Source organism: Mustela putorius, unplaced genomic scaffold (assembly GCF_011764305.1).
Source record: "Mustela putorius furo isolate JIRA1106 unplaced genomic scaffold, ASM1176430v1.1 tig00000698_pilon_pilon_pilon, whole genome shotgun sequence".
Lineage (NCBI taxonomy): Eukaryota > Metazoa > Chordata > Mammalia > Carnivora > Mustelidae > Mustela > Mustela putorius.
Genome location: NW_025421449.1, coordinates 1,698,750 through 1,807,432, shown reverse-complemented (window position 1 = coordinate 1,807,432; position 108,683 = coordinate 1,698,750). Strand labels below are relative to the sequence as shown.

The 108,683-nt window shown below is 48.4% G+C and overlaps 4 protein-coding genes and 1 long non-coding RNA gene across 9 annotated transcripts; 3 read left to right on the top strand and 2 right to left on the bottom strand.

Moving 5' to 3' along the window:
* Positions 1–16,443: 16,443 nt before the first annotated feature.
* SAR1A (secretion associated Ras related GTPase 1A) lies at positions 16,444–33,019 on the top strand. The gene is made up of 7 exons (XM_004769527.3): positions 16,444–16,572; positions 21,410–21,483; positions 21,610–21,729; positions 22,161–22,226; positions 26,041–26,144; positions 29,021–29,152; positions 30,708–33,019. The coding sequence occupies exons 2-7, from the start codon at positions 21,426–21,428 to the stop codon at positions 30,822–30,824; spliced, it is 597 nt and encodes a 198-aa protein (XP_004769584.1). The 5' UTR covers positions 16,444–16,572; positions 21,410–21,425; the 3' UTR covers positions 30,825–33,019.
* A 2,162-nt stretch (positions 33,020–35,181) lies between these two features.
* On the top strand, positions 35,182–42,048 carry TYSND1 (trypsin like peroxisomal matrix peptidase 1). The gene is made up of 4 exons (XM_004769528.3): positions 35,182–36,520; positions 38,223–38,353; positions 39,590–39,775; positions 41,241–42,048. Exons 1-4 carry the CDS (start codon positions 35,340–35,342, stop codon positions 41,456–41,458), a joined length of 1,716 nt encoding a protein of 571 aa, XP_004769585.2. The 5' UTR covers positions 35,182–35,339; the 3' UTR covers positions 41,459–42,048.
* Positions 42,049–43,972: 1,924 nt separating this feature from the next.
* On the bottom strand, positions 43,973–49,218 carry LOC106003497. 2 transcript variants are annotated; one of them, XR_001176019.2, is made up of 3 exons: positions 48,897–49,218; positions 46,164–46,298; positions 43,973–44,783 (listed from the first exon to the last, which is right to left on the bottom strand). It is a non-coding gene; the product is annotated as an uncharacterized LOC106003497 (long non-coding RNA). The 2 variants fall into 2 exon arrangements; XR_001176020.2 differs by having other exon boundaries at positions 48,907–49,218.
* Positions 48,451–64,785, top strand: AIFM2 (apoptosis inducing factor mitochondria associated 2). 4 transcript variants are annotated; one of them, XM_004769533.3, is made up of 10 exons: positions 48,451–48,590; positions 56,138–56,331; positions 56,699–56,814; positions 57,696–57,815; positions 58,552–58,644; positions 60,228–60,336; positions 61,471–61,623; positions 62,758–62,958; positions 63,104–63,278; positions 64,518–64,785. In XM_004769533.3, the coding sequence occupies exons 2-9, from the start codon at positions 56,154–56,156 to the stop codon at positions 63,253–63,255; spliced, it is 1,122 nt and encodes a 373-aa protein (XP_004769590.1). In that variant the 5' UTR covers positions 48,451–48,590; positions 56,138–56,153; the 3' UTR covers positions 63,256–63,278; positions 64,518–64,785. The 4 variants fall into 4 exon arrangements, with proteins under 4 accessions (XP_004769590.1, XP_004769589.1, XP_004769588.1 ...); XM_004769532.3 differs by having other exon boundaries at positions 64,496–64,785; XM_004769531.3 differs by having other exon boundaries at positions 48,452–48,590; positions 56,141–56,331; positions 64,550–64,785.
* Positions 64,786–64,819: 34 nt separating this feature from the next.
* LOC101693075 (core histone macro-H2A.2) lies at positions 64,820–107,921 on the bottom strand. The gene is made up of 9 exons (XM_004769529.3): positions 107,354–107,921; positions 88,523–88,753; positions 77,071–77,177; positions 75,367–75,564; positions 74,229–74,339; positions 72,649–72,748; positions 68,132–68,221; positions 67,244–67,418; positions 64,820–65,560 (listed from the first exon to the last, which is right to left on the bottom strand). The coding sequence occupies exons 2-9, from the start codon at positions 88,692–88,694 to the stop codon at positions 65,395–65,397; spliced, it is 1,119 nt and encodes a 372-aa protein (XP_004769586.1). The 5' UTR covers positions 88,695–88,753; positions 107,354–107,921; the 3' UTR covers positions 64,820–65,394.
* Positions 107,922–108,683: the final 762 nt, after the last annotated feature.

Here is a 108,683-nt window from a genome sequence, read left to right as displayed (position 1 = left end):
CTGTTTCCTCCAGAGGTACGATTTTGCAAAACAATGGTATAGATACGACTGCCCACCAGGACACTGACTTTGATATGGTCCACTGATCTTACTCAGATTTTCCAGTTTTACCTGTGCTGCTTTGTGTGGTGTATTGTCCTGTACAACTAAATATCCCATGTAAGTTCCTGCATCCTGCAAGACACTCACCAGTTCGTTTTTCTTATTTTGTAAGCTTTTATTTATTGGGGTGCCTGGGTGGCTCAGTCAGTGAAGCATCTGCCTTTGGCTCAGGTCATGATCTCAGGGTCCTGGGATGGAGTCCCATGTTGGGCTCCCAGCTCAGTGAGATGTCTCCTTCTCCCTCTCCATCTGCCTCTCCCCCAGTTCATGCTCTCTCTCTCTCTCTCAAATAAATAAAATCTTTAAAAAAAAAAAAGCAAGAGAGCACAAGTGGGGTGTACTACATCCTTAATCCCTGGCAACCACTAATCTGTCTTCAATTTCTATAGCTTTATCATTTCAAGAACGTTATATAAATGGTACCATGCAGTGGGTAGCCTTGTGGGTTTTTTTCACTGAGCATAATTCCCTGGAGATTCTTCTAGGTTGTGGCATGTATCGATAGTTCATGCTTTTTATTCTTTTTATTACTGAGTAGTATTCCTTGTATGTATTCCTAGTATGTATGTAGGCTCACTCCAGTTTTTGGCTATTACACTGAAGCTGCTGGGAACATTGCCAGACACATTTGTTGTCTGCATCACCTATCACTGTGATTGCCAGGTCAAATGATGGATGCTTAGTCTCATAAGAAGCTGCCAAATTGTTTTCCAGAGTGTTGTACCAGTTCACATGTAAGATAATTATTGCTATGTTCACATTTTATCCTGTTCAGGGTTTGCTCACCTTGGATCTGTAAGTCTGTGTCTTTCACCAGATGTGGGAATTTTCCAGGTATATTTCTTCAAATACTCTTTCAGCCCCAACTACCATCCTCTTTCTCTGGGAGCCTGATGATATGAGGGTTGGATCCTTTACTATCGTCCATGGGTCCGTAGGCTCTGTTTTGTTTTTCCAATCTATTTTCTCTCTGTTCTATACTGGGTGAGTTGTGTTGTTCTGTCCTCGAGTTCATAGAGCCTGTCTTCTGTTATCTCCACGCTCACAGTGAACCTGCCCCGCAGGTGTTCTGTTACTATGGAACTGTTAAGTTACTGTATTTTTAGTTCGATAGTTTCCATTGGGTTCTTTTTTATAATTTCTATTTCTTTGCCAAGGTTGTCTATTTTTTAACTTATTTCAAGGGAATTTCTAATTGACAGTCTAATTGCAGTTTTAAGATGGCTACTTTAAATTCCTTGTCAAGATTCATCACTCCATTGTCTTTTTTTCACTCAAGTGGTGATTTTCTTCTTTGACAGTACGATGGGCTAGCTGTGTCCTAGGTGTTCTGTCTGTTATGGTCCTGTGTAACTCTTGGATTTTAGCGGGCATCCCCCACTGAGGGCTAGTGCATGAGGCTTGGCCCACTTTGTGTTTCAATGGCGGTTTAATTTTCAGTGCTTCGCACTGTTAATCAGATGTGCTTCGTTTCCCCTGGTGCCTCTGGGGCTTCTATTGGTCCCTGCAGGTGCTGCCTAAGGCCCTGGTGGGTATCTCTTGGTGGAGGAGGGGCGTGTGGATCCATGAACTGGTCCTCCCAACCCCCACCTTCCGGGGCTAGTGTCCCTGGGTGGGCGAGGAGAGCCTTACCTTAGGCTGCAGGGATAAAGAGGGTTCTAACCAGTGCACCTGCTATAGCTGGGTTTCTCCCTTGGGCTCAGCCTGCCTGCCTACCTGCCGAGGAAAATTTGGGGGAAAGGGGGAGTCTGTAGGGAAGAGAATACCTCCCTGGTGGCTTATTCCTGGCTGGACCCGTAGTGATCCCCCTTGCCAGCTGATGTTCTGCCACCAGACAGACTCCCACTCTCTAAGGGGCAGGAATGAGCCTCTGTGGGCTGCCTTCTATTGCTAGGTCAAGGGTTAGGAAGGACTCTCTTGTGGGTGGTAGGACACACATGCCCCTGCCACTGGGCTGCTCTCTGGTCCTGATCCCAAACCAGCTCGCTGCTTAGAGTTTTCATGTGGCTGCCTGTTTTGCCATTTCCAGGGTTTATAGCTGTACTTTGCCATGAGGAGCAGGGGGAAATGGGTCTACACCATCTTGTCTAGACCAGAATCAGAAATGTCAGCATTCAGATTTTAGCAATATTTCTCTGACTCCCTTTGTAAGTCTATTTTTAAATGTTGCCTCAATCACAGTTGTATGTGATTTCTGAAGTGATTTGTCAGGATGAGAAACAGGTTTTGTAATGAAGGGATTATTCAATGTGCAGGACTTCCAAAGACTTGGCCCAGTAGTTAGGAATCAGTCATCAAGGTTTCTGCCAGTTTTCAATGCAGTAAATGATTGTATTTTTTCCCGTTGACTTGGAAGTCAAAGCTGACTATGTCACCATAAAGCCTACTTGAGTTAGTTTTTCTGTCTGTAAGATGGTCGTTAAGCTGTCATCACAGGTAGAAGGAATGTAGGGGAAGGACTTCCTCAGTGCCAGGGTCACAGGAGAGGCTTGGTGGAGGCTGGTTGTTCAGAACTGTAAATCTCAACAACAGTGAGTGTGATCAGGTGCATTTTTCCAGCTAAGAGAATCTGAAACCATGGCCCAGCTATGGACAGGATCGAACTGAGAACTCCCAGGGGAAATCAATTCCCTTTCGCCATCATTGAGCCTAGGCCTGCGTGTGCAGCAGCTGTAAAGGTAGTTATGTCCTATCTGATCTGCATGTTCGCTCTGCAAGGGCTTAAACTATGCTTTTGCACAGCATGTTCTTTACATTTAGAATGAGCTGCTCGGCTTTCTGAGAGTCTGGGCAGAGGGGAACTTGCTTTCACATTGACAAGAATGCTGTGCAAATCGTTTCACGATGGGCAAGTACTTATTAAAGAATTATTAACTGGGGCGCCTGGGTGGCTCAGGGGTTAAGCCTCTGCCTTTGGCTCGGGTCATGATCTCAGGGTCCTGGGATGGAGTCCCACAAAGGGCTCTCTGCTCAGCGGGGAGCCTGCTTCCTCCTCCTCTCTCTCTCTGCCTCTCTGCCTACTTGTGATCTCTCTCTCTGCTAAATAAATAAATAAATTCTTTTAAAAGAATTATAAACTGGAGTTGGTTAGCACATAGTTCATGCTTCCCTCTGTCGGTCTTTGGAATCTTTGGTTATTACAAAACCTTTAAGTTAAAATATTCACCAGATGTAAGATGAAGCAATGAAAAATCATAAGGTCGTGTGGCAATCTGAATTTAAAAAGAAGCCTGAGTTGAATTTGGCAGTCTCTTATCAAAAGTGGCTCAGTGGGTTGGGCCGCTGCCTTCGGCTGGGTCGTGATCTCGGGGTCCTGGGACTGAGTCCCGCATCAGGCTCTCTGCTCGGCAGGGATCCTGCTTCCTCCTCTCTCTCTCTCTCTGCCTGCCTCTCTGCCTACTTGTGATCTCTCTCTGTCAAATAAATAAATAAATAAGTTTAGACTCACATTTACCCTTTGAGTCAGCAGTTCTATTCTGAGAATTCATTCCAGTTGACAGTCAACCAAGCGCACGGTGTGTGGCGGCTTTGTTTAGTACAGCAAAACCTGGAAAACTAATTGTCCAGTTGAGAAGTGGCTAGATATGTTCTCAGTACCTTGTAGCAGTTAAAGAATAGTTACCGGTAGAGCCGATACGGGAAAGATACTCAAACTATACAAGTGGTAAGAGAACCCTGTACTCCGCAGTTGCTAACTATGGCCCATGGGCCAAATCCCACCTGCTGTGGGTCTGATAACTAAAGCGGCCTTGGAACACAGCCACACCCATTCATTTGCGAATTGTGGCTGCATTCAAGCTACAAGGCGAGTTTCGTAGCTGGACAGAGACCATATGGCCTGCAAAGCCAAAAATATTTCCTGTTCAACATGTTGCTGAGAACATTTGCCAATCCCTGCTCTCTCCTATGATCCTATTTGTGTTTTCCACAAAATGAGCATGGGGGAAAAGACATGTATTAGTGGATATGCCTGTATGGGCATAGACAATTTCTGGACACAAAACCCACCACAGTTAACAAGGATTATCTCGGTGGGAACCTAGGGATAAGTGTGGAAGAAGCAGGGTCTGGGGAGTTTCTTTTCACTTAGTAAGATTCTGTGCTCTTTGAATTGTTTTTCTAAAACCATGTGTAACCTAATTTTTTTTTAAAGAAAATTGAAGTAGGAGAACACCAATGGATAGTACTCAGCACAGCTCCTGGCAGAGGGCTCCCGGCTCCTGGCAGCCTCTCTCCCTGTGAGCCTTGAACCACCAGCACTGATTCACCTAAGATATTTGCAAAAAATAAAGAAGTAGGGGCGCCTGGGTGGCTCAGTGGGTTAAGCCTCTGCCTTTGGCTCAGGTCATGATCTCAGGGTCCTGGGATGGAGCCCTGCATCCGGCTCTCTGCTCAGCAGGGAGCCTGCTTCTACCACTCTCTCTGCCCGCCTCTCTGCCTAATTGTGATCTCTCTCTGCCAAATAAATAAATAAAATATTTAAAAAAAAATAAAGAAGTAAAACACATACCATATATATATAAAATATACGATAGATAACATGATACACATATACATACTATATATGATAGATAACGTGATATCCATCCCACTGAATTAGAGCAGGGAGGGGCTAGGCCCTGAAATCTAATTTTGAACCAGTTCCCCTCAGGTAATTCTAACAAATCTCATGTCTGAAACCACTGCTCTAGTCATAAATCTCATAAATTAGCGAAAGAGTTCTCAGCGTGTCGTAATATAATCAGTGTGAGATAATTAGCAAACATCTACCACAGCAACAGCAGCCACAAAAGTAGCTTCCCATTTGTGGGGCGCCTGGCTGGCTCAATCAATAGAGCATGTGTCTTTTGATCTCAGGGTTGTGAGTTTGAGCCCCATGTTGGGTGCAGAGATTACTTTAAAAACAAAAAAAAAATAGCTCCTATTTGTTTATACTTAGTAAATAAGCATCAGGCCCTGCCTCTTCTAAACGCTTTATGTACTTCATCTCATTTAATTCGCTTGCAACACGCAGCTAGGGAGGCCAAGCTCCGAGTGCCTTGGGCCCTGCCCTTTGTGAAGGGCCAAAGGGCCGGGAATGGGACACCCTCCCAGCCCCATGGCTCTCCCCAGTGACAAGCTGGTTTCCTCTTTCCCCTGGCAAGCCACGTAACACTGGCTGCACTTTGTCAGGTGGTCTCAAAAGACTCGTAAGTTGGGTCACCTTCAACGCCCAACTTCCATCCCTGGGAAACAAGGGGCTCAACTGGGGTGCCCCGGAAGGCCTCTGCCAGCTGATTTCCACGCCTCCACCTTGGAGCTGCAGTGCGGATGGTCCAGTGGGACGTGCGGCTCCTCACTGCTGCACCCATGCACCGGCAGCCATCCTCCCCTGGCCTGTCCCCCTGCTCCTTCCCTGCGGAGGCAGATGGCATTGTCCTCCTGTGTTCCAGCCCTAGCAGCCCTGTTTCTCCTCCTAGCTCCTTAAAATACATAACTCCGTGAGCACGTAGCTGGGATCCCTAAACAGCCTGCCAGCCCCTCACAGGCAAAGGCTGTGTTGATGCTGTGTCATCCAGCACAGCCCCAAGCCCACAGCGGGAGTTCAGGAACCACCTGATGCTTCTCCAGTGCGTTTGCCAACAGAAACGTAAGGGCGTCATCATATGACTCAAGTTGATAACCAGCAGCTGGTGCCTGCCTGCTCCCGCAGAGGGTGTGAGAGGGCACTGCGTGCGGTAGAGTGACACATGGCCTTCCACACGGGGGTCCAGCACCCCATGGGGATGCAGTCTGTGCCCAGACACCGAGCAGAGACATGCGGCTTCCATTGTACTTGAGGGGGAATAATCACTGGGTTATTCACAGGTTCAAAGACATAGACGTGCTGTGATTTTTGAATGCTGCCTTCCGCCCCCCTGAATTTTAAAGAGAAACATGCCATTGCAGGGCAATTTTGCTATGTGTGCCTTCTGTCCTGGGGCTATGGCACCAGACCCCTGGAGCCAAAGCGGATTTTCCTCTGGTCTTGGAGTCAAATCAGAGGCAGTTTGCAGAGCACTATAGGAACGAGCTCTGGGCCGCCGGTCTTGAGTCAGGAGTTCTGGCTCTGGCCCTGTGTGATATCGCGAAGGTCTTCTTACTTCTCTGGGTCTCAGTGTCCTCATTTTGTATAATAAAGTAGTCGATCCCTACCTCGAGCATGTATTAATAAGGAAGATATCATGTCTTTATAACTGCTACAGTCCTGGGGAGCAAGGAAGGGGTGGGAACAAAGTTTCTCTCTGTGGCTGGCACTGGGCTGAGAGCTGGGGTGACAGAAACCACCATTTCACACTCTTTGCCTTCAGGAAGTTCCCTGGTATGGCGGTACACTAAAACAATGGCTGTAGATGTGGAGAAACTGGACCTCCACATGCACTGCTGGTGGGAATGCAACATGGCGCAGCCACCTTGGAAAACAGGCACGTTTTCACAAAGTTCAACATAGTGTTACCAGATCACCTAGCGATTCCAGCCCTAGGTATATACCCAAAGAGATGTGTCCCTACAAAAATTTGTATGTTCATAGCAGCATTATTCATAATAGCCAAAAAGTGTAAATAGCCCAAAAGTCCACCAACTGAGTGGGTAAGTAAAATGTGGGTATGACCGTGAATTAGGTGTTGTTCAGCCAAAAGGAATGAACTATGGGCATGCACTACAACTTGGATGAACCTAGAAAACATGGTGCTGAGTGAAAGAAGCCAGACACAAAGGCCATATCTTGTATGATTCCATTATAGGAAAGTCTACAATAGAAAAATCCATCAGGACAGAAAGTACACAGGTGCTTGCCAGAGTCTGGAGTGAGGGAGAGTGGGGCTAATGGGGTATCCTTGGTGGATGGTGAAAATATTCTAAAATTGGGGTGATGACCGCCCAACTCTGCAAACATACTGAAAATCACTGCAAATACACTGTAAATGGGTGAATTTTATGATATGTGAATTACATCACAATAAGGCCATTATGAAAAAACCCCAAACCAACCTCAGAGGTACTATAATGGTAGAAAAGTAGTTGAAGGACAATGCCGGAAAAGGCCGTGTGGGAAAGGCTGACTAGGGGGAGTTTGCTTGACTTGGGTCTTGAGCCACAAGGCGCAGAAGAGATGGAAGGGTGTCCAGACAGAGGGAGTAGCCCGTGCAAAGGAAGGGATTCCAAGGCTGGAGAGAATGTTGATGGTAATATTCAACTGTTATTGGATGTTTGGATTGTGCCAGCAAACTGGTATCATCTTATTTAATCTTCATAAAAGTCCTTACTTCATTCACTCTGTCATACTGAACAAACTTCATCAGAGACCTCCTGTATGCAGGAACTGTGCTAGCCACCAGAGATGCTATGATGAGGTAGACACTCTCATTATCCACTGTAGGCATATAAGGATTACATAAGTTATGTGAAGTTACAGAATGAGTAAGTGGAAGAACTGGGGTTCAAACCCAGGCAGTCTGATTCCAGAGCCCATTTTCAAAAAAATGTTCTTTTATACATCCCTACAAATACTAATCATTTAGCATAAATACATAAATACCATCACACATTTGTCCATTCATCTCCCTCTTATTCTATCACTCTGTCTCTTTCTCTCAATCCTTTTCTTTTCCCAGTTTGATTGCGAGAACATGAACAGATAACACTGTGTTTCGGGTGTACAATCTGTTCATGAGATACGCTCACGCACTATAAAATGATGACCATCTCAGCATCAGCTCACACCTCCCCTCACGTCACCTCATACCATCACTGTTCCTTTTTTGTGGTGAGAGCATTTAAGATCTATTCTCTTAGCAACTTTCAAGTGTAAAATACAGTATTACTAACTATAATCATCATGGTCTACCTTAGGTCCCCAGAAGTTATTTATCTTTTTTTTTAAATTTTTTAAAAGATTTTATTTATTTGTTTGATAGAGAGAGATCACAAGTAGGCAGAGAGGCAGGCAGAGAGAGAGAGGAAGGGAAGCAGGCTCCCTGCTGAGCAGATAGCCCGATGTGGGGCTCGATCCCAGGACCCTGAGATCATGACCTGAGCCGAAGGCAGTGGCTCAGCCCACTGAGCCACCCAGGCGCCCAGAAGTTATTTATCTTAAACTGGAAGTTTGTATCCTTCGGCCAGTATCTCCTATTTCCCCACCCCTCTGCCCCTGGTAACCACCACTATACTCTGTTTCTAGGAGTTTGGCTCTTTTGGATTCTACATATGATTGATATCATACAGTATTTGCCTTTTTCTGGTTTATTTCACTCAGCGTGTTGTCTCCAAGTTCATCCATGTTGTCACAAATGGCAGGATCTCCTTCTTTCTCACGGGTGAACAATATTTCATTGTGTATACACATCACAACTTCTTTATTTGTTGAACAATTGATGGACACTTAGGTGGCTTCCATATCTTGGCTATTGTGAATAATGCTGCGGTGCACATAGAAGAGCAGATATCTCTTTAAGATTGTGTTTTTAGGGGCGCCTGGGTGGCTCAGTGGGTTAATCCTCTGCCTTTGGCGCAGGTCATGATCTCAGGGTCCTGGGATGGAGCCCCGCATCGGGCTCTCTGCTCAGCGGGAAGCCTGCTTCCTCCTCTCTCTCTCTCTCTCTCTGCCTACTTGTGATCTCTCTCTGTCTGTCAAATAAATAAATAGAAATCTTTAAAAAAAAAAAAAAAGATTGTTTTTAGGGCACCTGGGTGGCTCAGTAGGTTAAGCCTCTCCCTTCGGCTCAGGTCATGATCTCACAGTCCCAGGGTCAAGCCCTGCATGGGGCTCTTTGCTCAGCAGAAGGCCTGCTTCCTCCTCTCTCTCGGCCAACTTGTGATTTCTCTGTCAAATAAATAAACAAAATCTTTACCAAAAAAAAAAAAAAAAAAAAAAAAGAAAAAAAAGATTGTGTTTTTGTCTTCTTTGGATAGACCAGAAATGGAATAGTTGGATCATATGGTAGTTCTATTTTTTATTTTTTGAGGAACCTCTATATTGTTCTCATTCCCACCAACAGTGCACAAGGGTGCCCTTTTCTCCACATCCTCGCCAAATCTTATCACTTGTTTTTTTTATAATATCCATTCTAAAAATCACCTTTTGATAATATCCATCTAAAAATGGATAAAATCCATTCTAATAATCTCACTGTGGTTTTGAATTTCCCTGATGACTAGTGACGTACCTTCTCATGTACCTGTTGGCCACCTGTATGCCTTCTTTGGAATCATGTCTATTCAGATCCGCTGCCCGTTTTTTTAATCAGATTGGTTTTTTGTTATTGAGTTGTATGAGTTCTTTATATATTTTAATCCCTTATCAGATATATGATTGGCAACTATTTCTCCCACTCCATAGGTTGCCTTTTAATTTTATTTTTGTGTATTCTCTGCCCCAGCCCCAGAATCAGCCATTTCTTCAAGGAGCATCAGTTCCTTTCACTGGAGAATGGTATTAGAAACCAAGAGTAGATGCAAGGTGTGCTCAGGGCTACTGAGTTGCTGCTGCTTCTAGGTCCTCTCAGCTCACAGAGCAAGGAAATATACGTCTGTATACCATCTTGTGTATATACGTATATCTATATATATTTCCATATACACCTATCTGTATCTATAGTAAGCTAAACTTGAGTTTCTACCGTTGCCTCTAAACTGCTTCTTCAAAGCCAGAACCTACACCTGGAAAGGCTCCTTCAACCAGAGGGAAAAAAGGAAAAACCAGTGCTGGCGAGGATGGGAATAATCCTGAAGAAAATGGAGATCCCCAAAAAGACTTTGCATGGAAAGCTGAAAATGCTAGAGGTTCTGCTCACTTCACCAGTACATACACTAACACTGGGATGGAAGACAGATTAGCATGGCCCTGCGCAAAAATGACATGCAAATCTGTGAAAATGCTGGAGATGCCAAATGAAATATGTGTATTTAAAAAAAATTTTTTTAGGGGTGCCTGGCTGTTTCAATCAAAGGAACATGTGACTCTTGATCTCGGATTGAGAGTCTGAGCTCCACATTGGGCATAGACATTCCTTAAAGAAAACAAAAAATCTTTTTAAATGTGGCAAAATATTTTACCATTTAAAAACTTAACATTTTAACCATTTTTCAGCGCACAGTTCAACAATGTTAAGTACATTCACGATGTTAAGGAAAAGATCTCCAGAATTTTTTTTGTCTTGCAAACCTTAAAGTTTATAATCATTAAACAACTTCCCATTCCCCCTTCCCATAACCCCTGACAACCACCATTCTACTTTCTGTCTCTATGAATTTGACACCTGCAGGTACCTCATATGAATCAAATCCTATAGTATTTGCCTTTTTGTGACTATCTTATTTCAGTTAGCATGTCCTCAAGGTTCATTCATGTTGTAGCATGTGTCAGATTTCCTTCCCTTTTAGGGTTAAATAATATCCATTGTGTGTACATATCACATTTCATTTATTTATAAAGTGTGTTACTTTCACCTTTTTTAAAAAGATTTTATTTATTTATTTGATAGAGAGAGAGATCACAAGTAGGCAGAGAGGCAGGCAAAGAGAGAGGGGGGGAAGCAGGCTCCCCACTGAGCAAAGAGCCTGATGCGGGGCTCGATCCCAGGACCCTAGGATCACAACCTGAGCCGAAGGCAGAGGCTTAACCCCCTGAGCCACTCAGGTGCCCCTTACTTTCACCTCTTGACTGTTCATAATGCTCCTGTGAACATGGCTGTACAAATATCTCTTTGAGACCCTGCTTTCAATCCTTTGGGATGTATACACAAAGCAGTACAGTTGCTAGAACAGATGGTAATTCTATTTTCGACTTTGTGAGCAACCCCCAGGCTGTTGTCTCTAGTGGTCACACCATTTTACATTCCCACCAACAGTGCCCAAGTGTTCCAATATCCCCACCTCCTTGCCAACACTTATTCTCTGTTTTTGTTCTTGTTTTGAGTCTAGCCATCCTAATGGGTAAGATGGCCGCTTACGTCAGTTCAATTTGCATTTACCTGATGATTAATGATGTTGGGCATCTTTTCATGTTTCTTGGCCATTTACAGATCCATTCAAGTCCTTTGCCCACTTTTTTCTTTTTGAGAGTGCTATATTTGATTGGAATGAAATGGTATTATGTAAAATCACCAATACAAAGATAAGGCATTATTCTCAATACAAACAGGACAAAAAAGACTTGAAAATCTTCCTGAGTGTCACAGTATGTATGCTTTGATCTAGTTTTTCGGGGAGCTGAAAGTAATTTCACTGAAGACCCAGGGAGCTCTGATTTGCCTTTTTTTTTTTTTTTCTGAGTCATCTTGGAAAGAGTGAAGGAAGGGGCATTTTGGCCTATCAGTTCCTCAACTCTTATAAGGATATAACAAGGGACGAAGAAAGTAATATACTATTCAGGAGGACATGGAGTTCATTTGGAACAAAGATACAATAGAAAATAGTTCTCTTTTAGTGATTTTTCTGACTCTAAAACCCATAAAGTTTTGGAAGGATTCCCTGTCCAGGAGGAAATCTAAGGTAAAACTTATTTTTGTATAACTATAATGACCAAGGAAATCAGAACCTAGATACAGAGAAATTTATAAAAAAATATTTCAGGAAAGGCCTTCAAGTTAGACGTCCTTTCCCACCCCTTTGTAAACTGGGGAACATACAACTTAAAGAAGAAGTGCTTTTTTTCTAATTGCCTCTAGGTGATGTCTAAGGAGAAACATCTGAAAATTTTAACAATTGTCTCAAATTTTAAAATAGATTGCTTTGGGGGGTACCTGGCTGTCTTAGTGAGGTGTCTGACTCTTGATTTCGGCTCAGGTCATGATCTCAGGGTCGTGAGATTGAGCCCTGCATCCAGGCTCTGTGCTGAGCCCACTGAAGATTCTCTCTCTCCTCCTCACTCTGCCCCTTCCCCCTCTAAATAAAAATAAAATAAAATAACATAAAATGAAACAGATTTTTCTAATCAATATGGTATAAAATCCTCCAGATGACAAAGGTCAAATGTTTATTTTCTCAAGATTTGAACCAACTTTTAAGTTTTTTTTTTTTTAAAAAAGATTTTATTTATTTGACACAGAGAGAGAGAGAGAAATCACAAGTAGGCTGAGAGGCAGGCAGAGAGAGAGGGGGAAGCAGGCATCCTGCTGAGCAGAGAGCCAGATTCGGGCTTTGCTCCCAGGACCTGAGACCATGCCCTGAGCTGAAGGCAGAGGCTTAGCCCACTGAGCCACCCAGGTGCCCCAACTTTTAAGTTTTGACCCAGACGATATTCCAGTTTTTTACCACTGAGCAGAAAAGAATATGGATTTTCATCATCTATGCCCTTTTAGATCCCCAGTCTCTCCTTCATAGCCATATTTCTAACGGCATTGTCCTGGGTCACTGCCCCATTTCTCTCTCTCCTCAGGTTATTCCAGTCCAGCACCCACCCTCGTCACTCCCCCAAACTGCATTTATCAGGCTCACCCATTACCTCCATGTTGACAATTCCAAGAGATGCTGATGGTTTATTGTATGTGTCAACTTGACTGCACTAAGGGATGCCCAGGTAGGTGATAGAGTATTTCTGGGTGTGTCTGTGAGAGTGTTTCTGGAAGAGATGAGCACTTGATTCAGTAGACTAAGGAAAGAGATCTGTCCCCACCAATGTAGGTGGGCATCACCCAATCCCTTGAGGATTCAAATGGGCCAAAAATGCAAAGGAAGGACAAATTCTCTTTTTCTCTTCTTAAGCTTTGTCATCCACGTTTCCTATCCTCAGACATCAGAGCTCCTGGGTCTAGGGCCTTCAGGCTCTAGGGCAGATACAGCGGCCCCCTGATTCTCCACTCCAAGGCCTTTCGGGCTTGGCCTGAATCATAACACCAACTTTCCTGGTTCTCCAGCTTGCAGATGGCAGATCTGGGACATCTTGGCTTCCATAACTATGTGAGCCAATTCCTCAAATAAATCTCCTCATATATATGTGTATGTATGTATGTATATGTGTACACATACATATATACATACTGTGTATATAGATACATACATATATATACATACATACATATACATATACATATACATATACATGGAGAGCTATGAATACTGACACGTTTTTCAATCCCCATTTTAGCTTCTGAGTCCTGTCTACCTAATAATACTGACATGTATAGGGGATAAGAATAGGGTGGGAGGGGATAACATAAAATTGCTCTGTTTCTATTATTGTTTATTATCCTAAAAGACCTATTTGTATTTCTTTTCCTGTGAATTGTCTGGTCTTATACTTGGCCCATTTTTCTAAAAATTTTGTTGAGATTCTATTTTGGAGAGAGAGAGAGAGAGTGCGCATGCGCGAGTGCGTGCACACCTGCTGTGAGCAGGGGGCAGATGGAGAGGGAGAGGCAGAGAATTCCAAGCAGACTCACGCCAGTACAGAGCCAGATGCAGGGCTTGACCGGCAGCCCCAGATCATGACCTGAGCCAAAACCGAGAGTCAAATGCTCAACCCTCAACTGACTGAGCCGCCAAGGCACCCCTCCTTGCCCATCTTTCTAACAACAGTTAGTTTTTTCCTTTCACTTGTGATGTGATTATGCATATTTTTTCCCAACGTGCTGTCTTTGGGGTTCATGGTGTCATCACTGTTAGGGCAGCACTTTTCTGTCATATAAAACTTTCCTGTTTTCTTGTAGTTGAATTCGCACATTTTTTCTTTTTTTACTTAGAAACTACAATTTTACTTTATTCTTTTGATGAAGACGTAACAGACAAAAAACAAAAATAAAAACCCAAACAAGAAAACACGTGGTTAGATGTTTGAAAGCAAGGCTGGGCTCAAACAGCCTTCTGGTCAAATACAACTAAAAGTTTTGCTTAAGTGTTTAGGCAGTATTTTTGTTTATTTTTATTTATTTATTTTTTAAGATTTTATTTATTTATTTGACAGAGAGAGATCACAAGTAGGCAGAGAGGCAGGCAGAGAGAGAGAGAGAGGGAAGCAGGCTCCCTGCTGAACAGAGAGCCAGACGTGGGACTCAATCCCAGGACCCTGAGATCATGACCTGAGCTGAAGGCAGTGGCTTAACCCACTGAGCCACCTAGGCGCCCCTGTTTATTTGTTTTTAAGTAAGTTCCATGCCCAGCACGAAGCCTGACATGGGGATTGAACTCATGACCTCGAGAGTAAGACCCAAGGTGAGATAGAGAGTCGGATGCTTAACCCCTGAGCCACCCAGGCATCCCTAGGTTTTCATTTTGTTTTGTACTATCTATTGTCCCAACCTTTTTATTATTTATTTTTAAACCTATAACTGAAACATTTATTGAAAACATACTCTGGAAAAATTCCTTACATGTACAACATCCTTCTTTCACTCATTTTAGAGCTGGGTACCCTGTGATCTGAGGTATCTGTCAACTCACTCAAAGCTGCCCACTTGGTAAGGAGAGTTTGCAGCAGTCCTGATAATTTGCCTGTGTGCTCCTTCCTTCCTCCTGAGCCTCCCAAGCCATCCTTTGGTTTGGGACTCCCCCACCCCAACCTCTAACAGCCAGCCTTCCATCAGGGCCAGTAATCCAATGCAGTAACTCGTGCTAAGGGAGCCCTATGTCTCCAGGATACACACACTAAGGGTCCAAGCCCTACGGACACAGTTCTGGTCTCACCGGAGCTGGGAGAAGCCTCAGAACATGGCTTTCTGTGTCTGGACAGGATTCAAACTCAATGCAGAAGACTTACAGGATAAAAAGAGCGGGGAAAGTGGCGAGCTTGTCCGTCCAGCTCCCTCTGAGTATTACTGGAGTTGTCGGATGCCACTTAAATTTTATTTCTGGGGACGCCTGGGTGGCTCAGTTGGTTAAGCAGCTGCCTTCGGCTCGGGTCATGATCCCAGCGTCCTGGGATTGAGTCCCACATCGGGCTCCTTGCTCCGCGGGGAGCCTGCTTCTCCCTCTGACTCTGCCTTCCACTCTGTCTGCCTGTGCTCGCTCTCGCTTGCTCTCTCTGACAGATAAATAAATAAAATCTTTAAAAAAAATTTTATTTCTGCACATATTTGGGTCTATTTCTGTATTTTGTTCTAATTGGTTTGTTTGGCTTTTCATGCACTAGTACCAAAGTGTCTTCTTTAAAGTTTTTATTTTCTTATGAGAGAGCGAGAGTGAGAGCCAGAGAGAGAGAGAGAGAGAGAGAGTGAGCACAAGCAGTGGGGAGGGTAAGAGCGACAATCATACTTCCTGATGAGCAGGGAGCCCTGATTTGGGGCTCAATCCCAGGACCTTGACCCCAGGACCCTGGGATCAGGACCTGAACCTAAGGCAGATGCTTAACAACTGGGCCACCTAGGCGCTCCCCTCCTTGCCCTCCTAAAGTGTTTTAATTACTGAGGATCTATAATATATTTGAGTATCTGATAGTGCTAGGTCCCCCTCCTTGTTCTTTTTCCAGAGCCTGTTCCCTGAATAGTCTTGTTTATTTTTCCATTTGAATTTTAGGAAAAAATAGGGTAGTTTAAAACACACACACAACCTATTAATTCTATTAGTTCTTTTATGGGAATTATGTTAAATTTTATAACTGTACTTAAGGAGAATTGAAATGTTTCTGGTATTGGGTTTTACTATCCAAAAACATCATTCATCTTGTCACTTGACTTAGTTTTCCTATCTGTAAAATTGGAGTAATACCAATCTCATAGGACTGTCTTCAGAATTAAATGAGAAAATGCTTGGGAAGGATGGCAGAGTAGGAGCTAATGTGCCACTTTGCCACTTCCTAGCCTATGAACTTGGGCTTGGTTACTGGACTATTCTGAACCTTGATTCTCTCATTTGCAAAAGGGGGAAAAATAAATCTGCTTCATCTGCTGTTATCAAGGTCAAATACTGGGGGCATGCATGCCAAGTACTCAGTGCACTGCGAGGAACCTAAGGGCTCAATGAATATTAGCTGTTCTTCCAAAACACAGGCTGTCGCAGAAAACGGTGACTGAAAGCAAAGGCTTTCTGGGATGCACCCTATGTCGAGGGCTGTGGGGGCAACTCTTCGCTCTGAGAACCTACCTAGCCACTTGTCGCTTCTCCCGATTTGGCCCGACCGTCTGCGACGGCAGTCGGACTAGAAGCAGAGATCCAGCGCGTCTGGGAGCACTCGAGACTCCAGCCTCCTGCTCCGCCCCGGGAGCCGCAGCCCTGCCACGTCTCGCGCGCCCCGCCCCTCCGGACGGTGGGAGGCGGAGTCAAACGTGGCCCGTCCCCGGGATCGCTCTGCACGCCTCAGGCCCGCCCCTCCGCGCCCGAGTCATCGGTAGGAGGTCCCGGCGTGTCTGAGCGCCGTGACGCTACGAGGGGGCGGGGGGCAATTACGCTGCCGGAAGTCCCGGGGGAGGGGGTGTTACGTATATCCGGCGAATAGCTGGCGGTCCCGGGTGCTGCTGGGCTGTGTGCTGTGAGGGAGGGTCGAAGCCGCCCGCCGCCGCCGGAGGAGCCCCCTTGGCCGTGAGTGGGGGGGCTGCTGCGAAGGAAGGAGCCGAGGGACGCGAGGGGCTGGGGCGGACGGCGGGGAGGGTCAGGGCGGAGGCCGGCTCAGGCGGGGTTGCTGTGTGTGTGGAGGGGGGGGGGGAAGTGACACGCAGGCGGTTCTGTGGGGCCGCGGGGCTGGTTCTGGGTGGGGACGGGCCGACTTGGCCGGTCTGCTGCGTTTCCTGACAGCCCTTGGGGTGTCGGGTCGATCTGCATTCCTTTCGGGGTCCCGCAGCTGCTGGGGCGGGATAACAGTTTTCTTGTCTATACTGTGCGCTCAGGTTTGCGAAACGGTTTCACATCCCGTCTCGGAGGAGCCTCACAGCCCTGGGTCGGGCTGGTGGGGGTCCTTGATGACAGTCCTTGGTGTGGGGGAATAATAAGGCTCGGGAGGCACTGAATTGGCCAAGGCCCCACAGATAACGAGAGGAGCGCTCGAACCGGATCTCCTGACTCCCAGACCTGTGCGCACCCCCCTTCCCGACTTTCAGCTCTGTTATCGTCTGATGCCCTGGGCCTCGAACCCTGTATTTTTTTCTTCCACCTTCCTCTTTTCCTTCCTCTTTTCAGTGCCTGGAAAAATTCCTTCGAGTGCATTTTGTATAGATTAGTGTTTTCTTCATGATTCTATCGTAGAGGCCGGGAGTGCACTTGTGAGGGCTGGCACTAAATTGTCTCGGTTACTAATCTCCCCTGCTCTTGTCTTTTCTCTTTACCTCGACCCATCTGCTTAGGTCGTGACAAAGGACCTGTGGTGCTTTGCCTGGGGGCTTGACCTTTGGTATTTATGCTGCAGCTAAGCTTGGTTTCTTAGCTAAGAACCAACAGCCTGCTCTCCCAGATCTGTCAGGAATGGTGTCTCCAAGTTGTAAAGAGTATGCCTAAGAAATAATGAGTATATAGAGAGCGTAATGCATACATTATTGGCTAATGGTCAGCATTGGCTAGTGCTCTTCTTTTTTATTTACTTCATTCTCATGTGAGTCCTGAAATTGGCAAATTTTAGTTTGGGGTACATTGGCAGTGCTTTGCTGGTAGTTTAGAGTTCTTAAATTTTGGCCACAAGATGCCATAAGGTGGTAGAGTGGATCAAGAGTAGGAGATAAATAGAATGCTAGTTATTAAAATAGCATTCAGAAGGTGTGATAAATTGTAAGGAAGGAAACTTAGAAAGATTATCATCTGTTTAGCAGGTAGGTTAAGGAAGTTTTATGTTTCTTAAAAAGCAATTTTGTGATTTTGAATGAATTTTATGTAATATTAACAGGAAGAGCTTTAGCTTTGGCATTTTAAAAGGAAGGTTGAAGTTTTGGCACTTAGACTTCTTTAGCTGAGCAGTTTTGGTTCAGCCAGCTGTCCTAGGAGTGTCCGCGTCCTTGTCTTGTTATCGAAGGCTAAGGACCCCTGCCCAGTAGGATTTGTGTGAGGTCGAAATGAGATATATGTGCAGGCACTGTATAAAACTGTAGAACTGCTCACGAGGGTTACAAACCCTAAGATTGCAAGGACGGAGGAACCATCAAAGCCATTTACTTAACTATGGAAATAAAGTACAACAATACAGTACAACACTTTGGGTCCAGTAATGGTTTTTATTATTTTTTTAACATCACCTGAAGAGTTTCTTCAAGCACTTTTCCATCGATCATTTTGGAGGGACCTTTAATTAAAGCAGGAATGTCAAGGGAAGATAAATTGGAAAATCGAACTAATTCAGTTACCATGATAAAATTCCTTACGTGGGGGTTTTCCCATTGTCACCTTTGGAGAATTCATTGAGTTTGGAAGAATTCTAAAATGATATGGTAAAACTTTACAAAGAGTCTGTAGAAGTGTTGACTGCAACCCTGTGTGTACAAAAGAATATGTAACAGTGGGTTTTAAAGGAGTGATCAGAGTGGGAGGGATCTTAAAGAGAGGTTCTCTGTAAAGGTGAGCCTCACTTCTCCAGGTTGTAGAGTGAGAAAAGTAGAAGGGAGAGATGACTGGTTCGGGGGAATTGCAGAGAAGAGGCACATTGTTCTTTTACTTACCTACAGTGGAAACTTAAAAACAGGAGCTTTGTTGGTGTATTTAAGTCATTAAACTTCTTAAAGTGCCGACTAAGTTATCAGACAAATTATTTAACATGCTAAATTTGGTCCCTGTCCTCCCCAAATATATGTAATATATATTAATATTAATATACATATTTTAAAATTTTATTTATTTGAGAGAGAGAGAGCATAAGCAGGGGGAATGGCAGAGGGAGAGGGAGAAACAGATTCATTGCTGAGCAGGGAGCCTGACGTGGGGCTCAATCCTAGGACCCCAGGATCCTGACCCAAGCCAGAGGCAGATGCTTAACCAACTGAGCCACTAGGCACCCTGCCAAAATATATTTTAATGTTACTGAAAAGGGCAAAAAAACCCCACAGTTAGTATTTTTTTTTCTCTCTCTTTTTTTTTTTTTTTTTGCAAAAGCTTTTGTCTTAGCCTCTGCTCTCACCCAAACTCCCAAGCCTCATTTGGCTTTCCATGATAAGAGCCATAGAAAACAAGCATTAGGAAGCCCCTAAAGTTTATAGTCAGACCTGATTTTTTTTAAAAGATTTTATTTATTTATTTGAGAGAGGGAGGGAGCGAGCATAAGCTGGGGGATGGGGCATGGGCAGCAGAGGGAGAAGTAGACTCTCCACTGAACAGGGAGCCCAGTGCAAGACTGGATCCCAGGATCCGGGAGTCATGACCTGAACCATGAAGGCAGTTGTTTAACCGCTTAGCAGACTGAGCCACCAGGTGCCCAGAGCCACCAGGTGCCCAGGCCTGATTAAAAAAAAAACAAACAAAAAAACCAACTCAGTCACTGGACAGAAAAAAAGAATGATATACACACACACATATATATGTATATGTATATTAAGTATATGTGTGTCTATATATGTGCATGTGTGTGTGTATATATATATATATATATATATATTCACATTTAGTTTTTTTAAGTAGTTTCTACCCTTAATTTGGGGCTCAAACTTACAATCCCAAGATCAAGAGTCACAGTTCCTCTTACTGAGCCACCCAGGCACCCAGTGTAGCATTCTTTGAGGGAAGAATATGGGTGGGTTTTTGTGGATAACCCTGTTAAGGTCACTAGTAAAAGAAACAAAAGTTCATGAAAGTTGCATTTGATAACAGTTGGTCACATCTACCATAGCCTTGTGTTGATATGCTCTTGCTGATAAAGAGGAGTGAAAGTGGGGGATTCTTCTTCTTCTTCTTCTTTTTTTTTTTTCTGCATTAAATCTGAGATACTGAGGCAAAAGTTCAGTGACAGGAAATGCTGAACCTCAGAAACTTTGACACTAGCACTGGCTTTAGATCTTCCCTTCTTAACTTCTTTCAGAGGTCCTCTTGCTCATTACCAGTGTGTGTAGACTTTCTAGTAGCTTTGGGTGATCTTTTGTTTTGTTTAGGCTTATGGAAAACAGTATGAAAAGTGGTCCTACTATTAGTACTAATTAGGGTGTGTACTTGGCTAGGAACCTATTTCTATGCCCTAAATAAGTACTCTTATTTTAAGAAAATCACTGTTTGTAAAATGGTAATTATGTCTTGGTTACTCATATTATGAAAAGATTATCTTATTTCTTAATGTCTCTCCAAAATAGTGATATCATATCTTTTTATAAGTTGAGGCACAAATCTGCAAGAGGGGTTAAATAAATATTGTTTAAGAAAGGGTATTGGTGGGGCGCCTTGGTGGCTCAGTTGATTAAGATTTCAACTTTTGGTTCAGCTCAACGTCATGAGCTCAGGGCTCCTTGCTTATTGGGTTGTCTACTTGAGATTCTCTCTGTCTCTGCCCCTCCTCACTTCCCACAAGCTCTCTTTCTTTCTCAAATAAATAAATCTTTAAAAAAAAGAATTGTCATTGGTAAGTGGGGCAGGGCAAATCATGTCAGCCATTGGGATTTTGGTAACCGTGTTTTAGAGCTGTTTACAAGGAAGGATTAATACGCTTTTCATTCTTATTTTCTGTTTAGTGTATCGATGTGATGTTTTGATCTAGATTATTTTTTTTTTCTTTTTTTTAAAATTTTATTTATTTGACAGAGAGAAATCACAAGTAGGCAGAGAGGCAGGCAGAGTAAGGAGGAAGCAGGTTCCCTGCAGAGCAGAGAGCCCGATGTGGGGCTTGATCCCAGGACCCTGGGATCATGCCCTGAGCCAAAGGCAGAGGCTTTAACCACTGAGCCACCCAGGCGCCCCTGATCTAGATTATTGATAGGATTCATTTCCTAGAGGTTTTACTAATTGGTAATAGCTGTGGTGTATCTAGGGAATGTGAATGAGCAGCTGCCTGGAGGAGAAAGTTACACAGTAAAAGATGAAAGTGTATTTAAAAAAAATTTTTTTAAAGATTTTATTTTTATTTATTTGAGAGAGAGAGAGAATGAGAGAGGAAAGGTCAGAGGGAGAAGCAGGCTCCCTGCCCAGCAGGGAGCCTGATGCGGGACTCAATTCTAGGACTCCAGGATCATGACCTGAGCCGAAGGCAGTTGTTTAACCAACTGAGCCACCCAGGCGCCCTGAAAGTGTATCTTTAACTCCTAGCCCTCGGAGTATCATAGATTGAAAACTGACAGAAAACCAGGATTTTGTACAGATCTGAGGACCCCAGAGACTTCCCTCCAGGGTGCAAAATCTTTATTATCTTATGCCTGAAAACATGGGACAATAAACATGCATCAGAGCTACAGAATAAGAGTTAACTTCTCTGAAACTATACTAGCATTCAGAAAGCTAATGTTTGCTGCTTTCATATTTTATACAGGTAGTAAGCATTAATAATGTCTTTCATCTTTGAGTGGATCTACAATGGCTTCAGCAGTGTGCTCCAGTTCCTAGGTAAAACCATTTCCTTGAAATATATTATAGGTTTCAAACTTTGTACATTTCGTCCAACGATCTAACACAAACAGCCTTTGGTAAGTAGAAAGCAAAATTATGTTAATTTTTTTTTTTCTTTTTTAGGACTCTACAAGAAATCTGGAAAACTTGTATTTTTGGGTTTGGACAATGCAGGCAAAACCACTCTTCTACACATGCTCAAAGATGACCGATTGGGCCAACATGTTCCAACATTACATCCGAGTAGGTTTGAAAATACCAGGTGACCTTTTGATGCTTGAAGGTCATTTTCATGGTTTAAGGATGAATCCCCAGTTGACTCATTTCTTGTATTAACTGAGGTTTCAAAAGACAACTCACTTGAAAAAAAATTCCTTGTAGGACACTCAGGTCACATATCCCTAAACCTAACCCTCTGGGACTCTCAGTATCAGTTCTCACTAGTTCTCTAAGGGGACACATCTCCCATATCTACTAAGAAGCAGCAGACAGACTTTGGAGAAAAAGAAACTTGGCTTTTTAGAATAATTTAAGAATGTTTTCATCCTTGTATCCTTTTCTTTCCAAGGTAAAAGCTTCATTAAGTTTTGCATTTGTATTGGCTTACAGTACTGGGAGCTGGGCCTTGTTGGATGGAGGAGTTTATGTCTTTTTTCTGTTTTGACAATTTTCAGCATCAGAAGAGCTGACAATTGCTGGAATGACGTTTACAACTTTTGATCTTGGTGGGCATGAGCAAGGTAAGAGAATGGAAGAATGGAAGAATGCTGTTAACTTATGGTTCTTTTTATTCCCTCTTTTTTTTTTTAAGCAGTGTGACATTTTTTCCTTTTTAAAATATGATTAAATTATGATTGAGCTCTTATTACTTAAAATTGTTAAGTACTTTCAGACTTACCAAAAATTGCATATAGAGAACTCTACTCCTTTATACCTTTTGCTCTAATTTATTAATCTCTGTGTAACACATAGTAAGTTATCAAACCTAGGAAGTGTTATTTTATCTACTATGTAGTGTATATTTCTCTTCTTGTCAGTTGTCTTCATAATCTCCTTTATAGCATTTTTCCTCTTGAGCAAGATCTAGTACAATATCAAATTTAATCATGTCTCTTTTATATCCTTTATTCAATGGAGTGTAAGTATGTAGAAAATTGTTATTATTTGTAAGTAATTTCAAATTTGTCAAAAGTTGCAAAAATAATAACAGGGAGGGGTGCCTGGGTGGCTCAGTGGGTTAAAGCCTCTGCCTTCAGCTCAGGTCATGATCCCAGGGTCCTGGGATTGAGCCCTACGTCGGGCTCTCTGCTCAGCGGGGAGCCTGCTTCCCTTCCTCTCTCTCTGCCTGCCTCTCTGCCTACTTGTGATCTCTGTCAAATAAATAAATAAAATCTTAAAAAAAAAAAGTTAAAAATAACAGGGATATATACTTTTGGTTTTTTTTTTTTTTTAAAGATTTTATTTATTTATATGACAGAGACAGTGAGAGAGGGAACATAAGCAGGGAGAGTGGGAGAAGGAGAAGCAGGCTTCCACTGAGCAGGGAGCTGGATTTGGGGCCAGATCCCAGGATCCTGGGATCATGACCTGAGCCGAAGGCAGAGGTATAACTGACTGAGCCACCCAGGCGCTGCTAACAGGGATATACTTGTGACCACTCTCATCTATTTAGTATACTCTGTCCATATGGGGCGGTTGGTAGAACATTTCCTTCTACCTTACTGTTTTTGTAGTACCTTTTGCCTTATGCAGGCCATGTCTATTTGGTTCCTAGATTCCTATCAGGTATCTTGTGTGGGTTTTGGAGATATGTAGACCAGAGCAACTTTTTCTGATGGACACTTACTTTTCATTTGGCAAGACTTTAGGCTTAGGAGTCAAACATTTAAGATGTGGGAATAAATATTCTGCAAAGTAGGAAAAATATTGAAATTCTGTCAGATTTATTCATTTGTTATTAAATTGAGTTGAGAAGTTTCCTTTTGGAGCATTCATTGTATTAGGTTGAATTAAATATAGCTTTTTAAAAGCATAGTTAAAAGAATAGAATATTGGTAATTTTAATTTTTTAGCCAAGTAATTATTTTTAAAATTTTATTTATTTATTTATTTTTAAATATTTTATTTATTTATTTGACAGACAGAGATCACAAGTAGGCAGAGAGGCAGGCAGAGAGAGAGTGGGGGAAGCAGGCTCCCAGCCAAGCAGAAAGCCCGATGTGGGGCTTGATCCCAGGACCCTGGGATCATGACCTGAGCCGAAGGCAGAGGCTTTAACCCACTGAGCCACCCAGGTGCCCCTTAACTTTTATTTATTTATGTCACAGAGAGAGAAAGAGATCACAAGTAGGCAGAGAGGAAGGCAGAGAGAGGGGCGAGGGGAGCAGGCTCCCTGCGGAGAAGAGAGCCCGATGCCGGGCTCCATCCCAGGACCTTGGGATCATGACCTGAGCCGAAGGCAGAGGCTTTAACCCACTGAGCCACCCAGGTGCCCCATTTTTTTTTTTTTTTTAAAGATTAATTTAAGGGGCGCCTGGGTGGCTCAGTGGGTTAAGCCGCTGCCTTCGGCTCAGGTCATGATCTCAAGGTCCTGGGATCGAGTCCCGCATCAGGCTCTCTGCTCAGCAGGGAGCCTGCTTCCTCCTCTCTCCCTCTGCCTGCCTCTCTGCCTACTTGTAATCTCTCTCTGTCAAATAAATAAATAAAATCTTTAAAAAAAAAAAAAAAAAAAAAGATTAATTTAATCTATTTGACAGAGATCACAAGTAGGCAGAGAGGCAGGCAGAGAGAGAGGGAGGAAGCGGGCTTCCTGCTGAGCAGAGAGCCCGATGCTGGGCTCGATCCCAGGACCCTGAGATCATGACCTGAGCCGAAGGCAGAGGCTTAACCCACTGAGCCACCCAGGCGCCCCCAGGTTCCCCATTTTTGAGCCAAGTAATTTTAACTGAAAATCTAAGGAGTGATCCAGATGATTTTGTAGTCAGCGATTTCATTGACATAATTACATTTATTTTAGTCACTTAATATTTATATCCCACTAAATCATATGTAGTATGATCATAATCACATAAAATACTTGTATAGAAAAAAGATTGAACAAATATATACAAAAATATTAGCAGTAGGTATGTTTCGATGGAGGATTATAGATCATCTTGTGTCCTTTTTTCTGTAATGAGCTTGTATTGTTTTCATTTGGGTAGGAATGGGTGTATGGTGGCTTTTTTGCTTCTTTCAAAAGGATTTGTAACTGCTTACAAATTGAAATTCAGGGTAATACAGTTGTAAGAACTGAACTGAGACCACTTTGAGAATGTAGGAAAGATGTTTTTAGACCCCTAAACTGAGATTTAGGGTGGTATTCGGTGTGATAAATTTAGGTTTCAAGTTTTGATAGATTAAGAAGGGGAGGAATGTGTTACGTGTAGTTTTGTTTTGTTTGAGGAAAATTTATTTAACAAATTACTTTATCTTAATAACTTAGTCACCATTTTACAAAAATTACTAAAATGGTATATATTTGGAGATTTCCTTTAAAAAAAAAACGTATAAATTTTAACTTATAAAAGTAGGCCAGGCTTAGGGTGCCTGACTGGTTCAGTCAGAAGAGCATGCAACTCTTGATCTTAGGGTCGTGAGTTCAAGCCTCAGGTTGGGTACAGAGATAACTTTAAAAAAAAAAAAAAGTAGTTCTGGCTCCATATAACAAATTGAATATACACTCAGCATATGAATATGGAAAGCAAAGAGTGAAAGTTTCCCTAGCCTCTCCCTATCACACTCTTTAGAGATAACGGTTATTAACTATTTGATGTGGATATGCTTTGTTACTCATCCCAGTGAAAGTAGTAGAAATGAATGGCTTAGAAATGATAATATAATTAAAGTATTGCTTCCCAAACCATTATCACTTCATGGCATAAACAAAAAAATAAATAAAATTTATAAGGCCTCTTGGGTTAAGTATGGGAGACTGAGGTAATTGCCTGGGAACTTCAACCACCTGTCAGGCCCCATCTCCTGAGTGTGGATGGAGCGGGTGTGTCAGTACACGTACACATTGGTTAGTTAGGAACTAACTTGGGACTAAATGGTGTCTGAACAGGTAATTTGCATCTTGATGAATTTGGTTTTAGGGGTGAGGTTGGTCATTTAAGGTGAGTCAAAGTGACTGGGTTTCAGACAGTAGGGAGTGGTGGAAACTTTGCCAAATGAAGAGCCCAGATTTCATCTAAGGGGGGACTTAGTTCCAGCTGATCAGTGACATGTGGGCAGGTATGTGTGGGATTGCCAGATGTTGCAGTTTTTCTGAAAATCAGGCAGAAAACCTTGATTTTTTAATCTGAAAAAAATCAGGTTCATGGAATATCAGAGTATATATATATGTACTTGTTCTGATTTAATTCTGGTTGGGACTTGGAGAATCCATATGGAATTGAATGCTATTGAAACCAAGCCAAGGTTTGCCCATTTTAGGACAAAAAAATAGATACATTTTTCAAAATACTTAAAAAAAAAAAAAAAATTAACACAACTACAAACTTTGTCTTCCAGCACGTCGCGTTTGGAAAAATTACCTCCCAGCAATTAATGGGATTGTCTTTCTGGTCGACTGTGCAGATCATCCTCGCCTCATGGAATCCAAAGTTGAGCTAAATGTACGATTATATTTTTTCTTTTCTTGGCTTCTGTTTCTTTTAAGGAATACAGGTCAGTAGTGCCAGTACTTCAGCATTCCAGTTACCATTTGATAAAAGTCCTAGTTATAGGAAGAATGTGTTTTACATCCAAAGACCTTGCTTTTCAGTGTCCTGAGGAAACAGCTTGAACTTGAGGAAGTTAACTTTGTTTATATCTATCATAGGGTGACTTTGTCCAATTTGCTCCTACACTCCCCAGAGTGTGCCTCTTGCCCTGGCATAGTGAATGCGTTTTCCCTTCACATACCATAGATGGTCCCTGTTTCAGAGTGAATCCTAAAGAGAGAGATTAAGGGTTCTTTATGTGTTTGAATCTGGGTTCTCACTCTGTGTCTGCCCCGCTCGCACTGAATGACTTCACAGACATTTACAGTCTCTTCTCAGTCGTCAGTTTGGGTCATGGGCAGCATTTGATACCGTCAGGTTTTCTCCTTCCTCAACATAGCATTTGCTAGGCTTCACAGTTCTTGTCATGTTGTCTTTGTTAATCCCTACTGGGTCACCCTGCACCTCTTCTTTTTATTTTATTTGTAACTGTCTCTCTGCATTCTTGTTCCTGGCCGTTTGAACCTGTGCCCCATTTATTGTGAATCTATAGCTCTGGTCTCTTGTAGAATCATTTATAGGGCATTCCTTCTCTTACTTGACCTCTTGTCATTGGCATTCTCTCTTTCTTTGAGCTCCCATTTGCATTCTTGGTTTTGGTGTGCTCTCTCTGGCTAATACTTGCCAGTGACTCCCCTATGGATTTCTCTTGTTTAAACCTCTCTTGAGGTCCAGCCTCATACATAATGCTGCCTACCTACCTGCCAATTCCAGTCTCCCGGGAAGAATGGAACTCTTCCTGACCATCTACCTGGACATGCGGTCCAGGTACTGTGAATGACCAGAGATTTCACTACCACCCTGCCACGTTCTAAAATGCTAGAAGGAACTTTTTCAGACATATCATTGGCCTATTTAATATTCTTTAATAGAATTCTATCACCTTCTGGATAAAATCCACAAGTCTTTTGCATAGCACATAAAGTCTTTCCTGATCTTTCCTCTGTTTATTTCTCCAGCTTCTTTTCTCTTTATTGCCTACCTGGAACTACATTCCAAACATAGAGAACAACTTGTCCTTCCTTCACTATGCACAAATGTCCCTGCCTGGCTTTCTCATCTGACCCCCACCCACTTTAACTGGTAAATTAAAAAATGTCCTTTAGGAGATCCCAGAGTTCAGCCTTGACCTCTTATAGGAAGCTTTCCCTGACCTCTCGGACTTAGACTCGCGGCCTTATCAGTTTCTCTGGTCTTTACTGGTTCTCTTGTAGGTGTCCTCATCAGATTGTGAACTTAGAAGGGACCTAGTTTTGTTCTTTGTGAAACGCTTGCATTTAGCAAAGCATCAGACATAGAGTAGCATCTGGTTAGTATTTAATCAACGAATGACATCCTTACTCTGATTTTGTCTAACACTTCCGGGAACCTAAGATGGTCAGAAGTATGTTGCTCGTTATCTCTTCAGCTCTACTGTCCTTTCCAAGCTTTTCCTGTCAGTGGGCACTGGGTTCCCAGGCTCGAAATCTCTGCCAGCTCAGGCCCCTCTTACTTGTCTTATCATCCAGACATCAGTCTCTTTACTTCTTTCTTCACAGTGCCTGCTGCACTCACTGTCCCTTGGGTGCTGTCATCTTAGGCTAGGTCATTGTCTCTTACCTGAGCACACATAGATACTTTGTGTGAATTCATTGTGTTTTTTTTAATGCACAGATTCCCCCCCCCCCACCCCGGAGAGTGGGAGTGGGAGGGGCAGAGGGAGAAATAGACTTCTTGCTGAGCAGGGAGCTGGATGTGGGTCTTGGTCCTAGAACCCTGAGATCATGACCTGAGCCGAAGGCAGACGCTTAACTGACTGAGCCCCCCAGGCAACCCCTTACACACAGATACTGTCTGTTAATTTCTGGATTGGGGGTCTTCAGGATCTGTTGCAGCTAACTTCTTAGGCTGGCACCGTAATGTTGATCATGCCTTCCCATTCTGTTATTACTGTGCGTCAACATACAAAGACAGGCAATTCTCCATGTGGCTTTCTGAACTCTTTCCTACCATAAAGCCATTGCTTATATTCTTCCTTCTCCTTTCCATCTATCCAAATCCTGCCCCTCTTTTAGAGCCTAGTTTGGGGTCCTCTACTTTGCTAAGACTTTTCCTTAAGTCCACCATTTTCCCTTCCATTTGATTTCCCCAAATGTCTGTTAGTATTTGTATTCTGTCCCTGTTCATTGTGATACTTAATCATACACTTGCTTTGCTTTGCTGACAGATGTATGAACATAGAGTGAGGATTTCTTGAGGCCAAGGATATGTCTTACCTTTCTTTTTGTACTCCTTTCAGTGCCTGAGATAGTGCTTTGCACACACTGAGCACTCAGTGTACACTCGGGGACTTCCTGTAGCCCTCCTTGAGACTCTGTAGCCAGAGCATTCAGTCTTCTAGGACCGTGCTCAGTGGAGAGCTCGAGGATGGTCTGTGGTTGAGTGATTTATCTCAGAGTTAAGGTTGAGGCAGTTCTCCTGCCTTGTAAATAGGCACAGCCTTAAGTTGCAATTGTTTTGAAGCTGTTAGGGGATTTTTACCTAATGTCAAGGTAATTTTTAGGGGCTTCTACGTAACATTAAGAATGTTGTATAATGTCAGGATTTTTAGATCATCGCTCAGGTATAAAGACTATTAGATATTTCTCTTTACATTTGATTCATTGTAGACAAGTGATGGTCTGGTGGTTTTCATGATCTAGTGGGCATTCATAGATTCTCACCTAGTTCTTCCTTTATGTTGTCTTTAGGCGCTAATGACTGATGAAACAATATCCAATGTGCCAATCCTGATCTTGGGTAACAAGATTGACAGAACAGATGCGATCAGTGAAGAAAAACTCCGTGAGATATTTGGGCTTTATGGACAGACCACAGGAAAGGTAAGAGAAAAATCGTCAGGGGACATATTATTAAGGAAATTCACAGTGTTTGAAAAATTAATGTTTTACTATCTGGATTTTACTTGTCTTTCAAAAGTTTAACCGGGCCTAGGATTGGTTTTGCCATAGGTGATTTGTAGTCACTGTGAAGGCAGGAGCCTGTTCTTTCACCATTGTCTGAGGAAATTTTCCTCAGGTATATGAGGATGAAGAAATTGGGAGGAAAAGTTAGGCTTACCAATTTAAGAATTTTCTGATTCTCTTTCAAATCTCATTCAGAGAAATCTTTTTTGAAGAAGGCCACCGTAACCAGAAATCAGTTTTATTTTTGACTGGAGATTTCAGGTTATGAAGAAGAGTGGTCATTCATGATCACTTTCCAAACACTGAAACCCTAGCACTGGATTATCGTCAGTGTTCTTGCTGAGCGAGGTAGGAAGTCAGTGATAAAACCAGGAATAGAACCTGAGTCTCCCAGATCAGTAGGTTATATGCTGTTTCCAGTTGGAAGGAGAGCTTGCTGCAGTGCTTCTGAGAGAAAAAATCTAGACCAGCAGTAGTTAAGCAGGAATTCTGGTTTTTTCAGCTTGAAGTTTTGGCATAATCAGTTTTAAAAATTTTCCTTTTCTGAGATCTCTGATAACCTTTTTTCTTTTTATGGTTTCTTATTTCTAAGTGTTATCTCTTCTTGATTAGCTATTTCTTTCTAGAAACACTGACTTTAATTTAATTTCCCCTCTTCTGCATGAGTGTTATACAACATGAATTCTTAAATTCCTTGATATAATTTATTTCTGAATGTTTGTGCTAATGAGAGTGTTCTTTTTTTTTCCCCTTAAGTTTATTTATTTGAGAGAGAGTGCACAGAAAGAGAGCATGAGCAAGGGGAGGGACAGAGGAAGAGGGAGAAGCAGATTGGCCGCTGAATAGGGAGTCCCAAGTGGGGCTCAATCCTAGTATCCTGAGATCATGACCTGAGCTGAAGGCAGATGCTTAATCCACTGAGTCACCCAAGCACCCTTCCTTTTTTTTTTTATTTATTTATTTGAGAGAGAGAGAGAGAGCATTTATGATAGGGGGAGGGGCGGAGGGAGGGAGAATCTTGAGCCAACTCCCACTAAATGAGGAGCCCTATATGGCGCTGGATCTCACAACCCTGCGATTATGACCTGAGCCGAAACCAAGAGTTGGTGGTGCTGAACCAGCTGAGCCAGCCAGGTGCCTCAAGAATGTCCTTATTTCCAAGAGTCTTGGACTTCTCTCCATCAAAGAACATGCTGGTTCTGTGGGTCCTAGTGGCCTTTTTCTTGGTTAGCTGCAGTAACTTGCCAGATGCTGGTGTGTTCAAAGTAAAGGCTCTTCACTATGCTGCTTATTTTGTCTTGAAAGCATGACGCTCTAGGGAAGGTAATCTATATGGCTTTGACCCCATTTTTATAAGTAATTCCTACTTCCATTTGCTTTTGAGGAACAAAGAGAGTGATTTGTGATCACCCTTTCAAGCTTTTCCACCACGGGGATGCTAACAGGCCTTTCTTGGTTTTGCCTCTCTTAGGGGAATGTGACCCTGAAGGAGCTGAACGCCCGCCCCATGGAAGTGTTCATGTGCAGCGTGCTCAAGAGGCAAGGCTACGGCGAGGGCTTCCGCTGGCTTTCCCAGTATATTGACTGATGTTTGGACAGTGAAAATAAAAGAGTTTTCCTTCTCTGGACTGATCCTATTCACAGCTTCCTCATGAACTTTTCTAATAGAACAAGGAAAGCTCTTCAGCCATGTCTGGCGTTGAGAAGCCAAGAGTCTCTGTCAGCTCTCTCATCGCCCAGTGGTGACATGTGCTCTTCTCCACACTGTCGGGAGGTAATGCTGCCTCACGTGCTGGTGCAGCTCAGCATCCTGGGACTTGGAAGTTGGCAGGATTTGCTGGGTAAAGCTGTGTGCCATCCTGGGGCACCTGAAAAGAAAAACACGTCTCACCACTGTGGTTGATTTCAAAGAAAGTGATTCTATTTTTTAAAGAAAGTGTTGTTAATGTCATTGGTATCCTAACTTTCTGAGTTCAAAATTTACTTGGTCCAGAGTTTTCTCTTTTTTTTTTTTTTTTTGGTCTAGTGAATGGCATTTAGCTTCTTCATGAAATTATGCACATGAAACATGTTGGAGGCCAGAGCTCAGTCGAGTAAACTTAGTCCTGTTGAGTTAGTAGGTCAGTGAGCCAAAGCTCCCCAGCTCTCTGACGGCCTTGTGGTAGGTGGCGCCAACCTTGCGCACAGAGGAGCAGGAGAGGGCCCGGTCGGCCTGGTGGCGGCAGCAGGTTTCTACTGTGGTCAGCCAGGGTCATTCCTCACCTGGTTTGTACAGCAGATGGTTGGTTTGCTGTGGAGGAGTTCAGTACAGAGTGGTGATTTTATTATTACTTACAAAGCTTCAAATTTCAGGCAGTCTTTGCTTTTATCTCTCCATAGCACCTTTTTCATTTTCAGTTATAAAAAAGAATGACTTTTGCATCAAAAGAGAACATCCCCCATGTTCTCCTATACTACAGGCATGTGTCTGTTAATTTTGCACAGAGTCTAGGAGAACATTTTGGGGATAGGTGAGTCATATAGGGCAGTTACAGTTGGAGGGCTTTTAATTCTGTGATTGAGAACTTAAAAACCTGGCATTTGTAGCATTTGTTTGAATCCAGGAAAGATTTATTTAGTGGGGTTTAAAATTCTTATGTGCAAGATTTGACTTCTTTATGGGAATGTTCATGAGCGCTTTTTTAGGTTACTTTTTGGGGGAGGGGTTGTGGTATGAAATTGCCTTTCTCCATGCCAGAAATAAGCTGGGGAAACTGAGGACTTCGTGTAGTGGTGTTCTTTCTGCGCCAGTGTCACTTGTCATTAAGAGCTCAGTATAAAAGCCTCAGCATGCCCAGTCGTGTGATGATCATTTTTATAGCATTCCTTTTTTTTAGTGCCATGTGTAAAATTGGATTTTCAGGATCTTAGACCCTCTCTTAAAATGGGTGGGTGTCTTCATTTTTCTTTAAGGAGAGATTACAAGTAGTTTCCTCAAAACAAAATTATGATGCAAAGGTTTGAAATAAATTCAGTGGAATTTTGGTGTCTCATGTGAGGGTAGGGAAGTGTGGGTAATATTCCAGGGGCGAGTAGGAGTGTTACTCTTTAATGGACTTATCATTGTCAGTCTTCAGTACTGACCTATTAGGAAAGGATACTTTCTCACTGCCAGGTACAAATGCAGAGGCTCAGTAAAGGATAAATCTGGGAAGAGCGTGCCTTTCCTCTGTTAGCAAGCATAGCTGGATTGCAACAAAACTTGTTTTGGAAAGGGTGAAAGCCTTAACTGAACAAATGTAGCTAATGGTGAATGAACTAGGTAGTTAACATAATTTTAATTTCCTTTGGCTAAAGGTAACCCATACTTCTTTATCCAGAGACTTGAGAAGTATGATTGCAGCGCTAGTTTTCTTGTTTTTGGTTTTGTTTTTTCCTCTTTGTCCTTGACCCCTTCGTAGCAAGCTAGAAAACTATGGATTCTACACAGCTCAGCTCTTTGTGAAAGTGGTTTACTTTGGCCACTGGAGAAAGAGGGGATTGAAAAGTCTGGTATCTGTCTATTTCCTACTCCACAGAAAACACTGTTCCTATGAAAAGATTGCAAAAGAAGCTGCTGTGAGGATCTTGGCTCTTAACAGAGAGGATCAGAGCTTTGTACAGGAACTCCCATGAATTGAGACTTTTCATTCTGTTTTATCAGAGTGCATATGTGTCCTATTTCAGGAAAAGTTAATTAAAACAGTCATTTACAAAAGAAAGTCAATCTGTATCCTAAGCATTTTAATAAAAAGTTAAAACAGACTTGATTTCTTGTGCCATTTATTTTTTCATTTATTTGCAAGGCTTTGTTCTGGTTTTGAATGTTCCTTGACATTTGTTGTTTGTGTGGTGGGGGTGACGAAGCAAAAGTTGTTTCCTACTTAGGGAAAGAAATATTTACAAAGCTTATGAGAGACAAGTTTTGCTACTGGGAGAAAAAAAAAAGGGCTAGGCCAATTCACACATTTCATTGCAAGTCATAAACTTAGTACATTCGAGGCTTCAGACATTTGGTGATCCCAGGACTGATGGTGTACTTCTTTTTAGCAAAATCTATTAACACGTTAGTAAGGACTGGGGCCAGTTTAGCTGTTTACCATTCTCCATTTTATACAAAATCGGATTCGGTTGAGAGCTACATTTGGTAAAACAGGGAAAGCAATGAAATGTGTGCTTGTGCATTTACCAGGTTTGTAGGACTTTGTTTTTAGAAAACGCAAATGAGATTCTAAAACTAAAGCAATGGGACAAATAGAATGGAAGCAAAATGCAACAGGTTCTTTTTGACCAAGTATTAAAAGTGTTAGAGGCAGGGGCGCCTGGGTGGCTCAGTGGGTTAAGCCGCTGCCTTCATCTCAGGTCATGATCCCAGGGTCCTGGGATTGAGTCCCGCATAGGGCTCTCTGCTCAGCAGAGAGCCTGCTTTCCTCTCTCTCTGTCTCTCTGCCTGCCTCTCTGCCTACTTGTGATTTCTCTGTCGAATAAATAAATATAATATTTAAAAAAAAAAGTGTTAGAGGCATCTTGTGATTGAAACTAATGTCCCTGTTACTAAAATGATGCCATGGGTCCTATGTTTATATATAATATCTGTTGTTTGAGTTAGAGTGGGACATGAGAAGTACAGACTGAGTCAATGAACCCAGCACTCAAGGGGTCTCACCTTGGCTGCTGGCTGTGACTTGGGACTCTTTTTAATGTGCTGTAAACAGAAAAACCTGACGCATCATGGTTCATGCTGGAGGCTTGAGCGTCATTAAGGGAGAATAACGGACTCGAGAGAGAAAGGAACTCTTAATTGCTAGGAGGTTGGGGTTTAGATTTTCCTGTGATCGAGGCATCTTCAGTGTCACAGAGCCGAAAGAAAACGCCTGCTATGGAAGACTGCTTATTTCAGTCCCACCTCATACTATGATGGGTCATTTAACTTTCTCCAGCAGGCTTATTGGATAAAACATCATTAGTTTTATCCGGAAATTGAGGCAGAAAGATTATGTAGTTTAAGTAGTAATTGAATCATCTTTTAACAAAGTGCATAAATAATGCACTACAGTCTTCCAGGCTGCTGCCTGACCTGTGTGTGTGTGTGTGGTGGTGGGGGAGGGGCGGCGATAAAAGAATGCTGTCTTGTGACATAAAATTCAAATTTCAGTTTCCATAAGGAAACTTCTACTGGAGTACAGCCATCCAGTCCCTCAGGTTTTGCCTACTACAACTGCAGACTTGGGCGTTGGAGAGTTTATGGTCCCCAACTGCTATTCACTGAGGCTCTGGCCCTTTACTGAAAGTGTGTTGGGCCCCTAACCTAGAAACATCCTAGGTGGTGGTTATAAATGTATGGGGAAAGTGCACACTGCAAAGTACAGGGTGGTAGAATTGAAAATTTTTACTTCAGTTACTGTTCATAGTTTTAAAGGGCAATTTTACTTTGCGCAAACCCAGTTTTCACCCGTTTTGTCTCAGGCTTTGGCATCAAAAGCTTCCTAGATGTAGTCCTGTGAGCTGCGTTTCAATTTCAATTAGTAATTTCAAATTACTAATTCGGCCAAAGGGCCAAGGATTTCCTTGCGCTTATCAAGCCCGGGGCCAGAGGCCGCTGGTTTAGACCTGAGCGGATACTCAGGTCCTATCACTGCCTGGACAAGTCTAGCCACGTCAGCCCTCATTTCTATTCTTTTTCTTGCAGCCCAACGAACAGCAAAGGTACTCTGTCTTGCCCAAACCCCGTCTCTCGGTAAAACCACACGCCGTCCACTCTCCCAGAGTTTATCCTCGGGACTGCTCCGGCCCCTCGGTGGCACAGGCACCCAGAACCAACGAGTCGGGGGCGGGGGGGTTGGGGGCGGGGAAAGGGACGGGGTCAGCCTGGGCAGCCAATCAGAGCCCGGCCCGAGCCCAGCCAATGGGGGCGGGCAAGTTGGGGCTTAGCCAATCGGGTCCGACGAGGAAGGCTGGAGTCCGTGTTTGCAGGTCTCGCTTGGGCCTTTGGGTGACGCTGAGTGGGAGCCGCGCGGGGTCCGACCGGGGATCTCTGTCTCTCCGTCGTTCCTCTGGAAACCCAGTGTGCATCGTTCTGGAGGCCATGGCGCGGCAGTGGGGGCCCTCCATGAGGGCGGCCGAGAAAGCGGGTTGCGTGGTGAGCGCCTCCCGGGCTGGGCAGGCCGAGGCGGACTCGTGGAGCTGCAGCGGAGTGATCCTGAGCCGCGGCCCGGACCTGGTGCTGTGCCACGGGGGCATCTTCACCCCCTTCCTGCGGGCCGGGAGCGCGGCCTTGACCGCGGCCGGCGCCTCCTTCCTGCCCAGCGACAGTTGCGATGACGACCTGCGCCTGCACGTGCAGTGGGGTCCGGCAGCCGCGAGCCCCGCAGGCCGCGCGGAGAGGGGCCGTCCCGGCTTGTGCACGCCCCAATGCGCCGGCCCGGAGCCCGACCCGCCGGCCCGACCCCGCGGGCGGCTCATACAGCCCCCGCGGCCCGCCGAGCTGCTACTGCTGCTGAGCTGCCCGGCCTTCCGAGCCCACTTCGCGCGCCTCTTCGGGGGCGAGGCGGCCGAGCAGTGGCGCTTCGCGAACGCGGCGCCGGACGACGAGGTGTCGGAGGAGGAGGAGGAGGACCAGCTGAGAGCGCTGGGATGGTTCGCGCTGCTGCGCGTGCGGCCCGAGCCGGAGGAAGAGGAGGAGGCGGCGGCGGCGGAGGAGAGCGGGCCGGCCGTGGCCGTGGCGCCTCTCGGGGCCGTGCCCAAGGGCGCGCCGCTGCTGGCCTGCGGCTCCCCGTTCGGGGCCTTCTGCCCGGACATCTTCCTCAACACGCTCAGCCGCGGCGTGCTCAGCAACGCCACCGGCCCGCTGCTGCTCACCGACGCGCGCTGCCTGCCGGGCACCGAGGGCGGCGGCGTGTTCGCGGCACAGCCCGCGGGGACGCTCGTGGCGCTGGTGGCCGCGCCCCTCTGCTGGAAAGCCCGCGAGTGGGTGGGCCTCACGCTGCTCTGCGCTGCCGCCCCTCTCCTGCGCGCCGCCCGAGCCGCACTCGGCCGCTTGGGTCCAGGCCCCCGCGCCCTGGCCGCCCTCCTGCCGCAGGAGATGGGCGCGCCGTGGGGTCTGCCTCTCCGAGACCCCGGCCCCCCGTGGGCGGCTGCGGCCGTGCTGGTGGAGTGCGGCACCGTCTGGGGCTCCGGAGTGGCCGTGGCGCCCCGCCTCGTGGTGACCTGCCGACATGTGGCCCCTCGGGAGGCGTCCAGGGTCCTGGTGCGCGCCACGCCCCCTAAGTAAGGCCCGCAAAGTTGCCCCAACTCTGCCCGCCCCGGGGGTCTCGGATCGTAACTCTGAGGATAATGGAGGCCTTCTGGCGTCATGCTGATGCTTTGACGGCGTAGCGCGGGCAGAGACCTGAGGCCCTGCCCTCATCCTCGGCGTTCACAACCTTAATGTAGGGCGTTCGGGGCCTCCTTCTTGGCAGGGGGTGAGCGGGGCTTGAGCAAAAAAAAATGTCAGGCAGCTCTGGATTGGGGGGGCAGGGCGGAGTCTCAGTATCCCTGGCTGGGAGGGCGTCTCTGAGCACCCTCTCCCAGCTTGAATTCCTTCTGAACTCTGCTGTCTCATAGCTTTGCTCCCACACACCACTAGGCTCCTTGGATGGTGACTTCCCCACCCTGTTCTGTCTCCCCTGAGAGGGGTGGTGAGGTCTCAGAGGCCCAGAATGCTGCCTTCCTGGGGTCAGGAGAGGAGCCTCTTAATCTTACTTGATCGCTATCTTAGATCTTAAGCAGAACTTCCCATCCCGGTAAAAATTACATGTGTGGAGTTACACCTAGTTAGAATGTGAGATTGGGGCGGAGCCCACAGTTGCACTGGAACAATCTTTGGATGATCCTGGCAGCCAGGTTTGGACTTCAGTCACTTCCATCTCTGCAGGGAAAGGGCCCTTGGCCGCCTTTCCTATCTTTTGCCTGGTAGCAGGGACAGCAGCCTTAGCTTCCTGGCTTAGTTTCTAGGATGCGGTCTGTTTCTGGGACTTCCCAGGTGCCAGACTTAGGCAAGAGCAGAGCACTATTGCATCTTTTTGTTAATGCCTGAGGTTCTGTACCCGGCTTAGCCCAGCCTTGCAGCCCAGGCCTTTCCAAATCCCTCTACTGAATTTCCAGGGTTAACCCCTCCCCTCAACCCCCGGCAGCCGGCAGGACAGCCATGGCGCTATAAGGAAGAGGGTAATGAGGATTTCCAGCAGGAGTGGTGTCCACTCCGCCTCCCATGACAACACACACACTTGTTTCTGGGGAGCCCATGGGGTCTGCTGGAAGCTTTTACTGCAGTGTAGGACAGGGGCCCCTCTGTGATCCCGGGCAAGCCAGTCTATGCTGCCTCTCCCTGAGTTGACTTGTAAAGTCTTGGAACACAGTCTGGGACACACTGAGAGCGGAGATGTGCTAGGGTGTATGTATGTATGTAAACGGGGACACAGCATTGAAATCCTGCGCCTGCCCCACCAACTGGCAGAATTATTTTCCTGCAATGAGACCGTGAAGGAAAACACTGGGAATGTGTGCCCTGGCTTCTGCCACTTAACTGTGTGACCGTGAGGAAGTTACTCAACCTCTCTGGGCCTCAGATGTGCCATTTCAAATGGCGGTAACACCAGCGCCTGGTTCTTAGGGCTTCGATGGGAACTAAATGAATTGGGGTGCCCAGAGCATTAACACCTGAGCTGGCCCACAGCGCTGTCCAGGTGTCAGGACTTAGGAATATGGTGAGACGCAGGGAGCTTACATAGAAGTGTGAAGCTTATGTTTGGAAGTATCCCAGGATGGCCGAGGGGTGTGCCCAGAGATGCCTGCCTGGCACGTGTCAGGGCCGACGCCAGACCCGTTAACCCCCAAGTCCATGACTTATAGAGTCACACTCATCCCCTTGCTTCCTCCCAGCGCTGAAGGGTCAGAAAGCTAGCACTCACTTTGTTTCCCTTGCTCCTAGGAGTGCCACAATCTGGGGACATGTGGTGTTTGCCACCCAGGAGACCTGTCCCTATGACATAGCACTAGTGAGCCTGGAGGAGGACCTACACGATGTACCCCTGCCGGTACTGGCTGAGCATTTCCAAGAAGGTAAAGGACAGGGTGCCCTATGGTCTGTGGCGGACCTCAGGAAGCAAAGTGCTGGGCACTCGAACCCTCTAGATCGGGGGCCCGGTACCCTAGGCGGGCTCCCTGCCTTGCCCCTGACAGAATGATGACAGTGGCATGAGTCTGGGATGAAGTCAGCCTGCCTTGAGCACTCTGGCTGGGTTGCTCTTGGAGGTTTCCCTGCTTGTGCCCAGCATGCGTCAGGTCCTAGGCACGGTGGGGGTGTGTGTGTTGGGGGTGGGTGGTGGGGTCCCCATGAAAGGTAAGGCACACCTTTTTTTTCCCCCTGAGGCCCTGCAGCGGTGTCCTGTGGAGGGGCTGAGCTTGGGGGCTCTTATAACATCATAGGCCTGCCAGAGCGCTGTTCTGCTTTTGAGGCCCCAGTGGCGTGGCACACTGCCTGGGGAGTGCCTGAGGTCTCCAAGTGGGCATCTCCTCTGCCACTTGCTAACCCTGTGTCCTTGGACAGGCAACTCCTTATTCTCTGCCTCAGTTTCCACATCTGGAAAATGGGGATAATGTTCCCTGCTTCTGGGCACTGTGAGGTGTGGGTGAGACGTTGCCTGTAAAGCAATTAGCTGCGTTTGCCATGCACGAGCACTTGGTAAAGGAAGTTACTGGCAGGTTCATGGTCATCGTCATGACCATCTTTTTTTTTTCAGTTGATCTTAGCCAAAAGGCCGAGAAGCGATTACCACTTTTTTTTTTTTTTTTTTTAACCAAGGGACTTCTTAGGAGGAGATGGGTATTAATGTCACAAACATTTATTTATTTATTTTTTTAGGGTTTTATTTATCTGTTTGTCAGAGAGAGAGATCACAAGCAGGGAGAGTGGCAGGGAGAAGGAGAAACAGGCTCCCCATGGAGCAGGGAGCCTGATGGAGGGCTTGATCCCACGACCCCGGGATCATGACCTGAGCTGAAGGCAGATGCTTCACCCACACAAGCATTTATTGAGCACAGGGCTGGGTACCAGGGACCCTGAAAAGCAGCTCCCCGGTCCAGCAGGGACATGAGGGCCACAGAACAGCCTGATGTCAGGAACAAGTGGTGAGCAGGTGCGGAGAGCTCAGTGGATGTCCTGGCTTCTTCCCATAGGGACTTGGGGCCGACTCCCTGGAGGCGGGAGTATCTGAGCAGCAGGGCAGGTTTGGGACTTTGGAGAGGGCAGGGAGCAGAGGCGACTCCCTGCCTTCGCCCTCCTTTCTCCCCGGGCAGGAGAAGCTGTCAGTGTGGTGGGCTTCGGCATCTTCGGCCACGCTTGTGGGCCCTCGGTGACCTCAGGCATCCTGTCCGCTGTGGTGCGGGTGGACGGCAGACCAGTGATGCTCCAGACCACCTGTGCCGTGCATGGCGGCTCCAGCGGGGGACCCCTCTTCTCCACCCGCACAGGAGACCTCCTGGGTAAGCATCCCCTTTGCCCTCTCCCAGCCTTGTCCTTGCTGGAGTCTCAGTGCCATCTAGTGAGTGCTGGGCATCCTGCCCCGGGAGCCACCCTTGGCCTGGGACGTTGGTGGGCCTGAGGCCCAAGAGGTAGTGAGCCAAAGTTGCCAGGCGCTTGTGCGCTTGAGGGCGGAGAGGGACAGAGGCTGAGCAGGGAGGGAAGAGATCTGAGTACCGGTTCCTTCTCTGCCACTAAGCCACCCTGTCACCTCAGATAAGTCCCACACCTCATTGGATCTGTGACACTCAGGAATTGGATTAGTCCAAGAGTCACAGTTCAAGTGAATGAGTACGGGAGTGAAGACAGCAGGGAATGGAACGTCAGGGGTGACGCAGGGGTGAACGGAACCCCACTCTAGCACCCCACGGCCTCCTGACACAGGACTGTGGGGTTAATATGGCCCAATTCTGCAGCTATTCGCTAGCAACTGTGACCTTTTTTCTTTTTTTAATATGTGGTTGTTAAATCTTTCCATTTTAAAATTTTGGTAATAAAAACCAAAATAATCCATCCATTAAAAATAAAAAAAGCCAACTCTGAGCACATGTGGACCCCTCCACCTGCACGCCGGCACCAGGACCCCTGCGGTGCTTCCCCTTCCCTTACTTCTGAGGTCATGAGGAACCTCGCCCTGTGCTAGCTAGCGGGAGTGGAATCTCTTGCTTCTTCAGCTGTGGAACACATAGTACTGGTGGAATCCCTACCTCACAGCCCCGCGAGAAACAGATTGACGTTAGAGCACAGTGTTGAAGTGCGGATGGTTCTTTTTGTCTTGAGCCTTTATGTGTCCCAGCGAAACACTTTTTCCCCCAAGTTTCGTAGGCACTTGCCCACAGTCTGTTGCCCACTGTAGAGCAGCCTGCAGACAGCATCTTAGCCAAGTGATGGAAGTTAGCTAGCATCACAGACGTGCCGACAGACATCCTCCATCTCCCAGTGGGTCGCCCGGAGAAGGGCGCGGGATGGTATTCCCAAGCACGTCAGACCTCATACTTACCGTGAGGAAACACTGGGTGACCCCAGTGTGAGGGACCTTCTGTGGAACAGTTGACCCGTGCTCCTCTAAGCGTCTAGGCCACCAACAGTGGGGAAAGACTGGAACTGATGCAGATCGGAGAAGACTCTAGAGACAGGAGCCAGAGGCTGCCGGGGAACTGGATTGCATCCGGGAGCAGAGAAAGCTCTCATGGAATCACTGGCGACATCTGAACGTGTCTTGTATTTCAGTCATGACCATTGCTCCAAGGTGACTTTCCTAGTTCTGAGGACCGTTTTTGCAGTGACCTGAGAAGCTGGGTGAGGGGCAGGCAGGGACTGTACTATTGTGGCAAGGCTCCAGGCTGGGGATGGGCCTCAGCTCCCATTCGTATGTCCATCCGTCTGTCCCACGGCTCACACCCCCTTTCCTCTTTGACCCTTCCACAGGCATTGTAGCCAGCAACACCAGGGACAATAACACAGGGGCCACCTATCCTCACCTGAACTTCAGCATTCCCGTCTCGGTGCTGCAGCCGGCCCTGTGGTGGTACAGGCAGACGGGGGACCTGGACGGCCTCCGCCAGCTGGACGGTGCTACGGAGCCCGTGAAGGTGGTGTGGCGGCTACAGCAGCCCCTGACCGAGGCCCCGCGGAGCAAGCTGTGAGGCAGCGTCAGGCCTCTGGAGAGAAGAGCCCCTGTTTTACACCACAGCGAGGAGCGGCCTTGGGATGCGGACAGGGCGCACCCTCCCAACCTTGTTCAGCTCTGGAATTGGGACCAGACCCCATGGGTCTCCAAGCTGGCAGCCTTTTTCGGGGTGCCCCTTTGAGCCCTCACCTCAGTCTGCCCACCGGCACTAGACTTAGCTGTGTTATTTCTCCTTCTGGGGAGCCCCGTGCGGGCACGTAACAGCCCTGGTCCTGAGAGATGGAGGCCAGCGGAGGGCAGGGCCAGCCCCGGCTTTGCATCTGTTCCCTGTCTCCTGATGGCTGCTGGCCGCCAGAGCAGTGGTGTTACTTAGAAACCCTTGGCAGAGAGGCCGGCCCTGACTGTCTTTCTGGATCTGCTGCATCCCTAGGTGGAGTCCCTGAAGGTTAGGATTCGTGGGTCTTCGTAAGTCGGGTGTCGCTGACCTCCAGCGGCACTCCACCACAGTGCCTTTACTTTCCCGCCCATAAAATGGGCCTCAGGGATCTCATGGGGATAGAATGTGTCTCTCTGAGGGTTGGGAATAAAGAGGATGTCTAGGAGAAACTCTGCTTCTATATATCAGGTTCTTTTTTCTTCTTCGTTGTTGCAAAAGTTGAATTGGGAAGAGGAAACCACCAGGCACAGAAATACACCTTTTCTGTCCTGCTTTCTTGGCGGGGCTGTGAGCTCGGGGGATACTCTCATGCCAGATGGGCCTGGCCTCAGGCCATGGTGCCAGGCAGCGCTGTTCGGGGCTCGCAGCCCCCGGAAGGTGGCGGTCTTGGCTGGGCAGTAAGGGCTCCCAGAGCAGCCAGGATGCATCCAGGCCTGTACTAGGCCCTGAGGGTGGGTTGGGAAGTTCAAAGTATGAAGGAGACCATGGCAGCCCCCAGGAGCTAAGACCAGCCTTCCAAGTCAAGAACATGTACTGCATATCCAGGGTCCTGCACGTATCCCCCCTCAAGAAATGGCTGTGAGGTCATTGACAGGTTGAATGCCATTGTGTGGGTGGTGACTGTGGGACTAATTCTAAGCCAAGAGAATCGCTGGGAATATTTCGTTTCCAGCATCTGCCTGTTGCGTGCCAACTGGACAATGAAAACTCCTGTGATGGTGGTTCTCCTCTTCACAGCTTCAGAATGGTCCAGAAGCCAAAGTTAGCTTGAGAGAAACCCCATAGTAAAGTAGTGGCAGCAGGGGATGAGGGCTGGGGGCTGACTTAGCTGGGGGTTGGAGGGGAACATTCCTTCCAGTGGGTATCAAGGAGCTTGGCATTCTGGGGAGACTGGTGTGTCAGCCCATGAGTGCGATGGGCTGTGTCCTAGGGCCTTAGGGAGAGGGGATCAGGTAAGTTCTCCTCAAGGTGTCTTAGGAGCTGAAGGCTGCAAGGAGAGTAGGTCTTCACGTGATGGCCTGGACACAGGCAGGGTGTTCCAGTTGGAGAGCAGCAGGAGCTGGGACAAGGAAGTGTGAGCCGTGTGTGTTCTGGGCAGTGCTAAGTGGAGGGGAATTGGAAAGGAGCAGGATGGTGGGCTGGGGAACCAGCTCCACGGGGCCAGGTCGGGGAGAAGATGGGTGAAGTAGGACGGGTGGGCATGGAGGAGACCAAGTGATGGGACAGGAGCCAGGACAAAGCCGAGAGAGAAAGGGAAGATGCGCCTGCATTTCTGATGAGGACAGTAATACAGCTGATGAGTTTGGGGGCAAGATGTTTCCTCGGGGTGTGTGGGACCTCAAGTGGAGAAGTACAGTGGGCTGTTGAGTAAGTAGATGAGTCGGGATAAAGCAGGACCCCCCCCTCCCCCAGCTCAGCGGCTTCAGACAATAGAAGTTTATGTGGGGTCAATAGTAGCAGACCGGACCAGCCAGGAAGGGAAGGGGCTCTGGTGCAGGGGTGGTCAAGGGACTGAGGCTCCTTCCCTCTGGTCCTGCAGAGTCCTCTGCCATGTCCTCTCCAACTGGCGAGTGGAGGGGAAAGAGACAGATCTAGTCCTGCTTTTTCTTCTACTTTTTTTTTTTTTTTTTTTAAGATTTTGGGGTCCCTGGGTGGCTCAGTGGGTTAAAGCCTCTACCTTCGGCTTGGGTCATGATCCCAGGGTCCTGGGATTGAGCCCCACATCGGGCTCTCTACTCAGTAGGGGGCCTGCTTCCTCCTCTCTCTCTGCCTGCCTCTCTGCCTACTTGTGATTTCTGTCTGTCAAATAAATAAAATATTTTTTTAAAAAAGATTTTATTTATTTATTTGAGCAAGAAAGAGTATGAGCCCTGAGGAGGAGCAGAGGGAGAGGGAGAAGCAGACTCCTCTGAGCAGGGAGCCTGATGCAGGACACAATCCCAAGACCCTGAGATCATGACCCAAGCCCAAGGCAGATGCTTCACCAACTGAGCCACCCAGGTGCCCCAATTCCTGCTGCTTTTTTTAAAAAAAATAATTTTATTTTGAAACAATTTAACATGCAGAAAGGTTGCAAGAATTCACAGACGCCCTTCACCTAGACACCCCATTCCACTTTTGCCAAATGCCCCTGTGATGTTCTTTGTAATAAAAAGGTTTGATTTGGGATAATGAATTACACCCACTCACCATGGCTTTGATTCCCCCCTTTGCCTGGAGCACTTCCTCACTCCTAAGTCTGATGCCCTTGATCTTCCTAAAGGAAACAGAGAATGTGCCTGAGCCTGAGTCTGTCCAAGCTTCCTCCTGATCAGATTCAGGATATGCCTCTTTGGTGAGGCGATCAAATTAGTGATGTTGTCTTATTGTGACCTACTGGGGGGTACGTGACATATATTTGTGCTATTACAGATGATAATGTTGGTTGTTTGAGTAAGACAGCGCCTGCGAGGTTCTCGGACCTAAAGGTTTTTCCCCCTCTTTGTAATTAATAGTTATTTTGTGTGGAATCTCTGTAAGGGATATAAATCCACTGTTCTTTACCCCACTTTCACCCACGATGTTTATCACCCATTTATGACTGTTGGCTGGATAACCTTAATCATTGCAAAATGGCCGTTCTTTATTTTCACTATTCCTCCAACATTTATTCGCGGGCATTCTGTTGTAAGAGCTTTCCCTTGCATTTGTTTAATTGTACCTGTTTAGACTCATGGATTCATATTTTCTTCTATGGATTATAATCTGTTATTGTCATTATTTATTTCGATGCTGAAATTGTTGCTTTTGTCTATGTGCTTTGAGGCCGAAATTGTCTGTTGGCTGTTGGGAGCTCCTTCAAACTAGCTTCTCTGTTCCTTCTTTTGGCATCTTCCCATTGTTTTTGGAGTACCGCCTTCCATGGCTGTAGATAGGAAGGAAATTTAGTATTTTTTCTTCTGCCTTTGTTTCCCACATCAATTAGGAAGAGGGAAGGAAGACACCTTTGCTTCTTAACTGCTTCAGACCAGAAGTGATGTGTCTCATTACTGTTCACTGTCCTTCGGTGAGAACTTGGTCCCACCCAGAAGCAAGGGACAAGGTGGGAAATGTCCCTGGCTGGGCAGAAGCTCCCCGGCAGGACCCCCACACCATAGAAGGATCTCTGGCTGAGCTGGCTGACCCTGCCAAACTGGGTCTCATTTTTGTGCTGCCTTAGGAACAAAGACTCACTTCTACCTGAATAAAAATAGGTTTCGTCTTCAGGACCTTGTGGATAGGTGCCAAAAAACTCCTCAACCTGGAGGCTCCTAGGGGCCGCTAGGATACATGAGGACCCAGCGTCCTCTCTGCTTTGTTCCCCCTCTTCCAGCCTCCTCCGCACGTGGGGTCTGTCCTTTGTTGTAAGCACAGTTTGCATTTGGCCATCCAGACCTTTCTGGCCCTTCTCTCCAGGCCCTTTGATCTCTAGCTCTCCTTATCACACACCCTGTTTTCAAAATTCCCTCCATAAATGCCCAAGAGACCAGATGTCTGATTGGACCCATTGTCTTCTCGGGTCTTGCTATGGCTGGGTTCCTGGGCCAGGGGGCAGGGCGGTGGCGGGGCAGAGAAGCCCTGCACCGCTGTCTGCCTGCGTTGCAAACGAGGCTGGGTGTGGGCTCAGTGAAGGGCCTGGGGCTGCCAGTGTTGACCGGACAGAGGCAGAGCCCGAGCCTGCCAGGGGGCCAAGAAGAGACAGGCAGAGGTGCAGGAAGAAAACCAGGGAGGCCAAGACCTAGCTTACCAGCATCCCCCATACTCCTGGGTATGTGCTAGACTGCGTTTCCTGACCCCTCTCACAGTGAGTGTGTCCATGAGTTCCAGCTCACAGAATGAGAGCAGAAGGGAAGCATACCACTTCCAGGCCTGCCTGTAACAACCTCTTCGCTCTCACCCCCTCCCCTTGATGGGAATGGAGGCGACTCCTAAAAGAGGTCAGAAGCCACTTGTTAAAGATGGCCTCTGGCTGGCTGGTTCCAGGATGACTGTGCCTGAAGCAAGGGGCAGCTTCACGAACCTGTCCACTGGCCTGGTACTGACACCCAGCAAGAAATGCCCTTCTGTTGAATATGAGCCATTCAGTTCGGGGGTCCAGATGGCCCAACAGTAGAATTCTATCCTTGGGAATACAGTCTTTCCCTAGCTGGAAGCACTATAACCAAAGCACATTCTGGGGGAGAGAAGAGGAAATAGGGAGATTCCCCCTGTCCTTTGAGGCTTATACATTTCACTGAAAATACAGGAGCAAAAGGAAAGTACTTACCAGGCTCGCCAGAGTTAAGGGTTGCCTCTTCCTCAAGTGGGGGGTCCTGCCTCTCTTTCACGTGCTCCCCGAATTGACCCAATGACCTTGGAGCTCCTCCGAGCCATGGGACCTGGCATTAAAGCCACCTGTTATCTGTCAGGAAATACGGGTTCATCGTGGCTGAGAGCCAGCAACACTTCCTTCTCTTAGGTTACGTGATGTTAAACAATCTGTCCGCGGTTCCTACAAATCATTAAAGTTCCATAAGACTGCCAGGGTTTCGACATTCAAACCATATCTTCCTAACTAGCTCTGACCCTTGCAAATTCAAAGACAAAAGTCTTCTGTTGGGCAGGGAGCCCTGATTTTCAGTTTCATGGCTCTGGGCCCTGTTGGGTGGGAAGAGAGGAGTGGTGTGGGGTAAGTGGCCTGGGGAATTGCATATGGGGATTTTTTTTTATTTTGGGAATGATGAAATGCCCTGGAGTTAGACAGTGGTGAATGGTTGCACAGTATAACACCCCTGAATTGTATACTTAAAAGGGGGAATTTTATGGTATGTGACTTATGCCTTAATCTAAAAAAAAAATCATTCATTTTTTTGAACGTCTGGCGATGCCAGATGCCGGGGATCCACAGTCCAGCAAAGCAAGGTCTCTGTCCCCCCAAAGCAGGTCAAATGTGCTTATTGCCCTCCTTAGCATCAGAGTTTAAACCTCAGCTCTACTTTTCTCTAGGGGTGTCAGGAGGCAAAAAAGGAGATTAAAAGCTATTTGGAAGTTTGCAAAGCCTAGGACAAGTGCAAGCCTTGGGGCATCCACGCTGTAGCTCTTGGGTGGGTCCTCAAAGGCCAGCATTAGAACGGGCAGGGCAATGAGCCCTCTGTGTGGTTGCTTTTCTGTGGCCCCAGGGGCTGAGAGAAGGAGGTAGAGACTCCCATACCTCTGATTGAATCTCCTTCTTCAGCCCGAATTCAGGGGGCAGGGTGCCAGCCAGGATAGGAGAGAGGCAAGGAGTCCAAAGAAGCGGAAGGAGCAGCACATAGCCTGGGCTGTATGGGCTAATGATGTGTGTAGGGCACTCACGGGAGGACACCAGCTTCCCTCAAGCTTGGGATGGTTCTAGGCACCAACGTCTTCTAGGTCGCATAGATCAGAACCCTCCTCATTCCAGGGGTATACCAGGGGATACAAGGTCCTTGCCCAGAGCTTTTGGAAAAGGCACAGAACAGTTCAGACTGCTAATGTAAATATTCCTGAATACCAGGAAGATGGAGGGCAGTATCAGAAAGAGCACAGGCCTGGGAGCCCAGACATTGCCAACATACTGTGTAGCCTTGGGCAGACTGTCTTCCTGTATAAAACACCTATAAGAAATGGCTGCTGTGTGTGTGTTGCTGCTGTGAGCCAGGCACCCAGCTAAACACTTCACACAGATGAACTCGTTGGATCTGTTCCACAACTCTTAGGGTAGGTGCTAATATTTGTATTAAATAGAGGACGATGGCTCATCCATCACCAAACTGGCTATATCCTGTCTCCAGGTTAGAACTTGGGCTGGTCTGTTTCTCTCCGGATCTCAGTCAAGCTCCTTGGTCTCCAGGACTGCCCTCCTAACTAGTTCCCCAATTTCAGGCATCCCTGCCACTCCCCTATTGTTTCCCTACAGACGTAAGTCAGATCTGTCTCTCTTCTGCCTAAAGCCTCACAGTGACATCCCACCGCCCTGGGGATGACACAGCCAATCTCCACCCGGGCCTGGGTCGGGGGGGGGGGGGGAGGGCGGTGCTGCGCACCCTGTCCACGCGGCGCCACTCTGTCCCGTGGAGGCCTCTGCAGCAGCCCCCTCTCAGCTCTCTGTCCGGCCTCTGGGTCTTTGCACGCTCATCCTTGGAGAGAGGCCTTGGGACACTTCCTTTGCCCGTCTTTGGTACTGCGGTTAGCGATACAGGTTTTGTGTGTTTACCCCGGACTGTCAGCTCCGCGGAAGGTGGACACCATGCCTGTTTGGTTCTCCGTTCTGTCGCCCCCCCGCCCCGCGTTTACAGCGGGTGCGGGTTTACAGGGTGCCCCGTGCGCAGTCTCCGGGATTGGGATTTATGATGGTGCAGCCGGAGGCTGGTGATCGGCCGAGGTGGCTCAGCCAGTGCCTGGGAGGCCGTAGCGTCCCCCGCGCACTCTGGGGGCGGTCCCGGCGGCGGTCCGGGGTGAAGGCAGGCGCGTGCCAAGCCACGCCCACGCCCGGCGGGAGGAGCCGGGGGCGCTGGGCTACTCCCGAGCGGCCGGGGCGGGGGCCGGGGCGGGGGCCGGGGCGGGGGCGGGCGCGGCCCGGCGGGGTGGCGCACGGGGCGGGCTCTTGGGGCCCCGAGTGCCCGAGCCCGCTCGGCCCCACACACGCCTCGAGGGGGCTCGCGGGGCCTGGAAGACGCAGCGGACGGCGTTGGAGGTCGGTGCCGCGCGGCTTTGGGGCCCTGGTGGGGAGGGCGATCGTGCGGGGTAACCGGGCCCAAGCCCGCCTCACTCCAGTTCCCCCAGCACACGAAAATTGGGAGGTTTAGTCCCGGGGAGGGTAGGGCAAACTCGACCCCTCGAAACATCCGCCCCTCGAAACAAACGCCCCTCGAAACTTCCGCAAAGTCTTCCCGGGGAAGGCGGGCGGCCCCTCCCTCACGCTCCCCGGGTCGAGTCACCCCTGGGTGGAAAGCAGTGTTATCAGGCAGGAGGAAATCCTCCGTCTCTAGGGGGGCAATACCTGGGCTTACCCGAGTGCCGACCGACTCTGGCGTGCGCTAGGAGGTCCGCTTCTTTCCCCGTGCAGCCCAGGTTCTGCGGGGACAAAGGCCATTGGTCCTGAACTAACTCTGGTGGGGCTGGGAAGGCCAGGAAGCCTGAAATTCACCCGGAGCTGCTACTAGTGGGTGATGTGGGGCGCTTTCTTCCCCATCCCACCCAGTAAACACACCCGCCTTTCCCCTCCAGGGAGAGCCCTTCTGTCAGGGTGGGGACGCTCTGGAGAGGCCCTGGGGAGCTGAGGATCCCGCAGAGGGACCGGGGCAGGGCAGAGGGTCAGGTTGGGATGGGCCTTTCAGGTGTGGCAGCTAGCTGTACCTTGTGTTTAAAGGCCAGCAGGTGAAACAGGTAAATATGTAAAATATCAGGGAGGCCTGCTCAGGTCAGTGTGTGTAAGTGTGCGTGACTACACTAGCACCCCAAGCTCTCAGACCCCCTTGTCCTCACCCTTTGCCTACAGAGGAGCCTCCAAGGAGTGCTGGGCTGAAGCCAACATCTGGAGGGCTTCGGGGAGGAGACCTGGACCTGGTCTCATTCAGAGCTACAGAGGGGTTACTGGGTGGAGCTGGGCTCCAGCCAGGTCTTCAGCCCTGAAATGAGGAAGCCTGGGTTTAGACACATGCGGGGAGCAGACTGTGGGTCTGGGTGTTGAGGGAACCACAAAGTGACTTGCCCCCAGGAGGATGTCCAAGTTTCCTGGCCTTGGTTTTCCCTATGAATATGTATGTGCCACCTGAATGAGCCTGTCTGCCCAGAGCTGCCCTCTCCTGGGGCCTGACAGGACAGCTCCCCCTTCAGACTTTACCTTCTTTCAGAAGTCCCTCTCTTTTGGGTTATATTCAGTGTGCATCCCCTGGGGGGCTGGCCATAAAATGCCAACTCTCAGCCTGCCCCCTTCTTCCTTGACTGTGAGGGTGGCCGCCTGAGAGGGGACACTCAGGGTGAGCCACACTCCAGCGGCCCCCCCATTCCAGATGGCCACTTGGAAGCATGGCTGAAATCTACCCTTGGGGTAATGGGGATGACTCAGAAAACTGTGTGTTTTATTTGTAATCTCTGCGAAGCAATGCTGGGGTCATGTCCTCGCTTTGGTTAGAGCCTGCATGGTTCTCGTGTCTTCTGAGGCAGGACCTCTGAGCAGCTTTGGCATAAATGTAACTTCCTAGCTTCTCAGTAGGTTCCTAGTAGGCTCTTGTTTGCATGACTGGAGAAGAATCCTCCTGGAGTCAGGCTGGTGTTCTTGGCAGAGAAAAGAGGATTTACCGAGAAAATACAAGCGTAAACCAGATTGTGTGTGTGTGTGTATTGGAGGGGTTGGCAAAGGTAAAATTCCATAGGAGTTGTGGACAGTTAGGGTTTTTTGTCTTCTTGGATGGGACTTTATGCTAACATTCCCGAGTCTAGACTGATGTAGTTGATTCTCCGGGGTCACTCTCCCCCTCGGCTTGATGTTTGGTTCAAAACCTGATGGTGGGTCTGGCAATTCCTGGAAGAGTTAAATCTAGAGTTACCAAACTCTACCAAACAACCAAGCAATCCCACACCCGGGTGTATATACTCAAGAGAACTGGAAACGAATGTCCGCACAAAAACTTGGACACAAATGTTGACAGCAGCACTATTCATAGCAGACAAAAGGTGGGGACAACCCCATGTCCCTCCACTGACCGATGGAGAAACAAAATGTGGGGGCTCCTGCGTGGCTCAGTCCTTAAGTGTCTGCTTTCAGCTCAGGTCACTGTCCCAGGGTCCTGGGATCAAGCCCCGCATCAGGGTCCCTGCTCAACAGGAAGCCTGCTTCTCCCTCTCCCACTCCCCCTGCTTGTGTTTCCTCTCTCGCTGTGTGTCTCTCTCTGCCAAATAAATAAATAAATCTTAAAAAGCGAAATGAAACAAAACGTGGTATCTCCATATGATGAAATGTTAGCCACAAGAAGGAAAGAATCCTCATAATATGCTGTAGTTTGGATGACTCTTGGAAACGTTATACTAAGGGAAGGAAGCCAGACACAAAAGGTGGGGAGCAGGTGAATCTATAGAGACAGAAAGATGAGTGCTTGCCGGCGGCTGGAGGGAGAAGGGCATGGGGAGTTACTGCTAATGGATAAGAGTTTTTTTGGGGGAGTGAGGAACATGTTCTGGGATTAGATTGTGGTGATGGTTGCACAACTTCATGAATGTACTAAAAACTGCTGGACTGTGTACTTTAAACTAGTGGAATATAGGAGTGTCTCAATTTATAAAAATAGATGGTAGGAGGCCTGCCCTGTTTTAAAACCTTTATTATTTTTACCAAAATGACATATTCAGTTAAAAATTTTCAAGCAATACAAAAAAAAAAAAAAAAAAGAAAAAAGAAAAAAGAAAAAGAAAAAGAAAAAGGCTCAAAGAGGAAAGTAAAAATATCACCTAGTGACCTCTATTAGCATTTTGGTTTGGAACTCAGTTCTAGTTAGAGTGTTGAGGGTTGAACTTGGACAAATTATTAAACTGGTTTCTAAGATAGGAACAGAAATCCACAGCTGCTGGGTACAGAGGCACAGATGAAAACACAATGAATGCTAGCCGACGCAGTTATCACGTTTCTGTGCACAGCGGGTTAGGCTTTTTTTTTTTTTTTTTTTTTTAGATTTTCTTTATTTGAGGGAGAGAGCATGAACAGTGGGAGAAGCAGAGGGAGAGGGAAAAGCCAGTTCCCCACTAAGCAGGAGTTCGATGTGGGGCTCGATCCTGGGAATCCGGGATCATGACCTGAGGAGAAGGCAGACGCTTAACCGACTGAGTCACCCAGGTGCCCCTAATGGGATGAGGCTTACATGCTGTTACTAGACTTTTTTGTAGACACCTTTTCCCCCTGCTGAGACTTGATGCTTTAAGAGTGGTTTTAGGTTCACAGCAAAGCAGAGGGGAGGGAGGGGAGGGCCCCGCGATTTCCCGGGTGCCCCCTGGCCCCGCACAGCCCCAGCTTCTCCCGCGGGCAGCCTCACTCATCAGGGTGGCACAGTTGTTACCATTGATGAACCTCCGAGGACGGAGTCACCCGAAGACTGTAGTTTACATCGGGGTTCACGGTTGGCCTCGTACGTTCTATGGGTGTGGCGTTGTCATGGACAAAATTTTCATGTAAAAAAATCACCCGTTCTGAAAACGGACAGCTCCAGGATATTCCGTCGTGGGGGTGTATAATAGAGTCGTCTGCCACGTATGGAGGTTCGATTGGCTCCCTCGAGTGGCATCCCCCGCTGATCGAGGCTATTCGAATGGCGCTACTGTTAGCTTGAAGCGTAGGACTCAACGTTATCCATAGTCCACGTGCTTTTTGACCGCCTTTAGGGTGTGTAGCTGGAACGCAGGTCTGTGGCTTAAGCCCACGGATTCGGTGTCCGCAGAGTAGCTGTGGCCTCTCAGAGTCTAACTGTCCTCAGGGCCAGGCATGACTTGGCACTGGAAGAGCCAATGGAACGTTGGTGTGTCCTAGAGCCTTGGGCAGGGGAGGCTGCTGAGGAGGAAGGACGGAATGGGCTGGAGAGCTTCCAGCCCCCATCTTCCAAGTGGGGGTGCCAGAGGCCAGTAGGGGAGAGGGACAGATTCCAGGAGAGGCCTCAGGCAGCCTAGTGTGTAAAAGCCTTTCCCCTCCCCTGGCCTAGCTATGGCAGCCCCTCAGGGGCCTGGCTCTGCCCTCGGGCCCCAGGCGCTCCACTGGGAGTCTGGAGAAGCAGTCTGCTTTCATGGAGGGGTTATCTAGGCCAAGGTTAGCCCTTTGGGGAAGTCAGCTGATGACCCTTGGGGGCTGAGGGAGCAGGGGTTCAAGTCCTTTGGCCAACCCACTGTCCATCAGGCCTAGGCTGGGGTCCTTGGGCTTTCCTCCCTGGGTGCTCATAGCCTGGACGTAGGCTCGAGAATGGCCCTGGCAACATAACATGTGTCTGGTGGGACCTGTCACCTGCCCTCCTGGCCTCCCCACTTTGTTCCCTGAACTTCTACCCCCTCCCTTCCTGTCCCTGGACTTTGTGGGCTAAGCTTTGCCTTCGGTGGTGAAGGCCCCTGGCCCCACTGTTTTTCAAGGCTCCCCTTTGAGCTGTCCTGGGTGGTCTGGTGTGACCTGACCCATGCTGGACCCCATCTCCCCAGCGCACTGTGTGTCGTCTCTAGTGCCCATGTCCAGACAACTTGGAAACCGAGTTCTCTGGGTTCTCCCCAACCTCCTTTCAGGCTGCTGGCCCCAAGAGCAGGCTGGCACGGAGGGGGCTGTGTTGGAGGGGGCTGGTGATGCAGCTCTTCCTTAGCCCTCCACATTCACAGGCTCTGCAAAGGTCCTGGGATCCTCTCCTGACCTCTGGCTGGGTCACTAGGCTCTCTTGGGTCCCCACCCCAAGAAATATTTTCATTCTGGCCCAGTTGGCAGATTCAGCCTGATGAACACTCGGGACCAGATCTGGATGACCTTTTTGAAGGCCTGGAGCAGTGAAAATGGCACTGCCTGCGGGAGACTTGTCTTGGTCATGGCGCTGCTGAGGACTCAGTTTTCTCATCTGTAAAATGGGTGGAATGTACAATGCCTCAGTGCATTGGGGACAATTTGGCCAAGGAGAAACAGAGTTAAATCTCTTCTAATTTCCTGTGCCAAATCCCCCTCCCCCATGCCCAGGTTCTCTCTCCCCCAGGGGAGATAGGAAGCAGCAGGCATTTGAATATCAATGAGAGCAGTACCTGGAGGTCCATAAGCTGCATCTCTAAGTGTGGGAAGATCTGTAAATTGGATCTGAGAGGATCCCAGATGACCTGGAACATGCTTCCGCATTGAGCCTTCAGGCAGTTTGCTGTCTGTCCTTCAAGGTTGACCTTCAAGGTTGAATTCAATTTCTGAGGCGCCTGGGTGGCTCAGTCGGTTAAGTGTCTGCCTTTGGCTTGGGTCATAATCCCGGAGTCCTGGGATCGAGCCCCAAGGTGGTCTCCCTGCTCAGCAAGGGGTCTGCTTATCCCTTTCCCTCTCTGCTCTCTCCCTCTGTTTTCTCTCTGTTGTTTTCTTCCTCTCTCTTGTTCTCTGTCAAATAAATAAATAAAATCTTAAAAAAATAAAAGAAATTTTGGGGCGCCTGGGTGGCTCAGTGGGTTAAGCTTCTGCCTTTGGCTCAGGTCATGATCTGGGGATCCTGGGATCAAGCCCCACGCTGGGCTCTATGCCTGTGGGGAGTCTGCTTCCCCCCGTCTCTGCCTGCTTCTCTGCCTACTTGTTATCTGTCTCTGTCAGATGAATAAATGAAATCTGTGAAACAATTTAAAAAAATGTTTAAGTTCAATTTCTTATTTCCTTGCCTTCCCCCTCCACATCCCACCCACACAGCCTTGAACTCCCCCTCCCTGAAGCCCACAGCAGCTGTTGGCTTCTCTTGCTGCTTTCTGCTGCTTCTTCTTTTTAAGATTTTATTTATTTATTTGACAGAGAGAGAGAGCACGCGCTCACAAGCATGGGGAGCAACAGGCAGAGGAAGAGGGAGAAGCAGGCTCCCAGGCTGAGCAGGGAGCCCAGTGTAGGGCTCCATCTCAGGACCTCAGGATCATGATCTGAGCCAAAGGCAGACACTTCACCGACTGAGCCACTCAGGCCGCCTCCTCTTGCTGCTTTCTGTGCAGGGAAGACTTTGTTTCTTTCCTTAGCATTGCTCTCCAGCAGACAGCAATCCCTGCCTCTCCGTGGAGCCTGGCACAGGCTGGGAGGAGGTTTGATGGCCGGTTGCCCTTGAGCTGTCCCCTCCCCACAGGATGCTCTCAGTATCTCAGCCCCTCAGACAGCTGGGCTCCCACCCTAGCGAGCCCTGAGGCCTGTACCACGACTGCCCTTCTCTGGGGCTAAGCTGGGCCGGGGACAGAGCCCTTCACTGCAGCCCCAAGCCGGCCCCTCTGCCCTCCCTGGAGGCAGAGTCTGGAACACTCTGCCTGGATGACCCAGGCCCTCAGGAGGCTGAGCCCCCTGGGCAGTGCCCCAGGCTGGCTAGGAGAGCCCCAGCAAACTGCTATCCCGTTCCTTTGGGCTTGGTGGTTCAGTGTCTAGTGACCCAGCCCAATGTTGTCCTCTGCCTCAGATGTCCTTCAGTGTCCAATTCAGTGCCAGGCAATGGTCCTTGAATTTTCGCTCCTTAGGGGTTCAACCAAAGTTGGTTCTCAGTTTGCCAGGAACTGGTCAGGCTGCCCCAGCCCCTATGTGAGTGTGAGCCTGGGGCACCCTTGGCCTGCAGATCTGGCTTCTGCCCTCTGCAGATGCCCTCCGGGGGACTGCTCCCCTGTCATGGGCTTCTGGCAGGACCCTGTACCCCACGCCTTCTCACCGGAGCCTCCACGGTCAGTGCGTCCCCTACCCTCTTTCTTACTGCAGACATCGCCTCTTGTCTCCTCTCCTGGGGGATGCGGCTCAGCCAGCCATCTTGGTACACACCTGCTGTCCCAGGAATGCTCAGGGGAGTGACCTGCCCACTGCAGGCCCCTTTTCCCCATCCTCCTGTCCTGACCTCCACGTACCACATCCTGTTTTGTGGGTTGATGGGCATAACCTGCTAATTGATCTCCTTCGACTTGGGGCTCAAGGTGGTGGCCTGTGAGCAGGGCAGAGTCTAGCGTCTGCGCAGTGCAGCACTTAGAGGAGTGTGGTCCGTTTCTTTACCGTGCCTGCCAGTTCCCTCTTGTTATTCTGCGTCTGCCCTCATCGTCTTCATCCACCTGGCCCCACGAAGTCTGCAAGTCCTGCCTTTATAAGGGCAAAACAAATACACAACGATTTGTTTAATGTGTGCAAAAAGGAATATTGTAGGTGCGCAGAGCATCTCTGGAGGGATTTGTGGATACTCGGTAATTGCGGATGCCACTGAGAAGGGGACTCGTGGTTGGGGAATGGGACGGAATTAGGGTACACCTGTTCCTTTGGAATTTAACCCACATGTTACAAAATTGGAATTTTGTTAATAGACAGTTATATAATTTAAAAAGTTCAAGTCATGGGGCACCTGGTTGGCTCAGTCAGTAGAGCAGGTGACTCCTGACCTTGGGGTTGTGGGTTCAAGCCCCAAGTTGGATGTAGAGTTTACCAAAAATAAAAATAAGGGATAAATTAAAAGATCAAGTCTTGGCATTTGAGGCCTTCTTGCTGTGCCTCCCCCCCAACAGCCTTTGAGCGTCCTGACTCTGATGTGGTCTCTCCTCCTATCCCAGCAGTGCCTGGTTCGAGATGGGTTCCCAGGTGTCCGTGGACGTGGGAGCCGTGCGTGTGGTGATCGTGGGTGGGGGCTTTGGTGGGATGGCTGCTGCCAGCCAGCTGCAGACTCTGAACATTCCCTTCGTGCTGGTGGACATGAAGGACTCCTTCCACCACAACGTGGCCGCCCTCCGGGCCTCCGTGGAAAGTGGTAATGGACTCTCTTCTGGGGCTTTCTTCGTCAGAGTGGTCTTGTCACCACTGTGGGTTTGGGGGTGGTTTTTGCCACTTAGGGCAAGGCCTAAATTCCACCTTTAGAGAAATTCTGGAGATTGTTGAGGTCTCTGGCCTTAAGCAGCTACCATATCAAGGCTGTAGAAGTAGGAGCTGCAGCTTCCCTGAGGACCCGGTGAGGCCCAGGTGGCTGTTGCCGGTGGGGGGTGGAGGCGGGGGTTCCCTGAATACCACTGGCTCAGCTCTTTGGCCAAGGACAAGCCTCAGGAAAGGTTTTGAGTGCTTCTGGCTTCCCGCAGGCAGCCCAGTTTCACTCTCTGACCTCCTCTGTGCGCATTCCCCAGGGTTTGCCAAAAAGACATTCATCTCCTACTCTGTGACCTTCAAGGAGAACTTCCGGCAGGGGCTGGTGGTGGATATAGACCTGCAGAATCAGACAGTGCTGCTCGAGGACGGTGAGGTGAGCACAGTGGGGGCCGACCTGGACCTCTGCTAGCTTCAGGGGGTCCCCAGGGCTCCTCAGCTGCTGCTGGGACGGGACCCAGGTGGTCTCAAAGCTGGAGAGCCCTCGATGACCCCTACATGGTGCCGGCCGGTAGCAGATTCCTTATAAGTGAAGGCCTGGCCCCAACAGACTTTTCCCGAGCCATTCCTGTATGCCTGGCACTGTCTAAAGCCTTAGGTGGTCTCATTTGTGCCCACCTTGACTCCATGGGGAGGTGGTGTAGCTTCTCTTTATGGAGAGGGTAAGTGACCCAAGATCCCACAGCTGGTAAGACACTTGGCCAGGATATGAACCTAGGCAGTTTCAACCCAGAGTCTACACTGAAAGCTGGTGTCCCAGACCAGGTTCTGGCTTAGCTGCCTGTGGGGCCGTCCTGGCTATGTAGGATCAAAGGGCAGGTGGACACATGATACCACATCCTCCAGATTGGGAGGCTCTCATTCATCCCTGCATTCCCCAGCCCTGGGAAGAGCCCGGAGCCTGGTGTGGCCCTGCAGTGACGGAGACCGTGGGGGAACTGCCATATGTTGGGAAGGGCCACCTCCAGCCTGGCCCTAGGGGCGCAATTTCTGTCCTTGGTGACTTTGTGCGAATCAGTCTTCCTTGAATTTATTCCTGGCAGGACGCGTGGCTGTTCCCTTCGGTATTGGCCGGGTTCTAGTGCTTCTTCTTGGCCTGCTCAGTGTGATGGTTTCACTCCTTTCAGAGGAGGGCGGCCGCAGTGTGCCCAGGCCTCTCCCGCCCGGTACTCCTTGCTCGGTGGGCCCAATCATGGGCAGAAGCCCGGGCCTGCCCTCACCTCCTTTCTCTACCCACTCTCCCGCCCCCCGCCCCAGGCCCTGCCCTTCTCACATCTTATCCTGGCCACTGGCAGCACCGGGCTCTTTCCAGGCAAGTTTAACAAGGTTTCCAGCCGGGAGGCTGCTATCCAGGCCTACGAGGACATGGTGAAGCAGGTGAGCTACCTATGGGGCCAGGTGGGGCCGTGAGGGTTAGGCGGGGCCCTGGGGGAGGGGAACCACTGTGGGGATGCATGGGGCGGTAGCAAAGAGCCCCCGGGTGCAGCTATGAAGATAGAGAGTTAGTGGGAAGATCCCAGACTCCCTGGCAGAGACCTTTGTCCCTCACCGAAGTCTGGATAGGAGTACCCCCGACCTCATGAAGTGGCTGGTGTATCCCTGCCATGTCTCCCCTGGGGTCCCGTTTGCACAAGGCTTTGTATTTTACAGAGCAGCTGTGGGTCCGTGACCTCAGGCGGTTTTCCCTGAGGGGTGGGCAGGGTCTGGCCTGGCTGAATGACAAGGGATAGATCCCCACAGAAGGATCCCAAGGCGAGTGCGACTGTGTGACTGTGGCTGGGTCCTGCCCTCCCCGCCACGCTTCTTTGATGCCTGGGGAGCCTCTCTTGGCCCATCTTAAACAGATGTGGGTGTGGAGGTTAGGGTCCCGGCTGTGAGCTCAGACAGACCTGGGTCGTGGTCCTCTGGATGGTGGGTGGGGGTGCTGCTTACCTCGTGGGGCCAAGCACGAACCATGCGAGGACATGCGGGGAGACACCCGCACGACCTGGCTCTGAGGAAGCACGGTTGGACCCCAAATTTGGACTCTTCTTTGGTCGGGGAGCCCCCAGCCTGGCCGAGCCCCTGGGCAGGCTGAGTCTGAGGGCGTGTTTTCTGCTTCCTTCCCCTCCAGGTCCAACGCTCCCAGTCAGTGGTGGTGGTGGGAGGCGGCTCTGCTGGAGTGGAAATGGCAGCCGAGGTTAAAACCGAATTCCCCGAGAAAGAGGTGGGCACACGGCCTTGCCTTTGGGCTCTCTGCATGGCGTGAAAGGAGCAGGGGGGACTGGCTCGGGGCCTAGGCCATAGCGCTCCACGACTCTGGGCCCCGCTCTCTGCAGTGGGGTGCCCCTGATGTCCTGTTCTGCTGGCAGTGCGTCCTAGGGAGCCAGGGCATGTCCTCCTTCAGGGAGAGGGCCTGTGAGCCAGTCTAGCCAGGGCCAGTGAGCCTAGCACAGTGTGAGCTCTCGTGTCCCCTGCTGTGTTCAGCCTCTTGAGACATAAATGTAGACTTTGATTCCCTGTCTTTGGTGGCAGCTGGCCTGCTCAGAGACACCTGAGGGCGGCGTTTTGTCTGGGGCAAGCAGCAGCTGGTCTTCAAGGGACGAAAGCCTTTGCCCTGAGTAGCTGCACTGGGGGCTCTGCCATGCTGTCCCCTCACTGCCCGTGCTGGGGAAGGAGTGGCCAGCACCCCTGGCAGGAGTGCCCTTTAGAATGATGGGGGGGGGTGGGCAGGAGGACCTGCTTGGAACCCTGGAGAGAAAGACCGGCAGGATGTAGAGGCTCAGCCCAGGGCCCAGTGAGGAGCGGTCATTAAAAGGTCCTTGAGGCAAGAGCTTAATCAGCTGACGCCAGCCCGGCTTCTCAGAGCCACGTGGCTGCTGCTTCCTCCCGAGGGAAAGGCAGGTTGGCTTTGAAAAGATCCATATGGGCTAATTGAATTATATAGCTGTTCTCTGACAAATTATTGGACCTTATTATGAGTGATTGATGTGAAAGGGTTTTAATTTTGATTTATGGGGTAAAGACGAGGCTGAAGTAGTCGTCACTTGTCAGGGAGCGGATACAAGTAACAGTACCCGCCCTTTATTCAGGACTCAGTGGGTACTGAGTTACGTGCTTACCCCACGGTTTCTCAGTCCATCGTCACAATTTCCCGAGGGTGGGCCTGGATCCCTGTTTGACGGACTCTTTGGGAGCCATCCGAGATGAGGCTTCCACTCAGGCCATCCGGTTTTATTTTCATTTATTTATTTATTTTTCTTAAAGATTATTTATTTATTTATTTGTCAGAGATCTTAAGTAGGCAGAGAGGCAGGCAGAGAGGGGGGGGGAAGCGGGCTCCCTGCTGAGCCGAGAGCCCGATGTGTGGCTGGATCCCAGGACTCTGGGACCATGTCCTGAGCTGAAGGCAGAGGCCTTAACCCACTGAGCCACCCAGGCTCTCCGGCTTCTGGTTTTAAAGCCCGAGCTTCGAGCACCGTCCCAGGCTGCCCCTGCCTCCCCAGGCTGGCCCACAGCGAGTAGCCGCGTCTGGAAGTGTGGGCGTCATGCCTGGCTGTAGTGTAAATGCCGGCCTGCCCGACAGCCAGGGTGGGGGTGGGGATTGGAGCCCTGGCGCCTTCTGGAAGAGTCTCAGACTAGATGTGGACTCCGGCCCAGCCGCCTTCCCTGGTTCCGGCTTTGGGCAGTTGACTTCTCTGCGGGTGTGGAAGTGGGGAGGGAGACAGGCTGGCGTGGACGTTGGTAAGCCTCTTCCTGCGAGCCTGAGACTCAGCCGCTCCTTCTCCCCCCCCGTGGTCGCCTGTCCAGGTCACTCTCATCCACGCCCAGGTGGCCCTTGCTGACAAGGAGCTCCTGCCCTGCGTGCGGCAGGAAGCGAAGGAGATCCTGCTGCAGAAAGGCGTTCAGCTGCTGCTGAGTACGTGCGAGGCCCCCTCCTACTCATCCCCTCCCCCGCCCACCACCCCAGCTCCACGGCCCCTTGGGTTCCAGGGTCGGGCATTTGAGCCTTGCTGGCCTGCTGTGGGCTGTGTCTGCCCGTGGACTGGGCAGAGGCCCTGGTGCTCACGGGACTCCTGGGCCACAGGCATAGCCCCGGCCTGGCTTCTCCAGGATTTGACCTGAATTATGGTATCTCTGTGGTACAATTGTTTTGTTTTGTTTTGTTTTGTTTGGCGTGTGTTTTTCTTTGGTTTATATTCAGAAGGTGCTGAGGAGTGTGAGCTTTGTTGAGACCAGGAGGAAGGGAGAGCACCACACAGCTTGTTTAGAGACTGGGGCCCTGACCCTGGCACAGTGACTGGCGCACTTCATGGGGTTCAAGCCTCTGTGCGTTCTGCAGGGAGGGGTGACATTTCTGCTCTGGGCAGACCCCTCCCAGCTCCTGGTCTCCTTGTGCTGGGCTGCCCACTAGTGTGTCCACCTTTCCTCTGAGGCAGCGTAGAGTGTAGGTGAGCTTCTGGACTTTTCTCTTCTTCCTTTTTTTTAAAAGAATGTATTTATTTATTTATTTGTTAGAGAGAGAGAGGGAGAGAGAGGGAGAGCATAAGCAGGCAGTAGCAGGCAGAGGCAGAGGGAGAAGCAGGCTCCCTGCTGAGGAAGGAACCAGATGCGGGACTTGATCCCAGGGTTCTGGGATCATGACCTGAGTCGAAGGCAGCGGCCTAACTGACTGAGCCACCTCTTGGTCCCTCTTCTGGACTTTCTTGCTCACACCTTAGTCGGTGGTGCACCTGGAGCGCCTCCCTGCCTGGTGAGGATGGCGTGGCTGGCTGACTTTCCCGGAGGCGTGCTTGAGGTCTTCCTCCAACAGCTTTTCCCAGAACTTCTCGGGAAATTCAGCCTCACTTTCCCACACTGCTTTTGGGAACTTTCCTGCCTTTGGATCCTCTGGGGTGGCCGGATGTCCACCTTGTGCTTCTTGGGGGCAGTAGGGTGGACTGGGAGAGGGGCTTGCAGGAAGGCGGGAGCCGAAGGATCTCTTAGGTGGGCCCCAGCCTTGATGCCGTGCCCACCCCCTGCTGGCCTCCCGCTCACGGATCCCACTTGACAGGTGAGCGTGTGAGCAACCTGGAGGATTTGCCTCGGAATGAGTATCGGGAGTGCATCCAGGTGCGCACGGACAAAGGCACAGAGGTGGCCACCAACTTGGTGATCGTCTGCAACGGTATTAAGATCAACAGCTCGGCCTACCACAGTGCATTCGGTAAGCAGAAGCCAAGGCCCACTGCCTGGGCCATGGCCCCACTGTCCGGCCATGGCAGGCCCTGCAGGCCTCTCCCCTGGGCATCAGTGTCGCCCTGCCTCCCTTCCCCTCCACCCCAGCAGCTCAGGTCTCTTCTGAATGGTGACATCAAACTTTAAATTCAGGCTTGGGTCCCCTCTCCAGGTGCCTTCCTCCACTATGGCCGTGACTTAGGCCAAGGTGGCGAAAGTGACCATCTTTCAAAGTCGGAGCCCGCCCCCTCGTGGTGAGAGCGGGGAACAGGTTTCAGGGGGAAGGAAAGATCCACCGTTTCATTTTCTGTGAACATGGAGGGGAGGCAATTCCTGGGTCAGGCCTTTGCCTGTTTATTCACAGGTGTGCTGTTCTCTCCAAACCCTGATCCAAACGTGGAATGACATTCTGGGGAGTAGAGGAAATGCTGCGGCCTCAGGCTCAGTAGTGAACTCCCCAGCTAACTGGAGGCTGGGGGAGGTGGAGTCCCGGCCTTCGGGTGTGACCTGGAGGCTCTGTGACTCTTCCTCGGGCCCCAGGATTGCCGTGTCCCCAGGCTGCTCCCAGTTACTTCATAGCACCCTTCCTGGACAGGGAGGTCCTGTTTGGGTCCTGCGGGAAAGAACTGGCCAGTCCCAGCAGAAGGAAACTGGTCCAGGCCACGTGTAGGGGGTGGGATCGAGGGCCTGTAATGGACAGAGGTCCCAGCATTTTACACCCATTTGTCTTAATGTCATATTTTCAAAAGTAATTCTTTTAGGTCCCTTAAAAAGAAAAGTTTTATCATTTACTAGAGTCCTGCATTAACTTAAAAAGTCTGGTCCATGTTCAAGGGGAAATTCAAGACTTGGCTGAGCTGCCACGTTGTCATTGTGAGTCATTGTCGGTCATGGTAACTTAGAGTCACACAGGTTGTATAAAACGGCAAGTGCTGTCTTTCTGATCAGTTTCCCTCCTGGAATAGTAACCTTGACTTTGCAAGAAGAGTTCTAAGATGGGCCTTGAGGCAGAACTAAATCGAGGATGTGCCTTTGGAGGGGGGCTTAGCCGGCACCAGAGGGCCCTCTTCTTGGTGTTCTAGTGGCCGCATAACAGTGTTTCCGGGTTCCCTTTGCCCGGCAGAGAGTCACCTGGCCAGCAACGGCGCTCTGCGAGTGAACGAGCATCTCCAGGTGGAAGGCTGCAGCCGCGTCTATGCCATTGGTGACTGTGCCGATGTGAAGGAGCCCAAGATGGCCTATCACGCCGGCCTCCATGCCAGCGTGGCTGTGGCCAACATTGTCAACTCCATGAAACAGAGGCCCCTGAAGGCCTACAAGCCAGGTAAGGAAGCTGCCTGTACCTCAGAGACTCGCCCATCTTCCTAAATGTCTTACAGTTCCCAGTCCTCAGATGGGAGGCCCCAGGAACTGCAGGTCCACGGATGGTGAGCGGGGGTCTGATTTACCCACCCGTGTCTGCTCCACAGGGGCACTGACGTTCCTTCTGGCCATGGGGAGAAACGATGGTGTGGGCCAGATCAGTGGCTTCTACGTGGGGCGACTCATGGTTCGGCTGGCCAAGAGCCGGGACCTGTTCATCTCCTCCAGCTGGAAGACCATGCGGCAGTCTCCACCTTGAGCTGGAGCAGGGCGGGAGACAAGGTACTGCTGGGGTTGGGGGTGGGGGATGGGGGACAGATTGTTTGCCAAGTGCTATCCACTTGATGAATGCCGAAGGGTAGATGCCCTTTTCCTGGAGTGAGATGCCGGGGATGTACTGATCAGAAACAACTTACAGAAAGCAAAAACTGGGAAAGGGAGCAAGTGAGCCATTGGAAAAAAGACACCTTCTAGAGGATTCTTTCTGGGTTTGGAGAGGTCTGCTTGCCTTTGTGCTAGCGGAGGGGTTCACTTGGTCCTGGTGAGGGGTATAGCTGGCTTTCTCTTCCCCAGGCTCTTTGCGTGTATGTACATGGGCACATGTGTTGGGACTCAGGGCTCTCAGAGCAGGAGAGAGCAGGGTCTCCTGGCGGCTGGCATCCTGTCTGTTAGGGTGAAGAGGAGCCTGCATGGTGACACCAGCTATGGAAGGGGAGCTGGGGTAGACATAGCCTGCACCCCAAGCCTCTCTCGTCGCATCCTGGGTGGGGAAGCCCGTGCATTCTGCAATACCCAGGTTGTTAAGAGGAGCCTAATTTCAAACTATTAGTCCCTATGGCCTTTCATTTTCACAAAACTTTCTATATTTCCTTTTCTAAGTAATGATTACACACCTTAGGTTACATTTAAGAAGAAAAAAATTAGATAAACTGCCCTCCCGTTTAGCCCGTCCTAACAGAGAGTGAGTTCTTAACAAAGCTAGTGGGTTGAGACGGAAGCCTGGCCGGCCAGCCGCTAGAGATGTTAAGGAGAAGCAGCTGAGCTAACGGGACCCTTGGGTGGGCTGCTGTTGGGCTCATATTCAGGGAGCAGAGTGAGACTTGCAGGTGAACCCGTGTGCGCTTCTAGGCTACTATCTCAGTGGATTCTGTAGGGGACAAAATTCCTGCTGATGCTGGGGCAGGGGACCCTGTGGGAACCTCTGGGGTTCTGTGCTTCTGGTTTCCTGGCTAACCCCAGTGACACTTGTGGGGGTCCTGCCTGCCACTGGCTGTGTTAAGGTACATAAATGACTCCTGTATCTGGGAGAGGACTTCAATTAGAGGGAGTCTCTTCTGGAAGACAGAAGTTAAATCCCCAGAGTGGAAGTGGTTGCTGATTTCATCTGCATAAATGCAGGCCCTGCTCATTTTTGATGGTGGCTTCTGGGTCCTTGGCCAGAGTCCTGAGGACACAGCCTATGGGGGTTCTCAGTCCTTCCTGCCTGGGCTGTGGCCCAGGGCAGTTCCATTTGTTCTCTAGGCCTACGTGAGACCTGTGCCTCTCTCCCGTAGGATGGCTGCCCACTGGAGGCTTCACCTAGGACTACCTTTCTGTGGACCAAAGCCAACCAGGCTCCTCTTGCCCAGACCAGTCCGTGCTGTCTGCCCTGGGGCCTGACAGGGTGGGCGTCTCAGCCTGTGCGTGACAGGCCTTGTTCTATTTATAACATTTTACAAGTGCCTACCCATGGGGACACAGTTTTCTAAACTGAGGAAAATGTTGCAATAAAAGATTATGTTGTAAGAAAGACACTGGATCTTCTTTTTTTTTTTTTTTCCTTTCATTTTCTTTTTCTTTAAAAACAAAATAAAACAAAACAAAAGCCTGAAGCCAAATCTTTTTAGGAGTAGATACAGATGTCATGGAGGGAGGGGGCACTAAAAACAGAAAAGGAAAGCACCAGTGAGACGCCTTTCTCATGTTCTTCTCTCTGCCCCCGAACACAGACAGCTGACAAAGCCCAAGTCACTTTTATGCCCTCTTCCCTTGCAAAAAGGAGAAACGAGGTTTTAAGAATTTTGAAAGGATTTTTTTGTGTGTGTGTGTGTAAAAGTCAATGCTATAAATCTAAAACGAAGTCTGTCTTTTAAAAAAGTTCTAAAACAACAGGAAGGAAACACATGGAAAGAAACCCCTCATGGAGACCTGGTTGATTACAGACGGAGGCTCTTTGAAACGAGAATAGAAAAGGCAGAGGGCTTGTTCCGTGGGCAGGCCCTGCTCTGGCAGCCCCCGTGACCTGCTGCCCTCCGCTCTGCCGTCACCCTTCCTCTCTCCTCTTAAAAAAGAAACCCCTCTCCTGTGACTTGGATCCTCCTCCGATTCCTGTGGGCCACCGTGGCTGGGCGGGGGGCGGCTACTTGACATCGAGCTTGGCCATCTCCTGCACGTAGATGCCGATGCTCTCGCTGTCAAAGAGCAGGAAGTAGACATTCTTCAGCGAGGACGAGCTCGAGTCGTCAAAGTGGGCTGAGATGGCTTTGAGGGTCACCTGGGCGGCCATCTGTTTGGGGAAGCAGTTTCTGTGTTGGAGGGAAAGAAGAGCTGATGTCACTTTGGTTCCCAGGACCCACGGGATAACTTGGCCCTCAGCCCCGGGGCCGGGGGCAGCACGGTGCCTTCTTATTTTGGCACCAGGCCTTTTGGGTTCTGTCTCATGGGGTCTCCCTGTGTGCCGGCAGGGCCGCGGACCACCTCCTTTGAGCCGAGGCAGAGGGGCAGCCTGGGACGGGGCATGTGGGTCCTCCTCTACAGGAGCCACGCTGGCTGGGACAGGTGCGGTGGGCTCAGCCCAAGTCATAGGGACATAGGAATCCATGTCCCCTGCCTCCAGTCGAGCCGGGCTTTAAAACCATGACCAGCTCAGCACTGACATAGCTGGTGATCTAGAACGCACAGCTAGTTTTTCTGAGTGCCCTCGAAACCGCTGCATGGTGTCAGGTCGTTGGTGAAAGGGGAAAATGTACGCTCACTGCTCCCCTCATGGGCCCCCTATGGACATGCTGCTGTAATCTGTTGGGGGGGGGGCCTCCAAGCACCCAGTGGAGATGCGGCTGTCCGCCGGGCTGGGCCATGGCAGCAGCCTCCGGGGACATAGCCATCGTAGTTGTCTGGGGTTGGCCACCAAGCCCCCTCCAGCAGGGACGGGATGAGTCCGCTAGACAGGAATTCTCATTTGCCTGTGGTGTCCCAGCCCAGAACATCACGATATGCGGGCCCAGCCGCACAAAGACTTCATCCTGCCGTGCCTCTGGGCCAGGCTATGGAGACCCCATGCTGCTGGGGTGGGGTAACAGCAGGAAGCAAGGCCTCACCGTGACCCTCAGAGCCTTCCCCTCAGAGAAAATCTTGGGTATGTAAATCCTATCCGTGTTACAGAGGGCCATCTTGTAAGAGAGAGCATGTTCAAAACGGAAGCAATAGCTCGATTTGACCGTGAGGGTGACAGGAGAGGACAGGCCACCTTGTGAGGACAGACAGCCTCATTTCCTACCTGCTGTGGCTCTCGCACTCAGCTGCGTCCGTGACAATTAGAACCAGCACTTATAACTCCCAAAGCAGACCTTTGGTGGGAGCCTGTCCCCTCTCTGGGAGTGTCTGTGAGGGCCGCAGCCTCAGCCTCTCCTCCCCTCCCCCCCGCCAACACATGAGCCCCGCTGGCACTCTGAAGTGGTACTTTTTTGTGGGGCGGGGGTCCGAGACTCTGCACTCTAACACTCTAACACAGCAGAGTCAGTGCGGCCCAGCCATTCGAATAGCAAGACATTTGAGCCTGGTATTCTTTTAAGGAGGCTCCTTGACCAGTAGAGCCCAAGGTGAGGCTTGAACTTGTGACTAACCCTGAGATCACGACCTGAGTGGAGATCAAGGGTCGGACGCCTAACCAGCTGAGCCCGGAGCCTGGGGTTTTCCGATCACGTGTTCTGACGGGGCAGCCACTGGGGATGGGGGCCTTGACCATGGCAGCCCGTCAGAGAAGCTCCGCTCCCGGCTCCTCTCCAGTGCTGCCTTTCACACTGCGTTTCAGAGGCTGGAAACTGGGTTTCTGGCCCAATGACCAGGTCAGTGTGCTTGGCTGCGCCGGCAGCCCTCGGTCATATCTTCTGGATTGGCCAGACTGGGTGTGACTGTGGGAGAGCCGCAGGCCACAGGCTGAAAGGGGAGAGCCCCGGCCACCTGCTGCCACCTGGAGGAACTCGTCTTACCTGCCACTGGGGAACGGTGGGAACGCCACGGACTTGAGCTTCTTGTCCTCGGCTGCCGACAAGCAGTTTTTGATGGTCTCTTCAAGCTGTTCTTCACATTTGTCCGAGCCCCACTGAGGGATGTGACAGTGGATGACAAATTTGGCTGCAAGTCCACTGGATTGACTGACGGCGGCTGGGACAGGAGAGAAACACGGCGGGTTATTTCCTATACCTTTCCCTTTAGCCGGGGGCCGAGGCTGGACCTCACGGAAGCCTCTCGGCTGTGCGCGCTTGGGGCAGTGAGAGAAGCTCGCTGGGCACCGTTCTGTGTCTCTGATGGGACTGGACGGCTGCCAGAGAGCAGGAGCCCTGTCCAGCCTGCCGTGGGCAGTGGACACCAGCTCCAGACGAATGCGTCGGCGGCCCTCACGTGCTCCCCCTGGCCGCTAGGGTGGGCGACCTCCTGACCGTGGTTCCCAGCGGGAGGTACCCACCAGCATCATCTCTGATGGCTGAGTGGCCTGACCCCAATGTCCCCCGCCCCGTCCAGATCCCTGGAACCTGGGGGCGTTACCTTACATGGCGAAAGGGGCTTTGCAGAGGTGAGTTAGTGAAGACCTGCAGGATGGATTATCTGGGGTTATTGGGGGGTGCCCTAAATGTAATCACCTGGGTCCTTTTAAGCGGGGCGGAGGGGGGTGGGCAGGGAGGTCAAAGGTAGGAGCAGTGATGGGAGGAGAAGGTGACTGGAGCGACGCGGCCAGGAGCCAGGGAGTGGGGCGGAAGTGGGTCTCATCTTGGCTGTGGTGTGTTTTGCTTGGCACACGGCTTGTGCATGAAGCAAGTGATGCTGGCGGGGAGGGGGCTGAGGCTGTGCTGGGAACTCGGGCTCGAGGCCACACTCACCTTCAGCAACTTCCAAAGGGCCTTGGGATTTGCGAAGCTCCTTCACCGTTTCTAAGAACTCTTTGCCGCCAGCCTTTTCCAAGGCCTTCCCTGAGGAAGAGAACAAGGGAAGCCATCGCTGTTGTCCTTTCCAAAGTCATTGGCCACACCGTGTCACATAGTTTCAGTAGGCCAGAAGACAACCCCACCCACCACCCTGAGAAAGCAGGAATCGCACTTGCAGTGGGAGTCCTGGTTGCCAGTGGTCACTGCTGGCCGGGGTCTTGGCTTTTGTCCCACAGGACTTGGATTCTAGCAAACTCTTTCTTTTTTTAAGATTTTCCTTCATATTTTCGAGAGAGCTCGCTCTCCTGCGACTGGGCAAAAGGGCAGAGGGAGAGCGCAAGAGAGAATCTCAAGCAGATGCCTCCCTGAGTGGGGAGCCTGATGCCAGGCTCCCTCCCCCAACCCTGAGATGATGGCCTGAGCTGAAATCAAGAGTCAGACGCTCCGCTGACGATGGAACCACCTGGGTGCCCCTCCAGCAAACTCTTTTAAGGGGACTTTGAGGGAGTGATGGCGTCATAAGCAGCCTCAGGACACGAAACCTAAAGGTGATTTTTAAAAATGGAAGTATAGTGGACCCATGAGGCTACATGAGTTTCAGGTGCACCACACAGTGATGGCACAAATCTACACGTTACGTTGTGTTCCCCACTGCAGGGGCCGCTGCCTGGCACTGTTCGGCGCCTTGTAATACCATTGCCTACGTTACTCCCTATGCTGTAGTAAAGGTGAGCTTTAAAAAAAAATTGGGGGTCCAGTGTTCTGAAGTCTGGGTTCAGTCCCCATGCTGGGTTGGTCAAATTCAGTGTCTTGGTGATTTGAAGGCAGTGCTTGCTCAAGAACCTGCAGCCTGCCTCTTGTCACCAAGTCCCAAGGCTGGTCCCAGGCTCGTGGTGACAGATGACTCAGCAGGAACCTTGGGGCATGGGTGGGGTGGGTGGAGAGTTCTAGGGCCCTACTCCCAGCTCACCACCTGTGTGTGGTAAGTCTTGGTCAGAGGACAGACATAGACCCAGGACGGCCTGCAAGGGTCTTTCTCCAAACAAGCCCATGGTTTTCAATGAAAAAAGGCAGTTTGGAGAGGCTAAACTCTAAGGACCTTCCTGATGGGAGATCCCTTGGCTCTTTGATGTTAGGACAATTCTTGGTATCTCAGAATCATGCTTCCACAAAGGCCACGGGGAACCCCCAGGAGATGGCAGGATGCCCCTTCTGGCTGGCAGGAACCCCATGTCAGCACACTGGGCTCCCTAAGCCTCTGAGCTGACATCTGGGCATAGTGTCTACACGAGATGGGGGCTGCCCCCGGGTGCGGGACAGGGCCTTTTCCCCCAACGTGCTTTCAGCTTCTGGTGGATTGGGTCATCTTGCTGTCTGGGGCAAGTCTCGGCTCTCTCTTCAGAGTTATTATGATGGTGGTTAATACTCAGTTGAGGGGTTTCCCTGGGAGCTGGGTGAGGGGTCTTCCTCACGCCCCACAAAGACACCCAACTGTATTTAGAGAGCCACAGGATGTCACACAAGATATTGGGGACCGTGTCTTTCCAGCAGCCATTCTCCCCTGGGGTTGGGGAGCCAAGGGGATCTCTTCACGAATGTGCTTGGGTTTCAGTGACATCATTAGGAATGGTCACCTCGGGCCTTCAAGTCTCGTTTTGGGCCCTCAGACTCCTGGCCTGCCTCCTGATGGAAGAACATTCCGACACCGACCAAACAGTCTTGCCAAAAAATTTGGAGCCCGAATCTCATTGAGACTCTAGATCCAACTACCAATTTATAAGAAAAACAGAGAAGAAACATGTTTAATGATACCAGGAGGATGAAGTCAGTACAATCCAAGCTTGGGAAACCCTACAGGACAAACCGCCCAGCTTCCTCAACAAAATCAACTGAAAAAAAAAAAAAAGAGAGCGAGCGAGAAAGAAGGAAAAGATGTGGAAGAGGAGGCTGTAGATTACAAGAGACTTAACCAATTGGAGCATGTGGGCTTATCTGGATCCTGAATCAAACACATTAAAAAATAAATTGATATTAATGATATGATTAGAATTTGAACAGTGACTGATATTTGATGACATGACTTTTTCTAGTTGTGATAATGGTATCGTGGTGATGCTGTTAAAAAGCTTGCCCTTATTCTGACATATCCACGGATTCGATGGTGTGAGGTCTGGGGGCTACGGGTGGGAGGCACTGAAGCAGCCTTGGCTCTGGGTAGATATGCTTGTAACAGGGTGTGTAGGGTTTATCACGCTCTGCTGTTTCTGTGTGTGCTTGAACTTTCCTGTAGTAACACACAATGCTTTACAAAGAATAACTCAAAGGGGTATTTGAGTGGCTCAGTCGGTTAAGCGTCTGACTCTTGATTTTGGCTCAGGTCGGGATCTCAGGGTTGAGAGACCGAGCCCGGAGTTGGGCTCTGCGCTCAGTGCGGAGTCTGCTTGGGATTCTCTCTCTCCCTGTCCCCAGTCTCTTCAACTTGTGCGCGCACGCTCTCTAATAAATAAAATCTTTAAATAAAATAGACTAAACCAGGGTCTCATCTAAAAGGGATGACTGGTTTGGATGATGGTTGTGGAAAATAGAATCATGACAGCAGGGCCCCCTCCTAAACACAGAGCAACAACAACAACAAAGACCAGCACTCACCGGAGTGGTGAGCCCGGCCCTGTGCTCCGCTTCATCCGTGTGTGACCCTACTCTTCCCAACGTCCCTGTGACACAGGCGCTATAGCTATCCTCATTTACAGTGGAGGAAACGGAGGTTCTGAGAGCTTAAGAAACCTGCCTAAAGTCACACAGCTAGGAGGTGTTTTGTAGAAGCCAGGCCTGAGTTTTTGCCCCAATACCTGTATCCTTTCTACCCTATCACCCGCCCCGCCACTTAAAAAAAATAAAAAAAAAATCATGATGACTTTCCTGACATAAAAATGCAAACTACAGAAATGATACAGTAACACACTGCTACTCGTTTTGTTTTCAAGAAGCTAGGATGTATGTCAAAACAGAGCTTCCGGCTAAAGCTCTGTCGGGGCGGGAGGGGGTTTGTTTTTCCACGGGGGTGGGGAACGAGGGGAGTTCAGGGCAGTTGGTAGGACCAGGGCTGGGTCTGAAGAAGGAAGGAGAAATTTTCAGGTTTTGTGTGCAAGTCCTGCTTCTCCCCATTGTGGTTCACCCACCCCCACCCCTGAGGCTATTCTGTCTCCTTTAAGCAAAGCAAGTGGCCTCTGATGCCACAGGGGAAACCTGAGGGTGCCCAGCATTCTGGGGCCCCCAGTGTTGCCACCCAAGGCTGAGCTGCCAGCCTCTGCCTAAATCCCAATCTCAGAAGCAAGCCCAGAACCCCAGGGACAAAGCCCTTTCTTTCTTTGCTCACTTTACTTTTTCACTGGTGAGCTTAAGGCACTTCATCTTCTAAAAAATGGCCAAGATAGTGGTCACCCAGAGGGCTACAATGTCCAGTGCCCTCGAGATCTTACCCCCCACCCCCCGCCAGTTTCATCCAGCCAGCCCGGAGCAGCTCCCTTCCCCACCCGTGGGGCAGGTGGCAGTCCCCTGAAAGGTGACTCAACGCACAGCCTCACAGACAACTTTGTCCAGATGTCCGATTCCTTTTTATGAAAGGTGTTAATTTCTAAGCTCAGAATAAGTGTGGAGGTTTACCCAACACACGTACAACAATGTTTACAGCAGCATAACTCATCATAGCCCGAACTGGAAGCCATTCAAGTGGTACCCGTGGTGGAAGGTCAGGATGCTGTCCACGGGGGAGCCAGGTAGAGGACCCAGCTCCAGCCCCGCGTGACAATACGGGTGGATCTCACAATACAGAGTTGGGCAAAAGATACAGAAGACGACTCAGGGCATGACTTTGTATAAAATCCCAAAACAGAGGACAGCCATCTGTGCTGTGAGAAGACAGGACAGTGGCAGCACTTGGAGGTAGGGGACTGGGGCAGGGCAGGAAGGGAGAGTTCTGGGGTGCTGGTGAGGTTCTGCTCCGTGATCAAGGTGCCCGCTGCACACTTGTGTTCACTTAGAGGAAAAGTCATCCAGGTGTGCCCTAACGAGCTGGGTTTTTTGTTTTGATTTTTAAGAGACTTTTAAAAAGATTTTATTTATTTATTGGTCAGAAGAGAGAGGATGTGCACACAAGCATGGGGAGCATCCGATGTGGGGCTCGATCCCAGGGCTCTGGGATCATGACCTGAGCCAAAGGAAGTCACTTAACCAATTAAGCCACCCAGGTGTCCCTAATGATGTTTTTATAGAACACCTCAATAAACGTTTCAGAAATACACTCAGATTTAAAAGAAAATTCATTATTTTCTAGTAATGCTGTTTGGGGACATGCAGGGTGTGACACGGTTCCACCAGGAGAAGGTATCAAGTCGACAATGATCCACTTCAGAAGGATGTGCCCAAGCAGTGGGTGATGCTCTAGCCCCTCTACCCGAGCCTCGGGACCTTACCTATGTCTTCCTTGAGGTCAATTTCGGCTGTGGTTGGGTGGACAATGCCCTCCACTCTCATGGAGCCAATATGGCTGATGTCACTCTGGGTCAGGGACAGCTGCGTCAGGAAGGGAAGAGGGGAGAGTGTGGGAAAGATCAAATCCTGTTAAAATCTTCACATTTCACGTCCCGTCTGTTAATTCTCATGATTATTTGTAGCGAATGTCCGCAGAAAGGACCGGCGCATGGAGTGACTGTCAAGATTGCCAGGTGTTCAGCCTTTGGTGGGCTCTTCGCAGTTCAGTGGATTTAGTTTTCACTATGACGATGGCAGCATGCGACAAATCTACCTCCTGTTCCAGGAGCAGGAATGGGCCCTCGCCTCGTCTTCTCTCCACTAGAGCTATGCCTCCGTCTCCCAGTCCTGGGGGCCTTGGTGTGCGGTGACACACAGTCTGAGCGGCTCTTAGGAGGGAAGCCCGGGCTGGCTCTCCCCCTCCCCGCTCAGCATCCCAATTGTCCCCAGAGCAGCCTAGACCTCTGGGAGGAGGGACGTACGGCCGAGGGACCTCACTCAAGAAAAGTGATGGGCTCCGGGACCCTGACCTGTCTTCCTCGGGCCACCTTGCCTTTGGGGGGACCACATTCTTGGGGCTACACTGGTGAAATGCTGCCCTAGGTGTGCACAGCTCAGTGGAAAGCAGGGCATTTTCCACTGTTTCCCCTGTGAGCACGACAGTCACGTTCCCCTAGGTAAGGGACAGAAAGCTAATTGTCACGCGGCCATAGCCAGCCCCTGCAGGGGACCTCAATGCCACTTCTTTGCTTCCCTGTGCTCGTCAGTGAAAAATGAGGAACCCGCCCCAGGTACACTCTTCTCGAACACACTCTTCCCATCTGCTGCAGTCGCGGTGGATCCTTTCACCAGGCTGCAAACATTCAGCTCCCGGAGATGTGATGCACTGACTGTTTCCCTGTGTGTGTCTTACTTCAGCCCCGTTTGACGTGGTAGATAAATGGTCTATTCTGTAAACTTTATGCTAGTGGGAATGAATTATTTGCATGTCTGTCTTGGCTGCCGCAGACTGTTCAAACGCATAGCCCTGTTTGTTTTCTTTTTGCAGTCTAGAAAGGCAAGCAGACTGAATTATTGGCAAATAATTCATTTCTAACACCGGGGATGTTCAGGAAACATCTATTTCTATTTTCCTTTTCTGATAAATCACATCGAACCATGTCTAGCTGGACTTCCAGAGCTGTTTGAGAGAGTCAGCTGAGGATGTTTTGGGCAGGCCCAGGAATGAGGGGGGCGTGGGGGGTTCCCGGCAATGGTGCCATTCTTTTGCCTGACCTGGAAGCTTCTCTATCTTTGTCTGACCGATGGAACCATGTACACTTCTTGGTGCTAAAGAGCATGTTGATTCTCACAATACAGACCCTGTCAAAGCCCTTTAGTCTAAATGTAAATAATTCAAGACTAGAGAGAGAGTCCTCTTGGGGGAGCAGGGATAAAGGAAGCATCGTTGCTTGTGGCAAACAGGAGGTCATAAAAATGCAATAGCGTTTTTACGACAGCACATCACAATGGTCTTTATTACCTTCTGCCCTAGAACAAGGCTCTTAGAAGACAGAATGGTGAATCCATCCCCTGGCCCATCTTCGGAGGTGGAATTTGAAGTTCCTTCTTTATCGCTGTCCTTTGGTTTGGACTGTTGGTAGAAATCAGAAGGACAGATGGGAACTAATCCAGAAAAAGTCCCAAGTGGCGTTATTAAGTTCTTCCTGTGGCTGTTGACCACCTTGGATGTAAAGGAAGTGGTTAGGGGTTCCTTTCAGTGGAGGGAAGCAAGGACAAGGATACGAGGGAAAGAAAAGGGTACGGCCCCAAAGAAAGAGTGTTAAAGGAGTTCAGAGGTACCTGTATTCCTCACTCCAATCTGGACACAGGTGTGTTATTCTTGTCCTCAGCAATGCCTACAGCTTATGATGGCAAGCCTCAGAGCGAAGTGGGGTCATTCCTAGCCCACTGTTCAACCTCCCTTCTCCCTAGGATTTCCCTGGGGCACGGAGGCAGCGGAGTGAACCCGTACAAACCTTTTGTGTTATCACAGAGGTCTGTGGAGTGGAAATGTGACAACCCTTGCAGCAGCGTTGTCCAGTAGAAATTTCAGTGATCACAGAAATGTTTTATGCCTATTGAGCACGTGAAATGCGGGTGATGTAACCAAAGAACCGGATTTTTAATCTGATTTAGTCTTAATGAATTCCAATTCAAAGAGCACATGTGGCTAGTGGTTCTGGTACTAGGCGGCATAGGAAAGTCTTACTCTGTAAATGGTATCTGGCAGCTGTGGCTACTTAGCACATCTCACTGGCTAGACCCAGGGGACTGTCTGTGGCAGACACACAGTCTGTAGGAGACAGAGGTGTTTTTGTGCACGGTGAGGAGCTCTAAAGAGAAATGATAAACTCCAGGCTATCATCTCTCACTTAAGATTTTGACGGGGCCAGTGGAAGCATCTGGCAATGTGATGACCACCCGTGCTTTGGCTTTGGAAACCTCTAGTAGACCCTGCTTGGTGGTTTAAGTTCTTGTCCCAGAGGCCCCTTGCCATTTTCTCCCAGTGGGGAGAGTCCCCAGCCCATCAGTGACGCTGGCTACACCCTCATCTTCTGACTGTTTCAGCTTCTCCTGTTCTCTGAGAGTCCCTGGATCACACAGCAACCTGGGCTCACCTTTTTGGACGTCCGTGGTTTGGCTGCCTTAGATTTCTTGCCTCCCTTCTTGCCCGATGCCGCCTTCCTTCCCCTTTTCTCCGGGGGAGGGGAGAGGATAGTTTCCGACTTGCCTTTGGTCCCTCGCTTTTTGGCCAGAAGTTCGGGGTGAATTCTGGGCAGGACACCTCCACTGGCGATGGTCACTCCTTTTAGCAGCTAGAAAGAGAAACGTGTGAACTCAGGCAGCAAAGAGCTTGTTGGTTCCGGATTTAATACTGTTCTAATTGATGGCAAAACAAGTGTTATATCTGGCCTTTGCTTTCCCAGAGACACTGTGTGATTAGTGGTTTCACTGGCTTTCCTGTTTCACCGGTAGAGCGTGTCTCTGTAGGTATCCAGGCATCCCATGGTCTCGTACAGAAAGCAAAACAAGGAAGGCACAAGGAAAAGGTGGAGGGGTTGCAGCCAGCAATGTTGCCCAGGTGTGGAATTCTAGACATAAAGGAGGATAAAGAGCTTTGCAGGTGGAGAGCTTTGCTTGACAAAACTGGGTTCAAAGGTCCATGCTAGGGCTAGACCCAGCTAACAACAGATTAGTGGTCTCCATGCTCTGGGGATCATGCATTCCATCTGTAAAGTACGCTGGACTGTGCGCCTCTCCATGTTTACTTTGTACATAATTGACCTGTGCTGCTGCATTAGCAGTCTGCACATCCCAAAACAGCTCGGGGACTCCAAGGGTGGTCTGCAGCCAGGACTGGCCCATAGATAGGCAATTACTGTCCAGGACAAGAAAAGTACAGATATGGCAAGGAAGAGCCCAGAAACTTTTAAAGCAAGCTAACAAAGGTATGGTATATCTACTGGATCAAATAGCAAAGAATTGTGGCTTGTGGTTTGTATGTTTTTGTTTTTTTATTTTTTATTTTCATTTTTTAAAAAAAGATTTTATTTATTTATTTGACAGAGAGATCACAAGTAGATGGAGAGGCAGGCAGAGAGAGAGAGAGCAAGAGAGAGAGAGGGAAGCAGGCTCCCCGCTGAGCAGAGAGCCCAATGCGGGACTCGATCCCAGGACCCTGAGACCATGACCTGAGTTGAAGGCAGCGGCTTTAACCCACTGAGCCACCCAGGCACCCCTGTTTTTGTTTTTGTTTTTAAATGTTTCTGGCAATTAGTTTTTATTGTATTTTTGGAAATTATCAGCCCATGATGGACTGGAAATAAGAGCTGATTCTTCACCACACACAGTTTGAGAAGAAAATGATTAGAATAAAAATTCTTACACCATCCACCATCCATCTCACATTTCCCGGGGGAGGCATTCACAGCACTTGGTAATTAATTCTATGCTAAGAAGAAGATTCTCCTGCCCTCATCAGAATAAATCATCAATAAAATTCAGGTGAAGAAACCATGAATAGCATCTCTGCACTGTATCTTCCGCAGCCACACACAGAGCTCGCTTATAGAGAAGAAAAGGAGGTCTGGCAAGACCCAGAGTAGGTAATGGGTTTATTCCAGAAGCAATTTTCTCTCTGAACGACTGAGCTACCAGAATTGGTTCTTCTCTTACAGAATCTGAAATTTTCTTTCTTTTTTTAAATTTTGTATTAATATGCTTGGGAACTGTAGCAGGAATGATAACATAGCCAACCAGGTCCACGAGCCGTTGTGTGTCCAGCAAACATGGCTTATCATGGTGTTTCAGACAAGACGTACCTGGTTGAGCTCCTCGTCATTGGCCACTGCTAGCAGGATGTGTCTCGGTGCTATCCGGGCCTTCTTGTTGTCCCTCGCGGCATTCCCAGCCAATTCTAGAATTTCCGCTGAAATCACAATGGAGAGTTAATAGGCAATCACAGAATGGGGTCTGAGATTTCTAGAGCTTTTCTTTGGAAATGGTCTTTGAATGTGATCACATTGATGCCATTGTGAGTTTTAAAGCCAGGGCCTGGAAAGAAACCCAGAAAGCTGGAAAGAACTCAGGTTACAGATGACGACAATATTTTAGCAAGTCCTGCTCTATGATCCCATGGCAGTCTTCCAGCGGCCCTAAACATTAATTCTCCCTCATTTTCCTTAGCATCTGGACCGCTGACATTTTGTTGAGCCCACCATCACAAGAGAAAAAGGTGTTTCCCAACCTGCCTTGTTGATAATTGTGGTCATGTGACTAGATTCTGGCCAATGAGAGGGAGGCGTCCTCCTGTGCAGTACTTCTGGGAAGTGTCCATCAATGGCGGGACTGTGCCCTCCTTCCCTTTCTGCTGGCAGACTGCGGACGTGATGGCTGGAATTTGGCCCAGAGGAAGAACAAAACAGAAGGAACTCAAGTCTCTTGTGATGGTGGAGGCTCCTGACTGGCCTGTCCTTCCTCCTGGACTGTCTTCTTTTGTATGAGAGAGAAGTAACCTCTCCTGTTTAAGTCACAGTCAGCAGGAGCTAATGCTGACCAGTATGGAGCCCTAACACAGGACTGGAGTCTCTTCTAGTCTCAGGAGAGCAGGGCCATCTCTGAAGAGGATAGTGATGTAGGCAGAGTCTATCTTTGATGCCCACTGGGACATCTTCCAGAATCTCCTTTTCCTCTTCACTTGATGCCCCAGGTCCCTCCTGTCCTAAAGGAAAGTGAATGGGAAGAACTAACTCGTACTCTGGGATGAGGAAATGTTTAACCTGGAAAGTGAATTCTGAATGCGGGATACCTACAAGGCTTGGAAGGAAGATATTTGGGGTTTGAGGGGTTTCCACATATCCCTCAGGATCCTACTTTACCAAACATGTCATTTGACAAATGTGAAAGGGCTGATAAAGAGGAATTTTCCTACAATTCTCTTACATGTCATCAAAATTTTTAGTCAAAATTAAAAAAAAATCTGTAGAATTGGATCATACCATCTATATGCTTTCCTCCTTTCCTCTCTTTCTTTCTTCGTCAACTTCAGACGGATGGTCTGCTCATCAAATTTGTCCACCTTCGAAAGTATTAGTGAAGCTTGAAGGAAAAATTCCTTCACTTAGAACGCTAGAGGCATGTGCCAATGTGTTGTCTTACTGACACTGTGGTGGCGAAGTATGTGTGTTGGGAGAATTTGCTGGTATAATGGCATAAATACTAAGCTCTAAAATTAACAGGCAATTCTGTGTGAGTCTTTACCATCAACCTAATTTCAAATAAATAGCACATGAAATTGCCATCACTCATAAAAATCTATGGCAATAAAAAAACTGCCTAAGTATGCCATATTAACTAAGCAAATGTGATTAACAAAAAATTAGAATAAAATACGCATTAGAGTTAAATATTTATATAGAATTTCCATAATGAAAAGTTGTAAATCACTGCAAATTCATTCTCACAAGATCTTTTCCAGGTTATTAAGCAATGAATATCGTGTTTACCCACAATCCATTTATACATTGGCCGTGTTTTCAGAATCAAAGACTGGGGGATGGTAGTTTGAGAAGTATGACCACGCTTGTTGGGACGATGGGATAGAGTATTGGAAATTCATGCCCTGTTAGGTCATCTGGTTGGCTAGTTCAAGCTGCTGACCAACCCTTTTTTCCCCTGAAAGAAGAGTATCCATCACAAAGAACTGTAGTGATGAAGCTTTCACAAATAGGCTGGCTTTTTCGACTCTAGGTTAAAATGTACAGCTCCCCATTTGCACAATAAAAAGGAGTTGCCTGCACCTGCTCATCTAGGGGGTTCCATCCCTGGGGGGAAGGAGGACTCCTCTCAGCCCTTTTTCTAGATTGGGTGGGGGAGGTCAAGGAGCCCCCCACTTTTAAACTTCTGAGCCACGGAATTTAATTCAGAATCTGGGACTACCACTTTCCTGCCTGTGTCTCCAGCACTTAAAGAAAGATGTTAAGCACCCTGCCATGTTCTGCAAATTAGCTGTCAGCAGGAGAGGCAGGGTAAATGGGAAGCCTGACAGACTTGGAGCCTTCAGGAAGCTCCCTGAGGTTGGGCTATTTTCAACTTGACAGACAGGATGCACACACATTGGATTCACAGACGGACAGCCTGCCGGAATCCAAGGCAGCACGGCTGGCCAGCATGCCACTGGACTCCTGGACTAGCCCTTTCTGAAATCAGAGAGGAGAGAAAAACCTCAATTCTGTACTCCAGCAGAAAAACAGAGGTAGGCTTTTGCTGTAGAAAGAGAAAAACTTCTTAACAATACACAGCTGAAAATCTAGACCAAGGACTTCCCTGTCGCATAGGTGGTCTGATTGTTCCTCAGGACAAGGACTTCATGGTTTAAATGTCTGAAATAACATTATTATTAATATTTTCCAAATGTTATTAGGACTCATATATTCACATGAATGATAAATGTTTGTTACATTCTTGAGCGATTTTATTGATTTTGAGAACATAAGTATCCTTTTATTGGCAGTTAGTAGGAAAAATGGATTTCTATAGCACAAATTTGTTTCGCTGAAAATTTTGTGGGAAGATGATTATTCTGTGAAGTGGTGGAGACTTCCTTGGAAGTCTATAGACTTCTATATTCTTGGAATTCACACTTTCAGCAATAGGAACCATCTGGAAGATGGCTTAGAATCTGGTCGTTAAAAAAAAAAAAAAAATTTCTGTAGCCAAAAGGGATTTTGGAAATCTCATCATGCACATAATCTCAGAAGAGATGGGTCCTCTCGTTCTGTCCACAGTCTGACCAGCATTGGCTACCTGAGCCCACGGGAGCCCGGAAATAGCAGAGTGACTGCAGGGCTGGGGCAGAGGGCACGGTGTGGCCACGCCTTCAAGACTGTCTCCTTCCTCAGCCCCTTCCTTCCTGCCCATTTGCCCATGAGGTGATGATGCCCCCAGGGGTCTGTCTGGGCCCTCTGGTCTGCCCAGGCCATGCAGTCTTCCAGGGAAACCCCATCCATTCACGGCTCTAGCTTCTCTGTGCCACCAGATCCGCACCTCCGGTCCTGATGGGATGTCCCCCGTACAGCCTCCCCTGGCTGTTCCACAGGTAAATCGAACTTACCACATCCCCAAATCCAAATTATTTCTTTGGGGGTGGCAGCTCTAACTCCATGCAGTTCCTCCCAGAGATCTGCAAGTCCTTCCCTCCATCTGCCCTTCTCACCTCCTCCTGGCCTCACGAGTTACACCTCTTCTCCATACCTGCTGCCTGAGGGCCCGAGTTCAGGCCCTCTGCTCTTTGAGCCCAGAGAGTGATCATGTCTGCCCAAATGGTTTCCTTGCCCCCATTTTTGTCTTCCTCCAGATCCATGCCAACAACACCACTGCTGGCCCATAGGCACCTTTTTACAAATTCCAGGTCCCTTCTGCCACACACTTTGCTTCCCTGATTTTGTCAGAACAACACCCTTTACTGCCATCTGCTGGCAATCCTCATAATAAATATACAAATCTTCGAGGTTATGAGCAGAATGATATTCCCACACGAGTGGAATGTGTGTCCTTGCACAGTGTACAACCTGTACAGCCATACATGTGGCCCTGGATGCCAAAGTCATCTTTTCAAAACATAAATGTAATAAATGAAAATCATTAGATAAACAAATGTTTGTTGTTAAATGGAGAGACCCAACTGTCTGGAAATGATGTAAATGATGGGTTTCTATGTGACACAGTGACTTAAGGTACCTGGAAATTCAAGGTCTTTTAAAGGCCTATTTGTCCTATCAATTAAAAGTATATTATAGAACATTTCCTCACTACAAAAATTATTTAAATTATTCACTTTTAATATCTTACATTTATGTTATATCTATTGTTGGTAAATACAAAACTATTTTCCAGGATTGGGGGCTTGCTTTTCAGTCCATCTTCCCTCACTTCTATTGGAGATGTGAGCTGGACCAACATTTACAGAGGACACACTGAAATATGAATGTGATGTCCATTCTGGGAAGCTTGAGTATGTCTCAGGTGGAAGGAACACTCTAGATGCACAGTTCGGCATGCCTCTGCTACCAGACTGTGCAACCTCCTCCCCCTTTCTTGGGACTTAGAAACACTGCATGGCTTTAACATCCTGGTGATGTATGAACCAGGGCCCAACCTGGCAGCCAGTCCGGAGAAATCGGGCAAGGCAGACTGCTTTCTCTTGCCCATCCACTGTGGGTATGAAGAGCATGGTCTGCTGTTGAGATCAGGGCAGGAGAGAAGAGCTGAATGGTGAGACTTATAAGCTCTTTTACGAGGTTCGGTAAGGAGAGACAGCAAAGGTGATGCTCTGTGGGTAGGATGGTGTTGCCCAGATGCTGATGTGTTCGTATGGGGACACTGTAATGTGCTCATCTGTACCCAGCTGTCCCTCTGCTTCTGGGAACCAGAGGGGAGACCTACCCCCTTCGACCAGAGCTTCCAGCCAGCTCCGGAGGCCCCATGGGTCCTACTTCCCTGATGGGCCCCTTGTCTCCAGCATCTGCAGCTTCTCTCCCTCTGCCTGGGAGGCTAGATCATTGTCAGTGCCAGGATATTCTTTCCTGCTTTGTTGAAAACTGACCATATAATTCTGGGTTCAGTTCTGGGTTTTCTATTCAGGTCCACTGATCTATGTGTCTGTTTTCCTGCCAGTACCATGCTGTTTGGATGACTACAGTTCTGCAGTTTTATAACTTGAAGTCTGGAATTATGATGCCTCCAGTTTTTTCTTAAGACTGCTTTGGCCATTCAGGGTCTTTCTGTGGTTCCATACACATTTTAGGGTTGTTGGTTCCAGTTTCGTGAAAAATGCGGTTGGAATTTTGATAGGGCTTGCGTTAAATCTATAGATTGCTTTGGGTAGTGTGGACATTTCAACAATACTCGTTCTTCCAATCTATTTCTTTTTGTCACCTTCAATTTCTTTCGTCAATGTTTTATAGTTCTCAGAATACAGGTCCTTCTCCTCCTTGGCTAAGTTTATTCCTAGGTAATTTATTATTTTTTGGTGCAATTGTAAATGGGGTTGTTTCCTTAATTTCTCTTTCTGTTGCTTCATTATTAGTGTATAGAAATGCAATAGATTTCTGTACATTGATTTTATATGCTGCAACCTTACTGAATTCATTTATCAGTTCTGGTAGTTTTTTTGTGGCGTCTCTAGGGTTTGCTATGTAAATATGTTATCTGCAAATAGTGCAGAAAGATTTACTTCTGGCCAACTTGGATACCCTTTATTTCTTTTAGTTGTCTGATTGCTGTACGTAGGATTTCCACTTCCACTACTACTATGTTGAATAAAAATGGTGAGTGGACATCCTTGTCTTGTTCCTGATCATAGAGGAAAACCTCTCAGTTTTACCCCATTGAATATGACATTTGCTGTGGATTTTTCATATAAGGCTTTTATTATAGTGAGGTATGTTCCTTCTAAATGGACTTCTTCAAGGGTTTTTATCATGAATGGATGTTATACTTTATCAAATGCTTCTTATGCATCTATTGAGAAGGTCTGATGGTTCTTATCCTTTCTCTTACTGATGCAATGTATCACGTTGCTTGATTTGTAAATATGAAGCCACCCTCGCATCCTGGGGATAAATCCCAGTGATCATGGCAAATGCTTTTCTTATGTATTGTTGAATACATAAGTTTGCTAGTATTTTGTTGAGAATTTTTGCATCTATGTTCACCAGAGATATTGGCCTGTAGTTCTCGCGCGCGCTCTCTTTTTTTGGTGCTATCTTTATTTGGTTTTGGTGTCAGGGAAATGCTGGCCTCAAAGAATGCATCTAGAAGTTTTCCTCTTTCCTCTTACATTTTCTGGAATAGTTAGAGAAGAATAGGTATTAACCTTTCCTTACATGTTGGGTAGAATTTTCCTGTGAAGCCGTCTGGTCCTGGTCTTTTGTTTGCTGGGAGTTTTTTCATGACTACTTCGCTTACTCTGTTCAAACTTCCTACTTCTTTCTGTTTCAGTTTTGGAATGTTATAAGTTCCTCGAAATATATCCATTTCTTTTAGGTTGTCCAATTTGTTGGCACATAGTTTTTCGTAATGTTCTCTTATAACCCTTTGTGTTTCTGTGGTGTTGGTTGTTTTTTCCTCCCATTTGTGATTGTTTGAGCCATCTCTCTCTCTCTTTTAAATGAGTCTGGCTAGAGGTTTATCAATTTTGTTGATCTTTTCAAAGAATCAGCTCCTGGTTTCACTGATCTGTTCTAACATTTTTTTAGTTTCTCTATCATTTATTTATGCTCTAATCTTTATTCTTTCCTTTCTTCTGCTAGTTTTGTGTTTTGATTGTTCTTCTTTTTCTGGTTCCTGTAGGTGTAGGGTTAGGCTGTTTATTTGAGATTTTTCTTGTTCCTTGTGGTAGGTCTTTATTGCTATGAACTTTCTTCTTAGGACAGCTTTTGCTGCATCCCAAAGGTTTTGGACTGTTGTATTTTCATTTTCATTTGTTTCCAGCTACTTGTTTATTTCTTCTTTGATTCCTTGGTTGACTTCTATGTTTACCTTTTTGAGGAATCACAAACTGTTTTCCACAGCAACTACACCAACTGACCATCCTACCAGCAATACACAAGAGTTCCAATTCTCCACATCCTTATAAAAAATTGTAATTCTTTTAATAACCATCCTAATGAGTGTCAGGATAAAGTTTGAAATGTACAAAATAAAATACATAGGATGGCAAAGAAAACCAATGACGCTGAAATGTAATTTTCAAAGTATTAAAAAATCTGCAATATAGTAGTCACCTAGAGAGAGTGCGGCCCTTAATGCCATCTGCCCACGATAACCCCATCTGTACCTCCAGCTCTCAGCTCCCTGCTGGCTCCAAGCATGCCTAGAAGGGTTTCACTCAATAACAGCCACAGCCCTGGGGCGAGCTGTGACCATGGATCCCCAAGTGAAGCCCCTTTCATGCACTGTCATGATGTTGTGAGGGTAAACCTATATACCTCACAGTCCTCAGCTGATAAGTGGCAGAGCCAGAATTTGTCCTCCCGGGCACCTTGCAGGGCCCGCACTCAGCCCCTCCCCCTGCACCCGGTTTCTCCGCCATTGTTTCGGGCTTCAGCGACAGGCACCAGTCTCACACACCAGCTGCTTGGCTCTTCTTATCCCCTTGGCCAGTCCTCTTAGATGGGGGTCCCCTTCTCCACTCTTCGACCAATGGCAGCTTGGGTTGAGAGAAAGTAGCCAACCCAAGGCTCAAAGGTTCATGCCATCGTTGATGCCCTTCTCCTCATCCAATCCATCATGGAGCAGAGCTGACTCTACTTGCCCCGCCCCCGCCATATCTCCCCCAGAAGTCCATCTTTTCTCATCATCCTCTCTGCACACCCCTGTCCTGGCCACTATCAATTCTCAAAGGTGACATGAAAACGGCCCCAGTGGTTTCCTGCACTCTGATCTTGCTTCCTGCCAACCATTCACTTAAAGTCCAAGTGATGTCTCCCAGATGCCACTGCCTCCCTTCTACACGCATATGTCCCTGGGAGTGCATAACATATTCATTTTCATCATGACCTCAAGGACCCGCCTGCCCATTCCCCATCTTGTCCCTTACCCCCTCCCATTGCCCAACTCTGCTCCAGGCACGAACCTCCTCCAGGTTCTGGAAGGGGCCACATACTTCCTCTAAACTTCGGGTCTTCACTCTTGTTCCTACCCCACCTGAAAATCTCCCCCACCCTAGCTCAATCTCCCATCAGAATCAGCTTAATTCCTACTAATTCTCCACTCTGCCTGCCACCAAAATCATTTGGGGGAGCTTTAGAAAAATCCTGATGCCTAGAACATACTCCCATGAGAGCCTAGCATCAGAATTTTAGATCAGTCAACTTAAGAAAAACCAGAGCTGCGAACCCAGTTTCGGTCCTAACAACTCTTATTTGACAAGGGGCAGCCTCTGGCACCCCAACTCCACACATGCTTTCCAGAGCTCTGGTAACTTCCTTGCCCAGCACGTATGTGGCTTATTTTGCTGTGCTTCATGCTCTCAGCCTTGCTGCTCTGCCAGCCCTGCCTTCCGAGGCAGGAGCTGCTGGCCTCTGCTTTCCTCTGGATCTTCAAGGCCTGATCCGAAGGAGAAGGTCAGTCGAGATTTGTGTCATGGATGCTGAAAGTCGTCTCAAGGGTGACAGGATGCTCTTGTGCTTTGAACCTCTTTTCCTAAACAAAACCAACTGATGGCTGCCACCCCCACCCCAAAAGTAACAAAACACCCCATTTTACTTCCTCAACAATGGTCTGCAAATTCTACTAATCAGGATTCATTCCTTTGGCTTAAAACTTTTTGTTTCAGTAGAATGCAAGTACCGCCGGAAAATGTAACACATGAACCGAGTTAGTCATTATCTTTGCCCCGAATGATTTCATCAGCTCTCAATGAAGGGACAACAGAAGAATGACCATTTGTTGAAGGTATTCTAGGCACCTGGCATTAAAAATATGTTAGCTTATTCATGGAGTTAAATGAGTGAGCTCAAAGAGGCTCAGGAATTAGCCAAGGTAACAGAACCTATAAATTGACACACCAGATTTAAACTGACAGGAAGGGAAGGAAGGCACACAGGCCTGGGCTTCTGAGGACCTACTTCACCTCCTCCAGTTGGCTCAGGACCCTCCTGGGTGCTGGGACTGGCCCTGGGGGATCCAGTGTTATTGGAAATGGCATCCTTCCAGGTGCTCATCCTCTCTCCTCGTTCATGTTCAACACATTGGCAAATGCTGTTGGCTTTGCCTTCAAGATATATCCGTGCTCTAACTGCTTCTCAGTACCTTCGCCGCCCACTCACCGGATCTCTGCAAGAGCGTCTTGCTACTTACCCTGCTTCCGCCCTGGTACCCTCTCCCCACAGGGTCCCATCACTTCCACTTCTGCTCAAAGCTCCCCTAGAACTCTCAGTGCAAGCTCTTATCCCCCACCGGCCCACTTATAGGCCAAGCCGCTCCCTCAGCCCCAGAGCTCTCGGGCCCACGGCTGCTCCTCCAACACCCTGCACCTGCCTTCCCCCTGCCTGGAGCACTCACTTGCACGCACGCACGCACGCATGCGCGCGTGAACACACACGCATGCGCGAACACACGTGCGCGCGCACACACATGCACGCGCGCGTACACACACACTCACTCACTCCCTGCCCCCCCAGGGGGTCCTCAACCAGCACTATTCGCCCCGCCCCTCGCCTCTCTCCTTCCTACCTTTGCCTCCTAGCCCTTGTCACCATCTGAGGATCACATACACTTCCCGTATTTGTTTGCTGCTTCTCCTCCCCGGAATGCACCTGCTCGAGGGCGGGGATTCCTGCCTGTTTGGGGCTTCAGTAGGCATTCCTATGAGGTCTGGTGGCTCTAATCCGACATAAATTAAAAATCCTATCAGCAGTCCAGTTCTAATACCGGGGAGAGGCTAAGGACTTGCTGTACACCGACACGTTGATGCTTAACAAGTATTGGTTAAATGAGTGAACAGGGAAACATCAGCTTTTATTGGAACCACAGACTAACAGAGATGCCAATGATTCAAAAGGCCAAATTTGGTCTGTTGTGTTATGCCCCAAGTTTAGACTTTCACCGAGTGGAGGCATGGGATGTACTTAACTATTATTTCATTAATACCAGCATTAATGGGACAATGTAGTGCAGCAGAAGTACATGGCCTAGGGTTGAAAGACATCGGGGGAACCCCGACTCCCTGCTTGGAGGCTGTGGGATCTCTGGTTACTCGGTGTCTCCCAGTTTCACTGGGTGGTGTGTTCCTAAGTGATAGTTTTAAAGCTTCATTCGCCTTTCCCTCTCTGAGCCAGCAGATTTTCCCATCAGATTCCCAGGTCGCATTCCAGACCCAGTGAATCAGACCACAGGGTGTGTGTGTGGGGTGGAGGCAAGCAGCCAGGATCCTGCATTTTAAACAAGCATTCCCTAAGCGTTTAGGCTGCTGCTGCTACAAGACTGGCTAGAGTCTCGCTCCTCTGAGCCATCCCTGGACCAGCATCAGCACCAGCTGGGAGCGCATGAGGAAGGCTGAGTCTCAGGCCCCACCCCAGGATGGTTGGCACTTTGAAAACACAGTTCTTTCACACTTGATTGGACCAACTTACAGAGCCCTCAGCCCTTCTCTCTAACCTCCTAAAGGATGCCAGTGAAAAGCCTAGGACAAACCTTTCATTTCACAATAAGGGACAGGCTTAAGATGCCAAGGTCTGCCTAGGAAGCTCCAGGGGAAGGCTTCCACAGGTGGATTAAGGCAAACCTTTAATCGCTAACATTGCTTGGTGACAGATGGAGGCCAAGAGGGCAGATGTTTCAATGCTCAGGTCATGACATCGAGCCCCATGTCAGGCTCCACGCCCAACAGGGCACCTGCTTGAGGATTCTCTCTCTCCCTCTCCCTCTGCCACTCCCCCTGCTTATGCACTCTCTCTCTCTATTTAGAGAAATAAATAAAGTCTTAAAAAAAAAAGAAAGAAAACTAGGGGCATCTGGGTGGCTCAGTCAGTTAAACATCTGTCTTCAGCTCAGGTCATGATCCCAGAATCATGATTCCAGAATTCATCGGGCTCAGTGGGGAGCCTGCTTCTCCCTCTGCCCCCACTTCCCCTGTTTGTGCTCTCTTTCTTTCTCTCTATGAAAAAAAAAAAAAAGCTAAACAGGAAGTTACTTTAACATATAAAGACCACACACAGCAAAAATCTCATCTTTTAGTAAAAAAAGTACTGTTAACAATCAATATGGGAATTATTTTTTATGGACCCACTATATACAACGGAGAGTGCAGGTGGAACGTTACGGGCTTCATGGAACCGGCTGGCGCTGGTTCTGATGGGGGTCAACACTATTCACCAACACCAAGGACTTCCGCAAAGCGAAGACTCCCTGTTACAAAGTGAATAGCACACCCCACCCCCACCCCCAGTCTTCCCTGGAGTTTCTCTTCTGCAGGAACCTAGACTTCTACTCGCTGTGTTTGCCGAAAGCAAAACACACCTTTTTCATGGCTGGTCTAGAGAAGCCATTTGATGGTGCGGTCTCTTCTTTCCATGTTGTTTCCCTGTCGCCGTGCCCTCTTCCCCCCGCTAAAGCCTACAAAATGAATCTTAGCCAAGCAGGCACGTGGAAACCCCGTTAGCACCCCCCCAGGAGCCTCGAGCCCGCGACCGAGGAGAGCGACCCTCCCTGTCCTGGGGTGGCAGGGGTGGAAGGGCCGGGATAGGGAGCCAGGAGGGGGAGACACGTTACCTGCCAGGTACTCGATGACTGCCGCCATGTAGACGGGAGCACCCACGCTGATCCGGTACTTGAACGTCCCTTTCTTCAGGTACCGCATCAGCCTCCCCACGGGGAAGATGACACCGGCCCTGGCTGAACGGGACAGCTTGGACATTTTCTTCTTCCCGCTCCGGCCCGACATCTTGCCTCAGTTTCCCTCTCAGCTTGCTGACACGGAGGTCTCCTGGCTCTAACACGATGCTGAGAAGGAAAGAAGGCAGGGTGAGGAAGTGGGGCTGGCAAGCATTTGGGAACGGTGATGGGGCACCAGGACACCAAGTGACACATTTGGTGGCCCCAGGGTGACAGCTGAGACCTGGCAGCCACAGCCAGCCACTGAGGGCTGGGAGCTGGGCATGGGGGCTTTACGGGGTCTTGCCAGCCACCCTGTAAACATCTCCCCACCCCACTGCATCAGCCCAACCTCAGGGGGAGAGGCCAAAGAAAGTCACTAGAGAAAGGGGTCATGGTGCGGCTGTCTGCAGGACAGTGGCCCCAAAGATGCCCAGAATCCCTGCCTATGTCACCTTATATGGCAAAAGATTCTTTGAAGATTTGATGAGGTCGGGGATCCTGAGATGGGGAGATTATCCTGGAGTATTGGGACAGGCCCAGCGTAATTGCAAAGGTTCTTTTAGGAGGGGGCAGGAGATGAGTGAGTAGGAACAGGTGTAATGGGAGAAGCAATGGATTCTCCCCTCAGAGCCTCCAGGAGGAAGCAGTCCTACTGACACCTTCTCTTCGGCCCATAGAACCTGAATTTCACCTCAGCTCCAGAACTGTCAGGGAATAAATTCATATTGCTTTAACCCCTAAACTGGGGCTAAGTTATTATAGCAGCAGCAAGAAAATGAAATGGATTCTTCTTTGCCCTGATTTGCTTCTGCCTGTCTGACTCCAGGGTACTTTGTTAATAGGGCAATGCCTGTAATGGCTGGCTCTGACCGACGACTCAGAGCTCCTGGGCGTTTCTTGGATGAAAGTTTTTTTCTAAATTCTCCAATCTCCAATTCTCAAAATCAGAAAGATGCCAGAAAATGCAGTTTACTCATCATGCTAAATGCAGAGGAATAAACCCCAGCAAATTAAAAACTGCAAAGCAGCCCAACCTTCCCCTTCTTTGAATGAGGGGTCCAGATTGATCTGGGGGAGAAACTTCAGAAAGAGCCTGAAGGAGGTGACTTCAATACAACACACGGACAGACACGCCAATAGCTCACTGTTATTTCAGGAACCGGTCTTCTGTATGAAGATAAGATAATTATACCCTTCTGAAAAGCTCACTCAGAGAATCATAATAGAGCTTAATCCATTGGTTGAAGGAGTAAAAGCAAATGAGACAGGACAAACAGGCATGACCAAAGTTGGGGTGGGGGAGAGAAAAGGAAACAAAATTTCTAGGAAATCCGTGAATGAGTCAAAGTTCTCTGCTTCAAGGGCAATGTCATTCTTTCTGGCAATTTCATTTGGGAATGCAAAGTAAGAAAGTCAAAAAGAAATTGAGATTGGTTCTTTTTGCGGAGGCTGCCTGTCTCACATGCCAGCTAGCCTAGTTTACCAACAGCCAATGTGACCTTGAAAAGGCCCAAGAAAGTGGACAAAAATATGACGGAAGAAAGTGCGACACTGAGGCATGGCTGGTAGGAAAGACACGAAGGTGGGATATATTTAATCTGGATGGAAGAATGAACACAGAATTCAGGTGCCTAAAGTAGCTGATTACCCTGTTACAACTGAGAAATTTTATCTAAACACCATGGAATTGGCAACCAACCCTGTCCTCGACACCCTCTCATCCTCGAGGTGAATAATGTGCATTTGATGCATTTTATTACATACTTCACATACATTATTTTTTACGTGCTTATATGTACTTACTGTACTCCTATTTTATGAGTCATTTTGCCCCCGAAAGATGTAGGTATTCATCAAAGTTAAGTATGAGCAAAGAGGAGCAAATAGCCTTAGAATGATTGTCTCTTTCATAATAAGGCACAGGGATCAAACAATAGCACCCTTTTTAAAACTCCCACATTTTCTGTGCTTCTGCTGTCCCAGGCTGTTACCTCTCATGGAGCTGCTTAGATGTCCTCCTTCGGAGGAAACAAGCGACTACAATATTAAGGTCCTAGCCATGAATTTACATTAAGGAAACTGAGGTCAGGCATCCATCTAAGTCTGCAGTACCCACTGTTGGTCATCACGGACCCGGGGCACAGGGTGCTCATAGAGCACAGCGAACTGGTCCTGTCCGAAAGAGAGCGATATGATAGCTGTGTTAGTGGCTGGTGGGGTCCATAATGGAGGTGGCTCCTGGTCCAGTGGAAAGCCCCTAGGATCAGGAGCAAGAAGCCCAGGGCGAGGTCCTGCTTCTACATAAGTAGCCAGGAGAGCTCTGATTGTCATTGGTGTGGGCCTCATCTGTAAGACAGGGAGGTGACTCATTGATCCTGAAGGTCACTGCCGTCTGAAACACCCCAGGGTTCGTGAAATGCACTTTCAAATGGTTCTGGTAAAGAAGCTTTAGTTCCTTTAGGAAACGAATTCTAAGGAATTGAGAGCCTGTACAGGTTCATAAAGATGTATTAGCACTGGGGACTCCGCTAAGGGAATTATATGCTATTTGTAGTAATAGGTAAGTTGGGGGGGGTGGGGAGAAGATCAGTCCGTCTGGTTGCCAAGAAAACCACCTGGGAAGTCTGTCACAGGGTGGACTTGTCCTGCAGACACTGTGCAAGCTGTACGGACATGATCTCTCATACCAACCGAGAGAAGGACACACAGGACACGAATATCACGGGGGCAGGACCCACTCCTCATCCCTCCCCACCCCACCATATTTTTCTCAAATGAAAATAGCCAGAGAATGACTAAGTATGCAGGGTAAAGCCACCTAGTGACTCTCCCAATGTCAGCCAAGTGGAGTCACAAGTTTCCCTAAAAAACAGGTGACATTAGGGGACAGACGCCTAAAACACTCGTGAAGATAAAACAGCCAGGTAGGGAAAAGCAGGGTCAGATCAGACAGAGGCGCATGTCAGCTATGCAGTATAAAACGTAGGGATCACCCTATGCATAGCATTTTGTAACCAAGCTTTCTTTTTCTGGCTTCCAGACTTTCCTCCAGGTTAGGGCCTTAGAGCTGGGGAGGTGGCTCCGTCTGAGGTCTCTGAGGGAGACTGTGCCCGAGGAACCCATCTTTGCAGACACTTAAGCAGATGGGCACCCTCCTCCGGGGCCCCGGATGCTGGGAGGACCCAAATATTGTAAGAACCGGACCACATCCGGGAATCCCTAAGGAGACAGAGGAAGCTGATGGGGCTGACGTGTCACACCTACTGGACCCCACAGGTAGAAGGAAGTGTTTGGCACCCACCATCCACTCCAGAGAAGACCCTCCCTTTACAGCCATCCCCGCCCCCAGTCTGGGAAGGGCTCTGCCTGGAGCGGTGAGACATTGTAACCCCTAACTGCCTTCCTTCCCAGGACTCCCTTTCCCCTGACTCTATCCAGTCTTGGGAAGTTAGGAGTGAAAAACTTGAACAAGTTTTTTATCTGTGAATCTCCAAAATCTACTGTAGAGGGCCACTCGTCGAAAGAGAAAAGCAGGGGGCGCCTGGGTGGCTCAGTGGGTTAAGCCGCTGCCTTCGGCTCAGGTCATGATCTCAGAGTCCTGGGATCGAGTCCCGCATCGGGCTCTCTGCTCGGCAGAGAGCCTGCTTCCCTCTCTCTCTCTCTCTGGCTGCCTCTCTGTCTACTTGTGATTTCTCTCTGTCAAATTAATAAATAAAATCTTTAAAAAAAAAAAAAAAAAAAAAAAAAAAAAAAAAAAAAAGAAAGAGAAAAGCAGTATGGCAATGTGAAATTTGTTTCCATCAGACTAATACTTAAATGTTTACACTTATTTACCTTCTGCTCTAAAACAATTTTTTCTCTAATTAGGCACAGCTAAGGACTACCCTACATTATGTTTGTTTTCAAGTTTGAAGACAGAATATGGCTGGCTGGAGCTCTCCCGGTGGTTACAGGCACCACGTGGGCGCCCCCTGGAGGCTGCGCCTGGCCAAGCTCAACCGGCCCCACCCTCCAGGCCAATCCTGGGGTATCCTGGGGTCCCTAAGATGATTTGGGGACCAGACCAGAGAGAACCTAGATCTGCAATATATCTGTCCTTTCATATCAGAGAGACCAAGAAAAACCAAGATATAAAGTCTCCTGATGACTTGAAGAGCGGATGGGAGAGTTTTCAGCATGCTAACAGTGGGGGCTCAGGGAAGAAGACCAGAGAATGCCTGCTGCCTGCTCATTTCCCTTTCCCTCCAAAAGCACAACTGGAAGAACAAAACTGGTTTTGTGTGCTGGGCAGAGGGCACATTCAGATTCCGTTGTTTTAGGATTTATTCCTACAATGGGTTTTAAGCCCATAAGAACACTGATGAGATAGATTTCACAGATATGACAAGGGTAAATATTACACTGCAGCGTTGACTCAGACACGGGCAATAAACTCATGCTGGCTTATTCAAATAACTACTGTATTCCCCTGATTTTATAGTGCTTTCTTTTTTTATATTTTACTATCTCTGGAAATCAGTATGCATCTTCCAATCTATGACATCATCAATGAAAGACAGTATTTTTGAAACATTTATTATTGAACAAGAAACTACATTAGTTGTGGAGTATACATGGTCCTTGTCCTCAAATATTTTCCAATGAAGTTGCAAGACAGACCATGATAGAGTTTCAAATAGATGCTAGAGACATGGTTCCCAGACTGTGCACCAGGATACCCTGGGACAAATCAGCAAATGTTTTAGCTTTCAAGGGAAATAAAGTGATACCCAAACACTGTGGGACCCTATAGCCTCCAGGTCAAAGTGTTCCTACCAGGGGTTCATGACAGATTGTACTTCTTTCTCATGGTTCTGTATCTTATAAAGCTGAGTTTTTGGTTGTTGCTGTGATTAAAGCAAAAGCCAGGGAGAAACTGATGTGGAACAGAAAATGAGAATGACCACGTCCAACCTTATTCTAAGGTCTAGGAAGTTGTGCAGTGCCCAACACACACATACATGCTATTTGTAATTCATTGTGGCTATTTAAGAACAGAATACAAATATTCTTTTTTTTTGTCTTATTCGTGTATTTTTTTTTCTTTCAAATAGCTCCTAATTGTTAGGACATAAATACAAAGATGTTTGGACCTTACCACTTAATAAGTAGAACCAATAGGTATTTCTTCTGGCCTAGGCATTCAGAGGAAAAATGGAGACACTAATTTCTCTGTGAACTGAGAAAGTCTGGGAACTTCTCTGTTAGGGCGCATCACCAGCAGGCTGAAACATATAATTATGACTTGCCCAAGGTCGCCCTGAAGCAAGGAAAACAAAATTTTAAATTAGTTATTTAAAATGTGTTTACGGGTGACTGGCTGGCTCAGTCGGTAGAGTGGGTGACCCTTGATTCCGGTGTTCTGAATTCGAGCCCCACACTGGGTGTGGAGAGGACTTAAAAATAAAATCTTAAAATTAGAATTTGAGTTTATTTTATCTTTAAATCTAAGTAATACTTGCACAGAGTAATATAAAGCAAAAAGACAAAGAAATGCACAAAATGAAAAGTAGTAGTCTCCCACCCCACTTTTTCTACCTCCAATCTTGCCTCCAGCGGCCATTCTGGAACAGTTCTATAATTTTAGTCCTGGTGGTCACTTCCTCAGCTCTAGTATTTATACTTTTACTTGGTGATTTATTTCCATTTTTAGATAGTCCATCAATGCCTAAGGAGGACAATGACTTTCCCCTCCCTTTTCTAGTTGTTGACAGCATACTACCGTTTTTATTTCTTCTGCTGATTACCTTGGAAACTTTATTTATTTTTAAAGATTTTATTTATTTATTTGAGAATGAGAGAGAGCATGAGCGAGGGGCAGGGAAGGAGCAGAGGGAGAGGGATGAACAGGCTCCACGCTGAGCACGCAGCTTGACTCAGGTCTTCATCCCATGCCCCTGAGATCAGGACTTGAGCCAAAATCAGGAATGGGACCCTTAATCGACTGAGCCGCCCAGGCACCCCTACCTTGGGAACTTTAAATAACACACTTCAAGCTCTGACTTCCCCAACTTCAGGGTTCCCTATTGAGCTGCTATTATGTAGGCTGGGGCTGTGTGCCCTGAGCTTTCCCTGGTCCTGCACTCCCTACCTCTCCTCCCCTTTCCTACCTCTGCCCTCTCTGCCACCATCATCCCCCCTCACAACCTTCCTTTGGTTCCAGAATCACAGTGAAGTCTTCATTTTGGCTCTAGGCTGATTTTGAATGTGAAATACTCCTAGGCAGCGTTTATATGACTAAGACTTTATAAAGACTGGCCCTTCAGAATCAGGTGGGTGTGGGGCTCACAGTGGCCTTCTGTGGTCCAGCTCCGGATGCCTTGTGTCTCAGGATTAACAAGTGGATTCTCTGCGTTCTGAAAACGTGTCGTTCAATAGTCATTCTACATTTCACTTGGCTTCACCTTTAGATCTTGCCTTTGTTACAGGGCTCCCCACCCCACCCCCAAGTTAGGAATCACTGTGGGCTGGGGTGGGGAGGGGCAGTAGCTGGGTTCTACAGAGCAACTGGGAACACTGGACTAGTGAATAAGGAGCACGGCTCCTAGGGGAAACAGGGTTAGGTGGCCGCGAGCCCCTGGTCATCACTTTTTCATCAATGAAATCAATATATAACCTCGTTTTATGTGTGTTTCTGTTCACAGATACCTTATGTAATATGTAGTGTAGATTCATCAACATTGAACTCATGGGAACTAGTGATTATCACTTAAACTTGAACGAACTTCAACTAACACACTTACTTCCTCCCAAAGGCACGTTTGTTCCCAACCTTCTTGTGCTCAGGAACACTGGACGGCATTTCAGGACAGTGCTTGGGGGCCAGTTCGAAAAGTGGAATCATCCATGCAAAGCACACAGATGTGCAAACCAGGGCGCTACACAGGCCGTGGAAAGGGCACGAATTTACTGAGTGAGAGACAAAAGAGGAAGGCCAGTCTCGATAGAACTTGGCTGGGAAGGTGAGTGATTCGGCTCAAATGTTTTGCTGCTCTGTGCGTGTCTTTGAAAGACTGAAAAAGCATTGATTTGGCCGTGACAAATGAAGTTTAGTAAGCCGGCAAACTCGCTAATACGGAATCTGTGAATAACGAGGATTGATCATGCTTTCCTTAAGTGTGGCTTTGCCATAGCCTAACACTGCCTCCCCCCGCCCCCACCACTTCTCGCTCATCGTTCTTTGCCGGGGCCACTTAATTCCCAGAGACTTGTACTCAGACCTCTGACCTCACGCTCCAGTCTGGAATGGTGCTTTTGCCCAGTGGTCATCCGGGACCATCTTCCCAGCTCCTCCTTCACCCCTCACCTCCTCCTTCTCTGCTCGCTGCCTGGTTTGCTTGGGGTCAGCCGCCTGTAACTCTTCGGAGACAGTACAGGGAAGTACACGTTGGTCTCTTATAAATGGAACTGTCTTTACTGAATGATCTTTGGGTGATCATTTGGTAGGGTATATAATTTTCAGCATCGAAATAATTTTGCTTCAACATTTTGAAACCATCGATCCATTGTTTTTTTTTTTTCATCCAGTGTTACAGAGAAGTGTGGTGCCCCCAACCCCAAGCTTTTATTTTTTTACTTTTTAAAATATTTTTTTATTTATTTGATACAGAGAGATCACAAGTAGGCAGAGAGGCAGAGGAGGAAGCAGGCTCCCTGCTGAGCAGAGAGCCTGATGCGGGACTCGATCCCAGGACCCTGAGATCATGACCTGAGCCGAAGGCAGAGGCTTAACCCACTGAGCCACCCAGGAGCCCCAACCCCAAGCTTTTAGATGGTCTCTTTCTATTCTAAAATTTCACAAGGATGTGTCTAAGGATGATGTCTAAGTATGGGTCCTCCCAGACCCCATTCACCCTGCTCAATCAGTCAGAAGACTGGAGACTTTAATAATTCCAGACATTTTCTGTTCCAGACTTGATCATTTTGCCCCGTCTCTTTATGCCTCTCGCCTGTCCCTTCTCTTACTGGATGCCTGTAAACCAGGGGTTGGAGCTCCTGCATTGCTCCTCGAAGTCTCTTGTCTTTTTCCTTCCATTTTTTCAGCCTTCTTAACATCTAATTTTGGCAACCGTATTATTAATTTCCAAGAGCTCTCTCTTGTTCTCTGATCATTCCTTTTCTCATATCAGCGCCGCCTTTTATGAATGCACCACGTCTTCAAGTCTCTCTCAGACTAGTTAGGGTGTGTTAATGTGATCGTCTGCCCTCAAAATTAGTTGGTCCAGTCAGTCATCCCATGTATTTCTTTTCTTTCTCTTTCATGTCAGATTTCCTTCAATGTCTGCTGAGTTTGGTCATGCCTTCATGTTTAAGAATGAAAGCCAAGTCTGATCATTACAGCTTTTCTCAGCTGTTGTTATTAGCTAGGCATGGTTCCTGCTTGGGACCTCTGGGTGTGTGCATAGGGCCTGCCAAGCACATATCACCTGGGCACCCGGTCAGGGACTGAGAGCCCCCAAATGCCAGAATGGGAAAGCATCACTTTGTGGAGCTGAAGGTGTCCTAGAAATTCTAGACCTGCCCTGTAGTTGTTCAGTTTCTTTTATTAAAAAAATAAACCTCAATAGATTTCTTTTTTAAAATAAAGAAATTTATTTATTTTGAGTGGGGAGGGGCAGAAGGAGAGGGAGAGAGAGAATCTCAAATGGACTCCATGCTCAGCGCAGAGCCCGAAGCAGGGCTCGGTCTCACAACCCTGAGATCATGACCTGAACTGAAATCAGGAGTAAGACGCTTCCAGAACTGAGCCACCCAGGTGCCCCACATAGTTAGTCTTTTTCTTTAGAGAGGAAACCCAGATAGTTAGGTGGATGGATACATGCCCGATGGCCAGAAACTATAGGGAGGAGGGGAGGGAGAGGGACCAATTCAGCTGGCTGTTCTGGAAACAGACTCTCAGCAACTCCCCCTCTCTCACCCTGCCCACCTTCCGTGCAGCTCCCTCTTGCCTTACCCTTAAACGGGAGGCTCTCCCGTGTGACACTGTTTGCATGGTCCGAGGCACTAGGGTCTTCTAGCAATGTGTTAAAATCTCCCACCTGCTGAAGACCCACACCAGCCTTCCGCAAATGTTGTTGTTCAGATTTCCTTGAAATTCTTTTTTTTTTTTTTAAAGATTTTATTTATTTGACAGACAGAGATCACAAGTAGGCAGAGAGGCAGACACAGAGAGGAGAAAGCAGGCTCCCTGCCGAGCAGAGACCCTGATGCAGGGCTCGATCCCAGGACTCTGGGATCATGACCTGAGCCGAAGGCAGTCGCTTAACCAATTGAGCCACCCAGGCGCCCCTCCTTGAAATTCTTAACCATTATTTTTGTGGGCTCCAGGAGAGGGAAAGCCCTTGCGCTCTAGCCATCATGTAGAACTGGAAACGGAAAGTGTCATTATAACTTAACATCCTAAAGAACATCAATTGGGAATCAGCCTAGAAATGAGTATGCTGGTAAAGAGAAAAAGCTCAACTGTTTTATAATTGAGTAATAATGTCATATTGAAAAATTTAGATCACTTTCATCACCAGGTGAGTCACTGGTCTTGAGATAATTGAGGAATATAAAATTTCCTATCAAGAGATTATGTAAGACCCATTAATATAACCGAATCAAATTCAGTGTGTCTGTATTTGCCCAACTATAGCATATGGGATTCCTATAAACAATATTTATAATTATACTGTAATCCCAGAAGGGAGGAGAAGAAAGGAAAGAAAAATCCCAAGCATTTGCCCTTATTGAATGAATTGCTTTTGATGGGAAACAGCAAACTTTGCTTAACACTCTGATTGCCTGCCTTCTTGAGAAGACAAAATAGTCTGGTGTCTTTGGACCAATATTTTGTTTAATTTAAATACGTTCTTTCTCAAGCATAAAGAGCTGATCAAGAGTAATCCAATTTTTCTGCCTCCAACAACTTCTTGCAATGTTTATTATATGTAAACTCATGAGGACTATGACACACCCTAGCCAATCAGCGAGATGGTCCATCAGAAGCCGCCAGCCATCCTGATTCCAATGACCCCTTTTCTGCTGTTAAGGTGCTGCAAAGCGGCTTTTAAAGAGAGCAGTCATTTGAGATGGGAACAGTCATTGCGGGCCGCGTGTCACAGTTGAGGGTTGGTTGGGCGGATGAACCACCCTGACAAAGGATCTGGAATTACAAGACAGCTTATTTTAAATTACTCTTTTGAGCTTGTTCTCTTCAGAAGTATGCGATCAGGGGCTATGGGGAGGGAGTGGCTGGGAACAGCAAATGCTCTGGGGCGGGCTTTGGTCCCCCATCTGCCTGCAGGCTGCTCCTGCTGGATAGAGAAATCCAGTCCTGCTGCCTCTGCTTTAGTTAGGAGGGACCCTGGGGTTGGCCAGTGAGAGGGGCCCCGACCCTTGAACATCAACAAGCCTGGGGCCTTGTTTTATCCATGCACTAGCTAGACAAACCTTGCCTCTTAGATGATTCTCCCAAAGTTTCTGTTGAGTAAGTCAGTGAACAAGGGAATCTCCATAGAAAAGTATGTGAATCAAAATGCTTTCATCTCTATATTACTTTAAAACCAGAAATTAGAGGACTTGTAGCTTTTTAATGATGGGGATGGATTTTTTAAAACTTTAAGTACTGTTTTAAAATTGCTGAGATGTACTCATTTCTCATCCCCGTGATATTTTTCTAATCTGTAGGATCGTGCTTCAGAATATTTCATATTGTAAATATTTATGAAAAAAACGAGGTAGACGCTGCAATGAAGCATCTTTACTCTGTCAGTTCAAAACTCACCTTTGGGAGACTAAAATGAGATAAATAAAACTCGGTAGAACATAAGGGAATTCAATACAAATGTATTAACTATATGTAGAAATATATTTTTAAAGGGTGTTAAAAAAAAAACCTCTTAGCCTCACACCTAATAGAATTCTAATATATTTTGGTGTGTTCCCCTATGTACTGTATTAAAATAATAATAGTTAGTATTATTTTGTAGCTGTAAAAACCATTCTCAGTAATACTAGCTAAATCACCTGCTCTATTACATTTCCATTTATGAAGTCCAAGGGCAAATCATTATTGCACAAGTAATACTTTCCAAACCGTTTTCTTCCAAGGCCACCTTTAAGTGAATGAGAACAGTCAATAATTTTATCGTCATATATGTTAGAGCACATTAACAATTTATAATGTAAAGAGCTATAGCAAATGCAATTTCATCAAAATGACGCGTGGATCAAATTAACTAAATTAACTAACCGTGAACGTTAGAACCAAGCATTAACCCAATTTATTTAAATTATACTATTGGGTTACAAATCATTCCCTTTTTAAAAAGTCTTTCAAGTCATGTCCTGGAATAATCTAGGAGGACGTCAGCTTCTAGTGAATTCTTTATAACCCAGAGTCAGAGTGTGTGTGCCCATCTCCTTCTAGAGGGGACAGGAGAGAGAGCAGAGCATGGGGGCAGGGGGACAGATAGGGTCTGGATATAGAGTATATCCTGCTAGGATAGTACTCGGGGACTAGGTTTTGTTACCTTTGCTAAACGTGAGCTTATGTTTTTTTTTAAAAAGACAAAAGGACAAGTTGTTAATATATATTCAGTCTCTTCGTTATTAGCTTGCCATTGTCTAATACAATATAAATATATTTGGTTATCTATGGTATCAGTTGATTGAGAAATGAATATAAATGAATGAATAAAAAAGAGTTTTATTCTTATTGGATCTCAGTCATGCACCCCGGAAGAAAACCGTCTTCCTGAATCTATTTATTCATGGAAAACAAAATAAAAAACAAACCCTTCACTGGGTCCAGCCTGGTCTCTTGTCTTTTTGCTCTTGGGAATTAACAAACCAGAACAGTGGGCAAGCTGTCTTCTTTCTTCAAAATCAAGCAGTTTCAGATTCGTAGTGAGGTTTATTGTTATCAGTGGTGGCCTCTTATCCTCTGAGCAGGGGACCAACTTTGAGCCAAGATGAGCTTCTCAGGTGAGGGGTGAGGAGATGCGGGAGCCTGCTTCGGGGCTGGGTGTGAGCATGCCAGTATCAGACAGCAAGGAGACTGTAGCCCCCCAGGACTGCCTGACCTACCAGGGGCTTCCAGAGACATCCATGACTGCTGTGCCCCTGAGTGCATAGGTGGGGGCAGTTGTGGGTGCTCAAGACAGAGGCAGCTGCCCTGGAACTCCTCTTCCTCCATCCCTCCCTCGCCTGCCTCTCCCACCCTGTTTTCCTTACTGTTGGTCCTAAGGCAGTGGCTGTACTTTTGGTGCTGGTGGGGGGCGGGGGGCTGTGACTGCGGCTGCCATGTTCTATACTGGCAACACACAGTGCCCTTTCCTGGTGTGCGCGTACGGACTGGTCTTGGCAGTTTTATCTGCTACACTAGGTAAGGGCAACCGTGGGGTGCCTTGCCATCTACGAGTGGAAGCCACTAGACCTCGAGGGTGAAGCACAATGGCAGATGGGAGGTACAGGGGACCGGAGTGGGGGGCGGGGGGCGGTGTGTGGTGTGAGCTGGTGGGGGTCCAGTCTTTTACGCACCACCTGTGGTCCTTAGCCAAACCCACTGATTTTTCAATACCTCTCCTCCACAACCCTGCTAACTTTGCTCAGAGAAACAACAAAAAGAACAATCTTTCAGGAATTCCAACATATGAAACAGATGGAAGGAAGGGGAGCAGTCCTGGGTGCAGTTGGGAAGACCCTGAGAACCCTGATGGCTGGTCCCCGCCTTGCCTGCTTTGGGCCTCTGAGAAATGACAGCCATTACACCTGCCGACCTGTGAGGTCCTTTCCCACTTGAAAGATGGTCCTATTCTATGAAGATGCTCAAAAGGTCCCTCCTTCTGACCCCCCTCCCCTCTGTTACATCCACAGACATGGAACAACCCAGTAGAATGAAGTCATAGCCAGGTGATCTTTCCTTTGAAGGGACTATCTTGTCATCCACAAGCAATCATCGGAAAGAAAAACCAGACTTGAATATTCTACTTTGCTTTGTTCCGAAACTGCCCTTCTCCACCCCAAAACATAATCTATAGCGTTCGCTGAAGAGCAGCGGGGGTGAAATCCAGTTTCGTAGCACGGGGCCAACATTGGAGTGGGTTAGCACTGCACGAAAATTCCGGAAGCGTGATCGATCCGCAAGCTTGGCATCCTGCTGGGGGACCCCGTGAATAATCACCTGAGCTAAAAGTTTATGTTGTCTATTACAAAAGCTGTTGGAATTTACCTTTTCATATTCTGTCACCACTATCTAATTTTAATGGCTTTATTGAACGGTTAAGGCAGTCCAAAATACACATCGCATAATGTATGGCGTTATTAGCACCGGGCTAATGTAAATGCAGTAAATGCAGGGCGTGGGTTTCCCAGGATTGGTTTGATTTTTACTTTGTTAGGTTTTTGTCCACTTGTGGTGGAAACACCCCAAATTTAGTCCTCCAAACTGTATCATCAGGATTGCCTCTTTTATCCAGAAATAACCCCAAATCTCTGATCAGATCATGTGTCACAGTTTTGGGTTCAATATTATGGTAGCTAATCCTGGCATCCCCAGAATGAGCTGGAGCGAACGTCCCTGGGCTGGGGCTGCTGGTCGGACATGGATTTCCACCCACACTTCTCTGTCAAAGCACGAGAATTCTGACTTGAATTACTTACTCCATTCCTAGTCCAAATTGGCAACGCCAGTCAAATAAATCGGGCGAAGTATGATGGAGGGCGGGATGGATAAATGAATAGCAAGGGCTTCAGCGAAACCACCAAATTCATCTTATTTAATACTTTGTGACAAGACAGTTTAAAGCACAGTGTTGTGTAGCTCAATTGGATAATCTTTATCTTTCATCTGACAGAGGCAGGTAAAATGGTGACGCAGAGAAGTTTTTAAAGTAAAAATCTTCGTATCGAACCTAATCTGAGACTCCCTAGGGAGGCCCGCAGGCCCTTGTTCTCACCCCATGGAGGGGAGGATGTGGGTTGTAGAGGGAGGGTGTCTGGAGCCGACTCCCAAGTCTACCTCCAGCTGTGGGCACATCTTCCACCTCTCTTTTCTTTCCCATAAGATGGATCTAATAATAGTACCCGCCTATTGCGCTGTGGAAAGAATGAAAGGAGTGAATATGGAGAAAGTGTCTGGAACAGCACCTGGCAGGCAATAAGGCATTTCATAAACCTTAGCCATTGTGGACTTATTTCCAGAGAAGAAACAATTTTAGGGGATGACTTTCATGGAGCGCAAGCTGGCATTTCCCCTCTAGTTCAAAAGCAACAACGACAATCCCGCAGCACTGGGTGGTCTGTGTACATCGCGAAGCTGGAGCTCAGCAACATCTTCCTAGGAGCTCGTGTAAAGGGCTGGTGATGAAATTTCCACCCTGGGGAAACAGCGAGAGCTACCCAAGCTACTGAGAACTTCAAGACAGGGAAACTTTTATTTTTCCCAAGATGGGGCACTTGGGGCCCCTCCTAGTCCGATCCCCCAAATTCCATCTGTCTGGGAATTCACAGTCAGTCATCACATGGTTAGAATCCTAGGATTTCACAAGGTCATGATCTAAGATGGAAAGGGACTAGAGTGATCGACCATTTTTAGTGCCCCCCTCCTGTTGGTAGCCACCACAGAAGGTGTGACAGGGGAGGGGCGGGGGTCAGTAAACACCTTGTCTCTGACCACACAGTCCATGTGAGACCAGACCTATGACCCGCCCCTCACCCCCACTTCTGGAACCCTGGTCTGGGGCTGTTTTTCCTGTACTCGGTTATACCTGGCAGTGTAATGTACACATTTGATCTTCAATAAATATTCCTTGAATGAGTGAATAAGGGAAACCAGCCTTAAATGTCCCTTCCTTTCTTTCTTTCTTTCTTTCTTTCTTTCTTTCTTTCTTTCTTTCTTTCCTTCCTTCCTTCCTTCCTTCCTTCCTTCCTTCCTTCCTTCCTTCTTACTGCAGTCTCCACTGCAATGTGGGACTTGGACTCATGACACCGAGATCAAAATTTGCATGCTCTAGGGACAGAGCCAGCCAGGTACCCCTTAAATATCTGTTTCAAAAGGGGGGTTCCTTTTGTAAATTTTTGGGGGGAGGGGAATTGAATTATCCTCTCAAATGCTCATCTTTCCCTCCAACTTAATTCCCCATATATAGCCCTGTGTGCATCCAGGAGAAAAAAACTCCCCATCCTGAAGTTTTCACTATCTTCCTTCTTAAAATACTACCTTCCAGCATTATTGTCAGAAGTTCCTCTACTGGTTCATTTTTTTCTCTCATCTAAATCTAATGTAAGATATTCACAGAATCATAGTGATTAGACAAATATAAACTATTGGGTTTAGTTCCCTCACCCACCTGAACCTTGGCAGGGCAGGCTGACCACAGCCTCGCAAGGGAATTTACGTGATAACGTGATGACATTGAAGAAAGAGGAAGACTGTCTGGTCAGTCTTCCTTCTGCCTGCCTCGGACCCTATCCCCTTCTTCTGCATTCTCTGTGAAGCCTACTCCCAGCCTTCTTCCAGACTAAAATTCTATTCTCCCTTTAAAAACTGTTGCAGCATTTTATTGGTACTGTTGTTACACATTATCAATCACTTGTAACTTCTTAATTGTATTTAGTTATGCAAGTAATACAGAAATTAATTCAAATAGTAAAATTCCAAATGTTGTAACAATTGTTACAGATGGGTATGAATAATTGTATGACTAAACTCTTCCTTGATAATTTCTCCAGTTCTCGTCTCTTTCAGTGGTGTCTTTATGCCCTTCCTATCTTTTTATATGTGCATTTTTACTTATAGAATACATAGTATTTTGTTTTTGTTTTTGACATAAATAATACCATACAGTATGTTTTGTTCTGTAACTGCCTTTTTCATTAGTATGTCTTGGTGACCTTTCTGTTTCAGTGTATATGGGCTTACTTTATTCCTTTAAAATGTTGCCTGATCTGTCCAGAAGACAGATGTACCAGATTTTATTTAGCCATTCCTTATGATGGCCATTAGGTTGCTTTCAGTTTCAAAACTGCCAAAACTCTGCAATGGGAGGGAATTACATAATCTGTGCCTGCTTCCCTAAGATATAGACCAAGAAATGGAATGGCTGGGTCACAAAGTGTGTCCATTATTTGACTTTAACAGTGCCCTCCAAATTGGCTATACCAGTTGACATACCTGTTAGCAGTGCAAGAAAGTAACTGGTTTCCCACTTAGCTTGCCAAGAGTAATCATTTTTTTACCTTGTCTTACTTGCATACATATTTTATCTCCTAGGCTTGGAACCTGAGCTCCCTCAGAGCAAGGCCCATGACTTCTACTTATATGTATTGGTTTCCCCAACCAGAGGTGTTTAAAAATTGGGTCCCAGTAGCTGCTTGGGGAGTGATCTCCAATCACAATCTTTGCTCATCCCTGTGCCAAAAGGTTATTTCTTAAGAACAAAAAACAATTTTCAAAAACTTGGTTGGATTTTTGTACATCCTTTCCCCTGGCCAAGTTACAGATATCTTTCATTTAAAGTTGTCTGCCTAAAACAGGATTCCCTCGTTCTCTGCAGGCAGGAGGCAGTGAAAGCAGACCTGCCTGTCTCAGACAACAGCTAACAGGGTGTCCCACCCACTGGGAAAAGCCTCAGAATCCCTGGGAAGTAGACAGAAGATGGGATGGAGAGGGAGTAAGGTCCCTCTTTGGAACATTCTAGATCCAAGGAATGAAATTCTTTTACAGAGTTCTGAAATAGAGGAAATCATTCATAATGTCGGAAGCATGGCAATGAATGGATCCAGGTGAGGAAGACCTGTGACAGGCTAGCAGAACTGGAGCAGAGAACCGGAAATAAATATATTTTCAATTTGGTTACAGGAAAGGGAGGTTTTAGAGGTGTAAATTACTGGATGCAAGATAAACTTTTCCTTCAGGCAGAGCCTATATTTATTTGTATGATAATCTGGGGCTAAAGCGATTCTAAAAATCCGTGAGCGTGGTTCCAAATCTTGCCGTTCTGAACATTCACTTAAAAAAAAAAAAAAAAAAGAGTTTTTCCAAAAGGGTAAGAGATAACTTTCAGTTAAATATGAACGAGCTGAGAATTGTGTGTCGCTAAATAAGAAACAGTATAAACCAAGGCGCGTTTTGCTCTGGATAACGTTTCTATTTCTCTCGCCTATTGAACCGTTTCAGTAGCAACTGTGCAGCCCAGGGAGGGGGCACAGTGGTATTTGGACACAAACACAAATGAGAAAAATGAAGAAATCGTTTGCTAGGGTGGACTGACCGCCTCCAGCGGAGTGGGCCCCTGAGGTCTGGGGGGCGCAGGCGCGGGCCCTGTTCGGAATTCCCTGGGGTCACCAGCGCCGCTGGGGTGCGGGGACCCCCTTTCCCATCGGGGCTGCCCTGCCCCAGACACACAGGGACCCGCGCTTTGGCTTCTCAGCACGCTTCTTCTGGCCCCTTTTCGCTCACCGTAGGACCGTTGCCACTAAACCCCAGCAGTGACCCGGCGGAAATCAAGCCCGCGGTGGCCCAGGTGGTGGCCGCAGCAATCAGCGCCCGGGAACTCCTGGAGCAGGAGTTGGGGGCTCAATGCCCGTTGGCCATTGTTGGGAGGAACAAAGAGGGCAGGAGCGGAGGGCGCCCCCACGAGGCAAGGCGGGGAAGGACACCGACGGGTGCGATTTCGGCGGCGGGCGAGGCTGGCACCGGGTGCTGGGGAGAGCGGGCTGCGAGCCGGGGAGGCAGGGCCGGTCCCGCCCGCCGCGCCCCGCACGCGCCTCGCGCGCCGTCTGGCGCCCGCCGCAGCCCTTTCCTTCGTCGCGGCCACTTTACTTTTATCCCCCTTTCCCTTTTATTATTATTAGTACTATTAATTATTATTGTTATTATTATTGCATTTTTCCCGCGCAAAGCGGGAAGCGGGGATTGCTCCAGCGAGCTCCGCGGAGGGGCCGCCATTTCCCGGGGAAAGCGCAGCGCGCGGCGGCACCGGGCGCCCCGGAAAGGGAACCGGAGGGGAGTGCCCGGCCCCGAGACCTCCTCCGCGCCGGCCGGGGCTCACGGGGCTCACGGAGCTCGCGGCGCCCCGCTACCGCGCAGCGGCCCCCGGCGTCGCCCCCGCCGCCCGCGTCCCGGGTCTGACCTTCCGCGGCGCGGCCCGCCCCCGGCCCGCGGCCCCCTTCCCTCCGGCCCGCGCCCCCGCGCCCCTTCCATTGTCAGCCCCGAGCGGGCCGGCGGCCAGCCCCGCACCCTCGAAGGCCCCCCGAGCGGCCCACCGCCCCGGAGCAGTTCCCTCGGCGGCCGGGCGCCTCCCTCCTCGGCTCCGGCGCCCCGAAGTCCGCATCCCGGGACCCCTCCGCTCCCTGCCGGGCCGGCCTCGCCGCGGCCCGCCGCTGGACCCCGCATCCCGCCGCCTCCTCCCACCTCGCCCAGGATGCCCCCCGCTCCTTGCCGGCCGCGGCAATTTTACCGCTTCTTTCGCACCCCCCCCCCCGCCTTTATTTCGCGAGGAAGCAAGTTGGGCAGCTTGATTTATTAATTCTTCTCTCTTTTCTTTGGCGGGGAGGGTCGGCTATCGGGGTGCGCCCGCAGGGGCCGGGCGGCGGGAGAGGCAGGGGTTCTCTCCGGCCCCGGCGCTGCCCCCGCGGCGCGTTTTGTCTACAGACCCCGGAGCCCCCTGAACAATAATGCCATCGCCATGGCGGGCTCACCTGGTGCTGCGCCTCCTGCTCCGGGCGCCCGGTGCCCTCGGCACGCCGCTCCCGGGGCGCAGGTTCGGCCCGCGCGGCGCCGGTGCCGGGCAGGACTCTTTGCCTTTCTTTGGGTTCTATCGGTGCTTGTCAATGGCGGCAAGCGGCAGTTCTCCGGGCCGCGGATAGTAGCGGGGGGAGGAGGAGGAGGGAGAAGGGATTGCTCCTTCTCCACATAACCACCTCTAGGAGGAGTCGCTCAGCCTCATCCCCCGCCAGCCCAGGCTCCGCGACGGGTCCGGGGCTTTCGGTGGGGCTTGATGAGCTATTGTCCTTCAGGAGCATTAATGATGAAACCGCGCGGCCTCCGCGTCGCGGGCGGATCTGCCGGCTGCGCCGAGGGCCACTCGCGGAGACGAGGCTTTCCCCAGGGCCGGGGACAGAAGCGCTACGGTCAGGATCCGGAGGCTCCGGAGAGCAGGAGCCACCTTTGGTGGGAGAAGACGGCGTGGGCGTTCATCGGGCCCTTCTGGGGAGAGCCTTAGAAGGGGAAAGCCCAAACGGCCCCCTTGTATGGTCTCGTGTCCTCAAATAATAACGAATACCGTACAGGAACGTTCGTGTCTACCCCTGGGGCTGTTGCCTAGGGTGGGCACGGCCACGAGAACTGAGACTGTGTATCCATGCCTGTTGGCTTTTTATAAATTCAGACCAGTTTAGATTCCAGCATTGCATAATATTAGCAGATGGATGTTTTGGTGGGGGAGACGGTGTGTGTGGACATAATTTTTAATTCGGTTGCTTTACCGTGTGTTAATTTGTAATATCGAAGCAGGTGTTAAGATGGGCGCGAGGCTATTGTCTTAAGGACCAAATGTTAGTTTCCAGGAAATGTATTTTTCTAAGGATGCGGTGGACAATATCAGGTGTGATCATGGGATTAGTAGTAGCTCTCTTCTACTGGAAGCCATCTCCTTTGTCACTGGAGATGGTGGTGGGGGCTCCGTGGCTGGGGGTGAGTCCAAGGAATGTGTTTATTGCAGGGAGAAGTGTTCACTTGCTATGGGCCACCCATGCTTCCTCGGGTTTCTCCCCATGACTCAAAGGATTGGGAGAGGCGAAATTTTGACCTCTTCATAAAAGAGAAACCCACAGGAAGACACAGGTCTCCAGCATTGATCAAATGTGTGCTTTTCAGAGCCTTTCACATTTGGTGATATTGTGTACATCTGCCCCCATAAACCTGTAAATGTTTAAGTAGTGGGAAACATTGGGAGTGACTGAGAGCCTCCAATCCCTGGAGTGGGAAAGAACCCAAATGCCCAACTGGCCTTGGGATTTTCATTAGTCC

What these genes read in the sequence shown, in the direction of transcription:
- AIFM2 (XM_004769533.3), top strand. Translation starts at nt 56,154, where the DNA reads ATGGGTTCCCAGGTGTCCGTGGACGTGGGAGCCGTGCGTGTGGTGATC. An exon ending in TGCTGCTCGAGGACGGTGAG is followed by an intron (nt 56,815 to 57,695) that starts GTGAGCACAGTG and finishes CCCCCGCCCCAG; the next exon opens with GCCCTGCCCTTCTCACATCT. An exon ending in ACGAGGACATGGTGAAGCAG is followed by an intron (nt 57,816 to 58,551) that starts GTGAGCTACCTA and finishes CTTCCCCTCCAG; the next exon opens with GTCCAACGCTCCCAGTCAGT.
- SAR1A (XM_004769527.3), top strand. Translation starts at nt 21,426, where the DNA reads ATGTCTTTCATCTTTGAGTGGATCTACAATGGCTTCAGCAGTGTGCTC. An exon ending in TGTTCCAACATTACATCCGA is followed by an intron (nt 21,730 to 22,160) that starts GTAGGTTTGAAA and finishes GACAATTTTCAG; the next exon opens with CATCAGAAGAGCTGACAATT. An exon ending in TCTTGGTGGGCATGAGCAAG is followed by an intron (nt 22,227 to 26,040) that starts GTAAGAGAATGG and finishes TTTGTCTTCCAG; the next exon opens with CACGTCGCGTTTGGAAAAAT.
- LOC101693075 (XM_004769529.3), bottom strand. Translation starts at nt 88,694, where the DNA reads ATGTCGGGCCGGAGCGGGAAGAAGAAAATGTCCAAGCTGTCCCGTTCA. An exon ending in AGTCATCGAGTACCTGGCAG is followed by an intron (nt 77,178 to 88,522) that starts GTAACGTGTCTC and finishes TTGTGATTTCAG; the next exon opens with CGGAAATTCTAGAATTGGCT. An exon ending in TGACCTCAAGGAAGACATAG is followed by an intron (nt 68,222 to 72,648) that starts GTAAGGTCCCGA and finishes TCTCTTCCTCAG; the next exon opens with GGAAGGCCTTGGAAAAGGCT.
- TYSND1 (XM_004769528.3), top strand. Translation starts at nt 35,340, where the DNA reads ATGGCGCGGCAGTGGGGGCCCTCCATGAGGGCGGCCGAGAAAGCGGGT. An exon ending in GTGCGCGCCACGCCCCCTAA is followed by an intron (nt 36,521 to 38,222) that starts GTAAGGCCCGCA and finishes CCTTGCTCCTAG; the next exon opens with GAGTGCCACAATCTGGGGAC. An exon ending in GGCTGAGCATTTCCAAGAAG is followed by an intron (nt 38,354 to 39,589) that starts GTAAAGGACAGG and finishes CTCCCCGGGCAG; the next exon opens with GAGAAGCTGTCAGTGTGGTG.